Source organism: Salmo salar, chromosome 10 (genome assembly GCF_965601325.2).
Source record: "Salmo salar chromosome 10, fSalSal1, whole genome shotgun sequence".
NCBI classification, from domain to species: Eukaryota; Metazoa; Chordata; class Actinopteri; order Salmoniformes; family Salmonidae; genus Salmo; species Salmo salar.
In genome coordinates this window covers 94,257,890-94,402,068 of record NC_138300.1, presented here as the reverse complement: position 1 = coordinate 94,402,068, position 144,179 = coordinate 94,257,890, and the positions used below count along the sequence as shown (strand labels likewise).

Sequence of the window (144,179 nt, the reverse complement as noted above, 5' to 3'; positions counted from 1 at the left end):
TTTGGAACATTGTCCTTTTGAAAAACAAATGATAGTCCCACTAAGCGCAAACCAGATGGGATGGCATATCCCTGCAGAATGCTGTGGTAATCATGCTGGATATGTGTGTCTTGAATTCTAAATAAATCACAGACAGTGTCACCAGAAAAGCCCCCCCCCCCCCCCCCCACACAATCACACCACCTCCTCCATGCTTCACGATGGGAGCCACACATGCGGAGATCATCCGTTCACCTACTCTGCGTCTCACAAAGACACGGCGGTTGGAACCAAAAATCGCAAATTTGGACTCATCAGACCCAAGGACAAATTTCCACCGGTCTAATGTCCATTGCTCATGTTTCTTGGCTCAAGCAAGTCTCTTCTTCTTATTGGTGTCCTTTGGTAGTGGTTTCTTTGCAGCAATTCAACCATGAAGGCCTGACTCACACAGTCTCCTCTGAACAGTTGATGTTGAGATGTGTCTGTTTCTTGAACTCTGTGAAGCATTTATTTGGGCTGCAATTTCTGAGGCTGGTAGCTCTAATGAACTTATCTTCTGCAGCAGAGGTAAGTCTTGGTCTTCCTTTCCTGTGGCGGTCCTCATGAGAGCCAGTTTCATCATAGAGCTTGATGGTTTTTGTGACTGCACTTGAAGAATCTTTCAAAGTTCTTGAAATGTTCTGTATTGACTGACCTTCATGTCTTAAAGTAATGATGGACTGTCATTTCTCTTTGTTTATCTATCCGGCCGGCCAACTGGACCCATCTCAACTGCCGGCTGACTGGTCGACCGAATGGACACATCTGGACCTTACTGGAAGGCCGAATAGCACATCTGGATGGCCGACTGGTCCTATCTGGCCGGCTGACTAGACCTAGCTATCTGGTCGGTCAGACCAATACATCTGGTCTGGCCGACCTTATCTAGCAATCTGGCCGGCAGGCCGGACCTGGCAGGCTGGCAGGCCGGCCGGACCTAGCTATCCGGCTGGCAGGTGGGAGCTAGCTAAATGGTTGGCTGGCCTGACCAAGCTATCTGGCTTGCTGGCCGGACCTAGCTATCTGGCAGGGTTGGGGAGTAACGGATTACATGTCATCCGTTACATTACCGGCAAAAATATTGTAATCAGATTACCAATACTTTTGAAAAACTAGGTGATTACTTCAAGGATTACTTTTAAATTCGTTAAGGATGTTTGCGGAAAAAAATCTCAATGACATTCAAATCAGCATTGAAAAAAGGCCCAAATATAAGTTTGTTCCAACTGAGTGAGTCTGACCACAAGTCAGAGACCACTATGATGACACACCAAATGTGTTTGATGGATCGCGGAAAAAGAGCAGGAATAAGCTATTGTAAGCTACAGTTCAAGCTATATCTTCCAATGGTGTGACTGCTTTTGTCATCCAAAGATTGTCCAACTTGAATAAATCCTTGGAGGTAAGGATGACAGCAGTGGTGTAGTCTACGATGATATGGATATCACTTATTATTGATATCTACATAGCGCATTGATGTGAAACACTGCTACTCTCTAATTTAGCTATTTGCGCTTTACGGATTGTGGTTGTTGTGGATGGCTGTTCACAAATCTAAATGTGTATTTGAACCAAATAATGGTTGAAGTCAAAAAGTTTAAGCTGCCAATCAATCATTGTTTTTGAAATCAGTGGACAGCCAGTGAAAAATGCACTCTTGCAATAGCTGCATTGTGCGGATCCAAGACTATGGAATTAAAGTGAGGCTTTTATTTCTCAATCTAATTACTGCTGATAAATAAAAATCCATAGGTCTAATGGACTCATGCGCAAACTCACACACTTTTGATAGACTTAAAGGTGCAATATGTAGTTGCTACATCTATTTTTGGACTTACAAATTATATTTACAGTACCAGTCAAGAGTTTGGACACAGTCATTCAAGGGTTTTTCTTTATTTTTCCTATCTTCTACATTGTTTAAGACATCAAATAATGAAGACATCAAAACTATGAAATAACACATAAAGAATCATGTAGTGACCAAAAAAGTGTTAAACAAATCAAAATATATTTTAGATTTTAGATTCTTCAAAGTAGCCTCCCTTTGCCTTGATGAAAGCTTTGCACACTCTTGGCAAAGCATGCCATTCCATGAGCGCAGCATTTATTTTCCAATTGGAATCAATGAGCCCAATCAGTCCTCCATGACAACAAAATCATAAACAACAGAGTAGGGCTGGCTAATAAGTCCTTAGTTTTGGGGTCATGCTCAGGTAAAACAATTTGGCTTATCTATATTTCCAAGTCCTATTCTTGATGATCAATGGGTATAATGTTAGAAATGACTGGAATTCTGATAGACTTTGGTTTTAAATGTAAAGATATAATTTAATTGTATTATTATATGTAGTAGGAAGCGATGGGTTAGAGGAAGCCTACATAACCAACCCATAAAGTAAAATTGAACATCCATATATGGCCAGCTATGTAAAATGTAACATTGATTTATCCTGCAATAGATGTCGTTCAGTTGGTAACATACATTTTTGTCTTCTTCTAATGCCTCTTAAGAGGAAAGTCATCTAAAAATAACGGAATGTAATCAGATTACGTTACTGAGTTTTGGTAATCCAACAGTTACATTACGTATTACAGTTGGACAGGTAACTCATAACTGTAATGGATTACATTTAGAAAGTAACCTACCCAACCCTGCTATCGGGCCTGCCGGCCGGAACCTAGCTTTCGAATCAACTGCACACCCAAAGCTGATTTTTTTTTTTTTTTTTTTTTTTTAAGGTGCTCGAGGCAAAACTGGAGAAACAGGAAAAGGTCTTTACAGACTTCCAGTCAATGCAAATTAATTTTAATTATAGATGAACCATCATTAACTCAACCTTCGTCAGAGCATATCTCCACAAATAACAGTGGGACAGATTAGGCCACACAGCGGTCATTGCAGACACAAAAAAAATGGAAAACTTGAGCGTGCGTAACTATTCACCCCCCCCCCCCAAAGTCAATACTTTGTAGAGCCAACTTTTGCAGCAATTCAAGCTGCAAGTCTCTTGGGGTATGTCTCTATAAGCTTAGCACATCCAGCCACTGGGATTTTTGCCCATTCTTCAAGGCAAAACTGCTCCAGCTCCTTCAAGTTGGATGGGTTCCGCTGGTGTACAGCAATCTTTAAGTCATACCACAGATTCTCAATTGGATTGAGGTCTGGGCTTTGACTAGGCCATTCCAAGACATTTAAATGTTTTCCCTTAAACCACTCGAGTGTTACTTTAGCCGTATGCTTTAGGTCATTGTCCTGCTGGAAGGTGAACCTCCGTCCCAGTCTCAAATCTCTGGAAGAGTGAAACCGGTTTCCCTCTAGAATTTCCCTCTATTTAGCGCCCTCCATCATTCCTTCAATTCTGACCAGTTTCCCAGTCCCTGCCAATGGAAAAATATCCCCACAGCATGATGCTGCCACCACCATGCTTCACTTTGGGGATGGTATTCTCGTGGTGATGAGAAGCGTTGGATTTGCACCAGACATAGCGTTTTCCTTGATGGCCAAAAAGCTACATTTTAGTCTCATCTGACCAGAGTACCTTCTTCCATATGCTTGGGGAGTCTCCCACATGCCTTTTGGCAAACACCAAACATGTTTGCTTATTTTATTCTTTAACTTCTCTAGGGTAGGGGGCAGTATTTTGACATCCGGATGAAAGGTGTGCCCAACTTAAACTGCCTGCTACTCAGGCTCAGAAGGTAGGATATGCATATTCGTAGTAGATTTGGATAGAAAACACTCTGAGGTTTCTAAAACTGTTTGAATGATGTCTGTGAGTATAACAGAACTCATATGGCAGGCAAAAACCTGAGAAAAATCCAACCAGGAAGTGTGGAAATCTGAGGTTTGTCGTTTTTTCAAGTGATTACCTATACAGTATACAGTGACTTAGGGTTAATTTTGCACTTCCTAAGGCTTCCACTAGATGTCAACAGTCTTTAGAACATTGTTTCATGCTTCTACCGTGAATATGGAGCGAACAAGAGGGCCTGGAAGTTGATGAGTGAGGAAATGACATGAGCTCAGAGGTGAGCGCTCACATGAGTGTGAGCTGTGTTCCTTTTCTTTTCTGAAGACATTGGAATTGTCCAGTTGGAATATTACTGAAGAGTTATGTTAAAAAATATCCTAAAGATTGATGCTATACATCGTTTGACATATTTCTACGAACATAAATAAAACTTTTTTTGACTTTTCGTTGTGACATTTTTGCGCGCTTCCTGCATTTGGAGTAGTGGACTGAACGTGCGAACAAAAATGAGGTATTTGGACATAAATGATGGACTTTATCGAACAAAACAAACATTTATTGTGGACCTGAGATTCCTGGGAGTGCATTCTGATGAAGATCATCAAAGATAAGTGAATATTTATAATATTACTTCTGAGTTTTATTGACTCCACAAATTGGCGGGTTTGGGTTTGTGTCTGAACGCTGTACTCAGATTATTGCAAAGTGTGCTTTCACTGTAAAGTTTTTTTTAAATCTGACACAGCAGTTACATTAAGGAGAAGTGTATCTATAATTCTTTGAATTACAGTTTAATATTTTATCAACGTTTTTGATGAGTATTTCTGTAAATTGATGTGGTCATTCACCGGAGGTTTTGGGAGGCAAAACATTTCTGAACATTACATGCCAATGTAAAATGGGGGTTTTGGATATAAATATGAACTTTATCGAGGCAAAACATGCATGTATTGTGTAACATGAAGTCCTATGAGTGCCATCTGATGAAGATCATCAAAGGTTAGTAATTAGTTTTAGCTGTATTTCTGTTTTTTGTGACGCCTCTCCTTGCTTGGAAAATGGCTTCTTTAAAATGGGATATAATAGTTGTATGTTTGAGAAATTTGGATTATGATATTTTTGTTGTTTTGAATTTGGCGCCCTGCTATTTCACTGGCTGTTGAATAGTGTGTCCCGCAGGTGGGACGGTCACGTCCCACATACCCCTTAAGCAATTACTTTTTTATGGCCACTCTTCCGTAAAGCCCAGCTCTGTGGCGTGTACGGCTTAAAGTGGTCCTATGGACAGATACTCCAATCTCCGCTGTGGAACTTTGCAGCTCCTTCAGAGTTATCTTTGGTATCTTTGTTGCCTCTTTGATTAATGCCCTCCTAGCCTGGTCCATGAGTTTTGGTGGGCGGCCCTCTTTTGTCAGGTTTGTTGTGGTTCCATATTCGTTCCATTTTTTAATAATGGATTTAATGGTGCTCCGTGGGATGTTCAAAGTTTCTGATATTTTTTTATAACCAAACCCTGATCTGTACTTCTCCACAACTTTGTCCCTGACCTGTTTGGAAAGCTACTTGGTCTTCATGGTGCCACTTGCTTGATGGTGCCTCTTGCTTAGTGGTGTTGCAGACTCTGAGGCCGTTCGGAACAGGTGTATATATATACTGAGATAATGTGACACTTCGATTGCACACAGGTGGGCTTTATTTAACTAGTTATGTGACTTCTGAAGGTAATTGGTTGCACCAGATCTTATTTAGGGGCTTTATAGCAAAGGGGGTGGATATATATGCACGCACCACGTTTCCGTTTAGCTTTTTTTTTAAACAAGTAATTTTTTTCATTTCACTCCACCAATTTTGTAATGGTTGTAATGCAACAAAGTAGTAAAAACGCCAAGGGGGATGAATATTTTGAAGGCACTGTACTTCTCCCCATCTTATCTACTGTTGTGTCGATATGTTTTGACCATGACAGTTTACAATCCAGGGTAACTCCAAGCAGTTTAGTCACCTCAACTTGCTCAATTTCCACATTATTTCTTACAAGATTTAGTTGAGGTTTAGGGTTTAGTAAATGATTGTCCCAAATACAATGGAATAAGTTAGTCCTAAATATCTCTAAATATGCCCCCCACTCTGAAACTAACTGCAACTCTTTGTTAAGTATGCAGTCATTTCAGTCGCTGTAGTACAGTGGTTCTTCCTTTAAAAGTTGCATCATACTGCACCACACCTTGCGGGCTGCCGCAAAATTCTATGGCATGTAATTTAATTGTCAGCAATTGTTACCATTAATGCTAGTTAGTTAGAGCTAGTTTGACCACCAGAGGGCAACTTTGAGAATCATTTGATAGCCTTCAATATTGGCTGTACTAGAGAATTTAAAACCTTTCGTGTAAGAACATAGTATATGGGATTGATTTTAAGAAATGTAGCTTAATTATTTGTATTAATATTATGGTGTTTCTATTCCAAGAAAAATGGAAAACGAAACCCTCCGAGTTTCCGTTAGGTTGGGGCGAAGAATACGTCGCTGTACAATGTGACGGTCGGGAGTAGACTTGAGTACTAAGGGCATAACATTTCCACACCCTAATTGTAGTCTAGACTGTAGTCTAACCAATACCATAACGGAGATTCAGTGAAAATAAAAATCTAATTGATTTATCAAGACCAGTCCTCATGCTTGTCTCAGAGCAGCGCGAAATGGTGCTGAAATAGTTGACCACAGCGGGTAGGCTATTGCTTCAAATCCTATTGCTTCTAACTTCACTGTGCTTTTTAAATAAATAATACCTACACCACTTTTAACAGCACATTACTCAACACTAGTGAGACTCATGTCGCCTACGGTAGGCCTACACATTGTATATCGGTAGGCCTACAATATTTTTGTCAATGACGTGACGCTCAGCCAATAATTAGATTTAGAGGATTGGAGGATTCTAAATTAATATCTAAGGGGCATTTTTAGTTAGGGCAAATCTGATCTGTGAGAATATCTAAGGGGCTTTTATATCATTCTAAATTAATTCATAATAATAATCACTTTGTTTAAAAAATATATATATATTTTGGAGATTATTTCATTTTCAAATATCCTATAGTGAGCGAGAAAAAGGCCATTCTTGAACATGAGGTGAGACATTCTTACTAATTTGTAAATCAAGCCAGTTTGTTATTTAGAATTATTTATTTCTATTTTTAGAGGGAGAGAAACCAAAAGCCCACCGTCACCTCATGGGTCTCCCAGTCGCGGCCGGAATGGGTATCGAACCAGCATCTGTAGCAATGCAGTTTGCTCTGTGATGCAGTGTCTTAGACTGCTGCACCACTCCGTTAGGAAAATATGGTGCTGTACAACGTGACCGTTTCCACACCCTAATCACAGTCAGAATACAGTTGAATAAACTTGAGTGGACTTATAGAAAGGCTCTGGAAGACGTATTATATATCAGGGTTCGTCAACTAGTTTTGGGCTTGGGCCAAAGTTTTTCTGAGCCAATAGTCGGCGGGCCAGAACATAATAAGTATATAATATTAGCACAATGAATTGGCCTACACTACAAATTGAACATGTTTACCGGATATGATTAGTACATAATAAATTAAGTGACAATAAGATAATTTTGATCTGATTACTCTCATAAAATCAATGTCTCTATTTAATTATTATTATTGTCCATTTCTCTGTGCGTTGATTGGTGGGGAACAACAGGTCTACAATACATAGCCTACACTACTTTTTTTAAAGTCAACATTTGTTCAGAATAATTTGCTTGATAGCAAAATAAAATGTCGCTCTAAAAAAGTATCAAGAAGAAAGGTGGATAATGAAAATCTAAGTTTCAGAGAAGAATGTACAGAGATATGCGTTCATCTCTTCATCTTTTCCCAATGCCAAGCCAGTGTGTCTTATTTGTAATGAAAATATCGCAGCTTGCAAATAGTTCAATCTCAGACATAATTATGAATCTAAGCATAGAACTTTCAGTGGTATTCCCGCCCCATATAGAGGCCCGACACAGAAACATTGAATCCTTAACAGCAAGCTGCACACACAGCTTTTTTTGCGGACATATTCTGTAACTTAAACAGGTTAAATCTGCAGTTACAAGGAAGAGGGAAACAGTCATGGACATGGTGGAGAAATTTGAGGCCTTTACTAGGAAGCTTGAGTTGTTCGATTTGGACCAGGTCGCAGCATTGTCACAGAGGTGATGGAAGATTTCATCAAGCAGCTGAGGGGCAACTTATCCATCAGATTTGAAGATTACTGTCACGGATCCCTCTGGAAGTTTCATTGCGCGCACCTGGCCCCTATTCCCACTGATTGTACTTGTATATATGTGCCCTTTGTTCACCATGATGGGGTTGATTATTGTTACAATGGCTGTTGGTGCGTGTGAGTACCTGTGCTGTGTGTTTTGGGCTTTCATGCCCTTGTGGATAGCGTAGATGATTACGGGTGATTCTCGTCCCGTGTGTTAATCATTGTGCGCGTGTGTTATTTATTCGAGGTACTCCTCACTCTTTTGTTTGAGTTTCTACCCTGTATTTTTGTTATGTGTTTGCTTGGTCTTCGTCCCGTGCCTTTACACGGCACGCCGTAATTTGGGGCTTAATAAAAAAACGATTACACATTCCTGAGTCTGTTTCCCGATCCTTCATGCCAACGTGACAGAATAATCAACCATTAAGGGAGACAGCGGTAATGGCCAGTCCGGCGCCGTCTCAACTTCAGCAGCTGCCACAACGAGTCAGTCCGACGACGTAACTTCAGCAGCTACAACTGGCCCATCCGACGCCGCCACAACCGGTCCGTCTGACGCTACTGCTACTGGTCCATCCGATGCCGTCGCAACTTCGGTAGTGGCAACTGGCCCATCCAATGACGAAGCAACTTCGGCAGCTGCATCAGGCCCTGATCGACCCACACTGCGTTCCTGTGATCGTCCTCAAGACTGGTGTCGTTGCGCTGCTAGTGCAGCGCGTCAGGGGTGGGGTACTGTCACGGATCCCTCTGGAGATGTTATTGCCCACACCTGGCCCCTATTCCCACTGATTGTATTTGTATATATGTGCCCTTTGTTCACCATGGTGCGGTCGATTATTGTTACAATGTCCGTTGGTGCGCGTGAGTACCTGTGTTGTGTGTTTTGGGCTTTCGTGCCCTTGTGGATTGCGCAGATGATTACGGGTCTCGTCCCGTGTGTTAATCATTGTGCTTGTGTGTGTTTGAGGTACTCCTCGCTCTTTTGTTTGGGTTTCAACCCTGTGTTTTTGTTATGTGTTTGTTTGGTCTTCGTCCCTGTGCCTTTACACGGCACGCCGTAATATGGGTATAATAAAAAACTCTATTACGCATTTCTGTGCCTGTCTCCCGAATCATTCATGCCAGTGAGACAACTACTGCATGCCTAAGGATATCATTGCGTTTGTACCTGATCCTCTCACAGTCCGCCCAGGTGGAGAATACTCCTTCCTTGCTAAGAAAACTATACCCTTGCTGGATGAGGCCGCATTTCAAACTGAGCTGATTGAATTCCAGACATCGAGCCAAATCAGGGATACACTCAGGAGTGCCGAGTCCCTGTGTCCGTTGTGCGTGGCATGCTCAGAGGAATAGAGCACAATAAAGAAACTTGCATTTTATGTGCTAACAATATTTGGATCGACTTACACCTGCGAGTCCTCATTTTCCTCTCTGAACGCAATATAGATTCACGACAGGAACCGGCTTTCACATAAGTTAATCGAGGACTGACTGCACATCAAAATCACATCCATCCATAAACCCGACATCCACAAGATTGTATCTGAGGGTAAATGCAACTTATCTAATTGAATAAGTAACTTAGTGGCCTACATGACTGTATTTAGTAAATTCTAATATTATTGTGAGAGGTTATCCAGGGATATTTACATCTCAAGCTGACAGTATGTTCTGTCTGTTCTGTCGTTACAAGAGCAGGCTATCCCGACACAGACAGCATTTCTTTCTTTAAATAATTGTTTTATGTAGGATGCTACATTTTTGACCAGTTGCAATTGTAAGTAGGCCTAATAAAAAAAAAAATCCTACTTCAATTAGGCTGTTAATCCGTATAGGCTACCTCAGCCAGTTAAGTTATTTTATATAGGTCTAGGCTCCGAAGAAATAGACTCCAATTAAGCCCTCTTGTTGTTTGTAAAGTCAAATTAAAATGAAGACTATTGTTGAAATGAATTGCTTGACTGGTGTAGGTTTTCTCCATCTGTTGGTTTTTGGACAAGGACATCCCGGTCACGGACAGTGCTATTCGCAAACACTATCATCAGGTGCCTGTGTTACGCCGAACGCAAAAGCCCAGGAAAATGAACAGGTACAGTAGGCGACAATACTCTATAGTAGGCCTAATAATACTTAAAATAATGCTTAAATAAATTGACTGCTGGTCTTTACTGTATGCTGCACATTTTTACATTGTATTCCATTTCCAGCGAGACTATTCAAGCCATCGACTCACTGATGAATGAAGATGATGAGCGATCGGCAAAGGCCATCTGTAATCTGCTGGCATCACGGCACATCAACATCGCTGTAATCACAGTCAGAAGATACTGTATTCAAATTGCAGGGGGCAAAGACACCAGATGAGGCTGCTATGGTGGTGTGACCAGGGGAGACGGAGAAGGCAGTTGGTCCAGAGGAGGCTGCGTTGGTGGTGATAGACGGGGGGTGGTGTGCATCGTGGAGGTGGTGGACGAAACCGTCGACGATGGCTTGGAGGAGCTGGTGTTTGTAATGGTGGGGTTAAGGGGCTGACGATGGTGGGGGCGGGAGAGTAGGCACGTGGCCTTCTTCTGCAGCTGGGGGCTCCGGCGGCTCCTACAGGTGTTGCACACTGGGAGGCACTGGTAGTGGTGATGCAGCTGTCAGGAGTGGTTCCAGCGGGAGATCCAGCAGAGGCGATGGCGTCAATGGTCTCATCCTCTCCTGTGCCCTCTGTGTTCTGAGGGCTGCCCGACACTCTTTCCCCTCTGCCTCGGCCCTCTCCTTCTCATGCCTCTCCTGCCACTGGCGCGTGTATTCCTCCCCGGTGAGGCATGTGGCGACCACAGGGAGTCTTCTGTATCGGTCTAGCCGATACTTTAAGACAGTAAGGATGTGCCCTAGGTCCTTCGCTATCAGCTCCCCCCTCTATTAGGGGGTGCTCTTCTAGAGCCAGGGCTGGGACTGGAGCAGGGGCTGAGGGTCCTCCTGTGGTCGCTGGGGAGGAGGTGCTGATGGACGGCACAGTGCTGCTGGTTCCAGGAGAGGCGGTAGTGGGACCTGGTAGGGACCGAGAAGGCATTAAACGGGACTTCAATGGCTGAAGGGTCAAAAGGGAAGAGGGCACACTTCTTAAACCCTTCCACAACATAGCGCATGTCCTTGCAGCGCTGGTACGGGTAGCGGAATACTATGGCAAACTCTGATTTGTTTATAATGTAGGAGTGGTCAAAATGGCTGTGGTCTCCAGCTACCTTGGAGAACTCAGCTCTTAAAGGGCCAAATTATGCCACGTCCAGCGGCTGCAGGACATGGGTGCAGTGTGGTGGAAGACAAACAAGTATAACCGCTTCCCTTAGTGCCGCCGTGAGCATCTCCAGGTCCATGTGGCTCTTGTGTCCATCAAAGAGGAGAAGGAGAGGGCGCTCCACTGCATGCTGAATGAAGTGCTGAAACCACTTTCTGAACAGGTCCCCGTCAATGTAGCCACTGTTTGACTGTCCATACAAGGCTTGGGGGGGCTCCCAGTGTGTAGTGGCCACCGGGGAAACACTTGGGGTAGATGATAAACAGTGGGACATCCTCCCCAGCTGCGTTGAAGCAGGCCAGCAATGTGATGTGCTCCTTGGTCCCTGGAGCCTGCTGGTACACTGCTGTTTTGCGCCCTGGGGAGCCAACACTTTTGCCTGCTCTGGTCGCTTTGAAACCCAGACTCATGGCAGTTATAGATTTGTCTGGGTTTCTCCCTCAACCCACTCTCCTCCAAGTGCTTCTCATAAGAAGTAAAGGTGTCCATCGTCAGACGTATGGCACACTTAGCTCTGCCCCTGTCTAGGGTGTCCGGCCTCCTCATGCTCAGGTTCTTGTGCCTCCTCCTGAACATTTCCCACCACCTCTTCCACAGTGGTGGGATTGTTTCCCCTGGGTGCCAAAACTTATAATAAAGTATAAAAAGTACATCAGGATGAAAATGTTTGTTTTGGCGTCACCATACACATCCACATTTACATCACACACATTGAGAACATTCAGTCCAGCATTCTACATACATAAACACATAGAACATATTTTATCAGCCTCTGTCTGGTGAAGGGGAATCCATGGCTGACGCAGTAGATACAGTAATGCACCAGAGAATTATCATCCTCTGGTGCAAGCATGGGTCACCCGGCCGCTCAGCCTGTCTGCCAGGGTCTGCCGAGGTACACCATGCACCTTGGTAGATAGAAAACTGTTACTAGCAGATAAAATTCAAATATAGGTGGTAATCTCCTAAAAACAAAAGATGCCTAACCTTGGCAGCCTGGCGGATAGCCATCCTTGCCCCTCAGTCCTCCATGGCATGGAACATGTCCACCACACACGCTTCCTCTTGACTGATCTCCATGCTGTGGTGGTAAATACATGTCGCTAAATAACCTGGTACACTATACACATTTTAGAAAGATAGCCAAATCTGAATACGTATAAACATTTGCATTTCAGAGCTAAGGCATTCAAAGGTGATGATGAAAGTTTTAACAATAACTGAAAGTGTACCCACGTTTTTTTGTTATCTGTAATGAAAATGTGTGTCCCAATTAGTTTAATATTGATGCATACATTGTAACATTTGACTAAATACTGCCTCTATGTAGCTGTTGTAAGATTAAAAGTTAATGGTTCAAAGTTCAAAATACATTTTTGCAGATTGTGCAAAACGCCCCTGTCAGAGGACTCCAATTTTGATATGGTAAAGCTTGACAACATACAGTTGTTTTCGTGATATGTATTATCTAACGCTTACAAATCCGTTAGCTATATTTCAGAGGTAAAAAGTTGGATATTAAATGGTGTGGTCTGTCGCGCAGTGAAATTTTACAATATACAGCGTGTCCTACAAAATGTGTAGACATGTTACTTTTTGAAAACTCTCAAAACCTAACTTAACCTACATAAATTGCAATAAAATCGGTTGTCAGCTAGCTAGAAGGGTGTCTTTAGTCGCAAAACTTGTTATTTTCCAGTCCACTTAAATGTTGAGCTCGAGGTGATTTAGTCCTCCAACCGCTAGAGAGTTAGTGGGTGGCCAATGTTGTGGGAAAATTATTAATATATATATATATTTATTTAGAGCATTAACCATGTGTGTTCGCTTGTTTTCTACTGTTCTTTAGTTTCGACCCGATAAGTCATCTGACAAACAAAGAAATTTGCATCCTGCAGGCCCAGGCATGGATCAAAGCTGGCGAGACATGACGTCATCTGCACAGAAGAATCAACTGTGGACCTTGAGCAATTTGCTCAGAATTGCTTCAGAAAAAAAGGAAGAAGATCAAGCCAGCCGAGTCCCAAGCATCTGCTCAAACTCCATGTGTGGCTGGCAATTTCTCGCCAGGGACTAGGCCCATATTAGATTTTTGATGTAAATTTGGCTATTTACAAAGCAAAGGGTACATAAAATGTTGTAGCCTACACCTCACGGACTGCTATGTGTTCTACAATAATTCACTGTTGCCTCCTTTTTCAGGTATCATGGCTCAAGATTTCTTTGAGGAAGAAATCATCAAGAGATATGCTGGACCCTATATCAGGTGTTTCTGGGACCACATCGTTTCTTTCAAGATAGGATTATAGCAATATTTTGTTATATTTAGGCTTATTTACATGTAAATTTCTAGTATTGTACCTAATGTTGGCTGTTAGGCTAAAATGCAGACAATGAACCAAACACACTGCCACCTCGGTTTACATTGCAAATGAGGGGATAAACTGGGTCAAATACACTGATAATCTCAGCAAGGTTTAACCCGTGGTCATGGAGCTGGGTGGAAGTGCAACTAAAATGTAGTTTAAATAAACATCTCGTTATTTTATTAATGAAAGCATAAAGATGTTGATGAAGAAATACTGTACTGCTGTTTGAGTTAGAAATGTAACACTTTAGAGTACTTAAGCATCGAATACAATGCAAGTTGGGGGATGTTCACACCTTCAGTAGCCGGACTATAAAGAGGCTATTGTCATGCTAAATCAGGATACACCTGCTACAGTACACTTGTGAAAAACAAGTGTTTGAAAACCTGTTTTCAAAATGCATCCAGCTGTCCATCACTACTGCAAATAAAAACACAGCATCTAGTTTACATTCTTTATTGTAACCACGTCACAAATAACTTGTATCTACCTTCCCAATTACTTTTAGAGTTTGGGATTTATCAATGTGCGCTTTTCATGTCATTTTTCGTTAAATCCAGTAAAGGATTTAAGTATAACTTTTGACTGATGCCTTTAGTGAGAAATCTAACGCTTGAATATTTAATACTTTTTCCCCTCCGAATTCATATCTAAAGGGGCATTTTTCGCGCCATTATTAGTTACATTGTTTTAGTTTGAACATGCAGAAAGGCACTAAGAACAGCGGGAGCGTTTCCCTAGTCAGCGCCATTATTAGTGCAATACCCCTTAAAGGGTTGCTCTGTGCTACCCAGTGGGGCAGGGCAGGGTGGGGGCCCACCCCCTCCCCATGGACTTGGTCCGTCTTCTGTGCTCTGCTCTGCTGCCCGTCACGTGCCCCCTGCCCTCGTGCTTTGAACCTCATGCGTCCACCGCTATCTCAGTGGATAAAGCTGGATAACTGCAAGGCAATCCCGTTGTGCGCCACTGAATGGTCTCGCTGTGATTTTCTGACAATATACATTGTCCTGCTAATAGCCCATCCTAGAAATGTTGTTTGCAGAATTCACAGCCTGCTGCTGGTGAAAAACAGGGTTAATAATATATCTGTGAGAATATCTAAAGGGCTTTTATATCATTCTAAATTAATTAAGAATAATCGCTTTGTTTAAAAATAATGATATTTTGGAGATGATTTTGTTTTCAAATAACGTAAACTGAACGAGAAAAAGGTCATTCTTGAACATGGGGTGAGACATTGTTACTAATTTGTAAATAAAGCCAGTTTGTTATTTAGAATGATTCATTTATGTTTTTAGAGGGAGAGAAACCAAAAGCCTACTGTCGCCTCATGGGTTTCCCGGGGTATTGAACCAGTATCTGTAGCAACACAGTTTGCACTGCGATGCAGTGTCTTGGACTGCTGTGCCACTCAGGCGCTGTACAATGTGACCGGTTGGGAGTAGGCTACAGTACTACAGTAAGAGCAAAATAATCCTAACATTTCCACACCCTAATTGTAGTCTAAGTTTCTCTTAGTTTTAGTAAGTAATACTGAAGTTGTGCACAATTATACGTTTCTATTTGGTTTATGTTGCCCTTTCATTGTCAGTTAGAGACACAGTAGTGCCTTGGGACCAAAAATCATAATCAGTGCACTAACTTCCCCTTGCGCTGGTCTGGAGCAATGAAGTAGTGGTGCAGGGTACCGTAGTAAACCACAAATTACCCCTACGTCCCGCAGCATAATCGCAAAACTTTTAGTTGAGCAACTACTGTAGCTGACATGTATAGTGTTGAGTCACTCGCATATATTGACACTCTGGCTTTCTTCAAAGCCAGTGGCAATTCATTAGTCAAGATTGAAAAAAGTAATGGGCCTAGGCAGCTGCCTTGGGGAATTCCTGATTCTACCTGGATTATGTTGGAGGCTTCCATGAAATAACACCCACTGTGTTCTGTTAGACAGGTAACTCTTTATCCACAATATAGCAGGGGGTGCAAAGCCATAACACATACATTTTGCCAGCAGCAGACTATGATTGATAATGTCAAAGGCCACATTGAAGTCTAGCAAAACAGCCCCCCCAATCATTTTATCATCAGTTTCTCTCAGCCAATCATCAGTCATTTGTGTAAGTGCTGTGCTTGTTGAATGCCCTTCTCTATAAGCACGCTGAAAGTTTGTTGTCAATTTGTTTACTGTAAAATAGCATTGTATCTGGTCAAACACCATTTTTTTTCAAAAGTTTACTAAGGGTTGGTAACAGGCAGATTGGTCGGCTATTTGAGCCAGTAAAAGGGGATTTACTTTTCTTTAGTAGCGGAATGACTTTTGCTTCCCTCCAAGCCTGAGGGCACACACTTTCTAGTAGGCTTAAATTGAAGATGTGGCAATATCGTCCGCTATTATCCTCAGTAACTTTCCATCCAAGTTGTCAGACCTCGGTGGCTTGTCATTGTTGATAGACAACAATAATTGTTTCACCTCTTCCACACTAACTTTATGGAACTTAAAATTGCAATACTTGTCTTTCATAATTTGGTCAGATAAACTTGGATGTGTTGTGTCAGCATTTGTTGCTGGCAGGTTATGCCTAAATTTGCTAATCTTGCCAATGAAAGAATTATTAAAGTAGTTGGCAATATCAGTTGGTTTTGTGATGAATGAGCCATCTGTTTCAATGAATGATGGAGCTGAGTTTGCCTTTTTTCCCAAAATTGAATTTAAGGTGCTCCAAAGCTTTATACTATCATTCTTTATATACTTTATCTTTGTTTCATAGTGTAGTTTATTCTTTTTTTATTCAGTTTAGTCACATGATTTCTCAATTTGCAATCAGTTTTCCATTCCTTTTGCCTCATCCCTCTCAACCGTACAATTTTTCAATTCCTCATCATTCCACAGGGATTTAACAGTTTTTAGTCATTTTCTTAATGGGTGCATTCTTATTAGCAACTGGAATAAGCAATTTCATAAATGTGTCAAGTGCAGTGTCTGTTTGCTCCTCATCACGCCACGGACCAAGAGTTATTCTTTACATCAATAACATAGGAATCACTACAAAACGTATTGTATGACCTCATACACTATATTAGGCCCAGCCTTTGGAACTTTGGTTATCCTTGATATGGCTACTATATTGTGATCACTACATCCGATGGATCTGGATACTGCTTTCAAGCAAATTTCTGCAGCATTAGTAAAGATGTTATCAATACATGTTGATGATTTCATTCCTGTGCTGTTTGTAACTACCCTGGTAGGTTGACTGATAACCTAAACAAGGTTGCAGGCACTGGTTACAGTTTGAAGCTTTTTCTTGAGTGGGCAGCTTGATGAAAACTCGCCAATACTTAAATCGTCCAGAAAATATACCTCTCTGTTGATATCACATACATTATCAAGCATTTCACACATTATCCAGATACTGAATGTTAGCACTTGGTGGTCTATAGCAGCTTCCCACCAGAATGAGCTTTAGGTGAAGCAGATGAACCTGTAGCCATATTACTTCAACAATATTTAACATCAGCTCCTCTCTAATCTTTACAAGAATGCGGTTCTGAATATAAACAGCAACACCTTCACCACTGGCATTTCTATCTTTTCTATAAATGTTATAACCTTGTATTGCTCCCACTGTATCGTCAAAGGTATTATTAAAGTGAGTTAGTCAGAGATAGAATATTAATGTCATCTACTACTAGCAAATTATTGATTTCATGAACCTTGTTTCTTAAGCTATATGTATTAACGTGGGCCATTTTGAGCACTTTTCTTCTGGGATGCTTACTTGCTTTCATTACTTTACTGGGAAGCTTAGCAGCATTAGATGTGCTCATGTTCTTTATGTTAGTGCAGGGTGAGCTGCACACAGTGGACTTCCTCTTAGGGCATACAGACTTAGTGCTAATGTTGGGGTCATGATAGGGGCTGCACCAAATGTTTGATGTATTATAATAATTGATTATGCTTATGTTGTATTAATAGACGGGGAAGGGCTACCCCTCCCCCACTACATTTATAGGATCCTGGACTATAGATTAGCAATATATACATTCATTATAAGGTTTAATATTGTTCCACAGTTCTTTCCTAGTCTCTGCTTCTTATAAGGAACAGTCTGAGAGATGTGTGAGTTATTGCAGTCAAAACAGGGTGTCTGTGAGAAAGCGCATCAAGGCTAAAAGAGATTCATAGACACAGAACCCTGAAGGGGAGTGAAAGAGATAAGAGACTAGTCAGACATACCACTATAAAGCAACTTGGGGAGTGGAAAACTACTGCTGAGCCCTTAGAAAACACTCGAACTATTGTCTCCTCTGCAAGTTTGTAAAACTGTATATGCATGGTCTCATGAGTAGAAGTTGCAGTTACATCACTAGGGGTTGACTGCAAGCATTTTAAAAGCAACTTGGACTTTTCCTATTTTGCAGAGCTCAGGAGAGACATCAGTTGTATGTTTGATCTCTGACTTCTGTCTACAGCTGTATTTTGATTAAAATTGTTATGATTTATAAGTGCACATTGAGTATTCCTTATTTGTTAAGTAAATAACGGAGCCCAGAAAAGTGGAACCAACATTAACAGTATAAATCGGCACATGATTACTTCATACAATAGCTGTAGGATCAGTAGAGGCATTCAGGGCAGTTAACCTGTTATGGCTAGGGGGCAGTATTTTCACGGCTGGATAAAAAACGTACCCGATTTAATCTGGTTACTACTCCTGCCCAGTAACTAGAATATGCATATAATTATTGGCTTTGGATAGAAAACACCCTAAAGTTTCTAAAACTGTTTGAATGGTGTCTGTGAGTATAACAGAACTCATATGGCAGGCAAAAACCTGAGAAGATTTCATGCAGGAAGTGGCCTGTCTGACAAGGTGTCGTTCCTCTTGTCTCTGTTTATTGAAGAGTGAGGATCTTAGCTGTCCCGTGACACTTCCTACGGCTGCCATAGGCTCTCAGAAGGCGGCAAAATGCTGAATCGTGGCTTTGCAGGCTCTGGCTGAAAAAAAGTAGCGCGTTTGGGTAGTGGCTGGTTACAGTACTGTGAGGCTCGTGCCCGCGTCGACCGAAAGCTTTGTTTTCTTTCCTCTGTTTAGCTAAATGGACATTCCCGGTCGGAATATTATCGCTTTTTTACGAGAAAAATGGCATAAAAATGGATTTTAAACAGCGGTTGACATGCTTCGAAGTACGGTAATGGAATATTTTGGTTTTTTTTGTCACGAATTGCGCCATGCGCACGACCCTGATTTACCATTTCGGATAGTGTCTGGGACGCACGAACAAAACGCCGCTATTCGGATATAACGATGGATTATTTTGGACCAAACCAACATTTGCTATTGAAGTAGCAGTCCTGGGAGTGCATTCTGACGAAGACAACAAAAGGTAATCAAACTTTTATAATAGTAAATCTGATATTGGTGAGTGCTAAACTTGCCGGGTGTCTAAATAGCTAGCCCGTGATGGCTGGGCTATGTACTTAGAATATTGCAAAATGTTCTTTCACCAAACAGCTATTTTAAAATCGGACATATCGAGTGCATAGAGGAGTTCTGTATCTATAATTCTTAAAATAATTGTTATGCTTTTTGTGAACGTTTATCGTGAGTAATTTAGTAAATTGTTAGTAAATTCCCCGGAAGTTTGCGGGAGGTATGCTAGTTCTGAACGTCACATGCTAATGTAAAAAGCTGTTTTTTGATATAAATATGAACTTGATTGAACAAAACATGCATGTATTGTATAACATAATGTCCTAGGTGTGTCATCTGATGAAGATCATCAAAGGTTAGTGCTGCATTTAGCTGTCTTCTGGGTTTTGTGATATTATATGCTAGCTTGAAAAATGGGTGTCATTATTTCTGGCTTGGTACTCTGCTGACATAATCTAATGTTTTGCTTTCGCTGTAAAGCCTTTTTGAAATCGGACAGTGTGGTTAGATAAAGGAGAGTCTTGTCTTTAAAATGCTGTGAAATAGTCATATGTTTGAAAAATTGAAGTTTTTGTATTTTTGAGGAATTTGTAATTCGCGCCACGCCTATCATTGGATATTGGAGCAGGTGTTCCGCTAGCGGAATGTCTAGATGTAAGAGGTTAAAGAGACACAAATTAGGTTACTTATATTGTGTGTATTGACGCCCCTGATGTAATGTACAATTGCTGAAGCATTACGACAACTCTGCATCACAATGGTAGGGATTAGCTGAGCTGGGCCCAAGCTAGCAATGAGGAATCGGCCCAGAAGCGGTCCTCTTCCGGGGGGACGGAACTGATTGAATCGCCCCGGAATCGGGTGTCGGACTCGGCCCGGAATCAAAATGAATGACTGCCCAGAATTGGCCCGGACATGGAGCACGTGTTCTTGGCGGGAGCGGGAAAAGACGAGGATGTCATCAATGTAGACTAAGACGAACCGGTTCAGCATGTTGGGGAGAATGTCATTCACCAGAGCCTGGAACACGGCAGGGGCGTTGGTAAGGCCAAAGGGCATGACCAGATATTCATAGTGGCCGCTGGCCATGTTGAAGGCGGTCTTCCACTCGTCCCCCTCTCGTATCCGCACCAGGTGGTAGGCATTTTGTAGATCCAGCTTGGAGAACACAGTGGCCCCCTGGAGCACCTCAAAGGCAGAGGAAATGAGTGGTAGCGGATAACGGTTCTTTACAGTGATGTCATTGAGTCCCCGGTAGTCAATGCACGGGCGAAGGGTCTTGTCCTTCTTCTCCACTAAGAAGAAACCTGCACCAGCGGGAGAGGAATGGATAAATCCAGTAGCTAGGGAGTCCTCAATGTAGTCCTCCATAGCCTTGGTTTTAGGTCTCGACAGCGAGTACAGACGCCCCTGGGGCAGCATGGTGCTAGGGAGAAGGTCAATCCCGCAGTCATAGGGGCAGTGCGGCGGAAGGGAAGTGGCCCGGGACTTGCTGAACACCTCCTGGAGATCCTGGTACTCCACGTAAATGGTGAAGAGATCCAGAACCACCTCCGAGGACCCAGGAATATGCTCCGGGGAAGTTGCGCCGACTTCAGACAATGGGTGTGACAGAACGGACTCCAGCCCATGATTGCACCAGTAGACCAGTTGATGAGTGGGTTGTGTCGCTGGAGCCAGGAGAGTCCCAAAACCACGGGAATCTGGGGGGACTTGATGAGCAGGAACTGAATGGTCTTGCTGTGATTCCCTGACACATGTTGGTTGATGGGGGTGGTGTTATGGGTGACCCGACCTAGAGACCGCCCATCTAATGCTCTAACATCCACGGGAATGGAGAGGGGCTGAGTAGGGATGTTCAGCTCGGAAGCCAGTGTGGCGTCCAAAAAGCTCTCATCGGCCCCAGAGTCAATGAGGACTCGGAGAGATTTTGACTGGATTACCCACAGCAGAATGACATGACAAGGGGTGCGAGTAAGGGAAGCAGAAAAGTTCCCATATGGCCCACCAGAGTACTCGCGCCTACCGGTGAGCCTGGTCTTTTATCGGGCACGAGGACACAAAATGAGCAAAAGTCCCGCAACACAGACAGAGCCTTGTGCTGATCCAATGTTGCCGTTCCACTGGCGACAGCCCAGCCCTGCCTAGTTGCATGGGCTCGAGAAACAGTGCCTCGGCCCTCCTTGGTGACTCTCGAGGAAAGTCGGGAAATCCCTGGTGCTCTCAGCCACGGGACTGTCGAGGACTTCTAGGATGACTCAGAGGCAAGGTGGAATCCTTGGACGTGCAAGTGAAATCAAATTTCCTCTCCACCCGTCGATCCCGCAATCGTCCATCGATGCGGATCGACAAAGCGATGATTGAGTCAAAATCTGTGGGTAACTCCCGAATCGCAAGCTCGTCCTTAACTTCCTCTGAGACGCCCTGCAGGAACATGTCCAACAGTGCTTCTGGGTTCCATGCACTCTCCGCTGCCAACATACGGAAATCCAACGCATAGTTGGCCACAGTGCGGGTGTCCTGCCGGAGCTTGATTAGCTTCCGTGCAGCTTCTCTCCCAGAGAACGGGGCATCAAAAACCTTCCTCACCTCACCCACGAACCCCTCCAGGCTTGCGCATATGGCCAGTTGCTGTTCCCATAATGGCGGTAGCCCAAGTGAGAGCCCTTCCAGACATCAGTGTGATGAGATAGCCTATTTTGGGGCGATCCGAGGGGAAGGAGGGCTGAAGCTCGAAAATGAGGGCACACTGAGCTAAAAACGTATGACAGATGCTTGGCTCTCCATTAAAGCATTCAGGAGGAGGTAACCGGGGCTCCCGGGAAGGTGGAGTGGTCAGTGGGGCGGCGCTGCTAACCGCCGAGTTGCTGAGGGGTGGTGGAGTTACCATCGACAACCCGCGGAATTGCTCCTGCAGCATGTCCAACGGCGGTCATGGTGCTCAGCCAACATTTGGACCCCCCTCCATCAGCCCACGAAGCAATTCCTCGTGCCTACCAATGGAGGCTCCTTGGGAGGAAATGGTGTTGTGCAGCTGGTCCGGGTCTGCCGGGTCAGTCAGGGCCAGTTCGTACTATCAGGTATGAAGGTAAGACCCAGATGCAGACCACGTTGAATAAACAATAGTTTCATATTTCAACAGGGGCTTCCCCCTTTTCGTCATATCCAATTGTCTTGTCCCATCGCTGCAACTCCCGAATGGCCTCGGGAGAGGCGCAGGTCGCGAGCCGTGCGTCCTCCAAAACAAAACCACGCCAAGCCACACTGCTTCCTGACAATGCACGTTTAACCCGGAAGCCAGCCACACCAATGTGTCGGAGGTAACACCGTACACCTGGTGACCGTGTCAACGTGCATGCGCCTGGCCTGCCACAGGAGTCGCTACAGCGCGATGGGACAAGGACATCCCGGGCCGGCCAAACCCTCCCCTAACCCGGACGACGCTGGGCCAATTTTGCGTCGCCTCATGGGTCTCCCGGTCGCGGCCAGGAGACAGTGTCTTAGACCGCTTAACAACTCAGGAGGCCCCATCTACAAAGTTGTTAATGCTTATCAATTGCCTTGCGCAAAGTATCAAAATACTACTTAAACAGGACTCTAAAAGAATTTAATTTAAATGTTAATTTTATTTTTTGATCACAGAAACAATGACAAAATATGGAAAAATGGGCCACATGATGTTGGCCAAGTCTGACTCTCAGCGAGTGCCGCGACTCTGTCGGAATCGGCCCAGATCCACTGTGCTAGCTGGGGCTTGAGTCATTGATAAGTCATTGTCTCCACGCAGCCTTATAGTGCTGTGAAAGGATCCAGGATCCCAAATGATTTGGGTGGATCCCATCCTCCTTATAAAACGTGTTTTGTTTCCAAAAGGTATCGAAATTGTCAACAAAAGTTACACCCATTGAGCTGCAATAATCACGTAGCCAGTTGTGAAGAGAAAAAATCCTGCTAAAGCGTTCAATGCCGCGATTCAGAGGGCACAGGGCCAGATATGATGGGTCTTTTGTTAGTGTTTAGCAGAGAGTCAGTCAACTCTTTAAAATCCAGTTTCAACTTTTCAGAACTGCCCTTTAATAATGTAATTAAAACCCACATGGAATACGATAGAATTGATTTCCTTGTAATTTACACGAGCTTCAGGTTAAGACATTGTTTTTGCACCAGGAACGATCACATTTCTTACCATGGAGCTGGCGAGAAGGATGAGGGAATCCGCCCTCTCCCACGCTTCTCAGGATTCGGAGAACCCTTTATGGACTGGCGAGAGGCAGGATAACTTGATCCCGTTGCTCCCGGCGCCTTTGGCAGGCCTCCGACAGATGGAGAAGCCCCGCTCGATCCAGAGCAGGGACGGAAGGTTGTTGACATCGACTTCGAGTAGTTGTAGGCACTGCGGCCGCAGACACAGGCACCCCCAGCGACGAAGGTGTAGGAAGATCAAGCTCCAGGACGCCGAAACTATTTGTTGTTTGTATCCTATCCGGCCTCTCGTTGGGAGTGCAGACTGCTTTACGGGAGGTTGCTGTCTTCGGCTTCCATGGCTCGTGACATGCGACCATCGTTGATTGTCTTGCTCCTCTTGCTGTCCTCCTTCGACTCCGCTATCAGATGGGGGAGCTCCAGGCTCTCTCTCTCCAGTTTCCTGTAAAAATTAAACTGTGGTGTTAAATAGTTCCAATGGGGTGTAAACTAGCATGGTAGCTTCTCTCATTCTTTGTCCAAATTCTTCACTTCTGCTTTTCTGTAATGTTGTAACTACTTAGTTGACAAAAAAGTGTTTCTCTTCCCTTTTTTCAAAACTGTTTCTCTTCCCTTTTTTCAAAACTGTTTCTCTTCCCTTTTTTCAAAACCATGTTGGCAGTTTGAATGGTCCCTTTTTGTGTTGTTTTGGAGGGAAAGAAGGGGAAAAAGTTACTCTAGCCTATCTGCAAAAATATGATTCTAAGATAATTGGCTTTAAAGTTCCAAACCCTCACTGGTTTGAACGGTGTCAGCAATTGTTTTTATTTTGTATTCTTTGGAACTTAACATGAATTGTGGGATTTTGAGTACTTTATAGGTAGAGGACATTGTACAGTACAAGGCTATGTCAATAACTCAATTTAGACAAATTGCAGATAGATCCTTATACTGTAGACTCAAGCTTTCATAGTAGCTCCTCTCCCTTCTTGTCTTGAAGCTAGGTCCAGTAGTAGCTCCTCACTCTCCTTATCTTGAAGCTAGGTCCAGTAGTAGCTCCTCTCTCTCATCTTGAAGCTAGGTCCAGTAGTAGCTCCTCTCTCTCCTTATCTTGAAGCTAGGTCCAGTAGTAGCTCCTCTCTCTCCTTATCTTGAAGCTAGGTCCAGTAGTAGCTCCTCTCTCTCTCCTTATCTTGAAGCTAGATCCAGTAGTAGCTCCTCTCTCTCAAATCAAATCAAATTTATTTATATAGCCCTTCGTACATCAGCTGATATCTCAAAGTGCTGTACAGAAACCCAGCCTAAAACCCCAAACAGCAAGCAATGCATGTGAAAGAAGCACGGTGGCTAGGAAAAACTCCCTAGGAAAATCTCCCTAGAAAGGCCAAAAACCTAGGAAGAAACCTAGAGAGGAACCAGGCTATGAGGGGTGGCCAGTCCTCTTCTGGCTGTGCCGGGTGGATATTATAACAGAACATGGTCAAGATGTTAAAATGTTCATAAATGACCAGCATGGTCAAATAATAATAATCATAGTAGTTGTCGAGGGTGCAACAAGCACGTCCGGTGAACAGGTCAGGGTTCCATAGCCGCAGGCAGAACAGTTGAAACTGGAGCAGCAGCATGGCCAGGTGGACTGGGGACAGCAAGGAGTCATCATGCCAGGTAGTCCTGAGGCATGGTCCTAGGGCTCAGGTCCTCCGAGAGAGAGAGAGAATTAGAGAGAGCATATTTAAATTCACACAGGACACCGGATAAGACAAGATAAATACTCCAGATGTAACAGACTGACCCTAGCCCCCCGACACATAAACTACTGCAGCATAAATGCTGGAGGCTGAGACAGGAGGGATCAGGAGACACTGTGGCCCCATCCGATGAAACCCCCGGACAGGGCCAAACATGCAGGATATAACCCCACCCACTTTGCCAAAGCACAGCCCCCACACCACTAGAGGGATGTCTCCAACCACCAACTTACCGTCCTAAGACAAGGCCGAGTATAGCCCACAAGGATCTCCGCCACGGCACAACCCAAGGGGGGGGGGCGCCAACCCAGACAGGAAGACCACGTCAGTGACTCAGCCCACTCAAGTGACGCACCCCTCCCATGGACGGCATGGAAGAACACCAGTACGCCAGTGACTCAGCCCCTGTAATAGGGTTAGAGGCAGAGAATCCCAGTGGAGAGAGGCGAACCGGCAAGGTAGAGACAGCAAGGGCGGTTCGTTGCTCCAGCCTTTCCGTTCACCTTCACACTCCTGGGCCAGACTATACTTAATCATAGGACCTACTGAAGAGATAAGTCTTCAGTAAAGACTTAAAGGTTGAGACTGAGTCTGCGTCTCTCACATGGGTAGGCAGACCATTCCATAAAAATGGAGCTCTATAGGAGAAAGCCCTACCTCCAGCCGTTTGCTTAGAAATTCTAGGGACAATTAGGAGGCCTGCGTCTTGTGACCGTAGCGTACGTGTAGGTATGTACGGCAGGACCAAATCGGAAAGATAGGTAAGAGCAAGCCCATGTAATGCTTTGTAGGTTAGCAGTAAAACCTTGAAATCAGCCCTTGCCTTAACAGGAAGCCAGTGTTGAGAGGCTAGCACTGGAGTAATATGATCAAATTTTGGGGTTCTAGTCAAGATTCTAGCAGCCGTGTTTAGCACTAACTGAAGTTTATTTAGTGCTTTATCCGGGTAGCCTGAAAAGTAGACCATTGCAGTAGTCTAACCTAGAAGTGACAAAAGCATGGATTAATTTTTCTGCATCATTTTAGGACAGAAAGTTTCTGATTTTTGAAATGTTACGTAGATAGAAAAAAGCTGTCCTTGAAACAGTCATGATATGTTCGTCAAAAGAGAGATCAGGGTCCAGAGTAATGCCGAGGTCCTTCACAGTTTTATTTGAGACGACTGTACAACCATCAAGATTAATTGTCAGATTCAATAGAAGATCTCTTTGTTTCTTGGGACCTAGAACAAGCATCTCTGTTTTGTCCGAGTTTAAAAGTAGAAAGTTTGCAGCCATCCACTTCTTTATGTCTGAAACACAGGGTTCTAGCGAGGGCAATTTTGGGGCTTCACCATGTTTCATTGAAATGTACAGCTGTGTGTCGTCCGCATAGCAGTGAAATGTAACATTATGTTTTCGAATGACATCCCCAAGAGGTAAAATATATAGTGAAAACAATAGTGGTCCTAAAACGGAACCTTGAGGAACACCGAAATTTACAATTGATTTGTCAGAGGACAAACCATTCACAGAGACAAACTGATATCTTTCCGACAGATAAGATCTAAACCAGGCCAGAACTTGTCCATGTAGACCAATTTGGGTTTCCAATCTCTCCAAAAGAATGTGGTGATCGATGATATCAAAAGCGGCACTAAGATCTAGTAGCACGAGGACAGATGCAGAGCCTCGGTCTGACGTCATTAAAAGGTCATTGACCACCTTCACAAGTGCAGTCTCAGTGCTATGATGGGGTCTAAAACCAGACTGAAGCGTTTCGTATACATTGTTTGTCTTCAGGAAGGCAGTGAGTTGCTGTGCAACAGCTTTTTCTAAAATTTTTGAGAGGAATGGAAGATTCGATATAGGCCGATAGTTTTTTATAATTTCTGGGTCAAGATTCGGCTTTTTCAAGAGGCTTTATTACTGCCACTTTTAGTGAGCTTGGTACACATCCGGTGGATAGAGAGCCGTTTATTATGTTCAACATGAAGCTTGGTCCAGTAATAGCTCTCTCCTTGTCTTGAAGCTAGATCCAATAGTAGCTACTATCTCTGTCTTGAAGCTAGCTAGGTCCAGTAGTAGCTCCTATCTCTCTCGTCTTGGAGCTAGGTCCAGTAGTAGCTCTCTCGTCTTGAAGCTAGATCCAGTAGTAGCTACTCTCTTTCTTGTCAATAAGCTAGGTCAACTGGCTGCTCCTCTCCCTGTGCTGATGCTGTGTTGACTGGTGGTTTTGGATCATATCAGCATAAAGCTGGTGGGAAACAAGGAAGAAGGTAAAGGTGACCTCTGCCACCGACAGGCACCCACCAGGTTTGTTGTCACTCCTGTTATCTCACACACACTCACCTTTGCTGAGCCCTGTGGGACAGACAATCTAAGAGACAAAAAGCAGAACAGACAGAAGTACTTACCTGGGCATTCACACGATTGGATGTTTGGTAATAATAAAGAGGTTTTGTGAGAGGACTATTAGAGGAAATTAAATGAATCAATGACACATTGTAGTATTGCTTCTCAGTAAACGGTACACACTGGGCGCAGACGTCATTTCAACCTTTAGTTTTTATTTACATTTGGTTGAGATGTCAACTAGCATGAATTCAACTTGAAATCAACAAAAAATGTCAACATGTCATTGGATTTAGGTTAAATGTTGGGTGAAAAAAAAAAAAAACTTAATTCCCCTTACTTTTTGCAAATCCAATCAGTTTTCCACATTGATTCACATCATCAGATATATTTGTTGTTCTTGAAATGCAGTGGAAACATTGATGCAACTAGTTTTTGCCAAGTGGGTATTTAATGAACTAGCTTTGTCATGAGAAGTGCTTTAAAGGAGCAATAAAGTTAATATGAAATTAAAACGTAAACAAAAAACAGAATAAATTAGCAGTTAATTTCTGATGTCATACTGAGTGTGTTTGTATTTGAAAAGATGGCGCCGGAGATGGCTGCCGTTTTATGGGCTCTTAACCAACCGTGCTATTTTGTTTGTTTTTTTCACATTGTTTGTAACTTATTTTGTACATAATGTTGCTGCTACCATCGCTTATGACCGAAAAGAGCTTCTGGAAATCAGAACAGCGATTACTCACCTTGAACTGGACAAAGAATCTCTCTTTAATGAGTCAGGAGAGAGCAATTTACTCCAGACACCCGAACAAGCCCTCATCCCCATCCTTCGCAGGAGAAAGAGACGGAAAAGATTTTGCAGAAGGAGATCGGGGTGCCTTGTGAGGATCTGCCGACATGAGGCTAAATCTGCCGTTGCCATCTGTACTATTAGCCAACGTACAATCGCTGGCTAATACATTGGACGAACTAAAAGCACGTATATCCTACCAATGGAACATTAAAAACTGTAATATCTTATGTTTCACCGGGTCGTGGCTGAACGACGACATGAATAACATTCAGCTGGCGGGTTATACATCGTATCGGCAGGATAAAACAGCAGCCTCTAGTAAGACATGGGGTGGCGGTCTATGTATATTTGTAAACAACAGCTGGTGCACGATATCTAAGGAAGTCTCAAGGTTTTGCTCGTCTCTGTTATTATCTATGCATAAGTCACTTTAATAACTCTACCTACATGTATATATTACCTCAACTAACTGGTGCCCCCTGTACTATTGTTCTTTTACTGCTGCTCTTATTTATTTGTTACTTTTATTTCTTATTTTTTTAGGTATTTTTCTTAAAACTGCATTGTTGGTTAAGAGCTTATAAGTAAGCATTTCACAGTAAGGTCTACACATGTTGTATTTGGCACATGTGACAAATAACATTTTATTTGATTTTGTGTTGACAGACTCCTGTAACCTACTGTATATATAAGCCTGATTCCATTGTGGTCCCCTTTCCCTAACATTTTGGTGTTGCAGATCTAAAAGAATGGGATAGGTGATGACTCCATGTGGTTTTCTAATAGGCCAAGTGAAGCATCCTCCATATTGCTTACATCCTTCCAGTCCTGTCAAACTTGTGCACACTGAAGGGGTAGGAGCTAACTCCCAAACTGGAACTAGGCCTTGTTTGAGTTTTTCATGGCTTACTATTTTCCTCAGCCCACAGAGGCCAGCATGCATGTGTTTATACAACAAACCCTGGTTCTTCAGATTTGCAGTCAGGACACAAACAATCTTTTATGTCAGAGCTGGGGAAAACAGCAGCACTCCATCAGCAGAGACATTAAGCATATTTTTCAGAACTTCAAGATTATAAAAAAAGGAGAAATAACAACGTTATGGACTAAATCCATACCAAGTTTAATATGAAAGCTCCTTTACTTCTATCACTGTGTCAGTATCTTCACAGATGATCCATGACCAACTGTAAACCCAGGATAAAGAGGTTCAGTGAATGTGGTCTGGACTCTGTGGAGGAGGGTCATTGTGTCAGAAACGTTGTAGAAGGACAGAGTTCCTGCCCTGTGGTCCAGGTACACGCCAACTCTGGAGGAGCAGGGGACAGTGATAACAGTTGTTGAGCAGTTGTGCATGAAAGTACATCTAGAGGTTGAGCAGTATAAACTCAACGACTGATCATTCCGTCCAAACGCACCAACTTCATCCCATCCGTTTCCATTCCTGATGATTCCTTTATATGAGACGGCTACTTTAACAGAATCCCCGCTCCACTCTACCTCCCAGTAGCAGGCTCTAGACAGACCCTCTCTACACAGCACCTGGACGAAGTAGGTAAATCTGTCTGAATGGTGAAGGTAGGGCTGGGCCTTTCCATTATTTGTCACCTTCCTGTTTCCCTCAGACAGACACAGGCACTTTTGAGCTGAGTTAGGATCCAATGTGAGCGGTAAGGAATCTGAGAAAATGTCAAAACAAAGTTGAAAATGCAGATGTAATAGTGTGTGCATGCATGGGTATATGGAATTGTGCGTTTCAAACTCACATTTCAAGAACTCTTCTCTGATCCTGGGTTCGGGGAGTGGAACATCATGAAGATTTGTTGCTATGGATTACAGAGAGAATCAAATATAGCTGATCCACTCTGATCATCATGGCCCTGGGCACACTCAACAACAGTTGTGTTAAAACGTTTGTGCACTTACCTAGATTGACTAGATAGTGTTGTTTTTCCCGTAGAATCTCATAAAAGGCTGCTTTCACCTTAGAGCCTCCTGAGTGGAGGGCCTCGTACAGCAGTCTCATCTGTTCCTGGCTGGGCCTGGCATCACGGATCGTATTATACATTTCTTTATGAAGCATGCATCTCTGAAGCAGTTCATCTGCTATAGGCATCACCATGGTTACCCTCTGAATGAGCTCAGACCTTTGCTCATCCACAAACTGGACACCTTCAGTTGGAGAGAGAGAGAGAGAGATAAAGTTATGACAATAATATCACCATCTTTCAATCTGCCTCTAGATTTTTATAGTACCAGTCAAAAGTTTGGACACAGGGTTTTTCTTTATTTTGACGATTTTCTACATTCTAGAATAATAGAGAAGATATCAAAACTATGAAATAACACATGGAATCATGTAGTAACCAAATAAGTGTTAAAACCGGTTCGGGATAGGGGGCAGTATTTTCACATTCGGATGAAAAGCGTGCCCAGAGTAAACTGCCTGCTACTCAGGCCCAGAGTCAAATATTTGCATAGTATTAGTAGATTTGGATAGAAAACACTCTGACGTTTCTAAAACTGTTTGAATGATGTCTGTGAGTATAACAGAACTCATATGACAAGCAAAAACCTGAGAAAAATCCAACCAGGAAGAGGGAAATCTGAGGGTTGTAGTTTTTCTTTATAATCCCTATTCAAACTAGTGTCTGTGGGGTCATATTGCACTTCCTAAGGCTTCCACTAGATGTCAACAGTCTTTAGAACCTTGTTTCATGCTTCTACTGTTACTGGGCAGAGAATAAGAGCCCAGTCAATCAGTGGACTGCCTGGGACCAGTGAGTTGTCCTTCTTTTTCCTCTGTAATGAATACGCTATTGTCCGGTTGGAATATTATCGAATGTTTATGTTAAAAAGACCCTAAGGATTGATTGTAAACATCGTTTGACATGTTTCAACGAACGGTAATGGAACATTTTGACTTTTTGTCTCTGGTTTTACGCTCGCACATTTTGCCTTTGGATAGTGATTTGAATGCGCGAACAAAAGGAGGTATTTGGACATAAATATGGAGTTTTTCGAACAAAAAGAACATTTCTTGTGGAAGTGGGAGTCCTGGGAGTGCATTCCGACGAAGATCAGCAAAGGTAAGTGAAGATTTATAATACTTTTTCTGAGTTTAGTTGACTCCAGAACTTGGCAGGTAACTGTATAGCTTGCTTTGATGGCTGAGCTCTGTACTCAGAATATTGAAAAATGTGCTTTCGCCATAAAGCTATTTTGAAATCTGACACAGCGGTTGCATTAAGGAGAAGTGTACCTATAATTCTTTCAATAACTGTTGTAAAGTTTATCAACGTTTATGATGAGTATTTTTGTAAATTGATGTACTCATTCACCGGAAGTTTTGGGAGGCAATACATTTTCTGAACATCACGCGGCAATGTAAAATGGGGTTTTTGGATATAAATATGAACTTTATCGAACAAAACATACATTGAGTCCTGGGAGTGTCATCTGATGAAGATCGTCAAAGGTTAGTGATTAATTTTTGCTGTATTTCTGGTTTTTGTGATGCCTCTCCTTGCTTGGAAAATGGCTGTGTGGTTTTCTTGTCAAGTTGATGTCCTAACATAATCTAATGTTTTGCTTTCGCCGTAAAGCCTTTTGAAATCGGACAATGTGGTTGGATTAACGAGAAGCTTATCTTTAAAATGGTGTAAAATAGTTGATTGTTTGAGAAAATTGAATTATGATATTTTTGTTGTTTTGTATTTCGCGCCCTGCTATTCCATTGACTGTTAGCGGAACTCCTGTCCATAACAGGTTTTAAACAAATCCAAATATATTTAATATTCAGATTCTTCAAAGTAGCCACCCTTTGCCTTAATGACAGTTTTGCACACTTTCTCTCAACCAGCTTCATGAGGTAGTCACCTGGAATGCATTTCAATTGTTAAAAGTTCATTTGTGGAATTTCTTTCCTTAATGCATTTGAGGCAATCAGTTATGTTGTGACAAGGTAGGGGTGATATACAGAAGATAGCCCTATTTGGTAAAAGACCAAGTCCGTATTATGGCAAGAACAGCTCAAATAAGCAAAGTCAAACGACAGTCTATCATTACTTTAAGACATGAAGGTCAGTCAATGCGGAACATTTCAAGAACTTTGAAAGTTTCTTCAAGTGCAGTCACAAAAACCAACAAGCGCTATGATGGAATTGGCTCTCATGAGGACCGCCACAGGAAAGGAAGACCCAGAGTTACCTCTGATGCAGAGGATAAGTTCATTAGAGTTAACTGCACCTTATAAATGCTTCAGAGTTCAAGTAACAGACTCATCTCAACATCAACTGTTCAGAGGAGACTGCGTGAATCAGGCCTTCAAGGTTGAATTGCTGCAAAGAAACCACTACTAGTAAAAATAAAGAAAAACCCTTGAATGAGTAGGTGTCCAAACATTTGAATCGTACTGTATATGAATTAATAAATCATCATGAAGGTTGCTTTGACCTAAAATCAAATATCATTTAATATTGAGTTGGCCCCAAATGCAACATTACCATATTCCTCTGTACTTATGGTCGCTGGCATCAGTACTAGAATGGTATGAAAGAGCGCCAACGAGAGAGATTTCATGAAACATGTAATGTTAAAGATGCAATATAGAAAGTCTGACAAGCTAAAACATTGTTCTCATATTTACTGTTCAAAATGAAATTATATGATCATACCATATGATTTACTCTCTTGCCAGATAAAGCAACATAATCTTTATGTACCAACATTTCCAAATAACAATAAGATATTACACTGTGCTTTTGCTGTTTGTGAAGTCCTACCTTTCCCAGGTATCTTGGCCATTTCCTCCTTGAACATAACCTCCAGTCGCTGTTTTAGTGCAGATATTGATTTCTTTAAATCCTCAAATGAGATTTGGTAGACAGTGATGCTGGGTAAGGCCTCAGATCCAGGAGGGACACAGAGAGACTGGAAACTCTACAGAGACAGATCAGAAAACAAGAAAAAGATTATCAACGTGGGCAAGACAAAAGAGCTGATCGTGGACTACAGGAAACGGAGGGCCAAACGCCCCCATTCACATCGACGGCTATAGTGGAACGGATTGAGAGCTACAAGTTCCTCGGTGTCCACATCACTATGGACCTATCACGGTCCAAACACACCAACACAGTCGAGAAGAGGGGAAGATAACATCTCTTCCCCCTCAGGAGGCTGAAAAGATTTTGCATGGCCCTCAGATCCTCAAAAAGGTCTACAGCTGTACCACTGAGATTATCTTGACTGGCTGCATCACCGCTTGGTATGGCAACTGCTTGGCTTTTGACCGCAAGGCGCTACAGAGGGTAGCGCGTACAGCCCATTACATCACTGGGACCGAACTTCCTGCCATCCAGGAACTCTATACCAGGCGGTGTCAGAGGAAGGCTTTAAAAATTGTCAAAGACTCCAGCCACCCATGTTATAGCCTATTCTCTCTGCTACCGCATGGCAAATGTTACTGAGACCCAAAAGCTCCTGAACAGCTTCTACCCCCAAGCCATAAAACTGCTAAATACTCTACCCACCCACTCACACACGTATCACATATGCTGCTGCCACTGTATATCTATACTGTTGCCTTGTCACTTTACCCCAACCTATATGTTCATATTTACCTCAATTTCCTCGTACCCCTGCACATAGACTCAGTACTGGTAGCCCCTGTACTGTATATAGCCAAGCTATCATTGCTTATTGTGTATTTATTTCTCATATTACTATTTTTATTTCTATTACCATTTTTTTATTTTTTATTATGCATTGTTGAGAAGGGCTTGTAAGTTAGCATTTTACTGTTAGTCTCCACCTAGTTGTTTACGAAGCACGTGCTAATTAACATTTGATCATGGAGAAAGACATTGACTACACTTCAGGAGTAACACCTGCTGCAATGGACAGAGAGTCAGTGATGTCACCTGGAGGAAATGGATGTGATCCTCTGTGTGTGAGAGCTGCTCCAACTCAGCCTCTCTCCTCTTCAGCTCAGCGACATCCTGCTCCAGTTGCTTCAGGAGTCCTTCAGCCCGACTCACTTCAGCCTTCTCCTGGGCTCTGATAAACTCCTTCATCTCAGAGCGCCTTTTGTCAATTGAGTGGACCAGCTCAGTAAAGATCCTCTCACTTTCCTCAACTGCTGTCTGTGCAGAGCGCTGTTAGGACAAACAGAGAGGAGGGATTCCATTTTAATAGGGCTAGGCCCCTTTTTTCTCCATTTCCACCTGAATGACGTGCCCAAAGTAAACTGCCTGTTGCTCAGGCCCTGAAGCTAGGATATGCATATAATTGGTACCATTGGAAAGAAAACACTTTGAAGTTTGTAGAAATGTTATAATAATGTAGGTGAATATAACACAATAGATATGGTAGGAGAAAATCCAAAGAAAAAACAACCAGAATTGTTTTGGTTGAGAGATCATCCTCTTAGAATGGCAAGTATAAGGTCATATTGAAAATTAGCTCCCTGGGTGCAAATCCTATGGCTTCCATAGGGTGTCAGCAGTCTACGTTCAAGGTTTCAGGCTTGTAACTTACAAAACGAATAAGAAATATCAGTTTTAGTACAGTCTTGGTAATTGGTAATTTGTGTTTGCGCGCGCCTTGAAGACAGGGTGCACCTTTCCTATTGAACATACTTCTTTCCGTAAGAAATATTATAGTTTGATTACATTTTAGGGTATCTGAGGAGTAAATAGAAACGTATTTTGACTTGTTGAAACAAAGTTTAGGGGTAGATTTTAGGATTCCTTTCTCTGCATGTTGAACGAGTGGATCACTCAAATCGATGGCACCAACTAAACTGACTTTTTGGGATATAAAGAAGGATTTTATTAAACAAAACGACCCTACATGTTATAGATGGGACCCTTTGGATGACAAATCAGAGGAAGATGTTCAAAAAGTAAGTGAATATTTAATCGTTATTTGTGAATGTATGAAACCTGTGCCGGTGGAAAAATATTTTGATGTGGGGCGCCGTCCTCAAACAATCACATGGAATGTCTTCGCTGTAATAGCTACTGTAAATCAAACAATGCAGGCAGATTAACAAGAATTTAAGCTTTCAGCCGATATAAGACTGTACTTAAATGTTTAATATCCATCATTTTTATGATTATTTATTTGAATTGCGCACCCTCCAGTTTCACCGGAAGTTGTCCCACTAGCGGGACGCCTAGCCCTAAAATGTAACCAGTCTATTTACTCAGCTCTCACCAGAACCCCAGCCTGTTCCCCCTAGTTATACTGGGCTTCAGTTTAGGAATAGTAAGTCACTTTATAGAGTACTATCTGTTAACCTCTTACATCTAGACGTTCCGCTAGCGGAACACCTGCTCCAATATCCAATGATAGGCGTGGCGCGAATTACAAGTTCCTCAAAAATACAAAAACTTCCATTTTTCAAACATATGACTATTTTACAGCATTTTAAAGACAAGACTCTCCTTTATCTAACCACACTGTCCGATTTCAAAAAGGCTTTACAGCGAAAGCAAAACATTAGATTATGTCAGCAGAGTACCCAGCCAGAAATAATCAGACACCCATTTTTCAAGCTAGCATATAATGTCACAAAAAACAAAACCACAGCTAAATGCAGCACTAACCTTTGATGATCTTCATCAGATGACACACCTAGGACATTATGTTATACAATACATGCATGTTTTGTTCAATCAAGTTCATATTTATATCAAAAACCAGCTTTTTACATTAGCATGTGACGTTCAGAACTAGCATACCCCCCGCAAACCTCCGGTGAATTTACTAAATTACTCACGATAAACGTTCGCAAAAAACGTAACAATTATTTTAAGAATTATAGATACAGAACTCCTTTGTGCAATCGAGGTGTCCGATTTTAAAATAGCTTTTCGGTGAAAGCACATTTTGCAATATTCTGAGTAGATAGCCCAGCCATCACGGCTAGCTATTTAGACACCCACCAAGTTTAGCCCTGACCAAACTCCGATTTACTATTAGAAAAGTTTGATTACCTTTGGTGTTCTTCGTCAGAATGCACTCCCAGAACTGCTACTTCAATAACAAATGTTGGTTTGGTTCAAAATAATCCATTGTTATATCCAAATAGCGGCGTTTTGTTCGTGCGTTCAAGACACTATCCGAAGTGTAAATAAGGGTCACGAGCATGGCGCATTTCGTGACAAAAGATTTCTAAATATTCCATTACCGTACTTCGAAGCATGTCAACCGCTGTTTAAAATCTATTTTTATGCAATTTTTCTCGTAAAAAAAAGCGATAATATTCTGACCGGGAATCTGCATTTAGGTAAAAAGACGAAAGAAAATAAAGCATGGGGTCGACTCGGGCACGAGCCTGAGTCTTACAGTACTGTGACCAGCCACTATCCAAACGCGCTACTTTTTTCAGCCAGAGCCTGCAAAGTCACGATTCAGCTTTTTGCCGCCTTCTGAGAGCCCATGGGAGCCGTAGGAAGTGTCACGTAACAGCAGAGATCCCCTGTATTGGATAGAGATAATCAAGAAGGGCAAGAAATTGTCAGACGGGGCACTTCCTGCATGGAATCTTCTCAGGTTTTGGCCTGCAAATGAGTTCTGTTATACTCACAGACACCATTCAAACAGTTTTAGAAACTTTGGAGTGTTTTCTATCCAAAGCTAATAATTATATGCATATTCTAGTTTCTGGGCAGGAGTAATAATCAGATTAAACCGGGTACATTTTTTATCCAGCCGTGAAAATACTGCCCCCTAGCCATAACAGGTTAATTGGAATCATGTAAAAAAACTCACCTTGAGTGACTTCACAGCCTGTCTCACCTCCTGTATCTTCCCCTCTCTCTCCTGAATTCTCTGCTTGGCCTGGTTGTCACTTAACTGCTTCTGTAGAGAAACAAATGTCATAAAATGAAAGCTTAAATATCATGATGTTAATTTATATTGGCTATTCTTTCTAAAAGCATACGTTTGTCACATATTAGTACCATCATATAGACGTGTTAGTAACATCATACAGACATAATGACTATCTCACATTAAATTATTCTCTGATTAATTACATTTTCATATATACTGTATCCTGGATGAGATGTTTAGCATTGTTGCCCTTACCAGCCTCTCAATCCTTTCTACTGCTGGGGAAACGGTATCATGGCCTTTGTGTTTCTCCATCTCACACTGATAACAGATACACTGCTGATCAGTACGGCAGTAAACCTCCAGCAGCTTGTCATGATGAGAGCAGATCTTCTCCTGTAGTTGTGTGGAGGCTTTGACCAGCTTGTGTTTTTTAAATGCAGGAGATTCATAGTGAGGCTGGAGGTGAGTCTCACAGTAAGAGGCTAAACACACCAGACAGGACTTGACGGCTTTTAATTTTTTCCGAGTACAGACGTCACACTCAATATCTCCAGGTCCACCAAAACAGAGAGCTGGAGGAGCAGCTTGGATTTCTGTCTTCTTCAGTTTCTCCACTAACTCGGTTAGTAGAGGGTTTCTGTTCAGAACAGGTCTTGGGGTAAAGGTCTGCCTGCACTGGGGACAGCTGTACACACCTTTTAGATCATCCTGATCCCAGCAGCCTTTAATACAGTCCATACAGTAGTTGTGTCCACAGGGAATAGCGACTGGATCCTTCAGTAGATCCAGACAGATCGAACAACTGATCAGGTCCCTGGCCTCTGCCATGTTGATACATACACTGACCAAGCAGCAGAGTTCTGTAAGTAAAGCATTGGTGGTTGTGACTGGGAAGGAAACACTGTGTGTTCTGTAAGAGGTGTGGTGTTGAGCAAAGATCAGGAAGTTGTTGCAGACTCAAGGGAATATCTACAGTAAGTTCCTTTATTTCTTAAAAACGAAAGAACACTCATGACTAATGACTATTTGGTCACACGAAAAATAACTTTCAAAAAGTCTTCATAAGCACTATAAATGCTTCACAGTCAAACAAAGGCTGATATGATATGCCACTATTTAATAATAATTTATTTTTCAATTAAAATGCTTCACTTTTATTTAGACAGGTGGGTAATTGACAAATGTGTTTCCTACAATTATGCCCTGCCATTGGCTGTGAGTAGATCATCCCAGTTTTCCCAGAAATGCCAACTCTTGCTGCATGAAATAAAGCTGCTTCTGCTGACATTATTGTAAAAATAAAAATGTCTTTATTTATTTAACTAGGCAAGTCAGTTAAGAACAAATTCTTATTTACAATGACGGCCTACCAAAACGCAAAGGGCCTCCTGTGGGGACTGGGGCTGGGATAAAAAAATATTTATATATATATATAAAAAAGAAATATATAAAAATATATATAAAAATAACATGGTAGCAGCACAAAACATGGTACAAACATTATTGTGCACAGTCAACAGCACAAAGGGCAAGAATGTAGAGACAACAAAACATCACACAAAGCCGCCCACAACTGTCAGTAAAAGTGTCCATGATTGAGTGTTCGAACGAAGAGATTAAGATAAAACCGTCCAGTTTGAGTGTTTGTTGCAGCTCTTTCCAGTCGTTAACTGCAGCAAACTGAAAAGACAAGCGACCCAGGGATGTGTGTGCTTTAGGGACCTTTAACAGAATGTAACTGGCAGAACGGGTGTTGTATGTGGAGGATGAGGGCTGCAGTAGGTATCTCAGATAGGGGGGAGTGAGGCCTAAGAGGGTTTTATAAATAAGCATCAACTAGTGGGTCTTGCGACGGGTATACAGACATGACCAGTTTACAGAGGAGTACAAAGTGCAGTGATGTGTCCTATAAGGAGCATTGGTGGCAAATCCGAATGGCAAAAAACATCTAGCCGCTTGAGAGCACCCTTACCTGTCGATCTATAAATTATGTATCCGTAATCTAGCATGGGTAGGATGGTCATCTGAATCAGGGTTAGTTTGGCAGCTGGGGTGAAAGAGGAGCGGTTACGATAGAGGAAACCAAGTCTAGATTTAACTTTAGCCTGCAGCTTTGATATGTGCTGAGAGAAGGACAGTGTACCGTCTAATCATACTCCCAAGTACTTGTATGAGGTGACTACCTCAAGCTCTAAACCCTCAGAGGTAGTTATCACACCTGTGGGGAGAGGGGCATTCTTCTTACCAAACCACATGACCTTTGTTTTGGAGGTGTTCAGAACAAGGCTAAGGGTAGAGAAAGCTTGTTGGATACTAAGAAAGTCTCTACAATTCCAGTAACCATCCGGTTCCCCTCAGACAGATACAGGTGCTCATTGACTGTGTTGGGTTCCAAGGTCAACTGGCAAGAATCCCCCGTGACAGATTTATCAGGTAGTTCCAGGATTATAATGTGTTTTACTTACACTTTCAAAACTCCTCTCTGGTCTTGGGCTCAGGAGTGGGGTCCATGATGTCACTATAGAAAGACAGACAACTCTTTAGTTTAAATCAACATAATCTTCGATAAGATTACAGCATTTAAGGAAAACTTCTATTACAAAAGGAAACGCTACCACATCTACATGGAGACAACCTCTTCAACTGAATTCCACTAAAACAATGATTATATCTTTACCAAAGTCATGAGGCAAGTCAGCTTGGAGTTGTCTTCTTCATTTACCCTAGAGCAGATCTATGCCCCTGTTCAGTTCTAGGCCTGTTGGTTTACACTCCCATAGACATCAACATCTCACTTCCTCTTCAGTCTCTGCTACTACTTAGTGAGGGACACATGAAAGATCGCAAGCCCATAAAATGTACATTACTGCCACCAACTGGACATTATAAAAACCCACAGCAATCAACAGGCAAGAAAGGAATTCAGAATCAACACCTCGCCCCTACACTCTAGGCACTTCTATACACCTGAAACAATTGGAAAGGTGTAAGACATATGGTGAAAATTCCATCCAGCCTAAAGGCTATTTCCCAATTTTACATAATTCTCCCAAAATGTGCACTTGCACACTTCTCAACATGTATTTGAAAGCATTGGATTGTAAGCATTGGCTGGAGAGTTTCCACCATTGTTAAATCCATGAGTGGAGTATGCAACTTCACAGGGTGGAGGATCAAGATGCAATCTTAGAAGGCATGATGACCCAATTACCTATCAAATTCTTTCATACAGGAGGGTCTAGGGGTATTTTGAATTCAGCAGCGCTCACAGCTTTCAACACATTTCCAAAGCAACTTTTAATTGCATATTCTGAACATTTTACTGACTGAATACACCCAATATCGCTCCCCCAGTCTCTCCCTTATGACAGTGCAGACTAGAAGGTCATGTTTCACCCATGATGATTAAGGGTAGGATTTGGGGAGGGTAACCTCCTGCTTGTTCTGCCAGACATAACAGCATTCAGACCAACAGCCTGTTCTTCTCCATCTGATTCATATCAGTCCAAGGGGCTCAGACCTCAATAAACAACACTACATAACTCCACTCTGCTGATTTACTGGCATGTCCAGATGTGGTCACCACAGAAAATTACAAGGACTACTGGTTAGATAGGAAACGGAAACCAATTGTTACTTATAAATAAAAATTAATGTACTGAATGTGCTGGTTGACAACATGCATAGTAAAGTTTGCTTAACTATATATATATATTTGTCTGTCGTGACTACAACACAAAGCATATTGAAACATGGTGGCAGCGGTACTCAAAAGAACCTGGATCTCATCGATTAAAATAAAGAATACATCCCAGGCGTCAGTTTGGAAAAGTGCCGCGTTAACAAGCTAGTCATCACGCTGAACGTCGTTAGCTGGCTATCGTGACTCTATGCTAAAAGCTAACTGGCTATTGGATACAAGCAGATTCATGAGTAGCTAACGTTCCATTCTACAAATAAATCGCCATGGAAAATGCACTGAAACCTGCGGGAAAAATATACTTTGATGATTGTAATTTAGCACTCACCAAGGAAAAGATGGAAAGAGGAATTCAATTTGTACATGGGAGAAAAACCTGATGACCACAAAGTGAAGCTACTGTATAATCGCATTGGGGGAAAAGGCAGATATTTATGAGACCCTCATAAATATGAACACAACAAATACAAAAACAGAAGTATACAAACAAGAGTACATAAACCTAACAGACAGGGGTATTACATATCAAGATTCATTTTCAATTTGTTAAATATTTTTATGGTGCGTATTGCTTTTTTGTTTTTACATTTACTGATCATTTCAAATAATATTTCAATTCTATCTTAAATAATGTGAAGAGGGGTTTGTTCTCTGTCCACTTCATTTTATGGACAAAGAATCTTCCATGAAAGATAAACAAATTAACAATGGAAGTTACATCTTCTAACTCACACCAAAATCGTCTGACATAAGAGCAGTCCCAAAATAAATGGTCAAGAGTCTCTGGGTCACAACCACAAAATACACATTTGTTATCAATAGCTATTTTAAATCTGTGTATAATAAAGGTCTTTACAAGGTAGATTCTATGAATGAGTTTGTATGATACTTCTTTCACCTTATTAGAAATACAATATTTACCAGATAACAACGAAACTTTGTTCCAGTTCACTTGTCCTAGGGCTGCATTCCAGTACATTCTAGCAGAGGGAATAGTAATATATTGACATAGTTTCCTTATATACATGTTATTACATTTATAGTTTAAAATGTCAATTCCTTCTAATTGTATTGAGGCTACAAAATCCTCAACAGTTGCACTTGGAGTATTGTAATATTCTCCTAAAAGAAGAATAGCACCTTTAGGGACAGCTCTTACAACAATTTGATACTCCTCGGGAGTGAATGTAACATTATGTGTTCTAATAAATTCTGGATAATCATATAGTTGTCCATCATTATTCAATAATTGTTTAACCCAAATAATGTTGTTGTCAAACCAGTTCTGGAAAAACAAAGACTTGTTTTTGTATTTTATGTCTTTATTATTCCAGATTGTATACCTATGAGGGGAAACATTGTGTTTGTACATGAGGTTCCAAGTAAGAAGTACTTGTTTCTGAAAGTTTGCAAGCTTAATAGGGATTTTACCCATATCAAAGTTGCATTCGAGTAAGAATTCTAGACCACCAATTTGTTAGAATATTAATTTAGGGATTACATTCCAAATGCAATCCTTATTTCTTAAATTGTTTTGTATCCATTTAATCATAAATATTATATTAGAGGTTTTAAAATCCAGAGCATTCAACCCTCCCTCACCTTCGGTGCTACATATTACCGCTTTTCTTAAATAATGAGGTTTATTCCTCCATATGAAGTTAAATAATTTAGTATCAACCATTTTAGTTCCTGACAGAGGAACATCCAAGGCAAGAGAGGTATAAACTAATCTGGACAGACCTTCAGATTTTGATAAAAGTACACGTCCAGATAAAGAAACATCTCTTAATAACCAGGAGTTAAATCTCTTTCCAATTTTCTCTACAATTGGAGAGAAATTTAAGTTGGCCCTTTTTTTCTGATCTTTGCTAACTGTAATACCAAGATATGTGATCACATCTCTTACAGGGATATTACATACTGAGTTTAAGTCATATCTTTTCAACGCAAATAATTCACATTTCCTAATATTCAGAGATAAACCTGATACATGTGAGAACACTCAATAGCTTTCCTGACTTCATTATGATCTTTCAAAAAAAATGGTGGTGTCGTCAGCCAATTGTGAACATTTTCTTTCTTTGTCTTGTATCTGAATACCCCTAAAACTATCCTTATTGATATGAAGTGCCATAACTTGCCAATAAAAATAAGAAAGGAGAAATTGGGCATCCTTGTTTAATTCCACGTCTAATGTCGAATCTTTGTGAAGTTCCATGGGATAATTTAACAGAGCTGTTACTATTATTGTAAAGTGTCTTAATTACTCTTTGAAAATATTGACCAAAACCAAAAAATCTAAGAGTCTCAAAAAGAAAATAATGTTCAACTGTATCAAATGCCTTGTAAAAGTCTACAAATAAAATAAAGCTATCTTTCATAATGTGCTCATTGTAGTCAATCAAGTCCAATACTAGTGGAATATTATTACATATATGTCTGCCCTTCATAAAACCAGACTGGGTATCATCAATGATTTGGTCAAGACCTTTTTTAAGTCTTTCTGCAAAGATCGATGCAAGTAGCTTTCCATCATTGTTCATTAATGTGATTGGTCTCCAATTTTCTAACATCATAGAATCTTTGTTTGGTTTGGGTATTACAGAAATTAGGCTCTGTGTCATAGAAACAGGCAAGACCCCTAAATCAATTGCCTCCTTAAAAACATTAAATATAAATTCAATAATATCCTCCTGAAAATAGTTATAGAATTCACTGATAAGGCCATCATTCCCTGGAGATTTGTTCTCTTTTAACTTGCTGATACATTTTTTTATTTCATTGATAGAAATAAATTCATCACAAGACTTTTGGAAGTCTTCATCTATGAATTTTGCACAGTCTTTGACAGAGTCTAGAAAGGCAGATATGTCACTAGTAGGACAGGCATTACCGGTATAAAGGTTACCTTAGAATTCTGAAACATATTTTGAAATATCTCTGGGGTTTTCATTTTCTTTGCCGTCTATATTGAGCTTATAAATAGATGTAAATTCAGAATTTTTTTCTTTCTAAATTGTAAAAGTATTTTGTATTTTTTTCACCTTCCTCCAACCATCTCCTTCTTGATCTTACAAATGCCCCTTTTGCTCTCTCTTCATTCGGTCCCTTTCTAGTTGTAAAGAGAATAACTGACCCTTTCCTTCTTCATCAAGGTCCTCCATAGAAATTTGAGAAAGTATTTCCTTAACAAGTTTATCTTCCCTCAATCTTTTAAGTTCAGCAATTTCTTTAGCTCTCTTCATGGCTGTTTGTCTTATTTCATACTTTATTAATTCTCAATATTTCCCATAAGACTTAAATAGTTGGTGTAACAACTGTCTTCAAAAATGGACCAAGGCGCAGCGGGAATGTGGAATGTGTTTTAATAAACACAAGTAAAGCATCCACAGGGAAAAACAATAAACTCTACTCACGATGACAGGAACAGTTTTGCAGGCACACAACACGCAGTGCAAAAACAACTACCCACAACCCCAAAGAAAAACACACACTCCTATGTAGGACTCCCAATCAAAGGCAACTCAACACACCTGCCTTCAATTGGGAGTCCTAATCACCAACACGACACTTAACACACAAAAAACCTGCCACGTCCTGACCAAAACTAATACAATACCTCCCTCTGCTGGTCAGGACGTGACAGTACCTCCCCCTCAAGGTGCAGACCCCAGAATGCACCTAAAAGAAAAAACAAACCCCCAAACAACAAAAAATATCCCCCTAAACAATAAGGAAGGGAAGGGAGGGTGGCTGCCGTCAACGACGGCACTGTGCTACACCCTCCCTCCCCAACCCACCTCTCCTGGAGGTGGCTCAGGTGCAGGACGTGGACCTCGCTCCACCTTCGGCGTCGCCCACTTCGGTGGCGCCGATAGCTGCGCCGGGCAGACGGGCCACTCGGGCTGACCCTGGCAGACGGACCACTCGGGCTGGGCCGGAGGACAGGCGGGCCACTCGGGCTGGCCCGGAGGACAGGCGGGCCACTCGGGCTGGCCCGGAGGACAGGCGGGCCACTCGGGCTGGCCCGGAGGACAGGCGGGCCACTCGGGCTGGGCCGGAGGACAGGCGGGCCACTCGGGCTGGGCCGGAGGACAGGCGGGCCACTCGGCTGGGCCGGAGGACAGACGGGGAACCCTGGCAGATCCGGGCAGTCGGGCCGCCCTGGCAGACCCGGGCAGGCGGGGCGCCCTGGCGGCTCCGGGCAGTCGGGCCGCCCTGGCGGCTCCGGGCAGTCGGGCCGCCCTGGCGGCTCCGGGCAGTCGGGCCGCCCTGGCGGCTCCGGGCAGTCGGGCCGCCCTGGCGGCTCCGGGCAGTCGGGCCGCCCTGGCGGCTCTGGCGACTCCTGACTGGCGGGCGGCTCTGGCGACTCCTGACTGGCGGGCGGCTCTGGCGACTCCTGACTGGCGGGCGGCTCTGGCGACTCCTGACTGGCGGGCGGCTCTGGCGACTCTTGACTGGCGGGCGGCTCTGGCGACTCTTGACTGGCGGGCGGCTCTGGCGACTCTTGACTGGCGGGCGGCTCTGGCGACTCTTGACTGGCGGGCGGCTCTGGCGACTCTTGACTGGCGAGGCTGGGCTGACGCACTAGACGCCTGATGCGTGGGGCTGGTACTGGACGTGTCAGCCTGGAGACACGCACCTCCATGCTAGTGCGTATAGCGGGAAACACCGGACCGTCGAGGCGCACTGGCGGTCTTGAGCGCAGGGTTGGCATCACCCCTTCCGGCTCGATGCTCACCTCACCCTGGCACATGCGGGGCGCTGGTACAGGGCGGACTGGCCTGTGCGTACGTATAGGCGAGATGGTGCGTACCTCAGCATAACATGGCGCCCTCCACCTCATACGCACCTCCCTGTAATCACGGGTAGCTGGCTTACGGCTCTTCCTTGGCCTGGCCAAACTACCCGTGTGCCCCCCAAACATTTTTTATTGGGGGTGCCTCTCCGGCTTCCTCGCCAGCCGTGTTCCAGCATAACGTTTGCTCCCTTCTCCTGCTGCCTCCGCTCTTCTCAGTGCCTCCACCTGTTCCCATGGGAGGCGATCCCTTCCGGCCAGGATCTCTTCCCAGGTGTAGGATCCCTTGCCATCCAGGATGTCCTCCCATGTCCATTCCTCCACCCGATGCTCCTTCCTCTTCCGCTGCTTGGTCCTTTTGTGGTGGGTAGTTCTGTAACAACTGTCTTCAAAAATGGACCAAGGCGCAGCGGGAATGTGGATACTCATAGTTGTTTTAATAAACACAAGTAAAGCATCCACAGGGAAAAACAATAAACTCTACTCACGATGACAGGAACAGTTTTGCAGGCACACAACACGCAGTGCAAAAACAACTACCCACAACCCCAAAGAAAAACACACACTCCTATATAGGACTCCCAATCAAAGGCAACTCAACACACCTGCCTTCAATTGGGAGTCCTAATCACCAACACAACACTTAACACACAAAAAACCTGCCACGTCCTGACCAAAACTAATACAATACCTCCCTCTGCTGGTCAGGACGTGACAGTTGGGCTTTCCTCCAATTGTCTTGTATAATATCTTTGGCATCCATCTTGAAATTATCATCTTCCAACAGTCTACTATTGAGTTTCCAATAACTCCGATTCGGTTTATTAACTTCAGATCCATTAATATTTAAAGATAAGAATATGACTTTATGATCAGTAAGAACTGATGGTTCAATTGATACCTTGACTACAGAATTATCTAATGAATTTGAAATCAACCAGAAGTCAATTCTTGACTGTCTGGACATGTCCTTGTTACACCAAGTGAAGTCCTTTTTATCAGGATGTCACGTCCTGACCAGTATAGGGGTTATTTGTTATTATAGTTTGGTCAGGATGTGGCAGGGGGTATTTGTTTTATGTGGTTCGGGGGTTATGTGTATGTAGAGGGGTGTTTTATTTATGTTTTCCGGGGTTTTGGTGTATGTTCTTGTTTTGGTATTCTAGGTTTTTCTAGTTTGTATATTTCTTTGTTGGTCTGTGTGGCTCTCGATCAGGAACAGCTGTACATCGTTGTTCCTGATTGAGAGTCATATATAGGGAGCTTGTTTTCACCTGGTTGATTGTGGGTAGTTGTATTTTGCACTGCTGTTATTATTAGCCTGTGAAACTGTCGTTCTTTGTTTATTGTTTTCGTGTTTACTTTAATTAAATAAATTAAAGATGAGTATTCACGTACCCGCTGCGCCTTGGTCCCCTTCTCTCTTCAACGACGGCCGTTATAAGAGCACTTACTCAGAGAGACTGATCTCAGTTTATAGAAATGCATACAGATTGGAAGAGCTGCAGAACTGTCCAGACAGAGAGCTAAAGTCCTAAATGTGCAGGGCCCTGTAGCAGTGCATGCATTAACACAGGAAGAGAGACTAAGAGGGAGAGGAGACCCTACAGAGGGACAAAGAGGGAGAGTAGAACCTACAAAGGGACCAAGAGGGAGAGGAGACCCTACAGAGGGACAGAGAGGGAGAGGAGACCCTACAGAGGGACAGAGAGGGAGAGGAGACCCTACAGAGGGACAGAGGGAGAGGAGACCCTACAGAGGGACAGAGGGAGAGGAGACCCTACAGAGGGACAGAGGGAGAGGAGACCCTATAGAGGGACAGAGCATTATACAATGCAGATACTGTGGACGGACACATGAGAGAAAAAAGGAAACATGCCCTGCATATGGACAAAAATGTAAATCCTGTGGAAATAAAACAATCACTTCTCTACGGTTTGCAAAAGTGCAAGGACCAGCAAGAGAAACAGAGTCCTGGCAATGGAAAATGTGTCAGCTGACTCAGAGAGAGGTGAGGATGTTCTCTGCATCACACTAGAGCCAAAGTTAGAGAGCATCAATGTGGTACAGGAGAAAACCACAGACCCCAATGCAGCTCTCTTTACAACCATGCTGGTCAATAAAAAGTCAGTCGGATTTCAGCTAGATTGTGGTGCTAGTTGTAATGTTATCCCTGCAAACCTCACAAAAGCAAGTCACCTAGAGCCCTGCAGTCAGGTATTGGTGATGTAAAACAAGAGTACTCTGACACCACTGGGGAAGTGCACACTTAAAGTGATCAATCCACGCAATAAGAAAACCTACCAAGTTGAGTTCATCGTAGTCAACAAGAACTTGCACAGGCCCATTCTAGGAAGTAAGGCTATCCAGTCAATGGAGTTGATTACTGTGCAGCACCACAACTTCATGGCCATCGAGAAAACAACAGGATCCTGGACATAATAGCAATTCAAATTGAAGTATTCTGATGTATTCCAGAATGGATGCTTACCCGGCAAACTGAAGCTGTAAGTGGATGAGACGCTACAAGGTGGCTGCGCATGCCAATGGGAATCAGTCCAGCCCCAGAGATCTTCCACAGGAAGTTGACCCAGGCAATGGAAGGTCTTCCAGGAGTCAACATCATTGCAGATGACATCCTGATTGTGGGAGAAGGAGACAATGATGAAGCAGCGAGTCTGGACCATGACAATAACCTGAGAATGATACTGGACAGATGCAGGAAGCTCTATATCAAGCTGAATAGCTACAGCTCAGGCTGCCCCACATTGGCCCCCTGCTAACATCAGAGGGGTTGAAAGTGGACCCAGAAAAAGTGACAGCCATCAGACAGATGCCTAGGCCTAGAGATGTGCAGGGGGTGCAGCGCCTCCTGGGCATGGTAAACTACCTAGCCAAGTTCTGCAGCCACACCACGGAGCTCTGCGAGCCACTGCAACAGCTAACACACAATGACTCACTGTGGGAGTGGTCAGAGAGACAGGAGTTGGCTTTCAATAAAATCAGGGATACCAGTGCACAGACCCCTGTGCTGAAATACTACAACCCATCAGAGCAGCTTGTACTACAGTGTGATGCTTCAGAGAGTGGGTTAGGAGCAGCCTTGATGCAAGGACAACCAATAGCATATGCCAACAGAGCCCTGACAGAGACTGAAACAGGGTATGCACAGATAGAGCAGGAGCTGCTTGCAGTGGTGTTTGGCATGGAGAGGTTCCACCAATTCACATATGGACGAACTGTCGACGTGCAGTCAGATCACAAGCCTCTAGAGAGCATCATGACAAAGCCTCTCTTCAGCACACCAAAAAGACTACAACACATGCTCATGAGACTCCAAAACTATGAGGTCAGTCTCCAATACGTTCCTGGAAAACATGTGGTGCTGGCCGACACCCTGAGCAGGACGTGCAGGGCCTTGCACGTATTCATCCCCCTTGGCGTTTTTCCTATTTTGTTGCATTACAACCTGTAATTTAAATTGATTTTTATTTGGATTTCATGTAATGGACATACACAAAACAGGCCAAATTGGTGAAGTGAAAAAAACTTGTTTCAGAAATATTATATAAAAACTAAAATGGAAAGTAGTGCGTGCATATGTATACACCCCCTTTGCTATAAAGCCCCTAAATAAGATCTGGTGCAACCAATTACTTTCAGAAGTCACATAATTTGTTAAATAAAGTCCACCTGTGTGTAATCTAAGTGTCACATGATCTCAGTATATGTAAACCTGTTCTGAAAGGCTCCAGAGTCTGCAACACCACTAAGCAAGAGGCACCACCAAGCAAGCGACACCATGAAGACCAAGGAGCTTTTCATGGTGTTGTGGAGAAGTACAGATCAGGGTTGGGATATAAAACAAAATCCAAAACTTTGAACATCCCATGGAGCACCATTAAATCCATTATTAAAAAATGGAAAGAATATGGCACCACAACAAACCTGCCAAGAGAGGGCCGCCCACCAAAACTCATGGACCAGGCAAGGAGGGAATTAATCAGAGAGGCAACAAAGAGACCAAAGATAACCCTGAAGGAGCTGCAAAGCTCCACAGTGGAGATTGGAGTATCTGTCCAAAGTACCACTTTAAGCCATACACTCCACAGAGCTGGGCTTTATGGAAGAGTGACCAGAAAAAAGCCATTGCTTAAAGAAAAAAATAAGCAAACACGTTTGGTGTTCGCCAAAAAGCATGTGGCAGACTCCCCAAACATATGGAAGAAGGTACTCTGGTCAGATGAGACTAAAATGTAGCTTTTGGCCATCAAGGAAAATGCTGTCTGGTGCAAACCCAACACCTCACATCACCCTGAGAACACCATCCCCACAGTGAAGCATGGTGGTGGCAGCATCATGTTGTGAGGATGTTTTTCATTGGCATGGACTGGGAAACTGGTTAGAATTGAAGGAATGATGGATAGAGCTAAATACAGGGAAATTCTTGAGGGAAACCGGTTTCACTCTTCCAGAGATTTGAGACTGGGACGGAGGTTCACCTTCCAGCAGGACAATGATCCTAAGCATACTGCTAAAGCAACACTCGAGGGGTTTAAGGGGAAACATTTAAATGTCTTGGAATGGCCTAGACCAATGCCCAGACCTCAATCCAATTAAGAATCTGTGGCATGACTTAAAGAATGCTGTACACCAGCGGAACCCATCCAACTTGAAGGAGCTGGAGCAGTTTTTCCTTGAAGAATGGGCAAAACTCCCAGTGGCTAGATGTGCCAAGCTTATAGAGACATACCCCACGAGACTCGCAGCTGTAATTGCTGCAAAAGGTGGCTCTACAAAGTTTTGACTTTGGGGGGGGGGGTGAATAGTTATGCATGCTCAAGTCATGTTTTTTGTCTTATTTCTTGTTTGCTTCAAAATAAAAAATATTTCTTCATGCATCGCGCCGACAGAAATAAACATATCTCTGGGAAGAATAAGGGCGGGGGTATATGCTTCATGATCAACAACTCATAGTGTAACCATAACAACATACAGGAACTCAAGTCCTTCTGTTCACCTGACCTAGAATTCCTTACAATCAAATGCCAACCATATTATCTCCCAAGAGAATTCTCGTCAGTTATCGTCACAGCTGTGTATATACCCCCTCAAACAGATTACACGATGGCCTTCAATAAACTTCACTGGACTCTATGTAAACTGGAAATCATATATCCTGAGGCTGCATTTATTGTAGCTGGGGATTTTAACAAAGCAAATTTGAGAACAAGGCTACCTAAATTCTATCAGCATATTGATTGTAGCACTCGCGCGGACAATACACTGGACCACTGATACTCTAACTTCTGCAGTGCGTACAAGGCCCTCCCTTCAGCAAAACCGACCATGACTCCATCTTGCTCTTACCGTCCTATAGGCAGAAACTCAAACAGGATGTACCCGTGACTAGAACCATTCAATGCTGGTCTGACCAATCGGAATCCACGCTTCAAGATTGAGAATAACATCAATCTATACGTTGACTCGGTGAGTGAGTTTGTAAGGAAGTGCATTGGAGACTTTGTACCCACTGTGACTACTAAAACCTACCCTAACCAAAAACCTTGGATGGATGGCGGCATTCATGCAAAACTGAAAGCGCGAACCACCGCATTTAACCATTGAAAGAGGACTGGGAATATGGCAGAATATAAACAGTGTAGTTATTCCCTCCGCAAGGCAATCAAACAAGCAAAATGTCGGTATAGGGACAAAGTGGAGTCACAATTCAACAGCTCAGATGCGAGACATATGTGGCAGGGTCTACAGGAAATTACGGACTACAAAAAGAAAACCAGCCACGTCAAGGACACCGGCGTATTGCTTCCAGACAAACTAAACACCTTCTTTGCAAGCTTTGAGGATAATACAGTTCACCAACGCGGCACGCTAACAAGTACTGCGGGCCCCCCCTCTCCTTCTCCGTGGCTGACGTGAGTAAGACATTTAAACGTGTTAACCCTTGCAAGGCTGCTGGCCCAGACGGCATCCATAGCCGCGTCCTCAGGGAATGCGCAGACCAGCTGGCTGTTTACAGACATATTCAATCGCTCCCTATCCCAGTCTGCTGTCCCCACATGTTTCAAGATGGCCACCATTGTTCCTGTACTCAAGAAAGTAAAGATAACTGAACTAAATGACTATCGCCCTGTAGCACTCACTTCTGTCATCATCAAATGCTTTGAGAGAGTAGTCAAGGATTATATCACCTCCACCTTACCTGCCACCCTAGACCCACTTCAGTTTGCATACTGCCCCAACAGGTCCACAGACGATGCAATCGCCATCACACTGCCCTATCCCATCTGGACAAGAGGAATACCTATGTAAGAATGCTGTTCATTGACTACAGCTCAGCATTCAACACCATAGTACCATCCAAGCTCATCATTAAGCTCGAGGCCCTGGGTCTCGACCCCGCCCTGTGCTCTTGGGTCCTGGACCTTCATGGGCCGCCCCTAGGTGGTGAAGGTAGGAAACAACATCTCCACTTCGCTGACCCTCAACACTGGGGCCCAACAAGGGTGTGTGCTCAGCCCCCTCCTGTACTCCCTGTTCACCCATGACTGTGTGGCCATGCAAGTCTCCAACTCAATTATCAAGTTTGCAGATGATACAACAGTAGTGGGCTTGATTACCAACAACGACGAGACAGTCTACAGGGAGAAGGAAAGGGCACTCGGAGAGTGGTGTCAGGAAAACAACCTCTCACTCAACGCCAACAAAACAAAGGAGAAGATCGTGGACTTCAGGAAACAGCAGAGGGAGCGCCCTATCCCCATCAAAGGAACAGTACTGGAGAAGGTGGAAAGTTTCAAGTTCCTCGGTGTACACATCACAGACAAACTGAAATGGTCCCCCCACACAGACAGTGTGGTGAAGAAGGCGCAACAGCACCTCTTCGACCTCAGGAGGCTGAAGAAATTTGGCTTGTCACCTTAAACCCTGACAAACTTTTACAGATACACAATTGAGAGCATCTTGTCGGGCTGTATCACCGCCTGGTACGGCAACTGCACCGCTCTCAACCGCAAGGCTCTCCAGAAGGTGGCGCGGTCTGCACAACACATCACCGGGGGGCAAACTACCTGCCCTCCAGGACACCTACAGCACCCGATGTCACAGGAAGGCCAAAAAGATCATCAAGGACAACAACCACCCAAGCCACTGCCTGTTCACCCCGCTACCATCCAGAAGGGAAGGACAGTACAGGTGCATCAAAGCTGGGACAGAGAGACTGAAAACAGCTTCTATCTCAAGGCCATCATACTGCTAAACAGCAATCACTAACTCAGAGAGGCTGCTACCTACATAGACTCACTAGTCACTTTAAACAATGCCACTTTAATAAAGTTTACATACCTTACATTACTCATCTCATATGTATATACTCTTCCTTAAACCATCTATTGCATCTTGCCTATGCCGCTCGGCCATCGCTCATCCATATATTTACATATTCTTATTCCATCCCTTTAGATTTGTGTGTATTAGGTAGTTGGGGAATTGTAAGATTACTTGTTAGATATTACTGCACTGTCGGAACTAGAAGCACAAGCATTTCGCTACATTTGCATTAACATCTGCTAACCATGTGTATGTGACCAATACAATTTGATGTGATTTGAGGTAGCAATATTGATGTTACTCATATTTACGTTACACAGGAAACAGAAACCAATTGATACTTACCTTATTTATGTACTGGATGTGCTGGTTGACAACATGCATAGTAAAGATTACTTAACTATATATCTTTGTCATGATTACAACACAAAGCATATTGAAACACTGGTCTTTTTAATTAGAAGACGTAGTGATAGCTAGCTAGAAACGTATGTAGACTAATGATATACAGTTGTCTCTGACTGGGAGTTGCTAATAGCACTTCATTATTAGTTATCTTAAGTAAAAAAAAAAAATCAAGATTCCTGATCATCAGGAGACATAATTGGAGCTCCCGAGTGGCGCAGCAGTCTAAGGCACTGCATCTCAGTACTAGAGGTGTCACTACAGACCCTGGTTCGATTCCAGGCTGTATCACAACTGGCCGTGATTGGGAGTCCCATAGGGCAGTCCACAATTGGCCCAACATCGTTAGGGTTTGGCTGGGGTAGGCCGTCATTTTAATTAAGAACTTATTCTTAATTGACTTGCCTAGATTGAAATCAGAATTGTCAAACAGTTCTGAGAGCAGAACCCTCTCCCAGATATCACAGGAGTGTTGAATGGACAATTGACTCAACAGGCTCTTCTCACTAACATCAGAACCAAAGACCACTTACTGGTAAAGCTACAATTATACTGAACAAAAATCGAAACGTAACATGTAAAGTGTTGGTCCCATGAGCTGAAATAAAAGATCCCAGAAATGTTCCATATGCACAAAAAGCTTACATCCGCAAGAGAGCATTTCTCCGTTGCCAAAATAATCAATCAACCTGACAGGTGTGGCATATCAAAAAGCTGATTAAATACCATGATCATTACACAGGTGCCGATTGTGCTGGGGACAATAAAAGGCCACTCTAAAATGTGCAGTTTTGTTACACAACACAATACCATAGATGTCTCAAGGTTTGAGGGAGCGTGCAATTGGCATGCTGTCTGCAGGAATGTCCACCAGAGCTGTTGCTAGGCAATTGAATGTTAATTTATCTACCATAAGCCGCCTCCGTCATTTTAGAGAATTTGAAAGTACATCCAACCGGCCTCATAAACGCAGACCAAGTGTAACCACGCCAGCCCAGGACCTCCACAACCGGCTTCTTCACATCCAGGATGGTCTGAGGGTGCTGAGGAGTATTTCTGTCTGTAATAAAGCCCTTCTGTGGGGAAAAACTCATGATTTGCTGGGCCTGGCTCCCCAGATTAAGGCCTAATGAATTTATTTCAAGTGACTGATTTCCTTATATGAACTGTAACTCAGTAAAATCTTTTAAATTGTTGCATGTTGCATTTATATTTTTTGCTCCATATAGCTTTGACATTTGCAAACGGTCAGTTCCATCAAAAGTATGAGCTCCTGCTGTTGTTTTCCCAATGAGAACACAATCCCTGTATCCAAATCCACTCATAAATACATCAAGATACAGTATTCAATGTCTGTCGGCCACTGTAACTCAAATATATCTTTCACATATCTTTTCTCCCACACGGTCTCCTATGTTTCATGCATGTTTAAACCATTCACACACATGCATTGCATAAAAAGTGTCTTAGATATTGGAGTTTAATATTAAGCTATAGAAAGCATTTCCCCTTAAGGGACAAACATAAACTCTCTAAAAGTAGAAAAAGCTGTTTTTAACCTCAAGTCAGTAAATGAACATCCTCATTGTTAATTCCCTGGAGCCTTGAGGGTCCCTGAATGAAAAAGCATTGTGTGAGATTATCAGAATGTGACTGACACACATCACTGCATACAGACACCCTTCTGTTTAATTCAATACAAACAACTTCAGGGGATGACGAGTGAACAACCATTTCAGTCTCAATCCATACATTAACAATGAACAAGAAATTATGAAAGCGTCAAGTGCAAATCACTACACAAATAATTTCAATTTTTCTATTCCAAACAATATTCCAACTACTTCAAATAGGCAGCAAAATACTACTGTGTAAAAAAACAAGGTTGAGAAATACAGAACAGAGCCTTCATTAATCCTCCCATGACCATGAAATTAACATATTTCAAATATATTACAGAATTGTAAACAAAATTATGTATTTTATTTACAGTAGTACAGCATAGTAATTAATTTCAAACTGGGGACTAAATTATAGTATTTAAACTATTATTGAATATTACATTAGAGTATTTCAAATATATGACTGTGATTTATGTACAATAGACAATGTGTTCTTCTAGGATCTCATGGAGTCTGAATCCATACCCTGAGCTTTAGCCTGTTGGAAGAGAGGAAACAAAATGGAGAACAAGACCCAGAAAATGACAGAGAGAGCAGGGTCAGTTGAATACTCACCAACTGAAATTGAAGTCAGTGACATACATAGATTTTTGTAAAACCATTGTTGATGCCTATCACCTGCAGGCGTTTGTATTTCTTGGCCAGGTCAACGTTGGTGCGTCCCGGCTGGAACGGATAGGCCCAAAGGATGGAGTTCCAGGATGGACCAAACCGCTCTATACCTCGACACAGATAACTCTCCTCCTCACGGCTGAAGTTCCTCCTCTCCCTCCTCTGGAGAAAGATAGAGGCCGCTGAAGACAGACCTGGCTCTCAAGAGCAGACAGGGTATGTGCACACTGCCCACAAAATGAGGTGGAAACTGAGCTGCACTTCCTAACCTCCTGCCAAATGTATGACCATATTATAGACACATATTTCCCTCAGATTACACAGACCCACAAAGAATTTGAAAACTAATCCAATTTTGATAAACTCCCATATCTACTGGGTGAAATACCACAGTGTGCCATCACAGCAGCAAGATGTGTGACCCGTTTCCACAAAAGGGCAACCAGTGAAAAACCAACACCCATTGTACATATAACCTATTTGTTTATTTATTTTCCCTTTTGTACTTGAATGATTTGCACATCATTACAACACTGTGTATATACATAATATGACATTTGACATGTTGTTACTCTTTTGTAAGTGTAATGTTTACTGTTCATTTTTTATTGTTTATTTCACTTTTGTTTATTATCCATTTCACTTGCTTTGGCAATGTAAACATGTTTCCTATAAAGCCCCTTAAATTGAAATTGAATTGGGGGGGGGGGGGGTCAATGTACAAGGAATGTAGGAGAATGCAGGGTAAAGAACAGTGAGAGAGAGACGGACAAGAGGACATGAGACAAAACACAAACACACCTCATTGGTCATCACCCTCTTTTCCTTGGTTTTGGAACTGCTCTGCTGCAAGACAGAGAACACCATGACACACAGACCTCTGGATAACATGCCCCTACTACACACACACTGGCATAGTGGTCTCTGCTGCCACATTGCCTGGTTACTAGAACATTGGTCGTTCTATACAGTCCATCCACTATAGATTAACCTCCAATTCAACACTCACTTCTACAGACACATCTGGATATATTCACAAACTCCCGACATACACACTCATCTCTGTCTTACAGTCAAAGATGGGTTTCCAATGGACAGAGTCTTCTGCTGATCATCGATGACGGCATCTTCCCCATGATGTGTTCTTCTGTCTGTGTGTGTGTGTGTGTGTGTGTGAGAGTGAGTGAGAGAAAAAAAAGAGGGAGACAGAAAGCAAAGAACAGATGTGTCAAGCCTCATTGTGAGCAGAGACCAACAGCTCTCAGAGTTCATTGAGGTAAACAGAGACAATCAAATAAAGAGAAAATACAATCTCTCCCTCTTTTTCTTCTTCATTGGAAGTGACATTACGTCATCAGTCAGGCCTAATACAGCTGCCTGCTACCAGAACAATAGAACACAGAGAAGAGATTCACTGACCAGAGAGGGAGAAAGGGAGAAAAAAGGATAAATGGAGCATGAGAGAGAGGGGCAGAGAGTGAGCGGAGGGGGGGGGGTCATAATGTTAAGATCAAGATGGTGAAAGAAAAGAGAGAAAAAACAGAAAGAGGAGGGAAAGTGGGTTAGAGAGCGAAAGAAACAAATGTACTGACAAAGAAAGAGTGTAGTATTTCAGACATTTTTTTACATTTTAGTCATTTAGCAGATGCTCTTATGCAGAGCGACTTACAGTAGTGAATGCATACATTTCTTTTTTTTTTTTCTTTTTTTTCCCCCTCAGTACAGACAAAGTGAAGGAGGAAACGTGCTCAAAAAGTGAAGAGTAAATCTGTGAACTGTGAATCAACACACACAGAAGCTTAGAGGTGGACACTGCTACACGATTAGAGCGCTATAACAGAGTGTAAACTAGCTAGTGAGCTGGAGTTGTACAACTGTACTGGTATAGAACAGTGTAAACTAGCTAGTGTTGTGTTATACAGCTGTAGAGGTCGGTAAAAGAGAGGTCAGTAACAGAGTTGACTAGCTATCAGCCAGTGTGAGAACAGTTCTCTGTGCTACAAGGAATACACTGGAGACCAGGAATCCTACGAAAAAAAACACACATTCAACTCGCATATTAGTTGTAACTTCATAGCAGCCTGTTACCAGCATCTAACTTAAAGGATAAATCCACTCATTAGTCCACTGTTGATACAGTCCCAAAATGTTTTGCATGTAAGCAGACAATTTTCTAAATATTGGACTTTCAAAAAGCAAAGTGTCACTGGCCACATCAACCAACCAGCCATGGAGGTACGTCACTCGCTGTGGATGTCGACAAAGGCGTCCCTGGCAACAGGGGTCTCCATGGAGATGTTGAGCCCGAAACTGACACAGACCAGAAACAGCTTTGCCGCCCTGGATCCAAAGGTTCCGGCACCTTCATCCTTGGTGGCTTCCCAATCAAGATCGGATCCGGAGGTACCTGCGTCTTCATCCTCGGCTCTGTCTCCCTCTCCGGTGGCTTCAACCTCGGGTTCAGATCCTAGGAGCTCCCAGCCTCACCAGACCGTGAGGCTGCCTGAGAGACCGGCCCATTCAACATCCCCAACTGTCATCATAGGCAGCTCTATGGTGAGAAACATCTCGGTCACCAAGGCAAAAACCCTGTGCTACCCAGGAGCACGAGTACAGGACATAACAAGGCTGCTTCTGACTGTTCTACCACAGATGCCAGGAGCTGACACTGTCGTAGTCCATGTGGGGTCAAACGACATCAGGAGGGCTAGCTCAGAACATTTGAAAATGGATTTAAAAAAACTGATTTTAGTATTAAAATACTCCAAAAACGCCCATTAATTTCAGGTCCAGTACCACCGTTGGGCCGCCGGTGTGAAAGATTCAGCAGACTGCTGGCATTACACATCTGGCTAAAAGACCACTGTAGCTCTGCTGGAGTCACTTGTGCTGATAACTTTGACACCTTCTGGAAACAGAAGATACTCTACAGGAATGACGGAGTCCATCCAAATCATCTTGGCTCCTGGACTCTGTCCATGCATTTCAAGGCTGCGTTGAAACAATGACTGGTAAATGATCCAGGACCAGCTCAGTTAATCCCTACCATTGTGACAATGAGTCGTCATAATGCTGCATCAAATGTACATGATCTTAGGGGCATTGGCAAACACAAGTAATTTAATTTATGTACCCCTAATTGCAACGAATACATCTGTTTATCCTACAGCTATTGTAAGCAGTAATCATGAGCCTATAAACCAGAGTTACACTGTTAGCACTGAGGCGGTGTGCAGCTCACCCTGCACTATCAGCTCCATTGTAAATAACATGAGTAAGTCTACCTCTGATTAGCTTCCCAGTAAAGCATTAAAAACAATCAAGCAACCCAGAAAAGTGCTAAAAATAGCCCATATTAACATATGTAGCCTAAGAAACAAGGTCCATGAAGTCAATAACTTGCTTGTAACAGATTACATTCATATTCTGACTCTCTCTGAAACTCATTTAGATAATACCTTGATGATACAGTGGTAGTAATACATGGTTATAACATCTACCGAAAAGACAGAAATGCCAAGGGAGGCGGTGTTGCTGTCTACATTGAAAACCACATTCCTGTAAAGCTTAGACGATCTAATGTTAAATACCGTTGAAGTAATATGGCTACAGGTTCATCTGCCTCATGTGTGAAATGCTTGATAATGTACGTGATATCAACAGAGAAGTATATTTTCTGGGTGATTTAAATATTGACTGGCTATCATCCCACGGGGGACCAGTACGGGGGGGGGGGGGGGGGAGTATGAAATGTATGCATTCACTACTGTAAGTCGCTCTGGATAAGAGCGTCTGCTAAATGACTAAAATGTAAATGTAAAAATGTAAAATTAAGCTGCCCACTCAGGAAAAAACGTCAAACTGTAACCAGTGCCTGCAACCTGGATCAGGTTGTCAGTCAACCTACCAGGGTAGTTACAAACAGCACAGGAATTAAATCATCAACATGTATTGATCACATCTTTAATAATGCTGCAGATATTTGCTTAAAGCAGTATCCAAATCCATAGGATGTAGTGATCACAATATAATAGCCATATCTAGGAAAACCAAAGTTCCAAAGGCTGGGCCTAATATAGTGTCTAAGAGGTCATACAAGAAGTTTTGTAGTAATTCATATGTTGATGATGTAAATAATATTTGCTGGTCTGTGGTGTGTAATGAGGAGCAACCAGACGCTGCACTTGACACATTTATGAAACTACTTATTCCTGTTACTAATAAGCACGCATTCATTACGAAAATGTCGGTAAAAACTGTTAAATCCCCGTGGAATGATGAGGAATTTAAAAATGGTATGGTTGAGAGGGATGAGGCAAAAGGTATGGCAATTAAGTCTGGCTGCACAACTGATTGGCAAACGTACTGCAAATTAAGAAATCATGTGACTAAACTAAATAAAAAATAAACTACACTATGAAACAAAGATAAATTATATAAAGAATGATAGTAAAAAGCTTCCGGGCACCTTAAATGACATTTTGGGGAAAAAGCCAACTTGGCTCTTTCATTTATTGAATCAGATGGCTCATTCATCACAAAACCAACTGATATTGCTAACTACTTTAATGACTTTTTCATTGGCAAGATAAGCAAACTTAGGGATGACATGCCAGCAACAAACACTGACACTACACATCCAAGTAAATCTGACCAAATTATGAAAGACAAAGAATTGTACTTTTGAATTCCGTAAAGTCAATGTGGAAGAGGTGAAAAAATGGTTGTCTATCAACAATGACAAGCCACCAGGGTCTGACAATCTAGATGGAAAATTACTGAGGATAATAGCAGATGACATTGCCACTCCTATTTGCCACATCTTCCATTTAAGCCAACTAGAGAGTGTGTGCCCTCAAGCCTGGAGGGAAGCTAAAGTCATTCCGCTACCCAAGAATAGTAAAGCCCCCTTTACTGGCTCAAATAGCCAACCAATCAGCCTGTTACCAACCCTTAGTAAACTTCTGGAAAAAATGGTGTTTGACCAGATACAATGCTATTTTACAGTAAACAAATTGACAACAGAATTTCAGCATGCTTATAGGGAAGCAGACACTCAACAAGCACAGCACTTACACAAATGACTGATGATTGGCTGAGAGGAACTGATGATAAAATGATTGTGGGGGCTGTCTTGTTAGACTTCAGTGAAGCTTTTGACATTATTGATCATAGTCTGCTGCTGGAAAAATGTATGTGTTATGGCTTTACACCCCCTGCTATAATGTGGATAAAGAGTTACTTGTATAACAGAACACAGAGGGTGTTCTTTAATGGAAGCCTTTCCAACATAATCCAGGTAGAATCAGGAATTCCCCAGGTTAGCTGTATAGGCACCTTGCTAATTTTTAAATTTTTACTAAAGACATGCCATTGACTTTGAGTAAAGCTAGAGTTTCTATATATGCGGAATGACTCAACACTATACACGTCAGCTACTACAGCAACTGAAATGACTGCAACACTCAACAAAGAGCTGCAGTTAGTTTCAGAGTGGGTGGAAAGGAATAAGTTCGCCCTAAATATTTCTAAAACTAAAAGCTTTGTATTTGGAACAAAACAGTCACTGAACCCTAAACCTCAACTAAATCTTGTAATAAATAATATGGAAATTGAGCAAGTTGAGACGACTAAACTGCTTGGAGTAACACTAGATTGTAAACTGTCATGGTCAAAACATATTGATGCAGTATTGATGCAGTAGTAGCTAAGATGGGGAGAAGTCTGTCTAAAGTAAAGCAATACTCTGCCTTCTTAACAACACTAACAACAATGCAGGTCCTACAGGCCCTAGTTTTGTCACACCTTCACTACTGTTCAGTCGTTTGGTCAGGTGCCACAAAAAAGGACTTAGGAAAATTGCAATTGGCTCAGAACAGAGCAGCACGGCTGGCCCTTGGATATACTCAGAGAGCTAATATTAATAATATGCATGTCAATCTCTCCTGGCTGAAAGTAATCGGCGTCCCAAGAATTCCGATTACCAATTGTTATGAAAACTTGAAAATCAGCCCCAATTAATCGGTCGACCTCTAGTATTGACACTACTACTGGCAGCTAGTAGTGACACTACTAGTACACAGCTCGGACACCCATGCATACCCCACAAGAGGTCTCTTCACAGTCCCCAAGTCCAGAACAGACTATGGGAGGCACACAGTATTACATAGAGCCATGACTACATGGAACTCCATTCCACATCAAGTAACTGACGCAAGCAGTAAAATTTGATTTAAAAAAAAAAACGGATTAAAAAACACCTTATGGAACAGCGGGAACTGTGAAGCAACACAAACATTGGAAGAGACACATGCATACACACACAATAACATACGCACTATACACACACATGGATTTAGTCATGTAGATATGTGGAAATGGTGGAGTAGGGGCCTGAGGGCACACAGTGTTATGAAATCTGTGAATTTATTGTAAAATAAAGGCTAACGTGTTGCCATGGTGTCTGAACATACTGTACCTCCTCTATCCTGCCCCCTGCTGGTCACAGAGGAGAGGCTCTTCATCAGACCTTTACGCAAAGGATTCCGAGTGATACCTTCACATGGACCACAGTTCTTAAGGGGAGTGAGATTCACATCTGAGAGAGAAAACAGGGGGGGGGGGGGACGACTATATAATATATTATTGTTTTTCACAGAAAAGACAGAGGGGATATGTAAATATTTTGTTGAGATAGTGAATCTTACAGTTGTGATCAGTGTTGCGTTGTCCTCTGTTGGTTGAGTAGCTCCTCAGGAGGGTTCCTTTACAGACAGGAGTCAGACTGGCCTCTGTTACAACAGGACACAAATCCCAATTCAAATCACATCGGTGTGTGGGTGTGTTATCTCTGCAGTGATCCCAGACGCTCTGTGTCCCTTGCTGCGTCTCCCTCTGTCCAGTTGAGTGTATTTCTCTCCTCCTGCGTATATCTCGGAGGTGCTGTGTGTAGCTGTGTGTAGCCTGCTGCAGTACCAGGTGCAGGTCACAGCTGTGAGGACAATTCCTTTGGAGGCCAGGGAACGACCGGCTGGTCACCAAACCGAACACACAGCCTGGGGAGAAGGAAACAGCTGGGTGAACACGGTTTTGCTAAGAGACGGTTAAGCTTTTTTCAGAGCTATAGATAAATAGATACACTACATGAACGAAAGTATGTAGACAGCTGCTTGTCGAACATCTCATTCCAAAATCATGGGCATTAATATGGAGTTGGTCCCCCCTTTGCTTCTATAACAGCCTCCACCCTTCTGGGACGGCTTTCCACTAGTTGTTGGAACATTGCTGCGGGGACTTGCTTCCATTCAGCCACAAGAGCATTAGTGAGGTCGGGCACTGATGTTGGGTGATTAGACCTGGCTCGCAGTCGGCGTTCCAATTCATCCAAAAGGTGTTCGATGGGGTTGAGGTCAGGGCTTTGTGCAGGCCAAGTTCTTCCACACCGATCTCGACAAACCATTTCTGTATGGACCTCGCTTTGAGCACGGGGACAGTGTCATGCTGAAACAGGAAAGATCCTTCCCCAAACTGTTGCCACAAAGTTGTAAGCACAGAATTGTCTAGAATGCTGTAGCGCTAAGATTTCCCTTCGATGGAACTAAGGGGCCTAGCCCGAACCATGAAAAACAGGCCCAGACCATTATTCCTCCACCACCAAACTTTACAGTTGGCACTATTCGGGCAGGTAGTGTTGTGCTGGCATCCGCCAAATCCAGATTCATCTGTTGGACTTCCAGATGGTGAAGTGTGATTCATCACGCCAGAGAAAGCGTTTTCAATGCTCCAGAGTCCAATGCCGGCGAGCTTTACGTCACTCCAGCCGACACTTGGCATTACGGATGGTGATCTTAGGTTTGTGTGCAGCTGGTCGGCCATGGAAACCCATTTCGTAAAGCTCTCGATGAACAGTTCTTGTGCTGACGTTGCTTCCAGACACAGTGTCGAACTCGGTAGGTAGTACTGCAAATGACAGCAGATTATTTTTACGTGCTACACACTTCAGCAATTTGCGGCCCTATTCTGTGAGATTGCGTGGCCTTCGCGGCTGAACCGTTGTTGCTCCTAGACATTTCCATTTCACAATAACAGGACTTAAGAGTTGACCGGGGAAGCTCTAGCAGGTCAGAAATTTTACAAACTGACTTGTTGGAAAGGTGGCATCCTATGACGGTGCCACGTTGAAAGTCACTGAGCTCTTCAGTAAGCCCATTCTACTGCCAATGTTTGTCTATGGAGATCGCTTGGCTGTGTGCTCGATTTTATATACCTGTCAGCAACGGGTGTGGCTGAAACAGCCAAATACACTAATTTCAAGGGGTGTCCACATATTTTTGTATACATAGTGTAGACAGTTTTGCATTGTCACTTTATCCCATTGACATTTTTGTACCTTCATCATCCAACGGTTTCTTCTGCCTGCTCATTCCTGGCTTGCCTGGAGCTGGGCACTTGAACACTTGGCTAAACCACACACCATGAGGGAGAGAAGAACGGTACACAGAATTACATTTCTTACATAACATCAACATGAAACACTTCACAAGAATCATGTTTCAATAAATACAGCATTTGCATATAGTGCAGAGTGCTGACCTGTGTGTGTGTGTCTGGGAGTGTCCTTCTAGTGGACTGGAGGAGGAAGGGACCAGTGTTCCTGTCCCCAGACATACAGAGCACCTCTCATCCTCTCCATCACAGGGCTGCCCAGGGACACTGGCTCTACCAGGTCCAGCATAGCGCACGGCTGACAAAGACTGTGTGTGAGCCTGCTCTCTCATACCAAGGTGCTTGTCTCTGCGGTTCTCGGTCTGTGTGTGTGATGCTGTGTTTTTGCCTTTCTCTGTGAGTGTGTTTGTGTAGAGAGGATAACTATTTCTCTTAGCTGCCAAGCCCCTGTCCCTTTCCTTCTCTGGTTGTGTGTTTCCAAGTGTGTAAACGTGCAGCGTGGTGTGCCTTTGTGTGTGTGTTCTCTTCTCCCTCTCACTCTCTCTGCTGCGGCTGGGTTTCTGAGGCTCCTCACTGGTTTGGAATATCTGTCTCCTTACACGCTTCTGATCAAAACAAACAAACACACACACACACACACACACACACACACACACACACACACACACACACACACACACACACACACACACACACACACACACACACACACACACACACACACACACACACACACACACACACACACACACACACACACGAGTCAGTGGGCTTGGAGAGCCTAGTAGTGTCTGTTAAATAGATTGGTCCTGTCCAGAAACAACATATCAGAGGGCAAGGTGGAGCTACCATATTGCTTATTATACCTATCCAATTCCTTCAGATTGACATGACGTCCACTAGAGGGTAGGGGTTGTTTCTGGACAGGACCATTGTGTGTGGAGTGGACCAGAGCTGTGTTAGACCCGCACCGTTAGGTCCTGCTCTCTGTTTGTGGGTTGATTCTCCTCTAGGAGTCTATGGTGTAGATCCTCTCTCTCTCCATCTCCACCCCTCCCCACTAGAACCGGCCGGACTGGGGTCTGTTCACAGGACATCCCCCTCTCTTCTCCTCTTTCCTCCTCTCTTCTCTCTTGACCCCAACTCTCTACTCCTCTCCAACGCTCCTCTCTTTCCTCACACCTCCTGCCTCCATTCCACTCCTGGTATGGTAAAGAGGTGTGGTGAGGGGGTAGGGATAAGGATGGGGGTAGAGGTAGGGGTAAGAGTAGCTCCTTCCTCCCCCATTCTGCAGGGTTCTGGGGGGTTTGGTCTGGGGGGTTTGGTTCAACCCCCTCCCACTCCTCCTCCGCTCCCTGTTCAACAACCCGAACACACACACACAAAGGCTTGCTGTTTAAGGGGTGTGCATGTGGATGAGTGAGTGAGTAAGTCAGTGGGAGTGAGAGTATGCATGCCTGTATGAGGAGAAGTGTGATGTTTGCAGTGCCTTTGTAAAGCTTGATATATATGTGTGTGTGTGTGAGCGTTGAATATTTTCCTGGTATTTTACAAATGTTCCATCCCGAGAATCAATCTCTTTTCTCCCAGATAAACTTGCCAAAACCGGCAGTGTCATTCCAAAGCATATTAATATTAATCACTCACTCATTACTTACTTTACCTTTATTTAACTAGTTAAGTTAGTTAAGAACAAATTCTTATTTTCAATGACGGCCTAGGAACAGTGGGTTAACTGCCTTGTTCAGGGGCAGAACGACAGATTTGTACCTTGTCAGCTCAGGGATTCGAACTTGCAACCTTTCGGTTACTAGTCCAACGCTCTAACCACTAGGCTACCCTGCCGCCCCTATGTCTGGATTTGATTAGAGCTTTGATCTAAAATTCAACCCTGATTCTACCTGAGCCATGCATTAAATACATTTAATGAGGCCTACATTAAAAATAGCCCAAATGATTGCGCTATTATCCAATGCATATAGCCTATGACATAGGCTACTGCACATTACACAAGACAGAAAAACATAAAAGCCCATAGATGTAGCTAAGCTATATGCTCTCTTAGGTAAATACATGAAACTAGCTCCAGTAGGCTAATCTTTCTGAGTGTGAACTGCATTACTGCACTGTAATATACTGTATTAGATGGACACACATTATTCAAACCATGATAAAACAGGGAGAGAACATGCAATTCTGGTGCAGCACATGCGGCCTACAAAGTTACAAGTATAGGCTAGAGAATTAGATTTTAATTTTGAAATATAATAGGGCCTATAATAATTGTATAATTAGCAGGCTGACACATGTATACCTTTCATAATACAGTATTTCCCCTAATGTTATTAGCCTACCTCTATCGTGGCTTCATTTCTTCCTAGCTTTCAACAGTTAAATTAAATAAGTTTTGTTGTCCTGATCTTCATCATTTTAATGACATCGTTTAATAATATAGGACTATAATTAGATGCAGAAGGCTTTCACTTCTCTTCACGAAGATTTAAGTTCTTATTTTTATTTGTTTGATTGAATGGTTATTGGTCTGGATAAATAATTGCTATAGCCTACCGCCATCGTGCGTTCGCTCTTCTTTCAAACTACCTGTGAGTTCTATTGGCTGATGTATTTAACATTCAGCAAACAAGAGCTTGCATCCCTCTCCGAATAGTCTATTGGTATAAGAAATGCTAAAATAATTATGTCCAGAAAGCTATTCTAGTCTAGATTTTCCTGCATGGGAGAAGCCAGTGGAGCACAGGTGCGTTTGTATTGCACAAGAGACAGAGGCTATAAGTTAGAAGCGTATTATGCATAACCCATCATTAATTAGCTAAATATAAGGCTAATACTGCATTGAATGCATTACCTGAAAGAGGTAGGCTAGGACATCTATATATAGGGCTATATATCAATTTATGTTTTTTATTTAACCTTTATTTAACTAGGCAAGTCAGTTAAGAACAAAATCTTATTTACAATGACGGCCTACCAAACTGGGTGGTTCTAGCCCTGAATGCTGATTGGCTGAAAGCTGGGTTATATCAGACAGTATATCACGTGTATAACAAAACATTTATTTTTAATGCTCTAATTATGTTGGTAACCAGTTTATAATAGCAATAAGGCACCTCGGGTGTTTGTGATATATGCCAATATACCATGGCTAAGGGCTGTGTCCAGGCACTCTGCATTGCGTCGTGCATAAGAACAGCCCTTAGCCGTGGTAAATTGGCCATATACCACACCCCTGGTGCTTTATTGCTTAACTAGAACATGATTATCTATTTTGGATGCAATTTGAATGGAGTTAATGGAGAGAAAGACAGAGTGCTTGGGCGTGCACTGATTTAAAGCAACGATATTCCATTGACTCTGCAGCTGAAAAAATGTTTTAAAAGTATTTACAATTAAAAAATAAGGTGACCCCCGAAAGCCAGATGGAGATGGTAAATTAGATGCGCATTCATTCTTTATATTACTGTAGCATAGACTATGCTGCAGCAAATGTAGGCCTACAGCACCTGTCACCAGAAAAAAAGTTACCATGATGAGATGATAGGTCTACATGCATTGTGAACTGTGCTCCATACTGAGACGGGCTGTGTGTCCCCACCCTGAGTGTTGATAATTAATCATGCAGAGGCCATAAAGAAGACAGATTTAGACATTGCATATAATTTAACAGTTCCATTTCATGCCATGCTGTTCATATAAATAATTGATTATAATTTACCAGTTTCTCACAGTTATTTATCCCGGGAAAAGAGAATGGTTTTGGGCGGTAATCCCGGTAACCGGGTTCCCGCCATGTATATGTGTGTGTGGTGTAATATACCTGAGCCTGTTGTCTCTCCAGCTGGTTGATCCTGTGCAGCATGTCTCGTGCTGACCTCCAGTACCCCTCCATGTCCACAGGGGGCTCTAGCTCCGCAGTCTGACCCTGAGACTCCCCATGGACCGCACCACGCAGAAACACAGCTGGGAGGACAGGGAGGAGAAGAATGAGAGGAAAGAAAATGCTATGGACATTATGAAATGGGTAGACTCACTTCAACACTGACATTTTCATACAGGTCTGTCTGTGTGTGTGTGTGTGTGTGTGTGTGGGGACTCACAAGCCTGTTTGCAGGTCTGCAGTATGAAGGCAGCAGCCTTCCTGAGCTCTTCGCTGGTAGACTCAGTCAGTAGAGTGATGATGAGGGACAGACCTCCACACTGTAACAACTGAGACCGGTGATCCTCTAGAGGATAGAAGGGGGAGAATTGTATTAAATAAATACTGTAGTTATCACAGTTATTACTGTGCAGTTATCATTGTTGTAATAAATTAATGTTTTCTTTGGAATTGTAAGATGTGCTTTCGTCATTATTTGTTGCAAATAAAGCTGTGCGTCGCGGCCATACCAGAGGCCTCAGTGCAGTGTCCCAGGGTGAGTATGACAATGAGCCTGTCTTGGGGCTCCAGGCTGCGGCTGGACAGCAGGGAGTGGAGCTGAGGAACCAAACCATAACCTGCCAGACCTGACGCCAACACAGCTACGCACAGTAGGGGGAGAGAGGAGAAAATGGACAGGTTACCTAAGGAGAGCTGGTTTACATGGCTGTATGAGAGTGAGTGAGTGAGTGAGTGAGTGAGTGAGTGAGTGAGTGAGTGAGTGAGTGAGTGAGTGAGTGAGTGAGTGAGTGAGTGAGTGAGTGAGTGAGTGAGTGAGTGAGTGAGTGAGTGAGTGAGTTCTACACCGCCCTAGCGGTAGGAGAGAGGGGTTGATTTGGGATTCAGGGAGAGAGTCACTCACGGTTGTCAATGATGCAGGCTGACAGGGTCTTGGTCATGATGACAGACAGCTGACAGGCCAATGGGCTGTGGGCGGCATCAGAGACTAAGCGAATCAGAGTGAGTGTCAGAGTTCCGAGCCCGCCGACTGTGGAAAAACTATCCTGAGCACAATCTGTGAGAGGGGTAGAGAGAGAGAGAGAGTGGGAGACACAGAGATAGGAGATGAATACAGAATAATGAGTGTTCAACAGATAACCCAAAACCGTCCTACTAGAGGCTACACTGTAGCCTCTACAGACTAAAGGCCTGCATCCATCCTTCCTTAACACCAAGGAGAGAAAGAGAGATATAAACCTTCATTTGAACAGTTACCAAAATGCTCTAGGACACTAATCTCTACAGACTGAAGGTCTGCATCTATCTTTAAGATCTTTGCCTGGCCGTCATAGAAATAGAAACAACACTACACTTATAAAACTACTCGGATTACAATTACAAACCGTCCATTGCAAAAGCAACCTAAGTATTCTGTGTGTGACAAGACAACTCAAGAAAATCTGTTAAAAAGGCTAACATACCTTTTCAATCACAAGATACTGATACATACAGTATGTAAGTAACTGACTCTAAACATTAGTGTCAGTGAATCATCCCTGTTTTACTCACGGTTGTTGGCGACAGTCATGGATATAAAGGAGCAGATGGGCTGAACCATCTCTGTGTGGGGGTGAGAGAGCTGCTGCAGCCAGCCCTTGACCAGGGGGAAGGCTGACACACACATACGCTGGCTCTCCTCTAGGGAAAGAACATTTTTCTTCTTCCACCAAGCTACACACATGCATGCATAACCACCCTTGTTTATTTAATGTACAGCTGCATAGAACACTGTACAAGGACACAAATACACACACGTTACCATTCTGGGGGTTGTTGACACAGCCACAGAGAGCACGGGACACAGAGGTCCAGAGTTGGAACAGCTGAGTGACGTTAGCAGGTCTCACTGTGGCCTCGCCAGAGAGAGGGAAACTAGTCCTGGGGAGAGAAACAAACATCAATCAACCTGAATTGGAGTTGTCCTGTACGGTTTTACTTTAATACAATGTCATCAGCTGCTTACCTCTTGACCATGCAGGTCTTGATTGTAAAAGATAATTAGTTGTCTATTTCGACCCATGTCTGCCGGAAACCCAGTGTGGTGCATTTCAGTGTTTACCTGAACAAGTCCAGCAGGATATCCAGACAGCCCGAGGTCTGAGCGAACGTCTGGCCAGACCCTGAAGCAGCACACACACAATTAACCATATTTGTATGTACAATATATATAGCCTAGTGCTTTTCACATTAACATCAATAAAGCCTTGTTCACACTGGAGGTTTTGAAGTGACTCAAATCCTTTTTTTTTTTGCATATCCAAATCTATAATTTTTCCTGCAAAACTGATTTGAGCATTAAGCCCTGCAGTGTGAACAAGGCTTAGGTGCTTCACAGTAACCCAGCTTAGACTTCAAAAATCAAGCAGTAGTACAGTGGCAAGGAAAAACTCCCTGGAAGGTAGAAACCTTGAGAGGCACTAGACAGGGAGCCCCATCCTCCTCTGGCTGTACCAGGTAAAACACCTGCCTGTCATGACAATCACCCCCTGTCCGAAATCAGCTCTCAACCCTCAATCCCAGCAGGACCAAAGAAACCCAAAGTCAGTTTTTCCTGTCTGCTCTTACTGTTGTTGGCGACGAGGACAGAGAGCAGGTAGACAGCTACTCTCCTCTGGGTCAGTGGGCTGTCCTGCTGCATCAGACACTCTGCCAGATCACTGAATGTCTCCCTCCTACACAGGGCCTGCTTACAGTACACTGCACATACACACGTGTTTACAATACACGTACATCAGCATCAGAGAGAAACTGCTTAAAGTACACTACCAACATATACACACACACCATTGGCCTCCGCCAGCATTCCCAGTGTGAACTGAGCAGTCTCCCTGACCTCTGAGTGAGCACTGGATTTAGAGAGGTTGTGCACAAACACCACTCCTCCCATCTCTCTGAAGAAGTCCACATTCTCTTCTGAAACAGAGAAAATCAGTGACATTACATTACTATTAGTGATTCATTTATCTATTAAATCGATCTACAGAAGATTTGCTGTTTGTGTGGGCGTGTGTGTGTGTGTGTGTGAGAGACCTCTCTGTTGACAGATGGAGTAGATGGTGAAAAGAGCTTGTTTCTGTGAAGCAGGACATTTCATCTGGTACTTCAGACACTCAAGCAACAAACTCAGATCTGTCTTTGTGGCTGTAAAGTAGAAAAATACATTTAAAAAAAGACAAACCAAACAAATAAATGAACAAAAACATAAAGTAGTGTCATGTGTAACATATAAAAGTCCAGCAATAATACTCACCATTATGTTTGCTTATGCTGGAAACATACATTTCCATCTTCAATGGATTGAGCTGCCAGGGTGGGACATGTATATGCTAGGACTGTAGGACAGATGTTGTTACCAAAGAAATATAGGCTGTATTAACCTGTGCTGTTGCTGTAACTAGCTAGCTAGCAAGAAAGTACGATCGAAGAGGTTTAGAAACTCTGTGGGATGGTGCTTTCAAAACAACTGGGAAGTCGAAAAATAAACGAGGTAAAATCACGACGTCAGTGATCTTTAGGTCGGAAACTCCGAGCTCTCTGAAGAGGCCCGAGTTGCAGACTTGGACTTCCAAGTTGGATGACCGTTCAAAACGCGTTTTCCCTCACTCTCAGTTACCAGTTGTATTTGAGGCCGGATATGTTATGAACGCGGCAGTAGTCACAGATTGTTGTCACCACCTGAGTTAGCTAACGTTAGCTATCTGCTACTAGATGTGTCACGACTCTCATGAGCGACCTTGCACAAAAACAAAAAACCCCAGCTATTTAGCTACCTGTCTAGTACTTGCCAATTCATCAATACACTTCTTTAATTACAATTCAAATTAAAGCATACACTCTTACATTGTCATTTGCTGGACAGTTTATGTGTTGATGCCTATGCTGGTGCACCGGATGGAAGATTGTGGACAGCCAGTTGATGGAGAATGACTCAAATTTACCGCCACGACGCCATCGTCTCTGATTGGCCACAGTAAAGGCGCTACTTGTAGGGGTCCGAACGAAGCCAGAGCCTATTTTTTTTAAACCTAGATAACGTTAGCTAAATATCAACAGGTCAAGGTGTCTTAGCTTCAGTATTATTTACAGTAGTGTAAAATACATGGTTATGCGTTAGCCTGGGCAGCCGCTAGTGGATCTCCAGTGTCTATGTAGTTAGCTACTATAGTTACTAGTGGAGATCCATAAAGCTCACGATTTAGCCGCGAAGGCAGAGGTTGGTTAAGTTAGCAGCTGCCCAGGCTTTAGCTCGGAGTAAAACTCATGTCATTTACGTTTGCCTTGCACATTTCAGACGTTTCCTAGCTAGCTAATGTTACATTGCAACAGTAACCAGGCCAACTAGGCAGGGGTCACTTTTAGAAATCTGCATTTTCAAAACACACACCATCATAAAAATATGTTTTAATAACGCGGCATAGGCCTTGCAACATTTACGGTGATATGGCCTCTGCAGAAGTCGGCATTCATACTTCTAGCGCTTTTCCCAGCAGCTCACAGATGTGAGTTTGTGTTTATACAGGACCTCCCACCCTCACCTACCGTTAATGTGGAGCCCTAAAATTTAAGAGGCGTACGGCTAAGCCGTACAGAGTTAAATGTGGCCTCTGCGTGCTTACAATTGCATTTTCGGATCAAGCATCAATTGTCTAGTGATCCAGCATTTTTTTATTTAACCATTTATTTAACTGTACAAATTCTTATTTACAATGACGGCCAAACCTGGACGACGCTGGGACAATTGTGCGCCGCCCTATGGGACTCCCAATCACGGCCGGATGTGATTCAGCCTGGATTCGAACCAGGGACTGTAGTGACGGTTCTTGCACTGAAATGCAGTGCCTTAGGCAGCTGCGCTACCCAGGGACGTGCAACTATAGTTTTTCACACAAAATAAAAGAATGCAAAGCTATTTGGCTAGCAACTACGCTACACGGCATAAGAAAACCAGCTAGTTTACGATGAAAGAGAAAGGTCTTTTTTGCAAACATGGCCATCAGATTTATCATGTTTATCATAGAAAGAATTTAGCCAGCTACATTTTCTAGTGTTTTGCTTGAAGTTAATCTCATATTTTAACTAGCTACCGAAGAAAATGTGTTGGTTAGCTAGCGAACTACATATCAGGGGCAAGAGGGACGTCGCACGTAACCTGTGTGGAACTAGCCACAATAGTGGCGTATGCTATTCCCTTTCAAAATAAAAGTCCACCATTTCAAAGTGATCAAACGAGTACAAATAGTGTAATCCTGCAATTTGGACTAAATAATTCTGAGCGAGGTCGGAATGTTGTTATATATATTCAACAAAAGACAATGAGAAAAGTGTACACAAAAAATTACAAATTTGTTGAAATCGGACTGTGGATGTATTAGACTTTAGAATTGCGTTGGGGCATACCACTTTGCCAGTGGCATCTAAATTGAGGGAGGACTATTTTTTTACTAAAATGTTCCCAGTACCCACCATGAGGTTGCTACAAGCTAGCCTATGATTGAAAGTTTACAAAGTAGGTGCATACAGGTCAAGAGACACATTTTAGGTTCCAGACAATGACACATGGACAGACAGTGACATTCAGTACCACCTTGCAAACTCTTGCCTGCATCTAGCTGATATAGGGTGTAATCATTAGTCCAACACTTGCAAACAAGAGTTTCTATTGGACAAATTCAGGTATGTTTATCCCTGTTTTGTTCCGTTTGCTTTATTTAAGTAACTTCCGTTTAAGAAACTTAAGTTTAAGAATCCTTTTCAACAGAATCGGTGGAATGAATACACCCCTGATCACCCGTAAACAAAGTTCACTTTCATAGCAGCCACATTGTATTCCTTCTCGCATCCATGCACTCTACTCCTCTCACCTCTTCCCTTCACTTGTGGGTTTCAATGCACAACACAGCTGTATGTGGCCAGGCAAAATAACCTTTCCAAACCAAACCGCTACACACAGCCTACATTGTTGTCACCATATTAGCTAAAGTAACATCATTGTCAGCATAGCTAATAGAACTAATGCGTTAGTAAACCCGCTACAATCATGAAGCAATGTTAGTGTACTAACATTTACCGGCGGGCCCCGGTGGCAATAAATTATTAGTACCAAAAGCTTACCTTGACTTGGAAGAGTTCCAGTGTTGTGTTAGAAAGTCATAGCCAGCTAGCTAACATAGCATCCCTCTGTTTGAGCAGGGTGTTTCAGTAGGCTAAACTAGCTAGTTGCATTTGCTAGCTAAGTAAGTGAAACTGAAAGTGTTTTTTTTATTTTTAAATCTCTCTATTTCTCTCTTGCTTCTCCTTAATTTTGGAAGAAATGTATTTGTTCAAAACTGTTTAACCATTGTATTTCTTTCTCTTTGGGTCAACTACCTCCTGATAGCTAGCTGTAACTAATGCTTTCAGTACTAGATTAATTACCTGATCCATTGATTGGGTGGACAACATGTCAGTTCATGCTGCAAGAGCTCTGATAGGCTGGAGGATGTCCCCCGGAAGTTGTCATCATTACTGTGTACTGTAAGTCTATGGAAGGGGGTGAGAACCATGAGCCTCCTAGGTTTTGTGTTGAAGTCAATATACCCAGAGGAGGACGGAAGCTAGCTGTCCTCCGGCAACACCATGGTGCTACCCTACAGAGTGCTGTTAAGGCTACTGTAGACCTTCTTTGCATAATAGTGTGTTTTAATCAGTTATTTGGTGATGTGATTATATTTAGAATAGTTTTATCTTAAAAGGATAACTTTCTAAATGTTTTACCATTTTAATATTTATGAAATTCACTGAGGAGGATGGTCCTCCCCTTCCTCCTCTGAGGAGCCTCCACTGTTCTATGCACTGTACAGCCTTACCTATGGATCTTGGGTCCATGAATTGGGATATCAGCCTACTCAGTGACACCCACAGATTACAATTCTGAAGAGTTTACACAAATATTAGCGCTGTAGCTCATATTAGGGAACTTTAACTGTGTGAAATCGCCTCATTATTCAGACTATTGTGCATATTGAACATTCATATTACAATGTACAACCTTACCTATAGATCTTAAGTCCATGAAATGGGGTATCAGCCTACTCAGTGACACCCACAGAACCCAACTGTGAAGAGTTTTCTTACTGCAGGACTTTGCAACCAGTGTGAAATGATCCACATTAAAGGGAATAAAAAATTAAACTTCATATTCATCATCTCCAGCGACATCCCAACATCAACAAGTTTGAGTACAAGTTTGGACACACGTACTCATTCAAGGGTTTTTCTATCTTTTTTAAAACTATTTTCTACATTGTAGAATAATAGCAAAGACATCAAAACTATGAAATAACACATATGGAATCATGTAGTAACCAAAAAAGTGTTAAACAAATCAAAATATATTTTAGATTTTAGATTCTTCAAAGTAGCCACCCTTTGCCTTGATGACAGCTTTGCACACTCTTTGCATTCTCACAACCAGCTTCATGGGGTAGTCACCTGGAATATAAAATCACAAGATACACACGCACACTGATGTCATTGGAAACACTGATCTTCCTCTATCTTTTTTTACTACAAAACATAGAAACACACCATTTTAACTTATGTTGATGTTGGGGTGGGGCTGGAGATGATGAATATGAAGTTGCATTTTTTTCTTTAAGCGCACCAGTCAACATACTATGTTTTGAATCTAATCAAATATTATTTGTTTCATGCTTCACAAGTAAACAGGTGTAGACTAACAGTGAAATGTTTACTTGCGGGTCCTGTACAATGCAGAATTAAAGAGAAAACATTTAATTGAAAAAATAGAAATAGTTACACGAGAAATAAACACACAGTGAATAACAATGACGAGTAAAAATAACATGGCTATATATATGGAGTACCAGTACCGAGTGAATGTGCAGGGGTAAGAGGTAACTGAGGTAGCTAAGTACATGTAGGTAGGGTTAAAGTGACTAGGCAACAGGATAGTAGTAGCAGCAGCGGTTAGCCATTTGATTAGCTATTTAGTGGTCTTGTTTAGCGGTCTTATGGCTTGGGGGTAGAGGTTGTTCAGGGTCCTGTTGGTTCCTGACTTGGTGCACTGGTACCGCTTGCCGTGGGTAGCAGAGAGAACGGTATGGCTTGGGTCGCTGGAGTCTTTCACAATTTTTTGGGGCCTTCCTCTGACACCACCAGGTATAGAGGTCCTGGATGGCAGGGAGCTCTGCTTTCTTGGACTTAACTTGCTTACCACTTTGTCCATGTGGTTTCTTCATCACAGACTCCATTAAATGATGACCTATTCCTAAATATTTGGTCAAATTATACATTTTGTGTATAGTTTACTAGAGACAAAGGTGGCTCAATTGACTATTTTGGCTCAACTTTCCCCACTCACCCCTACTAGACTTTAGTTGAGAAACCAACTGCTTCAAAGACACAATGTAAACAATGATGGACTAGGGCGGCAGGTAGCCTAGCAGTTAAGAGTGTTGGGCGATTAACCGAAAGGTCGCTGGTTTGAATCTCAAAACCAACTAGGTGAACAATCTGTTTATGTGCCCTTGAGCAAGGCATTTAACCCTAATTGCTCTGGATAAGAGTGTCGGCTAAATGACTAAAATGTAAATGAGCTGGCATAGCTGTTAACGACCTAGATTATGCTAATGGATGCACCTTTACACATTTAAATCGCTTGGCCTGACAAAATGAATACACTAAAGTAAACACACTAAATGGTAAAACAAATTAGTTTTAAGCAAAATAGTGTTCTTTTTTTGACAACTGCAAACTTGAAAAGGGTTACTGGCTCAAATGGGTTACTGTTTTTTGCTTTCCTCTGGAAAATCGTTTCTTTAAATAAATACTGTTTAAAACATTATTTAAATTGAAATGTGTCATTATTGTGTATCTTAAATACTGTCACCGAGTAGGCTGACACACCATTTCATGGATCCAAGATCCATATGTAAGGCTGTACATTGCAATATGAATGTTCAATACATAGTAGATTTACTGGTGAGCTTAATGTGGCTCTTTCACACCGGTTTCAAAGTCCCGCAATAAGCCCTAGGATGTAAATATTTGTGTAAACTCTTTAGAATTGTAATCTGTGGCTGTCACAGAGTAGGCTGATACCGCAATTCATGGACCACAGATCCATCTAACACATCCACTGTGCGATTTCAACAGATTAACAAATTGTTGTCTTTTGTTGTTAAGACAACATGCCAACGTTGTTTAGCATTATCTAGTCCAAATATGGCAGGATTCAACTATTTGAGGCAGCGAGAAGAGGGAATGTGGATTAAAATGGCTAGTATGAAGTGACTCTCATTCACTGGTTGCTATAATATATATATATATATATACACTATATATATATATATATACACTATATATATATATATATACACTATATATATATATATATATATATATATATACACTATATATATATATATATATATATATATACACTATATATATATATACACTATATACATATATATAATATATATATATATATACACTATATATATATATATATATATATACACTATATATATATATATATATATACACTATATATATATATACACTATATATATATATATATATATATACACTATATATATATATATACATATATATATATATACACTATATATATATATACATATATATATATATATACACTATATATATATACACTATATATATATATACACTATATATATATACACTATATATATATATATATATATATATATACACACACTATATATATATATATATACACACACACAGTTGAAGTCAGAAGTTTACATACACCTTAGCCAAATAGATTTAAACTCCGTTTTTCACAATTCCTGACATTTAATCCTAGTAAAAATTCCCTGTTTTAGATCAGATAAGATCACCACTTTATTTTAAGAATGTGAAATGTCAGACTAATAGTAGAGAGAATGATTTATTCCAGCTTATTTCTTTCATCACATTCCCAGTGAGTCAGAAGTTTACACACATTCAATTAGTATTTAGTAGCATTGCCTTTAAATTGTTTAACTTGGGTCAAAAGTTGCGGGTAGCCTTCCACAAACTTCACACAATAAGTTGGGTGAATTTTGGACATTCCTCCTGACAGAGCTGGTGTAACTGAGTCAGGTTTATAGGCCTCCTTGCTCGCACACGCTTTTTCAGTTCTGCCCACAAACCTTCTATAGGATCGAGGTCAGGACTTTGTGATGGCCACTCTGTCACGTAGAGTAGGCCAGAAGGCTAAACTGGAAAACCTAACCTCTATAAAAAATAAAAAGATGGCGGAGCCGCAAAAGTTCTTCTGTGCAACGGTGTTTATTTACATAGTGATTCCGGAACAAAACAACAGTACTGCCATCAAACGTATACCTTATGGGACAGCTTAAAAACAAAGCTGCCCCACCCACAGCTCAATCCAAAATGCCCCTCCCCATGAACTGAAAGAGAGGCTCCTTTTGTAGGGGTAGCCCCTCCCCTCAGAACAATTAACACAAATTAATTAAGCAATTACCTATTCAACATACAGTTTCCATTTATCTAAACATACCAAAATATATACATTGCAACACGTTTATGAAACAACATCACAATATAACATTTACAAAATTACATCACTACTGACAGTGTCTTCCAATATGCCCGTTTACATTAATGAGCCATTCCGGACAGGCACTACAAAGTAAGCCCAATTCCCTTAGCTCGGGTCCTTATCCAGCATACCTGGAAGCTACAGAGATGGAGAGAGAGAGGAACAGAACAAACAACCGCACTCATCCATAACATCGATAAGTATACTAAATATTGCTTATATTAAATATGAACACCTGTCTTTATTTCTTTATACCCTAAATGGTTACTGAAGTAAGTGTGAAATGTATGTACTAAGATAGAGACGTTAACTTGTGTGTCGACCCACATTGTTAACTTATCTGATAACGGAGCAGGGAAGAGTGATGAATGTGTGCGTGCGTTAAAGTACCAAATGCTGCCCGCGGCCAGTGACGGACTTCTACGTCACATTACCTTCCTCCTCTCCTGAAGCGACCAGGTTCGGGAGTCTGGATAGGTAGTCTGCCGTGACATTTTCTTTTCCTGCCTTATGACGGACACAGAACCTGAAAGGCTGGAGCTCCAGATACCACCTGGTCACACGAGAATTCCGGTCCTTCATGGTCTGGATCCAGGTCAGTGCTCTGTGGTCTGTGTGCAGGTCAAATTCCCTCCCAAGAAGGTAGTAACGGAGGCTATCTAGGGCCCACTTTATAGCCAGGCACTCCTTCTCGATTGTCGAATACCTGGTTTCCCTCGGCAACAGCTTCCGACTCAGGTACAGTACAGGAAGCTCTTCTCCTGGCTCCCCTTGGGCCAGTACAGCTCCAATTCCCACAGCCGAAGCGTCCACCTGCACGAGAAACCTCTTCTGAAAATCAGGGGTCTGGAGAACAGGGAATGAGCACAGTCGTTTTTTCAGTATCCTGAAGGCTTCCTCACACTCCTCAGTCCACTTCACAGGGTTGCTGGCCACCTTTGAAGTGAGGTTGGTTAGAGGGACAGCGATGGTCGAAAACTGCGGAATGAATCTCCGGTACCATCCTGCCAGACCTAGGAAGGACTTCACCTGTGTCTTGGTTCTGGGTTGAGGGCTGTTCCTGATGGACTCCACTTTGTCCACCTGAGGTCGAACTTCACCCTTACCCAGCTGGTAACCCAGATACTTAGTCTCCTGTTTTGCCCACTCACACTTCAGGAGGTTAAGCGTGAGGCCTGCATCATGGATCTTCCCCAGGACTCTGCTAAGATGCTGTATGTGCTCCTCCCAGGAGTGGCTGTAGATCACCACGTCATCCAAGTAAGCAGCACAGTAATCGTCACAGTCCTGGAGGACCTTGTCCATAAGCCTCTGGAAAGTTGCAGGGGCCCCATGAAGGCCAAACGGCATGACCTTAAACTGGAACAGGCCCATCGGTGTCCGGAAGGCAGTGTAGGCCTTGGATTGTTCGTCCAGGGGCACCTGCCAGTACCCTTTGCAGAGATCCAATGTGGTGATGTAATGAGCTCTACCGATTCTCTCCAGTAAGTCGTCAATGCGGGGCATGGGGTAGGCATCAAACTGGGAGATGGCATTCACTTTACGGAAGTCCATGCAGACACGCAAAGAGCCATCCTTCTTTGGGACAATGACAATAGGGCTGCTCCATTCACTTGATGATGGCTCGACAACATCCATCTCTATCATGGTGTGGACCTCTTCTTTGAGGGCTACCACCAGCCTCTCAGGCACACGGTAAGGATGCTGGCGGACAGGGTTCTGGCCAGGCTTCAAACGAATGACGTGTTCCAGGACTTTGGTTCTTCCTGGCCTCTGACTGAAGAGGGCCGGATACTTGCCAAACAGCTGCTTCAGCTCATCTTGCTTGTCTTCTTCTAGGTGAGCCAGTATGACCTCTGCTCGTCCTTTCCATGCCTCTGTGACCCCATCTGACTCGTCCTCTTCTTCTACTCTGCGGACCAGAAAGGACTTTACCTTGGAGAGTTCCCCTTTCTCCTCCCAGGCCTTGAGGAGGTTCACATGGTAGGTTTGCTTCTCCTTACCCTTGTCCGGGTGCAGCACCTCGTAGGTCACCGGGCCCATCTTCCTCCCGATTAGGTACGGCCCTTGCCACTGCGCAAGGAGCTTGCTGGTAGACGAGGGAAGGAGGAGCAGGACTTTCTGTCCTGGCTCAAACGCTCTGTGGCGAGCGTGCTGGTCATACCCTCGCTTCTGGGCCTTCTGGGCTTGCTGAAGGTTTGCCCTAGCTTCCTCTCGGTACCGCTCCAGCCTGTCTCGCATCTGGAGAACGTACTGGACAATCCCCTGTCCTGAGGTAGCTACTGGGGAACCTTCCCAGCACTTCTTCAGCAGGTCCAGTGGTCCCTGCACTGGCCATCCATAGAGGAGTTCGAATGGTGAGAAACCTGTCGATGCCTGAGGCACCTCCCTGTAAGCAAAAAGCAGAAAGGGTAACCACTTATCCCAGTCTTTACCAGTGTCAGCCACAAACTTCCTCAGCATATTCTTGAGCGTTTGATTGAATCTCTCTACAAGCCCATCCGTTTGGGGATGGTAGGGAGTGGTCCTCAAGCCTTTAATGCCCAGCTGTCGGTGGAGTTGGACCATCAGTCGTGAAGTGAAGTTTGTGCCTTGGTCCGTCAGGATTTCATCTGGGATTCCTACACGAGAAAAGAGCTGAACAAGAGCACTGATTATTTTTGGAGTGGTTATGGAACGGAGTGGGAAGGCTTCTGGGAACCGGGTGGCATAGTCACAGATCACCAATATATACTGGTAACCTGCACTACTCTTCTCCAAGGGTCCAACAATGTCCATTGCAATTCTCTTGAATGGGGTAGAGATAACTGGCAGTGAACATAGAGGAGCCCGGTCAGACCTACGGACAGCACTGGTTTTCTGGCACGTGGGGCATGTTTTGCAGTATGTTTGTACATCAGTATACATGGAGGGCCAAAAGAAACGGGAGCCTAGCCTAAGATAGGTCTTATGTTGCCCTAGATGGCCTGCCCATGGAACTGTATGTGCAAGGTTGAGAACAAGTGGTCTACATGTAGATGGCACCACTAACTTCCTGCTATCTGCTTCTGACCCAAGGTAGAGTATGTGGTTGTCTACTGTGTATATTCCCCCACATGAAGATTGGCTGTCCCCAGCTAAGGCCTTATCAAATAAACCTTTCAAGGTTGCGTCAGACTTCTGCAGTGTAGCAAAATTTTGTGGAACTTCCCATTGCACTTCTAACCCAGACACATCAGCAACAGGTACAGGGGTTCCCACATACTTCTCAAGACGCCGCTGGCGGCGTGACTTTCTGGGCCCTTTGGTTCCCCCCTCACACAGACTATCACACAAGTCAGGCAGAGGTTGTAAACCAGCTTTGGCCTGTGCACGAGTGACAACTGAACATGACACCTGAACATCAGACTGGCAAACTGACTGCTCATATAGCTGACCCCCCACACTTCCCAACAGATCAGAGAGTACAGGCACATCCCTCCCCAAAATCATCTCAAAAGGTAGCTTCTCCATTACCCCAACTTTGAGGAGGTATTTCTGACCCTGAATCTCCACTGTGAGTTCAGCTGTGGGCTGCTGTGACTGGTCACCATGGACACATTGGATCAGTGTCTGGTGACCGTAATCAATGTCATTAACAGGTACATTACATTTTCTGATCAACGACAGGGAACTGCCGGTGTCAATCATTGCAGTAAGACTTTTACCATTCACTTTTACAGGTACCAAGACTGACCCTTCCCCAGTCTGTCTATTCTGAACACCATCCCCCTCTCTGGGCACATAACAGTAACCTGAGAGCTTGGATTTACGTAGCGGACACATTGAAGCCTTGTGCCCCTGCTGTCGGCAGTAAAAACAGGTCAGACCCCTCCCATCAGAGCGAACTGCATAATCCCTTACCTCCCTCCTCCCAGACACATAACCCCCAGAGTTACCTCCACCATCTCGGGTATCTCTGATGTCCCTTGTGTCTCGGAGACTCCTTGGAGCGGGTGCTGCAGGTCGTGGTGGGCCCCCTTTACGTGCATTATGGTACCGCAGCGCAAGCTTGGCCGCCATAAGCCCGTCCTTGGGCTCATGCTCTCGAACCCAGGTTCGAATGTCGTGTGGTAGAACTTGTAGAAGTTGCTCGAGGATGATGACCTCACCGATCTCGTCCTGTGTCTTCTCCTCTGGTTGAACCCATCGTCGGTAGAGACCCTTGAGGCGGTGGTACGTCTCTGTCGGTGACTCACCCGATGGCGTCGATGCAACTCTAAAGCGTTGACGGTAGGTCTCCGAGGAGATGTCGAACTTCATCAGCAGCGCTTCCTTCAAGCCGTTGTAGACGTTGGACAGCCCCTCATCCATTGCTGTGTAAGCCTCTAAGGCCTTGCCCGTGAGCAATGGGACAAGCCTGCAGGCCCACTCTACTTCCGGCCACTGCCACGTCTTGGCCATTCGCTCAAACCTCAGCAAGTAGTTTTCAATGTCCTCCCCCTGCTGGTATGAGGGCATCTTTGGCTCCTTCCTCAGGAATGCTGGAAGATGAACGTTAACACTGCTGGACTGGTCTCCTGGTGCTGGGGCTGGCCTCATTACTGCTTGGGGATCCTGCTGTGGAGTTGAAGTCCCTGCTGCGTCGAGCCTTTGTCGTCCTGGTGTTGGCAGACCCAATCTTGGGCTCTCACTGACGAGTTCCACTTGGTGAGGAGCTGTGAGGATAGATTGGCGTAGGCCCCGAAACTCCTGCTTGAGGTCTTCGTCCCTCTTCTCAAGGCAGGTGAAAAGTTGCTGGAAAAGGGCTACCATGGTTGGGTGTGGTTCTGGTCCCCCAACTGCTCCTTCAGTTAGCTGGTCTCTTATTGCTGTATCTGCTGGTTCAACCGGTAGTTCAAACAGTTCTGGTTGTGTTTGGCCCCTTGGTCGGGCTCCTAGTTTCTCATAATTAACCTCTTCACCAGAAGATTCCATGGTATTCCACCCAGTTTCAACTTCAATTACCTTTTATGACAGTTGATGCTGCTGCTGAGAATGCAATCCTGTACGCATTCCTTTACCTCTCTTGTTGGAATTCACTGATTTGCGGTGCGCCATCCCACTGCTGCCACCATATGTCACGTAGAGTAGGCCAGAAGGCTAAACTGGAAAACCTAACCTCTATAAAAAATAAAAAGATGGCGGAGCCGCAAAAGTTCTTCTGTGCAACGGTGTTTATTTACATAGTGATTCCGGAACAAAACAACAGTACTGCCATCAAACGTATACCTTATGGGACAGCTTAAAAACAAAGCTGCCCCACCCACAGCTCAATCCAAAATGCCCCTCCCCATGAACTGAAAGAGAGGCTCCTTTTGTAGGGGTAGCCCCTCCCCTCAGAACAATTAACACAAATTAATTAAGCAATTACCTATTCAACATACAGTTTCCATTTATCTAAACATACCAAAATATATACATTGCAACACGTTTATGAAACAACATCACAATATAACATTTACAAAATTACATCACTACTGACAGTGTCTTCCAATATGCCCGTTTACATTAATGAGCCATTCCGGACAGGCACTACAAAGTAAGCCCAATTCCCTTAGCTCGGGTCCTTATCCAGCATACCTGGAAGCTACAGAGATGGAGAGAGAGAGGAACAGAACAAACAACCGCACTCATCCATAACATCGATAAGTATACTAAATATTGCTTATATTAAATATGAACACCTGTCTTTATTTCTTTATACCCTAAATGGTTACTGAAGTAAGTGTGAAATGTATGTACTAAGATAGAGACGTTAACTTGTGTGTCGACCCACATTGTTAACTTATCTGATAACGGAGCAGGGAAGAGTGATGAATGTGTGCGTGCGTTAAAGTACCAAATGCTGCCCGCGGCCAGTGACGGACTTCTACGTCACACACTCCAATACCTTGACTTTGTTGTCCTTATTAAGCCATGTTGCCACATCTTTGGAAGTATACTTGGTGTCATTGTCCATTTGGAAGACCCATTTGTGTCCAAGCTTTAACTTCCTGACTGATGTCTTGAGATGTTGCTTCAATATATCAACATAATTCTGATTTGTGAGGTGCACCAGTCCCTCCTGCAGCAAAGCACCCCCACAACATGATGCGGCCACACCGGTGGTTCACGGTTGGGATGGTGTTCTTCGGCTTACAAGCCTCCCCCTTTTTCCTCCAAACATAACGATGGTCATTATGGCCAAACAGTTCTATTTTTGTTTCATCAGACCAGAGGACATTTCTCCAAAAAGTACGATCTTTGTCCCCATGTGCAGTTGCAAACCGTAGTCTGGGTTTTTTATGGCGGTTTTGGAGCAGTGGCTTCTTCCTTGCTGAGCAGCCTTTCAGGTTATGTTGATATAGGACTCGTTTTACTGTGGAGCGGTATGACGGCTGCATGGTCCCATGTTGTTTATACTTGCATACTATTGTTTGTACAGATGAACGTGGGACCTTTAGGCGTTTGGAAATTGCTACCAAGGATGAACCAGACTTTTTTTCTGAGGTCTTGGCTGATTTCTTTTGATTTTCCCATGATGTCAAGCAAAGAAGCACTGAGTTTGAAGGTAGGCCATGAAATACATCCACAGGTACACCTCCAATTGACTCAAATGATGTCAATTAGCCTATCAGAAGCTTCTAAAGCTCTGACATAATTTTCTGGAATTTTCCAAGCTATTTAAAGGCACAGTCAACCTAGTGTTTGTAAACTTCTGACCCACTGGAATTGTGATGCAGTGAATTATATGTGAAATAATCTGTCTGTAAACAATTGTTGGAAAAATTACTTGTGTCATGCACAAAGTAGATGTCCTAACCGACTTGCCAAAACTATAGTTTGTTAACAAGAAATTTGTGGAGTGGTTGAAAAACGAGTTTTAATGACTCCAACCCAATTGTATGTAAACTTCTGACTTCAATTGTATTTATATATATATATATATATATATATATATATATATATATATATATATATATACACATTGTAGAACATATCAAATCAAATTGTATTTGTCACATGCGCCAAATACAACAGGTGTAGACCTTGCAGTGAAATGCTTACTTACAAGACCTTAACCAACAATGCAGTTTAAGAAAATCCCATAAAAAGTAAGAGATAAGAATAACAAATAATTAAAGAGCAGCGGTAAATAACAATAGCGGGGCTGTATACAGGGGGTAGCGGGGGGTAAAATGAGGTAAAACTGATTTAAGTTTCCCTGCATTAAAGTCCCCAGCCACTAGGGCGCCACCTGTGGATGAGCGTTTTCCTGTTTAAGCGGAATACAGCTCATTGAGTGCGGTTTTAGTGCCAGCCTCGGTCTGTGGTGGTATGTAGACAGCTACGAAAAATACAGCTCAAAACTCTAGATAGATAGTGTGATCTACAGCTTATCATGAGATACTCTACCTCAGGCGAACAAAACCCTGAGACTTCCTTAGATATCGTGCACCAGTTATTGTTTACAAATATGCATAGGCCCCCGTTCCATGTCTTACCAGAGGCTGCTGTTCTGTCCTGCCGATAGAGTGTATAACCCGCCAACTGTATGTTCTTAATGTCGTCGTTCAGCCACGACTCGGTGAAGCATAAGATATTACAGTTTTTAATGTCCCGTTGGTAGGATATACATGCTTTCAGTTTGTCTCATTTGTTTTCCAGCGATTGAAGGTTAGCTAGCAGAACGGAAGGCAAGGGCAGATTAGCCACTCGTCGCCTGATCCTCACAAGGCATCCTGAAACCTACGTATCCTTTTCAAGCGAATCACGGGGATCTGGGCCTGGTCGGGTGTCCGTAGTATATCCCTTGCGTCCGACTCATTGAAGAAGAACTCCTCGTCCAATTTGAGGTGAGTAATCCCAGTTCTGATGTCCAGAAGCTCTTTTCTGTCATTAGAGATGGTAGCAGCAACATTATGTACAAAACAAGTAAAGAACAACACGAAAAAACAAACAAGCAAAGCACCCCCACACCATAACAGCTCCTCCTCCATGCTTTACGGTGGGAAATATACGTGCGGAGATCATCCGTTCACCCACACGGTGTCTCACAAAGACACAGCGGTTGGAACCAAAAATCTCCAATTTGGACACCAGACCAAAGGACACATTTCCACCGGTCTAATGTCCATTGCTCGTGTTTCTTGGCCCAAGCAAGTCTCTTCTTATTATTGGTGGCCTTTAGTAGTGGTTTCTTTGCTACAATTCGACCATGAAGGCCTGATTCACACAGTCTCCTCTGAACAGTTGATGTTGAGATGTCTGTTACATGAACTCTGTGAAACATTTATTTGGGCTGCAATTCCTGAGGCTGGTAACACTAATGAATGTATCCTCTGCAGCAGAGGTAACTCTGGGTCTTCCATTCCTGTGGCGGTCTTTCAAAGTTCTTGACATTTTTCATTATTGACTGACTTTCATGTCTTAAAGTAATGATGGACTGTCATTTCTCTTTGCTTATTTGAGCTGTTCTTGCCATAATATGGACTTGGTCTTCTACCAAATAGAGCTATCTTGTCACAACACAACTGTTGGCTCAAATGCATAAAGAAGGAAAGATATTCCACAAATTAACTTTTAAGAAGGGACCCCTGTTAATTCAAATGCATTCCAAGTGACAACCTCATGAAGCTGGTTGAGAGAATGCCACGAGTGTGCAAAGCTGTCATCAAGGCAAAGGGTGGCCATTTGAAGAATCTCAAATATAAAATATATTTTGATTTGTTTAACATTTTTTGGTTACTACATGATTCCATACGTGCTATTTCATAGTTTTGATGTCTTCACTAATATTCTACAATATAGAAAAACAATAGTAAAACATTTAAGTAAAACATTTAATAAATAATGGACATGGAACGAGACAGGAACAGCGTCATCAAACAGGTAACACAAACAAAATACAATTAATGCATCAGCAGGGAACAGAGCAGGGAACTGACAAATATAGGGGAGGAAATAAACAGATGAGTGAGTGAGTCCAGGTGAGTCCAATATCGCTGATGCGCGTGACGAGGGAAGGCAGGTGTGCATAATTGATGACAGGAGTGCGTGATGCAGGGCAGCCTGGCGTCCTCAAGCGCCAGGGGAGGGAAGAGCGGAGCAGACGCGACAGTACCACCCCCTTGGGGCACCACCCGGCATCCCACCTGGGCAAACCGGCCAAGACATGTGCGCTGGGCAAGCCGGTTGGGGCGTGGGAGCCCAATGAACCGGCAGGAGCCTGAGAGCCTGGCGAGCCGGCTGAAGCATGGGAGTCTAACATCCGGCTGAGGCAAGAAGCTTGTCGATCCCGCTGTAGAGATGGAGCCCAATGATCCAGTGGAGAGTGACGTGGGATGGGAAGCCACCGAGCCAACCGACACAAGGAAACCTCTCAAGCCAGCCAGGGCGTGAAAGCCCGACGGGCTGGCTTAGCCACCCCCGGTTCCATCGGCGGCGGAATCCACCCCGACGTCACCAACAAAACAAAAAACAAACAAAAAACTTATTTCCCTCATTAAAATGCAAATCAATGTATAACATTTTTGACATGCGTTTTTCTGTTTTTTTTTGTTATTCTGTCTCTCACTGTTCAAATAAACCTACCATTAAAATTATAGACTGATCATTTCTTTGTCAGTGGGCAAACGTACAAAATCAGCAGGGGATCAAATACTTTTTTCCCTCACTGTACCCTCGTAAAACTGACTATCCTACCGATCCTTGACTTCGGCGATGTCATTTACAAAATAGCCTCCAACACTCTACTCAGCAAATTGTATGCAGTCTATCACAGTGCCATCCATTTTGTCACCAAAGCCCCATATGCTACCCACCTCTGCGACCTGTATGCTCTCGTTGGCTGGCCCTCTCTTCATATTCATCGCCAATCCCACTGGCTCCAGGTCATCTATAAGTCTTTGCTAGGTAAAGCCCCGCCTTATCTCAGCTCACTGATGACTATGCAGCACCCACCTGTAGCTCGCGTTCCAGCAGGTATATTTCACTGGTCACCCCCAAAGCCAATTCCTCTTTGGCCGCCTTTCCTTCCAGTTCTCTGCTGCCAATGACTGGAACGAATTGCAAAAATCACTGAAGCTGGAGACTCATATCTCCCTCACTAACTTTAAGCATCAGCTGTTAGAGCAGCTTACAGATCATTGCACCTGTACATGGCCCATCCAACTACCTCATCCCAATATTGTTATTTATGATTTTTTTCTCCTTTGCTCCTCAGTATCTCTACTTGCACATCTACCACTCCAGTGTTTAATTGCTTAACTGTAATTACTTCGCCACTACGGCCTATTTATTGCCTTACCTCCCTAATCTTACCTCATTTGCACACACTGTATATAGATTTTGCTATTGTGTTATTGACTGTATGTTTGTTTATTCCATGTGTAACTCTGTGTTGTTGTTTGTGTCGCACTGCTTTGCTTTATCTTGGCCAGGTCGCAGTTGTAAATGAGAACTTGTTCTCATCTGGCCTACCTGGTTAAATGAAGGTGAAATAAAAAAAATAAAAAAATATATAAGACACATTTTCTTAAGATTCACAACATTTTTATCTGTTCGATAGGGGCAGAATTTCATTTTGTCAAACTTTCTTTATTGTGACAAATGATGGTGTAAACTGTGTTTTTTGAGTAAATGATGATTGAAATTTTGAAGGTAGACCTATGACGGGCACATGATGTAGGTTAATAATGTTGCTGTAAGCTTCACTACACATTTAATTCTAAATGCCTACTGAGAGCAAAAAAAAAAATGTTCTACTAAAAATACAATTTCTTTGCAGGACGAGGATTGTCCTGACATTCAAACATGCCTGAATAGGGAGCAATGGTAGCCTAATAGCGTCTTTTTGTAGGCACTGTGTCCACCAAGGTTCGTTGAACAAAACCTATGGGAAGATTAATGGCGTTTTTGAATAAACGCCAAAAATAAGGTCTGTGGAAAACACAGGTTTAGTAGATTTTATACGTATTGTTTTATGATATACTCTTCCTCAGCTAACGCCACTTTTTGTGAATTTTGAAGCGTTTATGTAATTTAAAAAGCACATAAATGCTTCATAATTCATAAAGGTCACGTTAACTGACTGATATTATCTCATAAAACAAAAAGAATAAGATCTCCTAAGCTTGTATTATCCTCAGACCTTATGTCCGTCATTTGTCCGAAAACCATTCTTTCCCCATTCATTTTCACCATAGGAATGGCTGAACGAACCGTAGATAACTAATTTCCGGGTTTTAGGACTACAAGCTGGCGAACTCTATTTATTTGCCTTGCTTTTCTGGTTGGCTGGCCCAACAAAACAGCATGCATGTTGTCAAGTTGAGCGCTCCTGTTTGTAGATAACTCTTCAGATTTATCTAGTTTGGCGTGGACATCATCGTATTTAGTTTTGGCTAAATCGAGTTGTTCCTGTAGCATATGATTTTGTTCCTGTAGAAAACGATTTTCTTGAAGAGCTTGTGCTTGTTCATCGTCATACGTTTTTGCAATTACATTTAATTGTTCAGTTTTCAAACGTAGTTCCATAGCTAGCAGAATTTTTCCCTTTTCTGCATTAGTCATTGGTTTCCCGGTTCTCTCTACCTGTCCCTTTATGTCTACCGTTACCTGCTCGTGCTTCAGCTGTGCACTGCGTTATTGGACAGATGCCAATCTCGGATGGCAAGACATCAGAGCTAGACTGGAGAGAACCTTTACGAGGCCTGCACCCGATGGTTGATTTTGGAAAGCATTGTTGTCTGCTTTTCCACTAATGGCATAATTAGGGTTGTTATCGCTGCTGAGGTCAGAGATCAATCCATTTACGGGTGGAGGTTCACTAATTAGCGGGCGAGTGGGGACCACCCCCTCTGATAGCATGCACATTATTAGAACATTTGAAAGGAAAAATGTTTTTCCTAATTTTCCAGAATTTGGTTTTGGAATGTTGGGAGCTGCAAAGACGATTTGAATCTATTTATAGACGTTAATGAACCATCAGTACTGTACAGTACTGTGGAAGTTGGACGTGAAGCTCTTCCTACTTTGTTCAAGAGTATCACTTCCAAGCACCAAAATAGGGTCCTCTCACAATGGAAAGGGTGGGTTTTCTAGTGACGTCTCACCCTAACCCATTCGGCCTACTTTGCTAGCGTTTATGTTGACCGGAGCGACACGGTACTTAAATACAGATACGCATACGGTCTGCCCACACTGTCTTAGTGCGGTAGGCGAATTATTTGGCTCGGTCACCGGACAGTTATCTTCTAATTTCTAACCTTCCTGGCTCTATGCCCTTGCTTTAGAAGTTAATATTGACCGACAGAAATAGTACCGTTTGGGCTGACGGACTAAATCTGGAATTTATCCCTCACTGCTATCGACATACGACCGGAGCCACTCTAAATAGCTTCTTCCAGTGGAAATACACACAATCACTTTGTTTAGATAGCAGCCTGTTTGTACAATTCTGTTTGCACAATTGATATATAGAATTCCACAGCAAAGTCCAATTCTATCTTAGATTCCTCGCACGGGGGCTCCAAATATGTATTATCAAAATGACCCAACGTGCGTTTTAGTTTTAGAGTCCTCACACGGGGGCGCCAATAATGTCGTGTCTTTGGGCATCATTAACTTGAAGACATGTTTATCAAATAACTCCCTGTAATTATTATTACGCGATTAAACTGATTCATCGTTTAACTAGGAGATCGGGGCACCAAGGAAAATATTCAGATTACAAAGTTATAATTTTCCTAATATAACTTTCCTATATTATAACATTATATGTTATATTATATTATAGTATCTGACCGATTATCTTCTGGTTTAAATGGTGTATTCTTTACCTCGTCAGTCTCATTCCAAACATCGTAAATTGTTGTTATCTGCACGAACCCAGTCTTCACTAAGTCATCCATACATCAATTGTCTTAAAATCATTTATTTACTAAACTAAGTAATTCACAGAAAGCATACAAACAATAGTTATTGTTACAAAGAAATGGTAGAGTAATGTGCCCTAGTGGGCTAAACCGGCATGGCGGCTTGTTAAACAAACAAGGGGGTTGGGGGCAGCGGAGAAGGCACAACAGAGTTGATAAATATTAACAATTGATATGCTAAGCCTTTGCACATGAACGCTCACTCATTCGGGAACAATTGCAATCAATATATATTTACGCTCAGTGTGTCGTCGGGATCCTTGTTGGAGAGTTTTTATCCTGTTGGAGAGTTTTTGTCCGCGTTCTCTCTCTCTCGGTTAGAATGGATCTTTCAAAGTGACATTTGTTCATGTCGTTATAGAATGGATGTTTCGTCGGGCTTCGCGTTCAATGATACCGAATTTCTAGCTGCAGACTAGTAATTAATATCAAAGACTTGTTATTATTCTGTCGGTATCGATAGTCTAAAAGTTTAACCACGTGGTATGGTTAAAGTTCAGTCGAGCAATGCATGGTCAAACCTTGGCTCTCTCTTCTGAGGTAAGCTGGTCTGAAGAAAGAAATTCAGGGTGGGGGTTTTATGCTGAACATAGAAAAGCTGTCACATGATGCCTTGTCCTGTCTGTGTCCCTGGGGGCGTGCCGATGACTGAGTTAAGCTTTGTACAGAAATACAATTCTCTCACATTAACATCAGTACATAGCATCTCAACATATTCCAAATAACTTTAATGTTATTAAATCATTTTATACAACCATTAGATATAAGTCTCATCGCTGAGGCTAATATATAAACCTTAGTATGGTAATATGGCCATATTGTCTCTAATGAGCCTCACAAAATTGTACCAAGCGGACCAGTTCGTAGCTGGATTCTTCACCGATCTTTTATACCTTCTCCAGAACATAAATGTTGTTCGGTTCTCCAATTCTGTGAGGTGGAAGAATCCTTTGTTCTCTCCATGAAAACACTCAGTCTCTTTATACTGGGGCCATGAGGCAGGACATTCTCCTTTGGAGTTTTATGACCGCCTTCACACAGCCTTGTGTCAGAAGTATAGAGGTCGGGGGATGGTGCATAGAAAACCAGAGGGCAGCGTCATGACAGTAGATAAAACTTTATCTTAATTTACTATATTGGTGTCAGTATCTTCACAGATGATCCATAACCAGGACCAACCCAGAATCCAGGGTAGAGGGGCTGAGTGAATGTGGTCTGGACTCTGTGGAGGAGGGTCATCTTGTCAGAGACACTGTAGAAGGACAGAGTTCCTGCCTTGTGGTCCAGGTACACTCCTACTCTGGAGGAGCAGGGGATAGGGATATCAGTACTGATATTATTGTGCCTGAAAGAGCAGATAGACGGATCACAGACCAAAGTCCAGGACTGATAATTTCGTCCAAAGCTAACATCCACTCCGTCTCCTCTCCTGCAGATCCCTTTATAAGACACGGCAACTTTACACTTGCTCCCACTCCTTTCTACCTCCCAGTAGCAGGTTCCAGACAAAGCTTCTTTACACAACAGCTGGCAGTAGAAGTTAAATCTGTCTGGATGGTGAACATAGGACTCAGCATTTTCACTCCTGGTTACCTTCCTGTTCCCCTCAGATAGACGCAGATATCTATTAGCTGTGTTGGGGTCCAATGTGAGCTGGCAGGAATCTGAAATCATTTTGAAATAAAACATTGTGTTTGCATGTGTCTGTATACCTGCACGCATTTGTGTGTGGGTCAGGCAGGCTAGTGAAACCGTATTTATAGTTGTGTGTAGATATTTACTCACATTTCAAGAACTCCTCTCTGGTATTGGGTTCAGAAGGTGAAACAACCTTCATCTTTGACAGCCCCTCACTGTCCACTGCTGCCTGTGCACGGTACCGTTAGGAAACACATAGAGAAGAGGGGGGTTCATTACAACCAATTTAATCAAACAAATAACTCTGCCCAACAACATCCTCCCCCCTTCACATGAGCTGAACTGTGTGAACTGCAACTTATCCCATGAACTGTATCCACATGTAATGTTTTTGTTGTAATATTGTTTGTGATCTACATTGGTGTATGCATTTGAATGGATAGTTTACCAAAATTACAAAATGACACATTGGTTTTCCTAACCCTGGAGTGAGCAATATATGGACAATGTATGACAGCAATCCATGTTTTTGTTTTATTTCCCTGGAACTGTTTCCAAATGCTAACGTTTTAGTATTTGTGGTACAAATCCCATTCAATTCATGGTACCGATATAAACATTTTTCACACATCATGTCCAAAAGCATCTCAAATTGATTGTGAAACTCAACAAAGTCACTTATAGATGATTTGAACATAATGCACAGAAAATGCTAATATTGGTACCATGACTTGAATAGGATTTGTGCCACAAATGCAAAAACGTTAGCATATGGAAAAAGTGCTAGGGAAACTAAACCAAAGCATTCATTGTTGTCATACGTTGTCCATAGACTGCTTACAGGGTATGAAAATCAACATGTAATTTTATAATTAGGGTGAACTATTAGGGGCTCCCAAGTGGCGCAGCAGTCAATGGCACTGCATCTCAGTGCTCGAGGCGTCACTACAGACCCTGGTTCGATTCCAGGCTGTATCACAACCGGACATGATTGGGAGTCCCATAGGGTGGTGCACAATTGGCCTAGCGTCGTCCGGGTTAGGGTTTGGCCGTGGTAGGCCGTCATTGTAAATAAGAATTTGTTCTTAACTGACTTGCCCGGTTAAATAAATAAATAAATATATATATATCCCTTTAAGCGCTAAATGTGGTGATGCTGTGTTGTTGAGATCATGCAAGACACAAAAAAAGACGCACAAAGAATTATTATTATTATCATCCCACCCATTCACTCAGCTCACACCAGGACCCCATACAGCCTATTCCCCACAGTAGGACTCAGTGGCGTTTGAATGAGGCCCTGCGTGGGCTCCTCATTGGCTTTAGTCTAGGAATCTGCCAATTCAAACTACATGTGAATTGTCAACACTCACCTTAAGTCTCACCTCCTGCATCTTCTTCGTATTTATTTCTGTCAGTGTTTCCACCAATTCTACAATGACAGTGTTTTTGTTCAGAACAGGCCTTGGAGTGAAGATACTCAACAAAGTCACTTATAGATGATTTGAACATAATGCACAGAAAATGCTAATATTGGTACCATGACTTGAATAGGATTTGTGCCACAAATGCAAAAACGTTAGCATATGGAAAAAGTGCTAGGGAAACTAAACCAAAGCATTCATTGTTGTCATACGTTGTCCATAGACTGCTTACAGGGTATGAAAATCAACATGTAATTTTATAATTAGGGTGAACTATTAGGGGCTCCCAAGTGGCGCAGCAGTCAATGGCACAGCATCTCAGTGCTCGAGGCGTCACTACAGACCCTGGTTCGATTCCAGGCTGTATCACAACCGGACATGATTGGGAGTCCCATAGGGTGGTGCACAATTGGCCTAGCGTCGTCCGGGTTAGGGTTTGGCCGTGGTAGGCCGTCATTGTAAATAAGAATTTGTTCTTAACTGACTTGCCCGGTTAAATAAATAAATATTTATATATATATCCCTTTAAGCGCTAAATGTGGTGATGCTGTGTTGTTGAGATCATGCAAGACACAAAAAAAGACGCACAAAGAATTATTATTATTATCATCCCACCCATTCACTCAGCTCACACCAGGACCCCATACAGCCTATTCCCCACAGTAGGACTCAGTGGCGTTTGAATGAGGCCCTGCGTGGGCTCCTCATTGGCTTTAGTCTAGGAATCTGCCAATTCAATAAACTACATGTGAATTGTCAACACTCACCTTAAGTCTCACCTCCTGCATCTTCTTCGTATTTATTTCTGCCAGTGTTTCCACCAATTCTACAATGACAGTGTTTTTGTTCAGAACAGGCCTTGGAGTGAAGATCTGTCTGCACAGGGGGCAGCTGCAGACAAGCTTCTGATCCCAGAAGCGTTTAATGCAGTCCATACAGTAGCTGTGTCCACAGGGAATAGTCACTGGATCCTTCAGTGTCTCCAAACAGATTAAACAACTGATTGAGTCCATGGCTTCTGCCATTTTGAAACGCAAGCAGGCTGAGCTGAAGAGATGAGTTTCGTTTCCAATTGTGCTGAGGAGTAGGCTTAGGAGGGGCTCCCACTAACCTAAATAACATTTCACTTCCTGGATCTGTGAACTCACGTATCAGATACCAGGTATGGCCAGCAGAGGGGGTATAAGTGGTGTGTCATAACCATAGAGAGAGAGAACTTTCTTATAATGCATTGTAAGTTTGAGATTGAATGACATTTACTTGAACAGCCATACCCCTTCAAGTCAAAGCTCCATGACTGTGGACCGGCAGCCATTTAAACATCAACTCAACAAAACATATATTACAAAAGAAACATCCATTCCATGACCTACATCAGATTGCATAGAATTTATTTCAACAAACAATGCAAACAACTCATTGTCAATGGAGCTTGTGCAAAGCTGATGTCTAACAGAGTAAATCCCTTTCACTGAAATGGACTGCATCCTCTGAATAGTGCACGGGTGCACTCACTAGAAGATTGTATTACTGTTTTCATAAAGGTATTATGTTATTGTGTCAGGCTGAAAAATATTTTACGATGTTTATGAACACACTGATAGTAAATGAGTGTAGTGTCGTGTCTTTGGGGCACCATTAAACTGAATACATGTTTATCAAATAACTCGCTGTAATTATTATTAAGTGATTAAACTGATTAATCGTTTAACTGTAATTAACTAGGAGATCGGGGCACCAAGGAAAATATTCAGATTACAAAGTTATAATTTTCCTAATATAACTTTCCTATATTATAACATTATATATTATATTATATTATAGTATCTGACCGATTATCTTCTGGTTTAAATGGTGTATTCTTTACCTCGCGTCCAGTCTCATTCCAAACGTCGTAAATTGTTGTCATCTGCACGAACCCAGTCTTCACTAAGTCATCCATACATCAATTGTCTTAAAATCATTTATTTACTAAACTAAGTAATTCACAGAAAGCATACAAACAGTAGTTATCGTTACAAAGAAATGGTAGAGTAATGTGCCCTAGTGGGCTAAACCGGCATGGCGGCTTGTTAAACAAACAAGGGGGTTGGGGGCAGCGGAGAAGGCACAACAGAGTTGATAAATATTAACAATTGATATGCTAAGCCTTTGCACATGAACGCTCACTCATTCGGGAACAATTGCAATCAATATATATTTACGCTCAGTGTGTCGTCGGGATCCTTGTTGGAGGTTTTTGTACGCGTTCTCTCTCACTCGGTTTGATGGATCATTAAAAGCGACATTCGTTAATGTCATTATAGAATGGATGTTTCGTCGGGCTTCGCGTTCAATGATACCGAATTTCTAGCTGCAGACTAGTAATTAATATCAAAGACTAGTTATTATTCTGTCGGTATCGATAGTCTAAAAGTTTAACCACGTAGTATGGTTAAAGTTCAGTCGAGGAATGCATGGTCAAACCTTGGCTCTCTCTTCTGAGGTAAGCTGGTCTGAAGAAAGAAATTCTGGGTGGGGGTTTTATGCTGAACAGAAGTTGTGTGGTTGTGGTATGTAATTGTATGGTTGTCACTAGATATGGTAAGCAGTTGTGTCATTGCTGTCAGAAGTTGTGCGGTTGTGGTATGTAATTGTGTGGTTGCGGATACTAGATGTGGTCAGAAGTTGTGCGTTTGAGGTCAGAAGTTGTCGTCAGTAGTATGTGGTTCAGTAGTTGTGTGGATATGGTCAGTAGTTAAATGGGCGATCAGAAGTTATGCGGTCAGAAGTTGTGTAATTGTGTGGTTGTGGATACTAACTGTGGTCATAAGTTGGTGGATGAGGTCAAAAGTTGTGTGGTTGTAGTGACTCTCTCTCACTATTTTGGCCCTCAGTGTCAATGAGTATCCTAGCAACGGTTCCATTTTGGAATGTCAATAATGACACAGACAGTTGTTGTTAGAAGAGATCAGGCAATGGGTTACGAAAATGGCTGATGTTACAGATTGGTTCACATGACTTCGAATCCGATCACATATTTGAAAAGCCGAGAAGTAGGGGAAGATTTCATAACGTAGAAATATTTTCTCGACCTTGTGTCGTTTGAGGTCAAAACGGCAGTTGTTTGGGAAAAGTTGGAAGAACACGTGGTAATGCAGTTACAAAAACAGCTGTACCGTAAGTTCCGTAGTGAATATTTTGATTCCACAAACAGATATGAATAGCAGAGAAGTAGACGAATATCCCATACACTCTAACTTTGTCACAGTTGTCGTAAGTAGAAGCGGACCAAAGTGCAGCGTCATTATCATTCCACATATTTAGTTGAACTGTGAAACTATGCAATGCATTCAAAATAAAACTGAATGAACAAAAACAACAAACAGTGACAGAGTTAACATACACATACTCAAAATCAATCTCCCACAAACCCAGGTGGGAAAAACACCTACTTAAGTATGATCTCCAATTAGAGACAACGATGACCAGCTGCCTCTAATTGGAGATCATCCCACACAAAGCCCAACATAGAAATACAAAACTAGAACATCACAACATAGAAAAACTAAACTAGAAAAAAAAACTGTCACGCCCTGACCTACTCTACCATAGAAAATAACAGCTTTCTATGGTCAGGACGTGACAAACTTGTTGTGATAGTGGTCAAAACGGACGTTGTTTGCAAGAATGTTACAGAAAATGTTGTTGATGCGGTTACCTAAACTGCTGTAAATATTGGTCCAAGTATAATTTTTTGTCCAAATGCCAGATTTCAGTAGCAGAGAAGTAGACGAAGCTGGTAAGTGGTTGCAAAGTGGAATTATTAGCTGTTTCGGGTCAAAAGTTGCATGATTTCACGTAGACACTGTCTTCTATCTCCTCATCATTATGGCCTGCAGTGTCAGTGAGTATCCTAGCAATGGTTCTGTTTTGGAATCTATATTGACACAGAGAGCTGTTAGCAAAGAACAGGCAAGGGGTTATTGAGAACAGCATAAAATGCTTCAAGACCCTGATTCACAGTTTCAACGTTTCCTCGATCAATAAGAAGGACTTTTATTTCATTATTTTTGTGTGTACACTCACACTTTGCCTCTCCAGGCTGCATAGAATGAATTTAAATGCTCTTCTGCCCTCTCCAGTGGGGTCTTATTTGGGATTTCATCCGCCATCATTCACTTTTAATTATCTAACTTTAAAATGACACAGTTGTTGGTTTGATTGTTAAACGCAATGCCCCTTTATCCCTCCTTTAATGCTTTAAAACACAGTCATCCATTTCAGTGTATGGACCCATTTTGCATTGAACATGTGCAAGTTCGGCATTTTAGATGCGTTTAAACATTTCATCCCATTATAGGTTTTGTCCCCTTTAATTAAGTTTAACACGCAGTATCTTTAGATCCTTTAGTTGCGTTCCATTGATGCATTGCATTTCCGCATTAGGCCTAATATTAGACATTTGATTAGGCTGCATTGGTTCTCAGTGTTTCCCAAACTCAAACTTCTTAATTGTTTTCACAGCGCTGTGTTTTGAATTCCATTTCCAAGTTAACGTTCCAATTATAAGCACATTTGCGCTTCCATAATATGCTTGATCAAACGATTGCATTGAACAGGGCAGCTCATTCATTTGCAGAGGTTCCTCACGGCTGGCGAATTCTAGGAGTTCAAGTCCTTCCAAGCGAGCTGTCCTTGCGGTCCGAATGCAATGATAAATACAAAAATATCCAGCATGTGTCCATACCGGAGCTTTACTTCCGATAGTAATCCTTCACGGAGTCTTTTGACTTGTCGTCACCAAATACAGTAATTGCCTCAACAGCACTCTGTAGGGTAACACCATGGTGTAGCCAGAGGACAGCTAGCTTCCGTTCTTCTTTCGGTACATTGACTTCAATACAAAACCTAGGAGGATCATGGTTCTCACCCCCTTTCATAGACTTACACAGTAATTATGACAACTTCCGGAGGACGTCCTCCAGCCTATCAGAGCTCTTGCAGCATAAGCTGACATGTTGTCCACTCAATCAAAGGATCAGATAATGAATCTAGTACTGAAAGCATAAGCTACAGCTAGCTCGCACTCAGTGCATAAAATGTGGTGTCAATAGTTGAACAGTTTTGAACAAATTAATTTATTCAAAAAGGAAGGAAGAGCAAGAGAGAGAGAGAGAGAGAGAACTAGAAAAATCTTTTTTTTCACCTTTCACTTACTTAGCTAGCTAATGCAGCTAGCTAGTTAAGCCTACTCAAACACCCAGCTCAAACAGAGGATGTTATGTTAGCTAGCTGACTTTGACTATCCAACACTGGAACTCTTCCAAGTCAAGTTAAGCTTTTGGCTTTACTAATTAATTGCCACCTGGGCCCACCGGTGTAACTGCTAAACTGGTTACTAACTGTACTGCATGATTGTAGCGGGTTTACTAACGCATTAGTTCTATTAGCTATGTTGACTATGATGTTACTTTAGCTAATATGGTGACAATGATGTAGGCTGTGTGTAGCGGTTAGTGGTTATGTTACACATCAGACAACTGATGTGTTGTGCATTAAAGTCCACAAGCAAAGGGAAAAAGTGAGAGGAGGAGAGCCCATAGATGCGACAAGAAATACAACGAGCTATTTGTATTTGGCTGCTATGAAAGTCAACTGTGTTTACGTGTGATCAGGGGTGTATTCATTGCTCCGATTCAGTTGAAAAACACTTCTTAAACGGAAGCAAACTGAAGGAAACAGGGATAAACATACCTGAATTTGTCCATTAAAAACTCTTGTTTGCAACTGTTGGACAAATGATTACACCCTAGATCAGCTAGATGCAGGCAAAAGTGTGCAAGGCGGTATTGAATGTGTCACTGTCTGTCCATGTGTAACTGCCTGTCACCTCAACATTTTCTCTCAACCTGTATGCACCTACGTTATAAACTTTCATTCTTGGGCTAGGTTGTAGCAACCTCATGATGGGTATAGGGACATTTTTTGTATCATGTAGTAGCCTAAACCTATCAATTTTACGTTGAACTGGGTGAATGGAATATGAATGACATCTAATATGCTATAATAGGAATAAGGCCATGCTCATGAAAAAAAGAATCATGCTCCCTCATCTTAAACTGCACCGACCGCCACTGATCAACGCACAATACCCCATAATGGCAAAGTGAAAACATGTTTAATATTTTTTGGGGCAAATGATTGAAAATTAAATACAGAAATATCACATTTACATAAGTATTCACACCCCTGAGTCAATACATGTTAGAATCACCTTTGGCAGTGATTACAGCTGTGAGTCTTTCTGGGTAAGTCTCCAAGAGCTTTGCACACCTGGATTGTACAATATTTGACCATTATTCTTTTCAAAATTCTTCAAGCTCTGTCAAATTGGTTGTTGATCATTGGCCATAGATTTTCAAGCAAATTTAAGTCATTACTGTAATTCGCCCACTCAGGAACATTCACTGTCTTCTTGGTAAGCAACTCCAGTGTAGATTTGGCCTTGTGTTTTAGGTTATTGTCCTGCTGAAAGGTGAATGAATCTTCCAGTGTCTTGTGGAAAGCAAACTGAACCAGGTTTCTCAAGGATTTTGCCTGTGCTTAGCTCGATTCCATACATTTTTTATCCTGAAAAACTCTCCAGTCCTTAATGATTACAAACATATGAATACCATGACGCAGCCACCACTATGCCTGAAAATATGGAGTGGTACTCAGTAAACATGAGGCTTTGTATTCAGGGAAAAAAAGGGAATTCCCTTGCCACATTTTTGCAGTTTTTCTTTACTGCCTTGTTGCTAACAGGATGCATGTTTTTGAATTATTGTATTCTGTACAAGCTTCCTTCTTTTCACTCTGTCAATTAGGTTAGTATTGTGGAGTAACTACAATGTTGTTAAACTCTGTCACCATTGGCTTCATGGTGAAATTCCTATTTCAGCTTTTCATTTTAAATGAATTTGTACATATTTCGAAAAACATACACATTTAATTCAACATCAAAAACCCTCCCACTTTAGTAGATGCTTTATCCACTTGGAAGCACCAGGTTCACTCGACCTTATTCATGGTTTCCACCTGCATAATGGTGAAGGAATTATGAGGGAATTAGGTCAAGGTTAAAATATGGCTTATCTGTAGACACACCTCCACCACACCTTCATTTCTTAGATCTCCACCTGAACAATAAGTTCAAGGTCAGAATAAGCATTGTGAAAAAAGTGCATAAAAAGGGAATGACAATTTATTTACACGTGCTTAACTCGTGTCAGAATCGGCCACTAACAAAATGTCCTTATAAAGTGTGCTTTACCATGTCAAGTAAAGTGACACAAGGTCCCCTTTGGCACCAGGGAGTATGTACCAAGGCAAAGTAGGTAATGACAAAGAAGTACTATTGAACTTTCCCTTTTCAATAATGTGCCTATACATACAGTATCTTGTAATGTGTGTCTATAAGAGACACCGCCCAGGATTTATCAGTAGTCAGATGATGTGTTTTATAAAAGTCAAGAACCATATCTTGTCCTGGTCAACCATTAACACAAAACGTCATATAGTACCCTCCATGTGCCTCTCTGTCTAACCATTAACAGTAAAATGGCCAATATAGAGTGAACTCTCGACTTGAACCACTGTTATGTCTGCGGGGGGGCTAAATACATTTTATTCTATTACAGTGGAATTAAAATGGATTTAATTGTAATTTTTGGTCAATGATCTACATAAAATACTCTGTAATGTCAAAGTGGAAAAAAGATTTTAAATAATTTTTAAGATGAATAAAAACCAGAACACTAATATAGCTTGATTAGATAAGTATCCTCCTCCCGAGTCAAGGTATTGGGGATCATGATATTCCCTGTGTTATTGGTAAGAAACTCCAGTGTAGATTTGGCCTTATGTTGTAGGTTATTGTCCTGCTGAAAGTTGAATTGAGTTTGAGTTTAGTTTGAGTTTATTTTATTTTTACAGGGACAGTGCACATTAATCAACGTTTCAGTAAAAGTGCCGGTTTTAGCCAGCCGGCTAATTTTCAACCGCAGTCCCTGGGCAGGTTATTAAAAACAATTACAATATAGACAATCATTGAACAGTGAGCACACGCAGAGTAACATAGGACAAGCAAGACATAGCATACAGACAGAGCAACATAGGACAAGCAAGATGTAGCATACAGACAGAGCAACATAGAACAAAAAGCAACAAGACAAAATCCATAAAAACAACAAAGTGTTTCCACACCTCACAAGCTACAGACAACAGACAACATGGAAAGCGGCAATACACAGCTAGGGATTATGTTCACAAGTCTGATTGACCTTTAGCCATGTCTTCATGCATTTTGTGAAAGTGTGATATGTGGTGCAGTTATGTGTGTCTGATGGCAGTGTATTCCAGACATGGGAAGCTCTCACAGAGAAAGCAGATTTACTAAAGGTGCTTTTCCTTAAGGGAACTATACAGTCACCTCTCATGGCAGACCTTGTGGATCTGCTGCCATATGTTTGGGTTTTCTGTTTTGCAAAAATACAGAGTTTTTTTTCCTCTCCCAGTGTCTGTTGTAAAGCAAACTGAAGCAGGTTTTCATCTAGGATTTGACCTGTGTTTAGCTCCATTCCGTTTCTTTTCATGCTAAAAAAAACTCCCCATTCTTTGCCTATGTCAAGCATACCTAAAGCATGATGCAGCCGCCACTATGCTTGAAAATAAGGAGGTAGTTACTCAGGGATGTGTTGTATTGGATTAGCCCCAAACATAAGGCTTTGCATTTAGGCCAAAAAAGTGTATTCCTTTGCTGTCTTTTTTTGCAGTATTACTTTACCGCTTTGTTGCATTCAAGATTGCATGTTTTGCAATATTTGTATTCTTAAAATGTTTATTCTTATTTTTACTTTGTCATTTAGGTCATTATTGTGGAGTCACTACAACGTTGTTGATTCATCCTCAGTTTTCTCCCATCACAGCCATTGAACTCTGCAGCTGTTTTAAATCCCCAATGGCCTCATGGTGACATCCCTGAGCAATTTCCTTCCTGTCCTGCAGCTCAGTTCAGAACGATGACTGCATCTTTGATGTGTCTGGGTGGTTTAATACATCATCCACAGCATAATTGTGACCCGTCAGGAAACTAGGCATTTGTTGCGCATCACTACTTCACAGGAGAGGCATTTGAACGTAAACTTTTTTTATTATTATCAAAGTTAGTTTTTTTGCAGATATGCCTTCTGGAACATGTGGAGTTTCATGTGCCTTAATAACAAACTTCTATGCCTTCTGTAAATATGTAAATATGAGCCTAGTTAGTTTCAAATCAAATCAAAGTTTATTTGTCACGTGCACCAAATACAACAGTTGTAGACCTTACAGTGAAATGCTTACTTACAGGCTCTAACCAATAGTGCAAAAAAGGTGTTAGGTGAACAATAGGTAAGTAAAGAAATAAAACAACAGTAAAAAGACAGGCTATATACAGTAGCGACGCTATAAAAGTAGCGAGGCTACATACAGACACCGGCTAGTCAGGCTGATTGAGGTAGTATGTACATGTAGATATGGTTAAAGTGACTATGCATATATGATGAATAGAGACTAGCAGTAGCGTAAAAGAGGGGTTGGCAGGTGGTGGGTGGCGGGAACCAATGTAGCCAATGTGCGGGAGCAGTGGTTGGTCGGCCCAATTGAGGTAGTATGTACATGAATGTATAGTTAAAGTGACTAACCATATATGATAAACAGAGAGTAGCAGCAGTGTAAAAGCCAAAAGTAAAGACAGGAACCTTCCCGCTAGCCATGATTGGCTGAGAAAATGGATGGGCTGGACATGCCGAGAGATTAGTTTGGATTGGTCTGCCATGTAGCACACTTCTGTCAATAACATGAGCTGCTCAGTATGTGTAGGTAATCCTTTCTAATGCTGCTTTTTTGAAAGATATCACGTAGTAGAATTGCAAATGAGTTGCTCTCCACTTTCTGGAGGACAGAATTTTTAAATCAGTGGAATGCTTGGTGGAATTAGAGTATGATAGCTAAGGAGATGGAGAAAATTATTGTGTTTTATTGCAAATAAGCAGAGGGAGTCGAAAAGAGAACACACAGAAGTCTGTTGTATAAAATACCTGTCTCCGGATTACATCTTCAAACTAAGGGCAGCCATGACATCCGTGACAGAGAGGGAGAAGCATCCATTCATGTATACAGGTAAGATAGTCTAGCTAGCTACATTTTAAGATATTATGCGTTTCTAATTTTGTCAGAAAGTTGTTTGCATTTCAAGTTAATGCGTACTGTTAGCTAGCTAGCTAACGTTACATGTATGGTCTGTGTAGTAATATTATTTGTATCGCAGAGCCATTTGCATTGCTAGTTATAGCCTAAGCTAGCTTAGCTAACATTGAACCTGGTTGGTGAGCTACATGCAGATTCATGCAGGGTAGTAACGTTATGAGTTGGGATTATGGTTAATTGTTTAGCTAGCTAGGATATAATTAGGATATAACTTTAGGCCAACGAGATAGTGTCCAAGATAAGAAATTCTCCGGTACAATGCCCTGATTTTATTTTGTCACACTCACAACCGTAAACTATTTTCTGTAATTTGCTCACCATTAAGTTGTAAATAATGATCTTGTTGTGAGTTTATTTTCCTGTAATAAGGAAGGCAAAAGAGCTAAAGTGAAGACGTTGTCAGCTATATGATATGGTCATTATTTGAACTGGCTAGCTAGCTAACTTAACATTAGCTAGCTAGCTAACAAGCTAGAAATGAACCAAAACATTGTTTAGAAAGTTGCTTTTAGTTGCCTGGTTTGTTAGATTGACATAAACTAAATTCATTTTTAAACAGGTGGGTTTATTGTTGTTAAAATACACTAGTTATGCTATTTAGGGCCACCAGGCTACTGATGTCACACAGCCTGTAGGTTTTTTGTTTATACTTTTTCATAACGATAACGTCAAGTTTGATGTCGGATGACAATAGAATGTTCATGATGTCACTGCGATATCTGTTGATAGATGTAGTATAAACCAGCCTTTAGTCTTGAAATGTTGGGTTGTTTAGTACATGGCCTCACATGTAAATCCTTATAGAGATGGGTGGCGCTAAGGCTTAAGAGGGAGTGAACGATGCTGAATGAGTGTAGACAAAGAAGAGCTCTCCAGTAGGTTTACCAAAACATTCAAGGCCCATTTTCTCAAAAGTGAGGTAACAAGTTTATCAACTTTCCAAGCAGAACTACTTTTCCATTGTTCCTAAACTGTACTGTATGATATATCATTTTCTATCTCTGAGTCTCTACTTTTATCCAATGTAAAAAACACAATTTCAAATTTTGCTAGATAAGACCGAATCGAAGCCGGTTGGTCACAATTGTTAACTTGACCATGCTTAAAGAAATATTCAATGTCTGATTTGTTATTTTTTACCCATCTACAATCACTGGCTTTCGAAAGGTTCCCTGGTCTTTGTAGTTGAATCATTGCTTGAAATTCAATATTAGACTGAGGGACCTTGCAGATGTTGCTAACCCTTCATTTTACAGTCTGGTAATTACTAGGTAAATACCTAGCAACAAAAAGTAAATACATATTAACTATTTAGTCCCAAACATACTTACTAGGAACCAAGCACGTAAAAATGACTTATGAAATACAAAATAACAAAATGTAATTATATAGTAATCCACTTTATTCCAAAAGAAATGTATTAAGGACCTTATAAGTACAAGGTACATATTATGTAAATACCTAGAAACAACATCTGACATTTTATTTATTTTTTACCATGTACTTACCACATAAATACCTTCAAGTTAATCATCCTGACATTGGTATTTTCTCACAATGTTTATATGTACTTTGCCTTTAGTTACCATGTACAGTGCATTTGGAAAGTGTTAAGACCCCTTCACTTTTCCACATGTTGTTACAGTACAACCTTATACTCAAATGTATTAAATTGTTTAAATCTACACACAATACCCCATAATGACATAGCAAAAATAGGTTTTTAAAAAATGTTGCAATATTTTTTTAAATATCACATTTACATAAGTATTCAGGCCCTTTACTTGGTACTTTGTTGAAGCACCTTTGGCAGCAATTACAGCCTTGAGTCTTCTTGGGTATGACGCTACAAGCTTGGCAAACCTATATTTGGGGAGTTTCTCCCATTCTTCTCTGCAAATCCTCTAGAGCTCTGTCAGGTTGGATGGGGAGCGTCGCTGCACAGCTATTTTCAGGTCTCTTTCAGAGATGTTGGATCGGGTTCAAGTCCAGGCTCTGGCTGGGCCACTCAAGGACATTCAGAGACTTGTCCCGAAGACACTCCTGCTTTGTCTTGGCTGTGTGCTTAGGGTCGTTTGTCCTGTCGGAAGGTGAACCTTCACCCCAGTCTGAGGTCCTGAGCACTCTGGAGCAGGTTTTCATCAAAGGTCTCTCTGTACTTTGCTCCGTTCATCTTTCCCTTGATCCTGACTAGTCTCCCAGACCCTGCTGCGGAAGAAAATCCCCACAGCATGATGCTGCCAACACCATGCTTTACAATAGGGATGGTGCCAGGTTTCCTCTAGATGTGACGCTTGGCATTCAGGCCAAAGAGTTAAATCTTGGTTTCATCAAACCAGAGAATCTTGTTTCTCATGGTCTGAGAGTCCTTTTGGTGCCTTTTGGCAAACTCCAAGCAGGCTGTCTTGTGCTTCTTACTGAGGAGTGGCTTCTGTCTGGCCACTGTACCATAAAGGCTTCATTGGTGGAGTGCTGCAGAGATGGTTGTCCTTCTAGAAATTTCTCCCATCTCCACAGAGGAACTCTGGAGCTCTGTCAGAGTGACCATCGGGTTCTTGGTCACCTCCCTGACAAAGGCCCTTCTCCACCGATTGCTCAGTTTGGCCAAGCGGCCAGCTCTAGGAAGAGTCTTGGTGCTTCCAGACTTCTTCTATTTAAGAATGATGGAGGCCACTGTGTTCTTGGGGACCTACAATGCTGCAGAACATTTTTCATACCCTTCCCCAGATCTGTGCCTCAACACAATCCTTTCTTGGGAGCTCTACGGACAATTCCTTCGACCACATGGCTTGGTTTTTGCTCTGACATGCACTGTCAACTGTGGGACCTTATATAGACAGGTGTGTGCCTTTCCAAATCATGTCCAATCAATTGAATTTACTACAGGTGGACTCCAATCACGTTGTAGAAACATCTCAAGGATGATTAATATAAACAGGATGAACCTGAGCTCAATTTTGAGTCTCATAGCAAAGGGTCTGAATAGTTATGGAAATAAGGTATTTCTGTTTTTTTTTATTTTATAAATTCGCAAAGATTAGAAAAAAACTGTTTTTGCTTTGTCATTATGGGGTATTGTGTGTAGATTCATGAGGGGAAAAATAATTTTGTCAATTTTAGTATAAGGCTGTAACATAACAAAATGTGGAAAAAGTCAAGAGGTCTGAATACTTTCCGAATGCACAGTATGTTTGTAGTAAAAGGGCTGTAAAATGAAGTGATGTCTGTTTCCAGGTAGATACAATGTAGTTACTTGTAAAATACTACCACATTGGATGACTCCATCCGATAAAGACGACAGAAAATCTGTCCGTGATCTTACCCTGTTGTCTCATGGTACCACCTTCACACTTACAGGGTAGGTTAAAAGTAGACAGGCTGTAAAATGAAGCTGTTGCTAATACATGTAAATACCAGATACTTGTAAGTCAACTAACGCTCTCTGATTTAGTCAAATTATTGTGTAGACATAATGTACCAAGTAATTTTCCTTACATGATACAACCTTAACACTTACAGGGAAGGTACATTTTACATTGACATTTTAGTCATTTAGCAGACACTCTTATCCAGAGCGACTTACAATTAGTACCCCCCTCTCGGTGGTGGGGCTCCCATCTGGTGAGCAAAATAGAGGAAACACTGGAGTAGGAAGCCACGACATTTAGATGAGGTTCCGTCATATTTGTCTGGGAGGGACAAACAGGCATCGCTGATCTGGGCGGACTGCTGAATGGACTGGTGTGCTGGCTCGCTGAGTCGACTGGTTGTAGAGTATCCTCCGCTAGTTGAAGGCAATGCCGCTCGGGTATGTTCGAGATGTTGAAGAACCAAGGACCTCATCCACAGCCATCCCCAGTTGCGCCAGCTGGTCGTGGTGTTGATGAAGTAGGTTAACCTGTTCGTCGACTGTCTGGGAGATGTCCTGATTCCCTGCTTCTTCCATTTGTTGAGGCAATACTCTGTAACGGAGACGCTGGGACTTGAGAAGCAGGTGCAGGTGGTGAGTTTAAAACCTCTTAGGGATAGGGGGCAGTATTTTCACAGCCGGATGAAAAACGTACCCAAATTAAACTGGTTACTACTCTGGCCCAGAAACTAGAATATGCATATTATTAGTGGATTTGGATAGAAAACACGCTGAAGTTTCTAAAACTGTTTGAATGGTGTCTGTGAATATAACAGAACTCATATGGCAGGCAAAAACCTGAGAAAAATTCAACCAGGAAGCGGGAGATCTGAGAATTGTAGTTCTTCTTTTGAATGCCTATCGAAACAACAGTGTCTGTGGGGTCACGTTGCACTTCCTAAGGCTTCCATTGGCTGTCAAAAGCCTTCAGAAAGTTTTTTCATCCATCTCCTGTAACCTGGCAGAGAATAGTAGCTCAGTCAATGAGTGGACTGCCTATGGACAAAGGGATTGGTAATGTGCAATCCCGCGAGCGCGGCTTTCCTTATTTTTCTTCTGGAATGAATACGCTATTGTCCGGTTGGAATATTATCGCATTTTTACGTTAAAAATACCATAAAGATTGATCGTAAACAACGTTTGACATGCTTCTAAGAGTGGTAATGGAACATTTTGACTTTTTGTGTCTCGAATTGCACTCACGCGTTATGCCTTTGGATAGTGACCTGAACGCACAAACAAAACGGGGGTATTTGGACATAGATATGGATTATTTCGAACAAAAACAACATTTCTTGTGGAAGTAGCAGTCCTGGGAGTGCATTCTGACGAAGATCAGCAAAGGTAAGAGAATATTTATAATACTAATTCTGAGTTTAGGTGACACCAGAACTTGGCGGGTGTCTGTATAGCTTGCTTTGATGGCGAGCTATGTACTCAGAATATTGAAAAATGTGCTTTCGCCGAAAAGCTATTTTAAACTCTGACACAACGGTTGCATAAAGGAGTACTGTATCTATAATTCTTTAAATAATTGGTATGTATTTTGTCAACGTTTATGATGAGTATTTCTGTAATATTGATTGTGCTCTTTCACCGGAATTTTTGGAGGCTAAACATTTTCTGAACATCACGCGCCAATGTAAAAAGCTGTTTTTGGATATAAATGTGAACTTTATCGAACAAAACATACATGTATTGTGTAACATGATGTCCTAGGAGTGTAATTTGATGAAGATCGTCAAAGGTTAGTGCTTCATTTAGCTGTGTTTTGGGTTTTTGTGACATATCTCCTTGCTTGGAAAATGGCTGTGTGGTTATTTTTGTCTATGTACTCTCCTAACATAATCTAATGTTTTGCTTTAGCTGTAAAGCCTTTTTGAAATCGGACAATGTGGTTACATTAAGGAGAAGTGTATCTTTAAAATGGTGTAAAATAGTCATATGTTTGAGAAATTGAAATTATGATATTTTTGCTGTTTGAATTTCGCGCCATGCTATTTTGTCAAACGATCCCATTAACGGGATCCTGTCTCGAAGGGGTCACTAAGTTAATAAAGCAATAAACATGGAACGATACAAAACAAGAGTAGCGTCTGGACAGGAAACACATAACCCATACTGACTGGGGAATGGAACGAAGGGAGTGAAAGATATAGGGGAGGTAAGAGCGGGAGTAGACGTGACACTGCCCTTCTTTATGAGGCTTTCAAAAAGCTCTCTGGTCTTTGTAGTTGAATCTGTACTTGAAATGCAATACTTGATTTAGGGACCTTACATATGTTGGTATGGGGGACAGAGGAAGAGGGTAGTTGTCACATGTGCTCCCTCTCCAGCCTCTAGGTCACCAGGCTGCTCGTTTATGGCGCACACCTGTCACCAGCGTTACGAGCATTTGCGCATAACGACACTCACCTGGACTCCATCACCTCCTTGATTACCTGCCCTTTATATGTCACTCCCTTTGGTTTCTCTTCCTGTTTCATGTCGGTGCGCTGTTTGTGTTTCTTGTTTTGTTAATTTATTTATTAAATGTATTCACTCCCTGAACTTGCTTCCCGACTCTTTGCGTATATCATTACAGTAGTCATTAAAAATCATGTCAATCCCTATTATTTCACGCAGTGAGTCCATGTAACTTATTATGTGATTATAATTTTTTTATTCAAATTTGAGTCTTTCCTTAACAAAGGGGGTGCATACTTACAGTACCAGTCAAATGGTTGGACAAACCTACTCATTCCAGGGTTTTTCTTGATTTTTACTATTTTCTACATTTTCTACAAATTATGAAATAACACATATGGAATCATGCAGTAACCAAAAAGGTGTTAAACAAATTCATATATTTTATATTTGAGATTCTTCAAAGTAGCCACCCTTTGCCTTGATGACAGCTTTGCACACTCTTGGCATTCTCTCAACCAGCTTCATGAGGTAGTCACCTGGAATGCATTTAATTTAACAGGTGTGCCTTGTTAAAAATTAATTTGTGGAATTTCTTTCCTTCTTAATGCGTTTGAGCCAATCAGTTGTGTTGTGACAAGGTAGGGGTGGTACACAGAAGATAGCCCTATTTGGTAAAAGACCAAGTCCATATTATGGCAAGAACAGCTCAAGTAAGCAAAGGGAAACGACAGTCCATCACTACTTTAAGACATGAAGGTCAGTCAATCCAGAAAATGTCAAGAACTTTCTTCAAGTGCAGTCGCAAAAACCATCAAGCTCTATGATGAAACTGGCTCTCATGAGGACCGCCACAGGAAAGGAAGACCCAGAGTTACCTCTGCTTCAGAGGATACGTTAATTTGAGTTACCAGCCTCAGACATTTCAGCCCAAATAAATGCTTCACGGATTTCAAGTAACATCAATCGTTCAGAGGTGACTGCGTGAATCAGGCTTTCATGGTCGAATTGCTACAAAGAAACCACTACTAAAGGACACCAGCAAGAAGAGACTTTCTTGGGCCAAGAAACACGAGCAATGGACATTAGACCGGTGGAAATCTGTCCTTCGGTCTGATGAGTCCAAATTTTAGATCTTTGGTTCCAACCGCTGTGTCTTTGTGAGATGCAGAGTAGGTGAACGGATGATCTCTCCATGTGTAGTTCCCACCGTGAAGCATGGAGGAGGAGGTGTTATGGTGTGGGGGTGCTTTGCTGGTGACACTGTCTGTGATTTATTTAGAATTCAAGGCACACTTAACCAGCATGGCTACCACAGCATTCTGCAGCAATACGCCAACCCATCTGGTTTGCGCTTAGTGGGACTATCATTTGTTCTTCAACAGGACAATGACCAAACATACCTCCAGGCTGTGTAAGGCTATTTGACCAAGGAGAGTGATGGATCAGATGACCTGGCCTCCACAATCACCCAACCTCAACCCAATTGAGATGGTTTGGGATGAGATGGACAGCAGAGTGATGGAAAAGCAGCCAACAAGTGCTCAGCATAATGACACAAAATCACAATAAAATGTATTTTATTCCACTTTGTAACACAAGAAAATGTGAAGAAATCCAAAGGGAGTGAATACTTATGATACCCACTGTATGTGGAGTGGATGATAAAGGGGTGGAGGGCATATTGACATAATGGAAGGTAGGGGGGATTAAGAATGAGTGGGCTAGTGTTAGGAATGAGGGGGCTGCTACAGGTGAGTGTGAGGGGACTGAGGGATGAGGTATGGAGGGGAGGGGGAGGTCAGAGGTGAGGACAGAATATACCCTAGAGTAGAAACACCTGCCACTACAAGTCTGTGACCTCAACCTTTTAACCTCTCATATCTTTCATTACACACTTTAAGTTTATAGTCACAAGTGACTGGGCATGACACAGCAGAAAACACATCACTCCTCTCTGTCACCAGTTGACTCAGCACTCCCAGCCCCTCTAAGTGACACACATAATTACTGAGTACAAGATTATATTTTATCTGAACTATGCATTACAACAGGTGACCATCATGAAACATGTCTGAAGTCTTTATTGAAACAAGGTCACCATAGGACTAAACCATTTTGTTCTGAGCTTACAACAAATTAGAGTAGGAGAATGTCAGTTAAAATGGGACTGGGTAAGAGGCCATTTATTGCACAAATAAAACATCATAACAACATAAACATACGAGGGAAATGTTCTCCTGTGATTTTAATGCCTACCAAAGAACATCTACATGCTAAAATACAGTACAGTACATTTCGTCCTTGAGTGCTTTTTCGTCTTTAGTCTATACACATGTCAAATGACAGAATAAAAATGATACCCCTGATCTTAATACATTTTGTTCATAGGGTGATACTATATAACCTGATCAAAAAAACATTGAATGTGTACAAATGATAGCTTGCTATGGTTGCTAGCTATATTGCTTGCTATATTGTACACAATCACTGACAGTTGCTCTAGCTATCTACTGGAAAGTGGGAAATCCCCACACCGTAAGGAAGCGCTTCATAAACCATATTCAATTAATCAAATCAATCAATCAAACGATGGTCATTGTCATGTCATGTTGTGCTCTGGCCCATCTGGCTCTACAACTCATCAAAATAATCACCTCATCTCATCTTACTGAAATAGCATTGTACTAAAAAAGGAATATATCATTGAAGATTCTATTAAATAACACAAAAAAATGGTGCTACAGAAATCACATTCAAACACACGTTTTGAGGTCCAGGAAAATTCTGAATTGCAAATAGTGTCTTGTGACATACCACTTAACGTAGCCTTTTATGTAGAATACCAGGTGAACTCTGTGAGTAAAGGTGTTATTCCAGTCTCTTCAGTGGTGAGGTGGAGACAGTATCTTCCAGTAGTGGATCAATAGGCGAACGTTGCACAATAATTTGGGACATGTAGCCTATTTGAATCATTAAGGAACTCAGACCACACGTAGCAGGTTAACCCTGGAGCCTGGCGCACAGTTCACAATGACTGGACGGTTGTCATTACAGTTCAATTATTAGTAAGGATTATGGTTGATTTATCGGACTAGCCTATTGTTCAAACCCTATTGTACAGTTTTTTTCGCCTTCCAATATTTTATGGATTGAATTTGAATATGGCAACTTTCAGGATGAATCAAAGCACTGTATTTCTTATTTATTTCTATTGTATTATTGACTGCATGTTTGTTTATTCCATGTGTAACTCTGTGTTGTTGTTTGTGTCGCACTGCTTTGCTTTATCTTGGCCAGGTCGCAGATGTAAATGAGAACTTGTTCTCAACTAGCCTACCTGGTTAAATAAAGCTGAAATAAAAAAATAAAAAAATCTATATATTATATTTTGTGCGTAAAGGCTCACCAAACCAGTTTATGTCATACATACCTTCCTAACCCTAATATTTGCCTAAATAATCTACCAGAATATTTTTTAACCAGTTGGTGCTGAAACTGTAACAAATATGCATATATTTAGATGGCTTCCTTCCATTGATCTCTAATATTCTGAAGCTTTTCTCTCGATGTATTCTAGTGAGTCTGTCGACCAAATTCGAAGTAAAGGTACACCGTATTTAAAGGGATGGCTTAAGATAAATGTACAGAAAACTCTATTGAATGAAAACTCGATGAGAAAGTCTGTTGGCCAGCAAGTAGGAGGATTTTCAGCTCTTCTATGAAATGTACTTATTTATTTACAAGGAAACCACGCCTGCAAAGCCCGTTACACGTCTGCATAAGGAAAGTCTGAATACCAACTACTGAGAAGTGCATAGGAAAGACGTGCGTAGGAAAGGCATACATTTCCTGAGTCTGAGTCGACCCCTATGTCCATAGTACACCATTGTCTTGGTTCCGGACAACCATCCCAGTGGGAGTAGTAGAATGAAGTTATCCCCAGATGCTGATCTGAGGTCAGTGTTGCATTGCTTCCCTCAGTGGTAAAGGTTAGTATTTGAGGAGGGTAAACTGTTTCTGTGCCAGAGAGAGAATTCCACCCGCAGCATAGCAGCTTCTCTAGAGTCAGGAGTTAGAGGTTAAGGGTCCAAGTGGCCCCCTCAGTGATTCGTCAAAGAAGGGCAGAGGGGCGTCTTGGCTGAGCAGGGGCATCCTCTCTCCGAGCACAGCGTCTCTGAAGTTTGGTCGTCTCCAGGCATAGACCACGCTGTTCAGACAGCCCTGCAGAGACAACGTCACCGCCTGCAGAGACACCAGGATGGAAATGGAAGGGGGCACCTAGTCAGTTGCACACCTGAATGCATTCAACTGAAATGTGCATTCCGCATTTAACCCAACCCCTCTGAATCAGGATGGAGTATAGTGGGTAAGGATAAAGCATTATGGGTGCTTATCTTAGTGTCATTATTCATTTTACATAGCTAAAGAAGGCTCTCTAGGGGAAAATGGCAATTAATTCTGGGTGATGGTATCTTGGAAGGGCTATGTCTGCAATCATCAGTGAGATAGTTGAAATACTGACCTGTATAATATACAGGGGGAAGAGATTTACTTGAGGTATGTCTGGTATCACAGACAGGACAACCAGAACAAGAGCTGGGGACGGGACAAAATAGATTATATTAGTCCTGAGGTTGGAGTTACAGAGTTACACACATACAGGGTGTGTGTGTGTGTGTGCGTGCGTGGGGAGATGACTTTGTGTACCTGGCGTCCAGCAGAAGATGATGACCACCATCATGTAGCGAGCAGTGGAGAACATACCCCTCAGCCGTTTCCTGGAACGTGCATCTCCTTCCACAGGAAATAGTCCCTCCTCCTCATACCTGCGATACCAGCTGCCCACCTTGTAGTAAACCACCTGTACAGGTACATCATCATCATCATGATCATCATTCTTCATTCTATTGGCTGTAAACTACTGTAAACTAACCCATGTTTATGAGATAACTATGGTGATTATTGTACTGTATGCTAGACTAGTGAAGATCTATGGTACTTACTGTGCAGCACACCAAAACGGGTATCACACTGACAAAGAGGAAGCATTGTATGAAGATATCATGGATATGTTCCTGGAAAACAAAACAAACAAGGTCTCATTCATTATGCTGTCCAATTCCTTTATGAACAGACAGATACAAAATGCGTGGAACAAGGTATTTACTCACTATATCTGAGCAGTTGTCCCTCCAGATATGCAGGAAGAGGATACAGCTAAGAGGAACACACAACCACAGAGAGATGTGAGACACTTGTAAGAAATGTTTTGCTAGAGTATGTACATTTTCTCTCATAAGCATTATGCAAATGTACCAGGACGAACCCTGGCCTGTGCGGCACACAAAGAGACACACACCTGTTGCAGTATGTGCTAGCTTCACTGTTGTTTGCCGTCATGTGGCTGGGTGGTACCAGGACTAAAGTCATCACGTACACAAAGTACATCACCAATGGTATAAACCTGTAGGGGCATCACACACACACAGTCAGGGACATACTGTATGTTGCTTTTAAGCCACCACGCAGAGCCGTTTGGTTAAAAGCAGGGATGTTTCTATTTGAAAATGAAATAGTTTGACTCACCACACACAAGCATATACAGGCACAACCCCCACCCTTTGTCTACACCGGGACTGGGGGGAAGAGAGGGATATTTGATTTTAGAAAAAATCAAACAAAGTTGAGGTGTGTGTATGTGTGTGTGTGTGTGAATGCGTGTGTGCATGTGTGTGTGCATGCGCATGTAGGAGCCCTTGGTGGATGCTTGTGTCCTCACCTCTTCCTCTCTTGGTCTCTCCCTCCATCCCTCAACTGCATGCTTTGATTCCCAGGCATACACTACCATCAGGAGGAACGACACAAAGTAAAACATCTGGAACAGAGAACACAAACACACACACACACACACACACTGTTAAATGATTATAATAGCAAATGGCACACAGTAAAGTGTCAAGAGCACTTCAGTTAAAGGACAAGCAGTAAAACTTTGCGTCGTCACAATATCTCTAAAAATGACACCGCATAATGTCATGCTCCATGACATAACACAGTATAGAACAGTTCACCCAATACAAATTCTGTCTGATTTACACACGAAAAATGCTATTACAATTGGATCACGCTGAAGCACTCAAAGACAGATTGTATGTATATCTATACCTTATGTATACCTTAGTCTAGAGGTACGCACACAAGCTTTTTTATACATTTTTCGTCAAAGCTATAGAGTGTATTTGAGGGAATAAAGACAGAATTAAACTGTTTAACAAACTCTTTTGCATTTACAGAATGTTCATTCTAAGATTAGGATCATTATAGTGCATTATCCCTACATACAGTATAATAGCCACAGGAGACTGGCTCACCAGTGACAGAGGCAGTAGTTTTTCACAGATGAACACACTGGGGGTGAAGGTGTGTGTTTCATTCATTGCGCTGGTGAACATCAGGGTAACTGCTGCCAACAGATCAGCTAGAGCCAGCTGGACCAGGGGATTCACCTAAAGAGACACAGGCATTTGTGTGTTTGCAAAACTAAGAGAACGTGACAATAACATTGTACATCTCTAGCCATGGAATATATCCTGTCTAATGTGCTTGATGCAGGTGGGAATAAACTTGATATAATTCATAGCCTTGGTGTTACAGCTTCAGTACGCCACAGGATGTTTTTGTGCTGGTCAAGGGCAGTCAAGTCAGGAGTGAACCACGGGCTATATCTGTTCTTAGTTCTACATTTTTTGAATGGGGCATGCTATTTAAGATGGTGAGGAAAGCACTTTTGAAGAGCAACCATGCATCCTTTTCTGACGGGATGAGGTCAATATCCTTCCAGGTTACCCGGGCCAGGTCGATTAGAAAGGCCTGCTCGCTAAAGTGTTTTAGGGAGCGTTTGACAGTGATGAGGGGTGATCGTGTTACCGCAGACCAATTAAGGACCCAGGCAATGAGGCAGTGATCGCTGAGATCCTGGTTGAAGACAGCAGAGGTGTATTTAGAGGGCAGGTTGGTCAGGATGATATCTAAGAGGGTGCCCATGGTTACAGATTTAGGGTTGTACCTGGTAGGTTCCTTGATAATTTGTGTGAGATTGAGGGCATCTAGCTTAGATTGTAGGACGGCCGGGGTGTTGAGCATGTCCCAGTTTAGGTCACCTAATAGTACGAACTCTGAAGATAGATGGGGGCGATCAATTCTCATATGGTGTCCAGGGCACAGCTGGGGGCTGAATCTATAACAAGCGGCAACGGTAAGAGACTGGTTTCTGGAAAGGTGGATTTTTTTAAATAGAAGCTTGAAATGTTTGGGCACAAACCTGGATAGTATGACAGAACTCTGCAGGCTATCTCTGCAGTAGATTGCAACTCCGCCCCCTTTGGCAGTTCTATCTTGTCGGAAAATGTTATAGTTAGGGATGGAAATGTCAGGATTTTTGGTGGCCTTCCTAAGCAAGGATTCAGACACGGCTAGGACATCCGGGTTGGCGGAGTGTGCTTAAGCAGTGAATAAAACAAACTTAGGGAAGAGGCTTCTAATGTTAATATGCATGAAACAAAGGCTTTTGCGGTTACAGAAGTCAACAAATGAGAGCGCCTGGGGAATGGGAGTGATGCTGGAGACTGCAGGGCCTGGGTTAACCTCTACATCACCAGAGGAGGAGTAGGATAAGGGTATGGCTAAAGGCTATAAAAACTGGTCGTCTAGTGCATTCGGAACAGAGAGTAAAAGGAGTAAAAGGCACGGAAGAATAAGTTCAAGGCATAATGAACAGACAAGGGTATGGTAGGATGTGAGTACAGTGGAGGTAAACCTAGGCATTGGGTGACGATGAGAGGTTTTGTCTCTAGAGGCACGGTGTGTGTGGGGGGGTGGAACAAAAAAGCTAGCTAAGGCATATTGAGCATGGCTGGAGGCTCTACAGTGAAATAAGACAATAATCACTAACCAAAACAGCAACAGACAAGGCATATTGACATTAAGGAGAGGCATGTGTAGCCGATGATCATAGGGTCCAGTGAGTAGCTAGGCGAGCTGGAGACGTGGCGATTCAGACAGCTAGCAGGCCAGGGCTAGCAGATGGGCCTCCGGGGGACGTTGTATCGGAAGAGCCTGTTAAAACCCCCTCGGACGGTGACGTCGGCAGACCAGTCGTGATGGATCGGCAGGGCTCCGTGTCGGCAGTAAAGGGTCCAGGCCAATTGACAAAAGAGGTATTGTAGCCCAGGAATTGGCTGATGGATCTCTTCAGGCTAGCCGGGAGATGGGCCTAGTTCGAGGCTAACTCCAGGCTAACTGGTGCTTGCTTTGGGACAGAGACGTTAGACAGGAGTAGCCACTCGGATAGCAGCTAGCTAGCTGTGATGATCCGGTGTAAAGGTTCAGAGCTTGCGGTAGGAATCCGGAGATGAGGTAGAGAAAAAGCAGTCCGATATGCTCTGGGTTGATATCGCGCTGTGCAGACTACCAGGAATTGACCGGGCTGAGGCTGGCTGATGTCCAAGTTAACGTTGATGACCACTAAACGGGCTAACTGACTACTAGCTAGTAGCTAGTTAGCTGGCTAGCTACTGATGGGGGTTCCGGTTCTAAAGTATTAAAAAAATAGCAGATCCGTACCACATTGGGTGAGGTGGGTTGCAGGAGAGTATGTTCAGTCCGTACATGGAAATTGAGATAAAAAATATATACAAAATATATATAAAGAAACAATATAAACAAAATATATATAAAGAAAACAATATATACACGGGACGGGACAAGACAAGACAAGACAAAACAGATGTCCGACTGCTACGCCATCTTGGTGGTGTTACTAGTGTTCTGGGGTGAGTTACTGTATATTTAGGGTCCATGGACATTCAGTTAATAGTTTGTACTGGTACTGTTTGTTCCCTTTTCTATCGTTTAAGTATGTAAAAATATATATATATATATAATTTTAAAAACGATGGTGCCGACGGAGATGGCAGCATCGCGACTAGCTCTTAAGCAACTCTGCAGTATTTTGTTTGTTTATTAACTATTTTTTTAAGTTATTAGCTCAGGAATTGTTGTGTCATTACATACAGCCGGGAAGAACTATTGGATATTAGAGCGGCGGTAACTCACTAGAACTTCCAGCATTATGACCAGGGTTACGACTTCCCTGGAGCGGATCCTTTGTTTGCTCTCCCAAGAGCAATCAAACTTATTCCAGAGGCTGACCCAAAACAACGCCGGCGAAGGAGAAGTACTCAAGGCGGTCTTCTGGTCAGACTCAGGAAGCGTGCACACCACCCACCGCTCCCAAGTATTTTACTCGCTAATGTCCAATCTCTCTCAAGGCGAGAGTTGCTTTTCAGAGGGACACCATGTATTGTAACATACTCTGCTTCACGGAAACATGGCTCTCTCCCTCTCTCGATATACTGTCTGACTCTGTAAAGCCAGCTGGGTTCTCAGTACATCGCCTCGACAGGAACAAACATCTCTCCGGGAAGCAGAAGGGTGGAGGTATACGTTTTATTGTTAACGACTTATGGTGCAACTGTGATAACATACAGGAACTCAAGTCCTTCTGTTCACCCGACCTAGAATATCTCACAATTAAATGCTGACCGTACAATCTCCCGAGAGAATTTGTCAATAATAGCCACAGCGGTCTATATCCCCCCAAGCGGATACCACAACGGCTCTCAAAAAACATTGGACTTTATGCAAACTGGAAACCACATATCCTGAGGCTGCATTTATTGTAGCTGGGGATTTTAACAAACCAAATATGTACACCTATGACTGTGTGGCCAAGCACGCCTCCACATCAATCATCAAGTTTGCAGATGACACAACAGTAGTAGGCTTGATTACCAACAACGATGAGACAGCCTACAGGGAGGAGGTGAGGGCTTTGGGAGTGTGGTGCGAGGAAAATAACCTCTCACTCAACGTCAACAAAACTAAGGGGATGATTGTGGACTTCATGAAACCTGCAATGGAGAAGGTGGAAAGCTTCAAGTTCCTTGGTGTACACATCACTGACAAACTGAAATGATCCACCCACACAGACAGTGTGGTGAAAAAGTCACAACAGCGCCTCTTCAACCTCAGGAGGCTAAAGAAATTTGGCTTAACACCTAAAACCCTCACAAAATTCTACAGATGTACAATTGTAAGCATCCTGTCGGGCTGTATCACCGCCTGGTACGGCAACTCCACCGCCCACAACCGCAAAGCTCTCTAGAGGGTGGTGCGGTCTGCCCAACGCATTACCGGGGGCAAACTTCCCACCCTCCTGGACACCTACAGCACCCGATGCCATAGGAAGGCCAAAAAGATCATCAAGGACATCAACCACCCGAGCCACTGACTGTTCACCCTGCTATCATCCAGAAGGCGAGGTCAGTACAGGTGCATCAAAGCTGGGACCGAGAGACTGAAAAACAGCTATCTCAAGGCCATCAGACTGCTAAACAGCCATCACTAGCACATCAGGGGCAGCTGCCTAGATTAGTAATCACTGGCCACTTTTAGAAATGGATCACTAGCCACGTCAACAGTGAAGAGGCAACTCCGGGATGCTGGCCTTCTAGGCAGAGTTGCAAAGAACAAGCCAGACTGGCCAATAAAAAAAAGATTAAGATAGGCAAAAGAACACATACACTGGACAGAGGAACTCTGCCTAGAAGGCCAGCATTCCGGAGTCGCCTCTTCACTGTTGACGTTGAGACTGGTGTTTTGCGGGTACTATTTAATGAAGCTGCCAGTTGAGGACTTGTGAGGCATCCGTTTCTCAAACTAGACCATGTAATGTACTTGTCCTCTTGCTCAGTTGTGCACCGGGGCCTCCCACTCCTCTTTCTATTCTGGTTGAGCCCGTTTGCGCTGTTCTGTGAAGGGAGTAATACACAGCATTGTACGAGATCTTCAGTTTCTTGGAAATTTCTCGCATGGAATAGCCTTCATTTCTCAGAACAAGAATAGACTGACGAGTTTCAGAATAAAGGTCTTTGTTTCTGCTCATTTTGAGCCTGTAGTCGAACCCACAAATGTTGATGCTCCAGATACTCAACTAGTCTACAGAAGGACAGTTTTATTGCTTCTTTAACAGTTTTCAGCTGTGCTAAAATAATTGCAAAATGGTTTTCTAATGATCATTTAACCTAGCCCTCACCCTCCGATCCAACAGGTCCCAGACATGCTCAATGGGATTGAGATCCGGGCTCGTCGCTGGCCATGGCAGAACACTGACATTCCTGGAGGGTCTGTCAGGATGAGCCTGCAGGAAGGGTACCACATGAGGGAGGAGGATGTCTTCCCTGTAACGCACAGCATTGAGATTGCCTGCAATGACAACAAGCTCAGTCCGATGATGCTGTGACACACCGCCCCAGACCATGACGGACCCACAACCTCCAAATCCATCCCGCTCCAGAGTACAGGCCTCGGTGTAACACTCATTCCTTCGACAATAAACACGAATCTGACCATCACCCCTGGTGAGACAAAACCACGACTCGTCAGTGAAGAGCACTTTTTGCCAGTCCTGTCTGGTCCAGCAACGGTGGGTTTGTGCCCATAGGCGACGTTGCTGCCGGTGATGTCTGGAGAGGACCTGCCTTACAACAGGCCTACAAGTCCTCAGTCCAGCCTCTCTCAGCCTATTGCGGACAGTCTGAGCACTGATGGAGGGATTGTGCGTTCCTGGTGTAACTCAGGCAGTTGTTGTTGCCATCCTGTACCTGTCCCGCAGGTGTGATGTTCGGATGTACCGATCCTGTGCAGGTATTGTTATACGTGGTCTGCCACTGTGAGGACGATCAGCTGTCCGTCCTGTCTCCCTGTAGTGCTGTTTTATGCGTCTCACAGTACGGACATTGCGATTTATTGCCCTGGCCACATCTGCAGTCCTCATGCCTCCTTGCAGCATGCTTAAGGCACGTTCACGCAGATGAGCAGGGACCCTGGGCATCTTTCTTTTGGTGTTTTTCAGAGTCAGTAGAACGGCCTATTTAGTGTCCTAAGTTTTCATAACTGTGACCTTAATTGCCTTCCAACTGTAAGCTGTTAGTGTCTTAACAACCGTTCCACAGGTGCATGTTTATCAATTGCTTATGGGTCATTGAACAAGCATGGGAAACAGTGTTTAAACCCTTTACAATGAAGATCTGTGAAGTTATTTGGATTTTTACAAATTATCTTTGAAAGACAGGGTCCTGAAAAAGGGATGTTTCTTTTTTTTGCTGAGTTTATATACTGTACTCTATACTATGCCACTGTATCTTAGTCCAATGTCGCTCTGACATATATGTATATATATATTCTTAATCCATTCCTTACTTAAATTTACATGTATTTTGGGTATATATATGTTATGAAACTGTTAGATATCACTTGTTAGATATTACTGCACTTTCGGCGCTAGAAGCACAGTCATTTCGATACACCCACAATAACATCTGCCTAACACGTGTACGTGATCAATAAAATTTTATTTGATTTGTACCATTCTCCATCCCCTGTGAACTCACTAGAAGGGCCTCTACAATTTTTTCTAGAGTAGATAGAGCAGTCCCATAGTTCTGACTCAATGAAGAAGTATAGGCACAGGCAAACAGCAAGGGAGTAGCCTGGGCCATGTTCAGTAGGCCACAACGATTCGGAAGATAATGATTATGTTATGTAGAACAGACATGCCTCTATCTGACAGGTAGAGTAAGGAATAATGTCAGCTCTCAATTCATGACTATTCTACAGATGTAGGCTCTTAATTTGAGCCTGTTTGCTACAGTAGAATAATAATCCTGCAGCAACAGAAAATTTGAATTATTATGTGTATTATAATTCATGGGGATTTTTGTCAGGGTTGATACATTTTTTGTATGTGAACATCAAGTCTGAAATTTCAAAGTGGAAATTACAAACTTCAGAAGCCTTTTTAAACCTCAAATACACTACAAGTTCTACATTCCCTGGATTGTAGGAAAGTTCTCCTGCAACTGGGTGATCAAATTAAGATCATACATCTGAATCTGCAATGTTTAGGTAATTACATCCTAATGAGAGTGACCCTGGTAAACACATACTGTATTTTGCTAAGAGACAGCCTTGGAAATAATTGTATCACACTCACAAAAAGGTACAGGCACGCACACACACACACACAGTCAAAGATACTCTTCCTCTCATCCACCCACCTGTTCTTGTAGGTGGCTCCTCTTTACAATGGAAACCACAAGCACTGAAAAACTCCCAATCAAACTGGAAATAGAAAGTCAAATACCTAAATACTGATAGTACACAATTATAGCACCGTTAAATAACAGTCAATCATGTCATTCAGAATGTTCACAAAGATTGTGCTGGAAAATAAATACAATCAAATTACAACAGAAAGACATGGAATGCTAGTCTGGGTACAAGTCTTTTTAGCTAACATTTCACTCCTTGCAAGGAGTGGAACATAATAGCTGAATAGAGATGGCATCCAGGCTAATAGAATTAAATGTAGGAATATCAAATCATAAAATGTAATGTAGGCCTACACCATGTCCTATAAACCATCAGAATAACTAGCAGGTAATATATGCCACACACACACACACACACACACACACACACACACACACACACACACACACACACACACGAGGCTGCTTGGTTGAGGGTATGTAGTAAAAGGGGGGAGCTGTCCAAGTGGACTGGGTGCTGAAATGGGAGGCAGGGGCTTGGGTGGGCATGGGGCCGTGTCTTGATCAACTGGAGGCTAACAACTCAAGAATCACTCACTGATCAAGACCTCTGCATTCAGATGTAGGCTACATGCATTCAAATGAAGATTTTATTTCTAAAACGCTATATCCACCGCTATATATGGGGCGGCAGGTAGCCTAGCGGTTAATATTGGTGGGCCAGTAACTGAAAGGTTGCTGGTTCAAATCCCAGAGGCAACAAGGTGGAAAAAACTGCCGTTCTGCCCTTGAGCAAGGCAGTTAACCCTGAACAACAGCTGGTCCCCGGGCGCCGTGGACATCGATTAAAACAGCCCACGCACCTCTCTGATTCAGAGGGGTTGGGTTAAATGCAGAAGACACATTTTATTGAATGCATTCAGTTGTGAAACTGACTAGGTATCACCTTTCCCTATATCCCAAAATGTGTGTTTTTTCACTAGAGATGATTGCTTTTGGGCACCTTCATGTGTGTGTAAAATATTACTGTTCATCGATTTTAGATGTGGGCAAAATGTTAGTATATATATTTTTTTCAAACCTATATATCAATTTTTAGCTGGAATGGAATGTTACTTTTTTATTATTTTTTTGCTGTAAATTTGACTGTGATATGTGGTTGTCTTACCTTGCTATCTTAAGATGAATGCACTAACTGTAAGTCACTCTGGATAAGGGAATCTGCTAAATGACTCAAATGTAAATGATTCATAAAAAAAAAAAATATATTGATGTCACTAATGTATCATAAAAAAATACATTTGATTGTGTACAACCTCCCACTGGGCACAGACATCAATTCAATGTCTTTTCCACGTTGGTTCAAAGTAATTTCATTGAAATGATGTGGAAACAACATTGATTCAACCAGTGTTCCCAGTGGGCTAGCAGTACTACTTGTTTCTCTGAGTGAGGCAGATAGCATTTAGCAAAAACATGATTATTTGTCTCTCTAAAATGAAACCATCAAGTGACAGATTTAACGGTTGATAGTGATTTGATAGTGAAAACACACACCAATCTCTTTCGTAAGTTCTTTAAACAATAAAAGCTAATTGGCCAACATTTCTGAAAATGGATATATAGCATTTTGGAATGAAACCCTTCAAATATAATACGTCGAGAAAAATAACAAAGTTGTCTCCAAAATGACACATATCAAACTTGACCCTAAATAAACAAAACACATCCAGCTGTTCTTTGCAGCCAAACAACAAACTCCTCATCTACTATGCAGGATTAAAAGACAGCATAGTAGTGCTGTAAAGAGCTAGAGTTAGGCATGGCCAACACAGTGCTTTATATATTGAGTTATGATAAGTAATGATAAATTGCGTTAGTCACATGCATGTCAAGTTGCTCAATTGGTCTGACTGGCAACACTGAAGAAATAAAAGATAAAATGACTGGAGGCCAACCATGTTATTATGAGTTGACGTGTGTGACGTCAACTTCTCGGTTGTGTAATTTACTAGTCTACATTTTCAACAACAACCAAAACAAACTCAAATATTTTCTGGACTAGCCTACTATAAATTGGTTTGATTTGAAAACACATAGCCTAGGTAAGACTATTTGCACAACACAGAACAGTTACATTTAGAAACACTAAGACTTAGACCTAAACGTTCTCAAATCTTAGCTGACATGCAACACTTTACATCCATGTGTCACAGATAGCCTATGGCTGTGTGAAGTCAGTTTTGCTTACCTTATAGACAGAGATACCAAGTACACAGTCGAGAGACCAGTGATCTACATAAAGAAAACATTTCAGAATCAATTCAATAGTGTGCAGAAATAGCCATAAAACAGAATGAGCCTGGGCTTATAGCTAACTCCATTGCAGCTCTGTGAGATTTTTCATTGGGGGTTTTATAGCTATACCTACAATGTAAATAGGGTTAGACTACACATCAATGTACTTGCACTAATGATTGAAAAAATAGTTCTTACCTGGTCACTGCTTAAAAATCGATTCAAACTCATTGTGAATGAGCCGCACAATTGCCACCTAGGCAAAGTTATCTAAAGCGCACCCGTCCTTTGTCTGAAATAAATAAATCGTTATCCATGTAGTCCACAGAACAAAATATATGATTCTTTCTATAAATCTGAGTGGGTTATTAACAGGCGGTCCGCCCACGGCAACCAGACGCCTGCGCCTTGGACCTGTCTGTCACATGTCGATTTACCTTTACGGCAAAAATCCCCACACGGGACAGGTGTAGGAATTTCCCTTCGGAAATGCCGTGCATGGCGGACCGTCGATGAGCCAGGTCTCATACTGGTTTGGAGAAGACCAGAGCGAGTTGGCTATAGATAACCCTATACATCCTATAATAATAACTGTATAGCCTATAAGTTATTTAGTTGTTTGGCATAGGCTACATTATGCATGCACCAGCTTTTAATGGGACACACAAGTTGCAAAGGAGAAACACTAAAATGCAGTAAAAACATTGTTCACTCTAAACACCGGGTTAACACGTTTCTCAGTGATAGTAGTTGCCCTACTTAGCCAAGCAGCACACTCCTGATAACACATACGTCTCACGTTTTGCTCAACTGTTGCACAGAACGTGTGTGTGCTTGCGTGTTTATGTTTCATATAATCTCTATAAAGTGTGACATTGGTCACTACCCATTGCAGAAACAAACACATGACATCCCTCACACTTCACCAGAATGTAATGGCATGCATGAGGAGGATTAACAAATTAATTATACCCTGTGAAGTTCAATTGGGCTGTCAGAAGATATGGTGCGATGAGAAATACTGACCAAAGAGGGTCTATGTATCTGATGTGACATCATTAGTTCGCGTTGCAATAACAGCGAACCCTGTTGTAATCTGACATCTACTGGTACACAATGTAACTGCAAATAATCAGTGTGAACAACAAGTAACATTTTTACCCCAAAACATTATGTGACACAAATGGGTAGTTTTGGATCGGTCGAACCTGTACATGCAGAGTCGTTTTACTTACGATCATGTCTGCTCAAGACAATTGTCTCTGCATTAGTTTAATATTGCTGTTGTCCATCACCACGTTGGCCCAAATGCTAATAAAGTTGAGTCAAATCGATGACGCCGGGAGTTCCACGTTGGCCCGGACGTGGCAGCATCAGAGGACAGAAACGATTCTTGTTTGGGAGTCACAAACAGAAATATTCAGACCAATTGTCTCAAGAACGACAAGAATTTAGAAAAGCTTTCTGTAATAATTTGAGACATTAACGCACAACATGGGGCTCCTAATCTCGTCAGTTTTCACCAGACTGTTCGGCAAGAAACAGATGAGAATACTTATGGGTAAGTGTCGGATGTTAGCTGCCTAACTGGCTTTGAAATGTACGCTAACGTTACTGGAGAACATCACGGGAGTCTTTAGTGAGTAACTAACATATAACGTTATGTATGTATGTATGTATGTATGTATGTATGTATGTATGTATGTATGTATGTATGTATGTATGTATGTATGTATGTATGTATAAGTTGATTTGTTGGACCCAAATGGTGTATGTAGAATAGTGACAGTAGCTAACGTTAGTTCATAGTTGTCCAAAAAGTGTTGCTAGCTGCTACGTAACTAACTTTTTGGTGGTTGATTTGTGTCAACAAACTCGGCAGAAAGTTCAAAAATGTTAACTAGCTAGCTACTTGTACTAGCTGTATATTTGAGAATAACTTTAATCTAGGTAGCCCGCGGGTATAGAAAAATGGAAAGTTAACCGGCTAACGTTAGTTACAAAAAAATGCTGTTTCTTGGTCTGTCGTCGTGAGTGCCAAGCTAGTTCTAGCTCACGTTAGTAAGCCACCTGTTTAACTAACGTTAGCTATCCGTCATTTGCTGGTGGGTTTTGTATCTTCACGCAGCTGGCGACACGGAAAAGATCCACCGTTAATAGCTACAATAAGTGTCCATTAAAAAAAAATATCCTATCTATATATGCACGTTCTTGCTTGCAGTTGTATGTGAGAATGAGATATAATGTTCAAAATAAATGTTTGTTTTCTCAGTGGGTTTGGATGCTGCAGGGAAAACTACTATCTTGTACAAACTGAAGCTGGGTGAAATAGTGACTACCATTCCAACTATCGGTAAAACACACACGGTCACACCCACCTTTCACCCTCCAGTCTCAAATCAAATGATTGGTCACATACACATGTTTAGCAGATGTTATTGCTGGTGTAGTGAAATGCTTGTCTTTCTAGCTCCAACAGTGCAGTAATATCAAACAAGTAATATCAAACAATTTCACAACAATATATAAGTAAAGGAATTAAGAATATATAAATATATGGATGAGCAATGTCAGAGCGGCATAGACTAATATACAGTACAAGAGAATAAAGTATATACAAATGAGATGAGTAATGCAACATATGTAAACATTATTAGTGACTAGTGTTCCATTTATTAGTGGCCAGTGATTCAAAGTCTATGTATATAGGCAGCAGCCTCTATTGTGCTTGTGATGGCTATTTAACAGTCTGATGGCCTTAAGATAGAAGCTGTTTTTCAGTCTCAACTGCTCTTGCTTTGATTTCCATTGTTAGCTTTAAATTGAGGTGTAATTGACTTAGGTAGGATATTGGACTGTCACTAACCACATTCATGCACTAGTCTATAGATATAATAATATATTGCCGTCCACATAAGACATGGGATTGACATTTAGACCTAATGCATCTCTTTGGTGTGTGTGTGACAGGCTTTAACGTGGAGACGGTGGAGTATAAGAACATCTGCTTCACGGTATGGGATGTGGGTGGTCAGGACAAGATCAGACCCCTCTGGAGACACTACTTCCAGAACACACAGGTAAACACACACACCAAAAGGGAACCAGGGAGGCTACAGCCTACTCTTTTACTTCTCTCATGTAATGCCTCAGGGCATCTTCCTCCTCTCTGACTGTCCTGCTCTGACTGTGTTCATCCCTCACTCAGGGTCTGATCTTTGTGGTAGATAGCAACGACAGAGAGAGAGTGGCTGAGTCTGCAGAGGAGCTCTCTAAAATGGTAGGTATATTTACTCTATGTATGATATGTAGTTGATGATGGGTATATTTACTGATGGTATGTAGTTAACCTGTTGAGGACCCCTTCGAGATAGGATCCCGTTAACGGGATTGATTTTGACAACAGCCAGTGGAAAATCAGAGCACCAAATTCAAAACAGCTAAAATCTCATAATTCCATTTTCTCAAACAATCAACTATTTTACACCATTTTAAAGATAAGACTCTCGTTAATCCAACCACATTGTCTGATTTCAAAAAGGCTTTACGGAGAAAGCATAAAATTAGATTATGTTAGGACATAAACTCCACAAGAAAAACCACACAGCCATTTTCCAAACAACTAGATGCATCACAAAAACCAAAGTACAGCTAAAATATTCACTAACCTGTGATGATCTTCATCAGATGGCACTCATAGGACTTAATGTTACACAATACATGTATGTTTTGCTCGATAAAGTTCATATTTATATCCAAACCCCCATTTTACATTGGCGCGTAATATTCAGAAATGCTTTCCCTCCAAACCCTCCGGTGAATGAGCAATGAGCACACATATTACAGAAATACTCATCATAAACTTTGATCAATATACAAGTTATGAACAGAATTATAGATAGACTTCTCCTAAATGCTACCGCTATGTCAGATTTCAAAAAAGGTTCACGGCGAAGGCACAATTTGCAATCTGAGTACAGCCCAGAAGACACCAACAACTAGCAAACAAAAACCTGCTATCTTGGAATCAATAAAACTAAGAAATTACATTATAAATATTCACTTACCTTTGATTATCTTCATCAGAAGGCACTCACAGGAACCCCAGCTCCACAATAAATGTTCGATAAAGTTCATATTTATGTCCAAATAATCCATTTTGTTCGCGCGTTAGGTTCACTATCCAAATCCATACCGCGCGTGCTTACTTAGTCTAGACGAAAAGTCTAAAAAGTTATACTACAGTTTGTAGAAACATGTCAAACGATGTATAGAATCAATCTTTAGGTTGTTTTTAACATATATCTTCAATAAATTCCAACCGAACCTATCCGTTCTCTTTAGGAGTGAATATGAACTCAGCTCGCTCCCAAGTCCTTGCGCGTGACAGTACCCATGTCTTATAATGGGACACCTACTTCCTTGGGCTGTTATTCCCTTCAAATTCACCATAGAATCCTCAAACAAGGTTCTAAAGACTGTTGACATGTAGTGGAAGCCTTAGGAAGTGCAACATGACCCCGTAAAGACTACAAATTCAATAGAAAATGGTTTGAAAAACTACAATCCTCAGATTTCCCACTTCCTGGTTGGATTGTTCTCAGGTTTTTGCCTGCCATATGAGTTCTGTTATACTCACAGACATCATTCAAACAGTTTTAGAAACTTCAGAGTGTTTTCTGTCCAAATCTACTAATAATATGCATATCTTAGTTTCTGGGCCCGAGAAGCAGGCTGTTTAATTTGGGTACGTTTTTCATCCGGCCGTGAAAATACTGCCGCCTATCCCGAAGAGGTTTTTAATGATGGGTGTATTTACTATTGGTATGGTATGTAGTTAATGATGGGTATATTTACTGTTATGGTATGTAGGCCTATAGGCTTGCCAAGTGTCTTGGCTGGGTCTATTTATAATTGACAGGACATTGAACCTAAAACTTAGTGTGAAACAAATTATTTAATCACAGAGCACAGTGTTGACTTTCTGAGCAAGAGCTCATTATCTCAAACTAGTGATCTAATCACTCTCCCCCTCCCCTCAGCTCCAGGAGGATGAGTTAAGAGAAGCAGTGTTGCTGGTGTTTGCTAACAAGCAGGACCTTCCCAATGCTATGGCCGTCAGCGACCTTACAGACAAACTGGGACTGCAAAGCCTCCGCAGCAGAGTGGTGAGTATGTGAGACATAGGCATGCAGGCACGCTTTTTCTCAATGTTGATCCTTTTCTCTCGTCTTTCTCAGTGGCACGTGCAGGCGACCTGTGCGACCCAGGGCACAGGACTGTATGAAGGACTGGACTGGCTTTCCAACGAGCTGTCCAAGCAATAACCCGGACATCACACGAGAAAAGCAGAGGAGAGGGAGAACCACAGAGAGACTGACACCTTCAATCAAGACAAGTTTGGTCTTGAATAACTTGTGCCCCTAGAATGGACAGGACTTGTGGACAATGCAATCAATACATATAGGAACATCTTATTTTACTACTATTTTTACTTTGCTTTATTTTACCATTATCCCTTCAAATACTCTAATCTTTACTTTTTCCCAACCTCATATTTTGCAGCAGATAAACTGATGCTTTCAGTTGCATGTTTAGCGAATGGCTGCTCTGAGACACAATGGAGACGCCCCTTCCTCTGTAAAGTGTTCTGCTGGGTTGACGTTACCCCCAACCACTGATCCTGGGTCAGACCTTTTTAAATCTGCCTATGGTTAAGTATCAGGATTTGGGGTGTTGTAATCTGATTCTAGATATGTGGTTAAGGGAAACCTCTACTGCAAACTGTTCAGCTACACTAGACCTCATGGACATTTTCACTAAAACAACCCTGGTCCTTTACCTCTCACCCCTGTGACTTCACTCCCATGCGATTTCACCTATGTAAGGGACCGAAGCTTCTAGAATGAGATGAAGAATAAAATGACAATGATGTCGTAAATCTCCAGATGTTTGAGGAAGTCTTTCTGCACTGGGAGCCAAATGGAACTCCTCCCAGTGAATGGAACACAATGGAACCACTGGAAACAGTTTGCTCCTGGTACTACCTGTTTTCGCCATCTTTTTGTAGGGTTGCTTTGCTCTGGGCTTGCCACATAGAAAAGAGATGTTTGACTAATGTCTTTTTTTTTCTTTTTTTTAATGGGCCACAATTATGCAATAACCCATTTCCTTATGTGCTACGATATAAGCTGTGGGAAGCTGAAATTAGTAGGTAGAAGTTGCCACTAAACATTGAAACAGGTGTTTGATACTTTTCCATCCCCCTAATGATTCAGGTTAGGATGGTTAATCTGATCCAGGATCTGTGGTTAGTACAACTTCTACCTCAAATGAGCTGAAACCACTTACATTTTTTTGTCTAGTCTAGTGAGAATGTGCACCTAACCCAGACTGTGTCTCTGTTCTAATACTTAGGTGCTTTCTTTCCTCTCGGCCATCTTTGAAGTTATTACATATCTGAAGTATTGGCTTTAAATAATGGTGTCAATGAAGGAAGGAAAGGGAAGAAGGCTGAAGGATGTGTTTTCTAAGCATTGGAACCGGGCCAATATTGGCGTTGTATAGTTCAGTGGCATGCTTTGGCTTAGCAGTGCTTGCTTGTGGCTGGGCACACTCTTCTGATATTTGATGGCTGTTGTGTGCTTAATCTGACCCTCCCACACACACCCCTGCTGTATATCCCTGAGCTGTGCATACATTCCAACTGACGGATGCTTCTTGAAACTGCATAAAGCTGCCACACAACTTTTGAATGATGTGATAACTAATTATGTTTTACAAACATGTATAAATAAATTCACCTGTTAAATTGTCTGAGGATTTAACTTTAAATTGACAGAGCTTGTCTTTTTTCATGTGTTTTGAATGTGAGGATATGGATATTTCAGTTTGTATGTAGTTCTCTTTGTAGATTGCGTTTAGGACTGTGTAATGTACACATTCTCCATGTTCGGCAGCCCAAAGCTTTAGGTCTCCGGCTGAAGTGAATCAGTTCCTCCCTTCTGGCATAGTTCCAAAGCCAACATTAGAGAAACCTGAAGGGTGACTGTGCACATTCACTGTGGCAATGTGGAATTACATTTACATTTACTTCATTTAGCAGACGCTCTTATCCAGAGAGACTTACAAATAATTAGATGAAACAAGGATGAAACGGACTTGTCTAATGTCCTTGACCTCACAAAGTGCCTGACTCAGATTTTACCTGAAGTATAGAGGGGGTGTGACACCATAATACATCCTGCCACGTATAGGTTGAAGTTGCCCCTAGTTGTGATATTGGGTGAGGTTTGCATCTACCCCACTAATGGTTAAGGTTAGGATTTGGGGAGGGGAAGCTGATCCTAGATCTGTATCTAGGGGAAACCTCCCCGGAGCCCACATCTCTTAGGCCTTAGTTCTTTTAGTTGTGGTACTGTACATGAACTAGAATACTTTTTTTGTATTTGTGATATCAGGTACTTTCCATGACAATGATATCACCACAGTTGTCTTTGTTTCTAGTGGAAAACTTGCTCAGGGAAATGTGCTCAGAGGACTTTTCAGACAGATCATGATATTGCAGTTGTTGTCCACCTGGGGGGGGAATAATCTTGGTTAAATATTTTGTTATGTGCAGTGTCACCTCATGTTATTTCTGTTGGGAGATGTTGGGTACATTGTGTGTTTGTGTGGGAGCAGTCAGTATCGGTATGAAATGTGACTGAGAATGCTATATTTGTCTTTCAGTTCAAGGACAGATATATTATTTGTTAGAGTGGATTGGTCAAATGCTACAGTAATCCTCACAGTATTCACAAGTATCCTTTTATTTGTGTAACTGCAAATACATAGTTTTTGAATAGGCCATGTTACTCTACTTCAAAAAAAACTATGCATCGGGATTAATTTGTAATATACAGGAAGAAATACTCAAAATGATCATCCTCACAACAGCATAATATTTAACAGTTGGTTGTTGCAGTTTATTGTAATTGACACACTGATCACATGATAATTAATATGGGGTTATGGCATGCATTCTATTTAGGGTATGGCCATTGGAACTGACTTCCCACTGGGCACACACTGGTTGAATCAACGTTCTTTTCACGTCATTTCAATGAAATTACATTGAATTGAGGTCTGTGCCCTGTAGGTCTAAAGCTTGGAACAAAAAGTTAATTTGAAATGGAAGGTTGCTGATGTGAAAGTTACAGTATATAAAGACAGGGTTTGATGTCAGGAGCTTTGTATTGTATTGCCTTCTCGAACAACAGGTGTACTTATTCTGAGAACCATGTGTTTTAGAGCTTGGTGATAGCGTGGTTGTCATATGGTTTGTATACCTTCCCACAACTTTCTGGTTATGGTGCAGAATAGTTGCTTTGCTTTGGAACATTCTCAGCACATTTAAGGAACTTGACAAAATAACGTTACATTTTGGTAATGACCAACTGATTTGACATTGGGAATGTTCTCAAATAGTTCAAAGACCGTTAAGAAACAACGGTCTCCTGTGGGAATTTCAGTTCTTCAGCATAACGTTTCCTACAGGTTTCGTCATGGTTCTATTTAAATAAAAACAGTTGATGTCCGTGCCTGCATGTAAATCTAATTAGCATAATATAAGAGATATCTTTTTGCATGGGCTGCGTCTTCAGCATCTGCGGTGGAAGGTGGCAGAGCTACAGTGGTTTTTGTTAGACCAGGAGACATCCTGAAAATAGGTTCTCACGAAAACGTCTGTAGCGTCAGAACCATTTGGGGTTTGCTCTATGACCCCAACAAGCCTCACAAGACTCCCTGCAACCTAAAAATAAATGTTCCCAGAACAGGCAAAATCTTCACTTCCGTTCTCAGAACGTAATTTATGGCTACGTTCCCAGAACCAATGGGAAATCCAAAACTTTCCCACAACTTCCAACGAACCAAATGTGCTAGCTGGGTAGAAGCCTAGAAAGCAAATAAACATTATCTGGGAAGTGGAGAGGCAGCAGAGAAACGAAACTTAGACAGACTTTGCTGGAAACAAAACTGAAGGTTAAGAAGAAACGTGTGGCAAAGAGCGACTGTGCTCAGCCCGATCACGCCCACACACACAATGCAGGCTGAGGGTGTTAGCTGCTTTCCTTTGGCTGTCAGAATTGCAATGATAGAGCGGGGGGGGGGGGGGGGGGGTTCAAGGTATAAAAGGAGGTTACAATGTTTGATCTGTCCTTTCTATCCTGCGGAGCCCTCCGCTTAAGGATTTGGGTGAGTTTCCTTTCCATCGAGATCTAAGAGCTTGTATAAGAGAGTGATTTGTTTTATGTGCTTTGTCATTCCGTTTGTATACATTTCAATATCATCAAACCCAAATATTGTGTTTGTTTTGTTGTACATTTACAGTTACAGGAATAGGTTACTGTTTTTTCTTTAGAGTCAAATGTCTATAGTACAAGATAACTTTGACAAGACTATAATACATGGTAAGAGCATTTGTTAAACATCAATGCTGTACCAGGGGGATGTATCACTGTCGCCTGCGTCACTCACATCTATGTGCATCCTTCCTTGTGTTGCAGGACTGGTGACCCTCTGTCCGGTCACTATGGAGTTCCCACTCTGTTTGCTTGCTGTGTATTTACTTGTAAGTATCTCACATCGACAGCATGCACGTGTCGATGATGAATAACCCTTTATGGACAATAAAGATGTATAGAATTTAAGTGAAACTCTAAACATACTACATTGTAGGGTCAGAGTTGTCTTGTGGACTGACTGTGACTAAAACAAAGTCTTGTCCCACAGTGAAGAGGAGGAGAGGAGGAGGAGGAAAGGAGATGAAAAGCCTGCTCCCAAGGGCAGGTCACTGGGTCCCTGGCCATGTCCTAGTGGGGGGTGTTGGGAGTCTGTCCCCTAGCAGGTACTGACCCTCAGCATGACCTCGCAGGACCTGGTCAGTCGGGCCTGGTGAGCAGAGCCAGGAGCTGCAGATTAACTGATCCGCAGCGACCTTGACGCACCGACGAACCCAAGCACCAGACACCCGAAGACACCTGAGACGACTAGATGAAGCTCATCCGAAGCACAAAGCTTATATTACTTACCTGAATACTTAAACGAAATGTACCCTAGAATGCCGCCAGATGAAGAACCATTCTTTTCTTTTTTTGGTTGGCTTCTGGTTGTCTGCGTTGCTTGGTTTCGGCGGCTCATGGGGGGCCTGCTGAAGAAAACGCATTCCCAAATACACTGCAATGCATAATTTCCATGAAAATGTAAAAATGTTAAATAAAAATTGAAAAAAACATTGCAACATGAACAAACTTACCTGTGTCATTTGTTCTGTAGTTGTCATTTTGGATATTTATACACTCTGATATTGATGCCACATTGCAGAGAACAGCTGCAAAGTTATAACATCGCAAATAATACTTAGTTAGTAGTGTAAGTAAGTAATATCCAAGCCACTTGACACATCTTTAAACTCATACATACTGACAATTTAATATCAGTCTCAGTGCATTATTTTATTTTACTTTTTTGTAATTAGCTTTATGTAGGCCTAGATTAGCATGTTGTTTAGCCTTCTCTGTTTGTTAGGTAAATACAGTACCTCCTTGAACAGGACTGCCCTCTCTCCAGACGCGCATGCACACACACATGCACACACGTCATAGTTTGGTTTTGTTGTGTTGTCTTTGTTCAGTACATAGTAACCAAAGAAGATACACTCTATCTGAGAAAAGCAGAGGCAACGCAGAAATGAAACTAAACAATGGACTTTGATGGAAACGAAAGTAAAGCTTGCAGACACACAATGCAGGCTGCTGCGTGTGAGGTGCTGTCAGACAGGGCTAGACAGTTCAGGGTATAGGACGAGGGCAGTGGAGGTTCCTCAGAGGAGGAAGGGGAGGACCATCCTCCTCAGTGAATTTCATAAAAATAAAAATTGTAAAGCATTAAAAAAGTTATCCTTTTTAGATAAAGCTATACTAAATATATTCACGTAACCAAATAATTTATTCAAACTATTTTGCAAAAAAGGTCTACAGTAGCCTCAACAGCACTCTGTAGAGTAGCAAAAGCTAAGAGGCTCATGGTTCTCACCCACTGCCAGTAATTATGACAACTTCCGGAGGACGTCCTCCAACCTATCAGAGCTCTTGCGGCATGAACTGACATGTTGCCCACCCAATCAAAGGATCAGAGAATGAATATAGTACTGAAAGCATAAGCTACAGCTAGCTAGCACTGCAGTGCATACAATGTGGTGAGCAGTTGACTCAAAATGAGAGAAAGGCAATAGTTGAACAGTTTCAAAAATAATAATAATCATCCAAAATGAAGGAGAAGCAAGAGAGAAATAGACAGAGATTTCATTTTTTTTGTTCACTTTCAGTTTCATTTACTTAGCTAGCAAATGCAGCTAGCTAGTTTAGCTTACTGAAACACCCTGCTCAAACAGAGGGATGCTGTCTTAGCTAGCTGGCTATGACTATCCAACGCAACACCAGAACTCTTCAAAAGGTCAAGGTATGCTTTTAGTTTGACTAATTTATTGCCACCGGGGCTGCCGGTGTAACTGCTTACTGACTGTACACTGTAAAGTTACTGCATTATTGTAGCAAGTTCACTAACACGCTAGTTCTATTAGCTATTCTGACTATGATGTTACTTTAGCTAATATGGTGACAACTATGTAGGCTGTGTGTAGCGATTTGGCTTGGAAAGGTTTTTTCGCCTGGTCACATACAGTACATGCTGATATGTTGTGCACTGAAGTCCACAAGCGAAGGTGAGAGGAGGAGAGTGTATAGATGCGAGAAGGAATACAACGTGGCTGCTATGAAAGTGATCTATGTTTTTATGCGTGATCAGGTGTGTATTCATTCCACCGATTCTGTTGAAAAACGTTTCTTAAATGGCAGAAAACGTAACAAAACAGAGATAAACATACCTGAATTTGTCCAATAGAAACTCTCATTTGCAACTGTTGGACTAAAGTTTACACCCTATTTCAGCTAGATGCAGGCATGTGTAAGGTGGAAAACTTTATGTTATTTTGTTTAGTCAGAGAATATCAGATCAATTGAGAATTTTTTAATAATAATTCAATGAATAGCTTTTGAATTATTGATAAACTAAATCATATATTCATTTCAGAACCAAAATAAGAGACTGAACAGGCTAATGTGTAATTATTGACTGTGTCACATCGAAGTCTGTCCTGCATTGTGTTTCAGGACTGGTGACCTTAACCCTTTCACAGGTCACCCATGGAGTCCCATTCTGTCTGCTTGCTAGGAATCATGTCTGTAATACACTATACTACTATTCAGAGATTGGCAGAAAAATTACTTGACAAAATGAGGAGAGGAGGAGGAGGAGAGGAGGAACAATCCCGCTACCAAGGGCAGGGTCGCGCAGCCCCCTCGACCATCCCGTCATGAGGACACGACACATCGGGTCCGGCCTGCACTAGGGAGTAACGCAACGTCCACCCACATATATACATATGACAGTGAGTAGGATGATAGGACCACGTGTCCCCCCCCCCCCCCCCCCATCTCCCAAGAGTGGGAGTCACCCAGTGCACGTGTGTGAGGGGTGACCCAGCCTGCGTGTCAGGCAAATGCGGTGTGCTGATGCGTCGTGTGCAGAGCCAGTGCTGCAGAAATGCAGTAACTTCAAAACAACGACCCAAAGCACCAGACTACAGAAGTAATCGAAACCACAAAAGCTAACCAAACATCCACATCCCTTTTTCACTTTGGTCGGCTTCTGGTGGTCTGCGTTACTTGGTTTGGCGGCTCGAGGTAAAAACGTATTAATTCCACAAACAAGGCTGTACGCATAATTTCCTGACAAAACCCATAAAACTGTAAAACTAAAAACTGTAAAAACATGCAACTTCAAGTGTTCTACTCTGCTAGCCAGCACCTTTCCTAAACAGGTGTGCGTTTCTTTCGCCTCAAGACATGCAACTTTAACATGTTTTGTCCCAGTTGTCTGATGTTTTTATGTATTGTTTATTTCATTTTCTATCCTTTGACCAAGAGGTAGTACGTTTGAATTCTCTATTGATGTATGGTTAGGTTGGCCAAATGAATCTTTCACACTTCAGATATAGTAGTTCAGTTCAATTAATTTTGATAGTTTTTGCAACAGTAGGCCTAGCGACAACAGGGACACAGGGTTAGATGCCTAACCCTAACCTTAAATTATTAGTTAGTTCTTTTTTGTTTTTATACATTTTTACAATATAGCAGAGAGAAAGAGGCGAAGCGAGAGCTTTTACTCCGGCCAAATTCTGTCCATGAAAATCAGTCCATGAAGAGCAGAATATTTGTTTGGAGATTAGTGAGAGTGTCGAATTTGCTCATTTGCTACGTAAGGCGTATTTGATCTAATAGAAGTTGATACGGTTGTTACAAATGCACTGATATAAGAGGATGTGTGGAATTTCGGCAAATTTGAAAAAAAAGCTGCTTTACAGTGCCTTCGGGAAGTATTCAGACCTCTTGACTTTTTCCACATTTAGTTATGTAACAGCCTTATTCTAAAATGGATTAAATAAATAAACATCTTCAGCAATCTACACAGAATACCACATAATGACAAAGCAAAAACAGTTTCCTAGAAATGTTTGCAAATATATAAAAAATTATCTTATTTACATAAGTATTCAGACCCTTTGCTATGAGACATCGAAATTGAGCTCAGGTGCATCCTGTTTCCGTTGATCATCTTTGAGATGTTTCTACAACCTGATTGGAGTCCACCTGTGGTAAATTCAATTGATTGGACATGATTTGGAAAGGCACACACGTGTCTATATAAGGTCCCACAGTTGACAGTGCATTTCTGTGCAAAAACCATGCCATGAGTTCGAAGGAATTGTCCGTAGAGCTCCAAGACAGGATTGTGTCTAGTCACAGATCTGGTGACGGGTACCAAAACATTTCTGCAGCATTGAAGGTCCCCAAGAACACAGTAGCCTCCATATTTCTTAAATGGAAGAAGTTTGGAAGAGCCGGCAACCCAGCCAAACTGAGCAATCGGGGGAGAAGGGCCTTGGTCAGGGGGGTGACCAGGAACCCGATGGTCACGCTGAGAGAGCTCTATAGTTCCTCTGTGGAGACGGAAAAACCTTCCAGAAGGACAACCATCTCTGCAGCACTCCACCAATCAGGCCTTTATGGTACAGTGGCCAGACGAAAGCCACTCCTCAGTAAAAGGCACATGACAGCCCGCTTAGAGTTTGCCAAAAATCACCTTAAGACTCTCAGACCATGAGAAACAAGATTCTCTGGTCTGATGAAACCAAGATTGAACTCTTTGGCCTGAATGCCAAGCGTCACATCTGGAGGAAACCTGGCACCATCTCTATGGTGAAGCATGGTGGTGGCAGCATCATGCTGTGGGGATGTGTCATTGTCGTGTGTGTAGGTGGCAGGAAAGTCAGGCGCAGGAGAAACCAACTTGGTGTAACTGGAGTAGTTTAATTAAGATAAAACAAACTCCAAAACCAACGTACATAAATAAAATAACATGGGTAAAATAACCCGTCACGCACCAATACAAATACACGAGCACATAACAACAATCTCTGACAAGGACATGAGGGGAAACAGAGGGTTAAATACACAACATGTAATGAATGGGATTGGAACCAGGTGTGTAGGAAGACAAGACAAAACCAATGGAAAATGAAAAATGGATCAATGATGGCTAGAAGACCGGTGACGTCGACCGCCGAGCACCACCCGAACAAGGAGGGGCATCGACTTCGTCAGAAGTTGTGACAGGATGTTTTTCAGCAGCAGGGACTGGGAGACTAGTCAGGATCAAGGCAAAGATGAACGGAGCAAAGCACAGAGAGATCCTTAATGAAAACCTGCTCCATAGCTCTCAGGACCTCAGACTGGGGGCAAAGGTTCACCTTCCAACAGCAAAATGACCCTAAGCACACAGCCAGAATAACGCAGGAGTGGCTTCAGGACAAGTGTCTGAATGTCCTTGAGTGGCCCAGCCAGAGCCCAGACTGGAACCCGATCGAACATCTCTGGAGAGACCTGAACAAAGCTGTGCAGCAACGCTCCCCATCCAACCTGACAGAGCTTGAGAGGATCTGCAGAGAAGAATGGGAGAAACTCCCCAAATAAAGGTGTGCCAAGCTTGTAGCGTCATACCCAAGAAGATTTGAGGCTGTAATCGCTGCCAAAGGTGCTTCAACAAAGTACCAAGTAAAGGGTCTGAATACTTATGTAAATGTAATATTTCAGTTTTTATTTTTAATAAATGAGCAACTTAAATTAGCAATTTATAAAAACTTGTTTTTGCTTTGTCATTATGGGATATTGTGTGTAGATTGATTTTAGAATAAGGCTATAACGTAACAAAAAGGGTCTGAATACTTTCCGAAGGCACATTGTTTTGGAATTATGACTGTTGTCACAGAGATAGATAGAGAACTCATCATGGGTATCACCCGTTTTAGCATGGACTCTGCCATTGAGGGCATCTACCATTTTAAAGTGGTCAACTGGGTGGGGATTGCTATAAGTTGGGAACCAACCAATAAAGAAGAAGAGAATTGACTACTTTAAAATGGAGATCTGCCCATGCTGTCACAGATGCTGTAATGGCACAGATAGAAAGATGAGTCCTTTATCTATCTCTATGGCCTGTTATTCACAAACGTATCTGCCCTCTCATTGACTAGAATGATCCCATCTGATCTCGCCTTCTCCTGCGTGCCTTCCATCTTTGAGGAGATGTATTTCCATTGTTAGAGCGGTCCCCTGACTGTCTTGTCAATATAATAGACAATCTTAAGATAGAGCTAATTTTGACTTTGTGGCTGTGGAATCTAGTGGAAACCAACGTTATGGGGCCCCAGGACCATGTTTGGGAAACCCTGGCCAAAGAGATAACCGTAAAAGAAACAGGCTATACAATGTAAGAATACAGGACAGAAGGTACAATAACGAGCCCAGGATTCACACATTCTTCACGATGGATTCCCCTTTTATTACTATCGCTACACCATAAACCGGGATGTGGACATAAAGCTGGGATAAGGGTTAGGGTTGAGTGTTAGGGTTGAACCGAGATGGTGACTGGCTTCTACCCCTGCCATAGTTCTGCGTCATGTAGGGATTCCTGTAAAAAAGTGAGCGTATTCAGCAGCTCTGCCACTGGCAACAGTACACTATCAAACAATTACTCACATGCAGCTATTCTAACGTCATATACCTTATCTCTTGTCCATGCAATAAGCAATATGGGGACAAAACCAATAGACAGATAAGAACACGTATTAAAGATGTAAAGATGGCGCCGGAGAAGAAGGCAGACATTTTACATGCCCCCAACCGATTGTGTTTAATTGTTTGTTTATTTGCGTTGTTTGTAACATTTTTTTAAACTTATTTTGCACATAATGTTGCCGCTATCGTCTCTTATAACCGAAAATAACTTTTGGACATCAGGACTGCGATTACTCACCACGGAGTGGCAGAATCCTTTTTTTCCTATAACGAGCCTGACAAGGCCGACGCGAACCATATACTGCTATCTCGGGAACAGGGCCAGATCCCCGTGATTTGCGTGAAGAGGAGGCGGAGAAAAAGGGGCCGGAGGGCGGGCTGCCTTCTGCGAATTCGTAGGTGATCGAATAAACCCCCACTTCCTTCCATTCTGCTAGCAAACGTGCAATCTTTGGACAATAAAATAGATGACCTACGCTGAAGATTAAACTACCAACGGAACATTCAAAACTGTCATATCTTATGCTTCATGGAGTCGTGGCTGAACAACGACACTATCAACATACAGTTGGCTGGTTATACGCTGCACCGGCAGGATAGAACAGCGGCATCTGGTAAGACAAGGGGCGGCGGACTATGTATTTTTGTAAATAACAGCTGGTGCACGATATCTAAGGAAGTCTCGAGCTATTGCTCGCCTGAGATAGAGTATCTCATGATAAACTGTAGACCACATTATCAACCTAGAGAGTTTTCATCTGTATTTTTTGTAGATGTTTACATACCACCACAGTCAGAGGCTGGCACTAAGACAGCATTGAATGAGGTGTATTCCGCCATAAGCAAACAAGAAAACGCTCACCCAGAGGCGGCGCTCCTAGTATCCGGGGACATTAATAAAGGGAAACTTAAATCCGTTTCAACAAATTTCTATCAAAATGTTAAATGTGCAACCAGAGGGAAAATAACTCTGGACCACCTTTACTCCACACACAGAGACACATACAAAGCTCTCCCTCGCCCTCCATTTGGCAAATCTGACCATAATTCTATCCTCCTGAATCCTGCATACAAGCAAAAATTAAAGCAGGAAGCACCAGTGACTAGATCAATAAAAAAGTGGTCAGATGAAGCAGATGCTAAGCTACAGGACTGTTTTGCTACCACAGACTGGAATATGTTCCGGGATTCCTCCGATGGCATTGAGGAGTACACCACATCAGTCATTGACTTCATCAATAACTGCATCGATGACATCGTCCCCACAGTGACTGTACGTACATACCCCAACCAGAAGCCATGGATTACAGGCAACATTCGCACTGAGCTAAAGGCTAGAGCTGCTTTCAAGGAGTGGGACTCTAATCTGGAAGCTTATAAGAAATCTCGCTATGCCCTTCGACGAATCATCAAACAGGCAAAGCATCAATACAGGACTAAGATCGAATCGTACTACACTGGCTCTGACACTCGTCGGATGTGGCAGGGCTTGCAAACCATTACAGACAACAATGGGATGCACAGCCGCGAGCTGCCCAGTGACATGAGCCTACCAGATGAGCTAAACTACTTCTATGCTCGCTTCGAGGCAAACAACACTGAAACATGCATGAGAGCACCAGCTGTTCTGGAAGACTGTGTGATCATGCTCTCTGCAGCCGACGTGAGTAAGCCCTTTAAACAGGTCAACATTCACAAGGCCACAGGGCCAGACGGATTACCAGGACATGTACTACGAGCATGCGCTGACCAACTGGCAAGTGGTCCATAGGGTAAGTTAGGGTTAGGGTTGAGGCTAGGGTTAGGGTTGAGCCGGGATGTGGACATGATGCTCAGGTTATGG

The 144,179-nt window shown here is 42.3% G+C and overlaps 5 protein-coding genes and 2 long non-coding RNA genes across 14 annotated transcripts; 3 read left to right on the top strand and 4 right to left on the bottom strand.

Moving 5' to 3' along the window:
- Nucleotides 1-27,588: 27,588 nt before the first annotated feature.
- LOC106561188 (tripartite motif-containing protein 16) lies at nucleotides 27,589-40,063 on the bottom strand. 2 transcript variants are annotated; one of them, XM_014124868.3, is made up of 11 exons: nucleotides 39,711-40,063; nucleotides 39,499-39,551; nucleotides 37,286-37,893; nucleotides 36,968-37,057; nucleotides 34,111-34,344; nucleotides 32,974-33,130; nucleotides 32,695-32,730; nucleotides 30,116-30,361; nucleotides 29,956-30,015; nucleotides 29,608-29,868; nucleotides 27,589-29,498 (listed from the first exon to the last, which is right to left on the bottom strand). In XM_014124868.3, exons 3-11 carry the CDS (start codon nucleotides 37,859-37,861, stop codon nucleotides 29,434-29,436), a joined length of 1,725 nt encoding a protein of 574 aa, XP_013980343.3. In that variant the 5' UTR covers nucleotides 37,862-37,893; nucleotides 39,499-39,551; nucleotides 39,711-40,063; the 3' UTR covers nucleotides 27,589-29,433. The 2 variants fall into 2 exon arrangements, with proteins under 2 accessions (XP_013980343.3, XP_013980341.3); XM_014124866.3 differs by having other exon boundaries at nucleotides 27,589-29,868; nucleotides 39,711-40,060.
- Nucleotides 40,064-54,952: 14,889 nt separating this feature from the next.
- LOC106561185 (telomere repeats-binding bouquet formation protein 1) lies at nucleotides 54,953-74,368 on the bottom strand. 5 transcript variants are annotated; one of them, XR_001318748.3, is made up of 21 exons: nucleotides 74,074-74,368; nucleotides 71,213-71,294; nucleotides 70,993-71,103; nucleotides 70,747-70,875; nucleotides 70,528-70,659; nucleotides 70,022-70,082; nucleotides 69,722-69,840; nucleotides 69,472-69,600; nucleotides 68,825-68,977; nucleotides 68,433-68,564; nucleotides 68,144-68,269; nucleotides 67,864-68,006; nucleotides 65,000-65,383; nucleotides 64,176-64,633; nucleotides 63,973-64,043; nucleotides 62,291-62,638; nucleotides 62,062-62,181; nucleotides 56,655-56,734; nucleotides 56,385-56,429; nucleotides 55,590-55,810; nucleotides 54,953-55,449 (listed from the first exon to the last, which is right to left on the bottom strand). XR_001318748.3 is itself a non-coding variant. In XM_014124860.3 (21 exons), exons 2-21 carry the CDS (start codon nucleotides 71,247-71,249, stop codon nucleotides 55,408-55,410), a joined length of 2,976 nt encoding a protein of 991 aa, XP_013980335.3. In that variant the 5' UTR covers nucleotides 71,250-71,294; nucleotides 74,074-74,368; the 3' UTR covers nucleotides 54,953-55,407. The 5 variants fall into 5 exon arrangements, 4 of the variants coding, with proteins under 4 accessions (XP_013980335.3, XP_013980336.3, XP_013980334.3 ...); XM_014124860.3 differs by having other exon boundaries at nucleotides 55,590-55,745; XM_014124861.3 differs by having other exon boundaries at nucleotides 55,590-55,745; nucleotides 56,385-56,426.
- LOC145858625 (uncharacterized) lies at nucleotides 73,424-112,559 on the top strand. The gene is made up of 3 exons (XR_014379090.1): nucleotides 73,424-73,635; nucleotides 86,204-86,391; nucleotides 112,008-112,559. It is a non-coding gene; the product is annotated as an uncharacterized LOC145858625 (long non-coding RNA).
- Nucleotides 91,457-94,583, bottom strand: LOC123723698 (tripartite motif-containing protein 16). Its single transcript, XM_045688226.2, has 3 exons — nucleotides 94,485-94,583; nucleotides 93,259-93,340; nucleotides 91,457-93,137 (listed from the first exon to the last, which is right to left on the bottom strand). The coding sequence occupies exons 1-3, from the start codon at nucleotides 94,503-94,505 to the stop codon at nucleotides 92,605-92,607; spliced, it is 636 nt and encodes a 211-aa protein (XP_045544182.2). The 5' UTR covers nucleotides 94,506-94,583; the 3' UTR covers nucleotides 91,457-92,604.
- A 218-nt stretch (nucleotides 112,560-112,777) lies between the features above and the next one.
- On the bottom strand, nucleotides 112,778-126,544 carry LOC106561183 (transmembrane protein 116). Of its 3 annotated transcripts, XM_014124854.3 has the most exons (12): nucleotides 126,294-126,543; nucleotides 126,049-126,092; nucleotides 123,804-123,867; nucleotides 116,997-117,131; nucleotides 116,405-116,500; nucleotides 116,212-116,261; nucleotides 115,985-116,089; nucleotides 115,797-115,842; nucleotides 115,629-115,700; nucleotides 115,333-115,486; nucleotides 115,148-115,221; nucleotides 112,778-114,867 (listed from the first exon to the last, which is right to left on the bottom strand). In XM_014124854.3, exons 1-12 carry the CDS (start codon nucleotides 126,324-126,326, stop codon nucleotides 114,691-114,693), a joined length of 1,050 nt encoding a protein of 349 aa, XP_013980329.1. In that variant the 5' UTR covers nucleotides 126,327-126,543; the 3' UTR covers nucleotides 112,778-114,690. The 3 variants fall into 3 exon arrangements, with proteins under 3 accessions (XP_013980329.1, XP_082813360.1, XP_013980331.1); XM_082957234.1 differs by lacking the exon at nucleotides 115,148-115,221 and having other exon boundaries at nucleotides 126,294-126,544; XM_014124856.3 differs by lacking the exon at nucleotides 123,804-123,867 and having other exon boundaries at nucleotides 126,294-126,518.
- An 870-nt stretch (nucleotides 126,545-127,414) lies between these two features.
- Nucleotides 127,415-132,933, top strand: LOC106561184 (ADP-ribosylation factor 4). The gene is made up of 6 exons (XM_014124858.3): nucleotides 127,415-127,656; nucleotides 128,368-128,448; nucleotides 129,066-129,175; nucleotides 129,304-129,375; nucleotides 131,138-131,263; nucleotides 131,336-132,933. Exons 1-6 carry the CDS (start codon nucleotides 127,590-127,592, stop codon nucleotides 131,420-131,422), a joined length of 543 nt encoding a protein of 180 aa, XP_013980333.1. The 5' UTR covers nucleotides 127,415-127,589; the 3' UTR covers nucleotides 131,423-132,933.
- Nucleotides 132,934-135,119: 2,186 nt separating this feature from the next.
- LOC106561182 (uncharacterized) lies at nucleotides 135,120-136,387 on the top strand. Its single transcript, XR_001318747.3, has 3 exons — nucleotides 135,120-135,332; nucleotides 135,644-135,708; nucleotides 135,870-136,387. It is a non-coding gene; the product is annotated as an uncharacterized LOC106561182 (long non-coding RNA).
- Nucleotides 136,388-144,179: the final 7,792 nt, after the last annotated feature.

Coding starts and splice junctions, on each gene's coding strand:
- LOC106561188 (XM_014124866.3), bottom strand. CDS start 37,861: ATGGCAGAGGCCAGGGACCTGATCAGTTGTTCGATCTGTCTGGATCTA. Junction 33,131..34,110: donor ATCACATCCATTTCCTCCAG/GTGACATCACTG, acceptor CTGTCTCTGTAG/AGTTTCCAGTCTCTCTGTGT. Junction 32,731..32,973: donor GGCCAAGATACCTGGGAAAG/GTAGGACTTCAC, acceptor ATACCATTCTAG/TACTGATGCCAGCGACCATA.
- LOC106561185 (XM_014124860.3), bottom strand. CDS start 71,249: ATGGAAATGTATGTTTCCAGCATAAGCAAACATAATG. Junction 62,639..63,972: donor GAAACCGTTGGATGATGAAG/GTACAAAAATGT, acceptor CCTTCTCCCCAG/GCTGTGTGTTCGGTTTGGTG. Junction 55,450..55,589: donor AGAAATACAAACGCCTGCAG/GTGATAGGCATC, acceptor CTCTTCCAACAG/GCTAAAGCTCAGGGTATGGA.
- LOC123723698 (XM_045688226.2), bottom strand. CDS start 94,505: ATGCAGGAGGTGAGACTTAAG. Junction 93,341..94,484: donor TGCAGGAGGTGAGACTTAAG/GTGAGTGTTGAC, acceptor TACCGTGCACAG/GCAGCAGTGGACAGTGAGGG. Junction 93,138..93,258: donor CAGAGAGGAGTTCTTGAAAT/GTGAGTAAATAT, acceptor AAATGATTTCAG/ATTCCTGCCAGCTCACATTG.
- LOC106561183 (XM_014124854.3), bottom strand. CDS start 126,326: ATGAGTTTGAATCGATTTTTAAGCAGTGACCAG. Junction 126,093..126,293: donor GATTTTTAAGCAGTGACCAG/GTAAGAACTATT, acceptor TTCTTTATGTAG/ATCACTGGTCTCTCGACTGT. Junction 114,868..115,147: donor TCCCCCTGTATATTATACAG/GTCAGTATTTCA, acceptor GTGTCTCTGCAG/GCGGTGACGTTGTCTCTGCA.
- LOC106561184 (XM_014124858.3), top strand. CDS start 127,590: ATGGGGCTCCTAATCTCGTCAGTTTTCACCAGACTGTTCGGCAAGAAA. Junction 127,657..128,367: donor ACAGATGAGAATACTTATGG/GTAAGTGTCGGA, acceptor TTGTTTTCTCAG/TGGGTTTGGATGCTGCAGGG. Junction 131,264..131,335: donor AAAGCCTCCGCAGCAGAGTG/GTGAGTATGTGA, acceptor CGTCTTTCTCAG/TGGCACGTGCAGGCGACCTG.